The 144,179-nt window shown below is 34.4% G+C and overlaps 1 protein-coding gene and 1 pseudogene across 2 annotated transcripts; one reads left to right on the top strand and one right to left on the bottom strand.

Moving 5' to 3' along the window:
* Window positions 1–19,339: 19,339 nt before the first annotated feature.
* Window positions 19,340–112,478, top strand: LOC309834138 (serpin B6-like; the record flags this gene model as incomplete). The annotated part of the gene is given in 5 exon segments (XM_082672761.1): window positions 19,340–19,383; window positions 19,385–19,549; window positions 19,551–20,389; window positions 105,942–105,997; window positions 112,260–112,478. Coding segments are annotated over 5 exon segments (1,323 nt in total).
* A 4,403-nt stretch (window positions 112,479–116,881) lies between these two features.
* On the bottom strand, window positions 116,882–117,744 carry LOC309833569 (cytochrome c-like; annotated as a pseudogene). Its single transcript has one exon. The product of its transcript is annotated as a cytochrome c-like (transcript).
* Between the last annotated feature and the right edge of the window lie 26,435 nt (window positions 117,745–144,179).

A 144,179-nucleotide genomic window follows, 5' to 3' on the forward strand; every position in this document is an offset into this window, starting at 1 on the left:
CAAAAATATGGAAGCTGGGATTTAAATCCTAGTCCACATAGTTCCAAAGCCTGTACCATTTCAACTAGATATCATACCCACTGAATATTCTAATACTGCCTTTGATTATGAGAATATAGACTCAGATTCTTAATCCTAAAATAATTGGGCTGAGAGGAAACTCAGAGATTATTCCTAGACATGGACCTGAGGTGTGGAACATAGGAGGAAATTAACCAGGATCACCTAGTGAAACTTGTGTTAGAAATATGAATGCTTCATTAATTGGTAAAGATTCTCTACCTGGTGATTTAATGACATTTTCTTAACATTTAGGTTCCCATGCTTTCTGAATGATGAGCATGATTGCTGTAAAATTAGTAGTGGGTGAAAGGGGCTTCAAAAGAAAAACAAAATGTAAAATTCCAGAAGACGATTTTTGTTGTTCTCAATATTTTGTTAAGATTATCAATCATACTAAAAATTTAAAATAATTTAACAGAGAATACCTATAATCATATTTTGTAGATTAATATTTTATTATTCTTGCTCTATCATATATCTGACCCACTTCTCTACACAACCATTAATCCATGTTATTTTTAATAAATTTGGAAGTAAATTTTTCTGATTCTCTAAGTATGCATATCGTTAATTTGAGTTTGATATCTGTAGGATTTTAATTTTAATGTAGAATTTACATACAATTAAATATACAATTCATAAGTATACATTCAAAAAGTCTAGAAAAAAGTATTTATCTGTGTAACCCAAAATACTAGCTAGTTACAGAGGTTTACCTTTGCTCAGAAATCTCCCTATGCAGTTCCCTAGTTATTTTTTTGCTCTTATCCCTGCGAGACAACCATTTTGTCCTTTTCTTTTCCCATATAATAGTTTTCCCTCTTCCAGAATTTCATGTTAATAAAATTATACATGACGTATTTTTAGAAAAGTTTTTTCATAATATGGAATAATATTTTTGAGAGCCATTCATGATGTTTAGGATGTTATTAATAGTAGTTAAAATTATATAATATTTTATTTAAGTTCAAAAAAGGTTATTATTTCTCTTGAGTGAATACATAGGGGTAGAATGGCTGGGTCATTCGGTAGGTATATATTTAGTTTTGTAAGAAACCACTAGTAAGTTTTCAAAATAGTTTTACCATTTTAACTTCCCATAAGCAATGAGTTTTCCATTTCAACAAACACCAGTGTTTGATGATGCCTCTCTCTTTTTATTTCTCTCTAATATTTATATGAGCCATTTTGGTCGACCTGTGGTATCTCATGTGGTTCTAATTTGTATTTCTCTAATTATTAATAATGTTGAGCAAAATGGGCCCTCATTAACTATTTGTAAATTGTCTTTATCTTTATTAGTTTATAGAAATTATATACAATAGTTATCATCTTTTTCAAATATATGATTTATAAATATGTCCCCCTTGTCTGTGGCTCAATTATTCACTGATTAATTCTGCCTTTTGATGAGCAGAAGTTTTAATTTTGATGAAGCCTATTTTTTAAAATTTTAAGTTATTTCTTTACATGGTCTAAGAAAATTTTGCCTACCATTAAATCATGAAGATTATTCTACAATTCCACTAAAATATTTCTGATTTTTTACTTTATATTTAGATACATTATAAGTCTGAATTAATATTGTATATGATGTGAGGTAGGAATACAGGTTTCATTTTAATGTTCAGCTCTTCTTTGTAAAAAAAAAAATGAAGTAATCACAAAATTGTGGATCTATTTCTGGAATTTCTTTTATTTCCATTGATCTTTTTTTGATCCTATGTCAGTAACACACTGACTTGAAATCAGATAGACTAGTTCCCACAACTTCATTTATATTTCTCAAGATTACTTTGGATATTCTGTGTCCTTTGTGTTTCCATTTAAAATTTTAGATTCTATTTGTAATTTTCTACTAAAGAAAAGCTTACTTCAATTATAGGCATACCTCATTTTATTGCACTTTTATTTACTGTGCTTTTCAGTTACTTTGTTTTTACATACTGGAGGTTTCCGGCAACCCTGTGTCTAACAATTCTATAGGTGCCATTTTCACAACCGCATTTGCTCACTTTGTATCTCTGTGTCACATTCCAATAATTTTTGCAATATTTCAAACGTTTTCATTATTATTATATTTTTATTGTGATTTATAATATATAATCTTTGATGTTAATATTATCATCTTTTTGAGGTGCCAAAACCCATACCCATACATGAAGGTGAACTTAATTGATAAATGTTGTCAAACCACCTGTTCCCCTATCTCTCTCCCTCTCTTCAGGCTTCCCTATTTCCTGAGACACAAAAATATTGAAATTAGGCCAATATTTAGTAAGCTTAAAATGGTCTCTAAGTGTTCAAGTGAAAGAAAGAGTTACATATTTCTCATTTTAAAACAAAAGCTAGAAATAATTAAACACTGAGAAAGGTATGTCAAAAGTTGAGATAAGCTGAAATATAGGCCTCTTGCACCAGTTAGCCAAGTTGTCAGTGCAAAGGAAAAGTTCTTGAAGGAAATTAAAAGTGCTACTCTAGTGAACACAAAAATTATAAGAAAGTGGAACAGCCCTATCGTTGGTATGGAGACAGTTCTAACTGTCTGGATAGAAGATCAAACTAGCCACAATGTTCCCTTAAGCCAAAGCCTAATCCAGAGAAATGTCTTAACTGTTTTCAGTTCCATGAAGGCTGGGAGAGGTGAGGAAGTTGAAAAATAAAAATTTGAAGTTAGCAGATGATTCATAAGGTTTAAGGGAAGAAGCCATCTCCATAACATAAAAGTGCAAGGTGAAGCAGCAGGTGTTGATGTAGAAGCTGCAGCAAGTTATCTGGAAGATCTAGCTGAGATAATTAATGAAGGTGGCTACACTAAACTACAAATTGTCTATGTAGATGAAACAACCCTCTATTGGAAGAAGATGCCATCTAGGACTTTCATAGGTAGAGAGAAGTCAGTGCCTGGTTTCAAATCTTCAAAGGTCATGCCACCACTCTAGTTAGGGCTAAAGTAGCTGGTGACTTTAAGTTGAAGCCAGTGTTCATTTACCATTCTGAAAATCATAGAGTCCTGAACAAGTATGCTAAATCTACTTGATCTATGCTCTGTAATTGGAAAAACAAAGCCTAGATCACTGCACATCTGTTTACAACATGGTTTACTGAATACTTTGAGCTCGCTGTTGAGACCTACTACTCAGAGAAAAATGGTTTCTTTCAAAATATGACTGCTCACTGACAATGAAACTGTTCACTTAAGAACTTTGATGGAGATGTACAATGACATTAGTGATGTTTTCATGCCTGAAAACAAAACATCCATTCTGCAGCCCATGGGTCAAGGAGTAATTTCAACTTTCAAGTGTTTTTATTTTAAAAATATATTTTGTAAGGCTATGGCTGTCACTGATAATGATCCCTCCTATGGATCTGGGCAAAGTCAATTGAAAACCTCTGGAAAGGATTCATCATTCCAGATCCCTTGAAGAACACTTGTTTCCTGAGAAGAGGTCAAAATATCAACACTAACAGGAGTTTAGGAGAAGTTGACTCCAACCCTCATGGATGACTTTGAGAAGTTCAAGACTTCAGTGGAGGAAGCCACTAATATGTTGTGGAAATGGCAAGAGAACTAAAATTAGAAGTGGAGTCTGAAGATCTAACTGAACTTCTGCAATCTCATGATAAATCTTTAAGGAATGAGGAGTTGCTTCTTATGGATGAGCAAAGAAATTAGTTTCTTGAGATGGAAACTAATCCTGTTGAAGATGCTGTGAAGACTGTTAAAATGACAACGAAGTATTTAGAATATTACATAAACTGAGTTGATGTAGTAGTGGCAGGGTTTGAGCGGATTGACTCCAATCTTGAAAGAAGTTCTACTGTGGGTAACATGTTATCAACAAGCATTAAGTACTACAGAGAAATTGTTCATGAAAGGAAGTTTCCATAGATGGGGAAATCTTGATTTTTGTCTCATTTAAGATATTTTCACAGGTACCTCAACCTTCAGCAACCACCACCCTGATCAGTCAGCAGCCATCAACAGTGAGGCAAGACCCTCCACCAGCAAAAAGATTTCAACTCACTGAAGGCTCAGATGGTGGTTGGTATTTTTAACAATAAAATATTTTTAAATTAAGGTATGTACTTTGTTTGTTTGGATATAATTCTATTGAATACTTAATATACTATAGTACAATATAATGTAAACATAACTTTTATATGCACTGGGAGCAAAAAAAAAAATTGTGACTCACTTAATTGCAATATTGGCTTTTCAGTGGTAGTCTGGAAACAAACCTGCTATATCTCCAAAGTATGCCTATATGATTGTGACTGTATTCAATCCATAAATCAATTGGAAAAATTAGTATCTTAACAGCATCAAGTATTCCATTCCATAATTATGTCATTTGTTCCAATTTTTTGCTTTTTCCTATTTTAGTCTTAGCAATATTTTAAATTTTTCAGTGTAGAATTCTTGGACAACTTTTGGTAAATTTATTCCTAGCTATTTTTATTTTTAATACTACTGATAACAGAACTGGTTTTTACTGTTTCCAATTGTTTGTTACTAGTATCTGAAATATGGTTTTCAATAATATTAACCTTGAATACTGTGACATTACAAAATTCAATTTTTAGTTCTAAAACTAGTTTTGCATATATCTTAGGATTTCTACAAGCCAATTATATAATATTAAAATAGAAACAATTTTAATTTTTCCTTTCTATATTTTATATGTTTTACAGTAGTTTTCTTATCTACTTGTACTGGCAAGTGCCTACATAAAATATTGATTATACATAATAAAAGTGGATATTTAGAAAGAAAGCCTTTTATATTTACCAAGATAAATATTAATTTTGATATTCTTCATTCTTTCCTGAAACTTGAGTATTACATTTCTGCTCTTGATAGAATTTTGTTTAGAATTTCTTGTAGGGCAGGTCTGTTTACTATAATTTTTTTTAGCTTCCTTTTATGTAAAAATACATTTTGCCTTAATTCTCAAAGATATTGAAACTGGATTTCAAATTTTGATTTGTCCTTTTATTTCTCCTCACTGTTCTTAATGAATCTATTATCTTCTTGGTTCCAGTTTCAAACGAGAGGTCAATGGTTATCTAAAACATTGTTCCCCCATATGTTGTATTATTTTAGCTGCTTTCGAGGTTTTCTCTTCATCTTCGGTTTTCAGCAGTTTAAATATATGTGTAGATGTAATTTTCTCTGTATTTATCCTGTTTTTATTTGCTGAGGTGTTTATATTTATATTTCTTTTGTATTTCAACAAATTGAGAAATTTTTACCCATTTTTAAAAATTTTTTTAAAGATTTTTCATTTTATATTGGAGTACAGTTGATTAAAAATATTGTGTTGGGGCTTCCCTGGTGGCACAGTGGTTGAGAGTCCGCCTGCCAATGCAGGGGACACGGGTTCATGCCCTGGTCCAGGAAGATCCCACATGCCGTGGAGCGGCTAGGCCCGTGAGCCATGACCACTGAGCCTGTGCGTCCAGAGCCTGTGCTCTGCAGCAGGAGAGGACGCAACAGTGAGAGACCAGCATACTGCAAAAATAAAAAATAAATAATAATAATAATAAAAAAATATTGTGTTAGTTTCAGGTGTACAGCAAAATGATTCAGTTATATATATACATGTATCTATTCTTTTTCAAATTCTTCTCCCTTTTAGGTTATTACAGAATATTGATCAGAGTTCCCTGTGCTGTACAGTAGGTCCTTGTTGGTTATCTATTTTAAATATAGCAGTGTGAACATGTTAATCCCAAACTCCCAATCTGTCCCTCTCCCCTACCCTTCCCCTAGAGTAACCATAAGTTTGTTCTCTAAGTCTGTGAGTCTCTTTCTATTTTGTAAATAAGTTCATTGTTTTTTTTTGATTCTGCATATAAACGATATCATATAATTGTCTTTCTCTATCTGAGTTACTTCACTTAGTATGATCATCTCCAGGTCCATCCATGTTGCTGTAAAGGGCATTATTTCATTCTTTTTAATAGCTGAGTAATATTTCATTGTATATATGTACCACATCTTCTTTATCTATTTACCTGTCAATGGACATTTAGGTGGCCTCCATGTCCTGGTTATTGTAAATAGTGCTGCAATGAACATTGGGGTGCATGTATCCTTTTGAACCATATTTTTCTCTGGATGTATGCCCAGGAATGGGATTCATGGATCATATAATTATTTTTTCAAATATTCCATTCTGCCATATTCTCACCCTCCTTTCCTGTTAGGACTACAATTGAACACTTGTTATACATTTGATATTTTTTCACCAGCTTTAAATATATATATATATATGTATATATTTATATATATATTTATACATATATTTATATATGTTTATATATATTATCAAAAATTTTTGTATGTATATTTATATCTATAAAATTTTTGATAATCTGAACTCTCATAAAATTGTTATTCTATTATTTAGCTGAGAGGAAACTAACAGACATGAAGCTAATGATAAATATAAGAGCTCTACAGCTGTACATATGGGAATAAATTATATGAATTTCATATATGAATCTATATACTATCCACAATGTTGTTTGCTTCTGCTTTTGTTTTTAGTATCTTATTTTTTTGTTGCATTATTATGCTGACATTTTTGCTACCTTTTAAGGAAAGTATACATAAACAATGTTTCATTGTCTGACAAAGACTATTTCAAGTCCAATGTTTTATTTTTTCCCTATTTTCAGGTGGTTTTTACCCACACCATGCAAAAAAATCTTTAAAATAAATTCATTTAAACCAATGATAAAGTACACGGTATCAAATTATAAGATGGAATTCTTTGAAATACTCTATTATTTTTATTTTAACCTGCCATACAAATCATGCCAGTAGACTTTCCATTCATTTGCTCAATGGTCATTCATATCTCATTTAATCAAACTTGTTTGTTTTTAATAACACTTAGAGCTTCATCAGGATATTAAATTATTCTAGAAACAGTATTTTCCTCATTGAATTTCAGCCTGTGCATGGGCTGAAAACAAGCCTTTCTCCTTTATAAATATTCTCTGGAGGAGCAAAGATATTTTTTAATCAGGATGATGTCATCATAAGTAGGCTGATAGTATGAAAAGGTATTTGCTGTTTTTGAGGGAAAATGCCATATGCAATTGGTAAAAGTGTACACAGCTGTGTTTGAGTTCATCAAATATCTCACAATAAAAGTCTGAGGTTTGCTAAATTTCCAAATGTGTGTTACCACATGTATTTCCCCTTATTTTTAAGCATGGAATGAATTTCAAAAGGCTCATGTGCTGCAAGTTGCTATTTCATCTATTTATCAAAATAGAAGCATAAATAAGCTTTGCTGTCAATAAATTATGTTGAATGGGTTTATGGCTGTTTTTCTTTCTTCCAGATAACAAGATAGCTCTGAAGTAAACATTCCAAAGCCAGAGGATTCAGGCATCATCGCTAGGATTTTCATATATCCTGGAATATGTGCTTCAACTTACTAAATGTTGGCAACTTTGCTTGGGCACCAAATCAAGTCAATCTTGTGGTTGTATCACATATCTGCAGCTCTAATCTTTTTAGATTAGTTAACATTTTTTGTTTTAGAATCAGAATTTCCAGAGAGAAAAGACTGCTTCTCGAAGCCTATCTCATAAAACTCTATATTGAACTACTGTGAGTCATTGATAAACTATCTTGCTTAATCTTCAGTCATAATTGTATTAGGCCCCACTTAAAATTGATGTGTTTGTGATTTTAGATACATTGTTTAGTCTCTGGTTATTTTCCTTCATAATTTCCCTACTTTACTTTTATCCCTTGGTTAAAGCATGACATTCTACTAATTATTCACAAGTTTCTTCTTTTGCTGCATTGGCCTCTATTTAAATGTCTAGAGGGGTGGGATAGGGAGGGTGGGAGGGAGGGAAATGCAAGAGGGAAGAGATATGGGGATATATGTATATGTATAGCTAATTCACTTTGTTATAAAGCAGAAACTAACACACCATTGTAAAGCAATAATACTCCAATAAAGATGTTTAAAAAAAATGTCTACTGTGAGATGATACATATGAATGCTTAACTTTTAAAGTTACGTATTTGTGGATTCAAACTCTAATTTTTTTCTTGTCTCTTATAAGCCTAATTCCTCTTTTGTAAAATGGGGATAAAAATAGCTCTCCTTCCACAGTATTATGAGAACAGAATGAGAAAATTAATATAACACTCAGTACAGTTGTTATGAATTGAAAATGAGAATGTAGATATTAAATATTTTCTCTAAACTTTCTCTGGAAACTCAAAAGAAATTCAATAGGACAATAAAATTTAACCTTCAATTAGTATCATCATCATCCCCTTATTTGGACATTAAGAAAATAAAAAAGTAGGTGTGTAAATAAGAATGCTGAAGGGCTAATATTAAATATCAAGTCAGTATTACAGAGATACATGGGACAAAAAGAAAGATGATTAATAATATCAGTTGCACACCCCAAATGTGTGGGTCTTCCTAGAGCAAAATCACCACATCTTTTATTAATGAAAGGAAGAGATACCCAAATGTCCAGAATTGCTTCTTATTTCATTACAAAATGTATCCCATTATTATTTCCACTTCTGTATTAATTTAGAAATAAAAGATGAGAGAATACAGCCAACTCTTGAGTCATAGGGAAATCACAGCACATGTTTTCCTAATTAAGAAAAATATATAAAACAAATATAAAAATCAACCAAATATAGGTAAATAAGTTATGCCATAAAAATATCAAAAGTCTAAAGGTAGAAATTATTAAATTTGAAGCAAAACTATATTAAATTAGATAAGATGGAAAATATTTACAAATATGTCCAAAAACACTTTCTTTGAAAAGATTAATAAAAGTAAGATGTCAGAAGTAAAGAGAATCAGAAAATCTATTAACCTATTTGACCCCTAAAGAGGATCTACATACTTATGTTTTTACAAATAATTTATCTCAAATATTGGAGAGGATGATAATTCCAAATCATTTAAACTGGTTTCACAACTTATTTTATTAGATGAACCAAAATCAGAGACCACAATGCACAATATATTCAGAACAACTTCAGTTTCAATTTAGAGTCCACAGTTTTAAGCAGAGTATTAGTAAAGCAGTGTGACAGTGTAACCATTCACTCAGAACAAGCAGGATACTAAAAATGAAGACCTGGTTTACTATTAGGAAATATATTACTATAATTTAAAACACAAACACGTTGAGGAAAAATACGAGTACACTAATGCTCACAGTGGTTCTAATAGAAGTCTACATTTATTCCCAATTTTAAAATGCTCAGTAAAAATATAAAAGGAAAATAGAGAAATTTCTATCAGTAGTAAGATAAAAACTGCAACAATCATTTAATGTTAGCTTAGAATCTCTAGCCAGAGCTATAAGATTAAGAGATAAAATAAATAAATTTTAAAAGATGAATTTATTTATTAGTATTTTCCTAAAATGTATGTTACCTTAGATTAGAAAACCTAACACAATCAATAAACAATGCTAGAATCATAAAAGATATACACATGTTGGCAAATGTTTAAAATGAATGTATAGAATACAATAGCTATTCTATATGCCAGTAAATAAATTGAGACCAAGAAAAGAAATCTCTAACACAATAAAAGTTAAAAACAAACTACTTAGAAATAAACACTAAAAAACATACACCTATTATATTAAGAGATTACACAAATATAAACCCAAAATACCAATAAATGTAAATTAATCTATTACTATGAAAAAAGCATGAACAACAAAACTATATCTAGTATTTTCAATTATGTTTAAAATTACTATAATTCTGATAAAAATTTTAATTATATTGGGGGAATAAAATATTATTCCAAAGTTTATTTAAGAGAGTGCTAAAAATTATAATTAAAGGAAACTAAAAAATGGGAAGGGGAACAATAGTCTTAACAAACTATTGTTTGTTTGAAACAATACTAAAACAATTTTGAATAACTATATCATTCCTGTGTTAAAATTCATATATAAATTACTTCATCAAATTTTATAGTTACAATAATTTAATTTCTGACATTACAAATGTAAATATTTTACAATAAAATGGTGAAGTAACTGTATTAAACACAACTAAATGAATCTGAATTCCATAGAGATTTAAAATTTTCTCTATTAAAATTTTTAAAAGTGTAGAAATTTTTTATGTAGTGCATTTTTCCTTCTGGTACTTATATTTTTAAAATTTTTAATTTATTTTTATATTTATTTTTTGGCTGCATTGGGTCTTAATTGCTGCATACAGGCTTTCTCTATTTGCAGTAAGTGGGGGTTACCCTTCGTTGTGGTGCGCAGGCTTCTCCTGTTGCAGAGCATGGGCTCTAGGTGCACAGCCTTCAGCAGTTGCAGCATGTGAGCTCAGTAGTTGCGGCACGTGGGCCCTAGAGCATGCGAGCTTCAATAGTTGTGGCTCATGAGTTCAGTAGTTGTGGTGTGCAGGCTCTAGGACACATGGGGTTCAGTAGTTGTGTCGCATGGGCTTAGTAGTTGTGGCTTGTGGGCTCTACAGTACAGGCTCAGTAGTTGTGGCACACAGGCTTAGTTGCTCTGCGGCGTGTGGGATCTTCCCGAGCCAGGGATTGAATCCATGTCCCCTGCATTGGCAGGTGGATTCTTAACCAGTGCACCACCAGGGAAGTCCCTGGTTCTTATATATTTTTACTCCACTTATTCCACAAATATTATACTAATTTAATATATTTCTATGTTTGAAAGTTTTTTTAAATCACTGATATACTACTTGGCAACAAAAATATGTACATTGATATACCTATGGTTAAATGTACGTATAATTTATGTGTATATGTGTACATATATTGTATAGAACATTATTGTGACATATAATATTGTAATATATATTTATATATATTATATAAATAATTTCCTACAATCATACAGTTCCATATCCCCCAAATATTTTTGCATTTAATTAGCATAGAGTACACATATTGAAAATAATATTAAATGTAAAATGTTAGATTTTATTTAGCATATCTTTAAGTGATATGTTCTTAGATGATTAGCTTATGGTAGAATGAGGCAAACCTTAACATAAATTTGATTCCTATTTTTTTAAAGCTACAGGAAATAGTGAGAAAAGGCAACCCTCCTACACTGCTGGTGGGAATGTAAATTGGTACAGCCACTATGGAGAACAGTATGGAGGTTCCTTAAAAAACTAAAAGTAGAACTACCATATGACCCACAATCCCACTCCTAGGCATACACCCAGAGAAAACCATAATTCGAAAAGATACATGCACCCCAATGTTCATTGCAGCACTATTTACAATAACGATGACATGGAAACAACCTAAATGTCTAATGACAGATGAATGGATAAAGAAGATGTGGTACATATATACAGTGGAAATTAGCCATAAAAAAGAACAAAATAATTCTATTTGCAGCAACATGGATGGACATAGAGATTGTCATATGGAGTGAAGTAAGTCAGATACAGAAAGACAAATATCATATGATAACACTTATATGTGGAACCTAAAAAAAGGGTACAAATGAACTTATTTACAAAACAGAAGTAGGGTCACAGATGTTGAAAACAAACTTATGGTTACCAGTGGATAAGTGCAGTGAGGAATAAATTGGGAGATTGGGATTGACATATACACACTACTATGCATAAAATAGATAACTAATAAGAACATACCGTATAGCACAGGGAACTCTACTCAATATTTTGTAACAGCCTATCTAAAAATCTAAAATCTAAAAAAAGAGTGGATATATGTATATATATAACTGATTCTCTTTGCTGTACACCTGAAACTAAGACAACGTTGTAAATCAAATATACTCCAAGAAATATTTAAAAAGAAAAGAACTTTGGTAACAGCGAAACACTCAATATTTGAACTTCTTCAAAAACAAGACATATCACATAGGTCATTAACTATAATTTTGCATGATGAATAGCTGAAAATTTGATTATGATGCTTGAATTTTATCAAAAGAAAAATTATATTTGCAATATGATTTGCCTTTCATTTCTTTGAATCTCACAAAGAAGAGTAAATTTTGGGAAGAGTAACAGTAATGCTTCAACAAGATTTATCCACTCTATTAATCTCAACTATTACTCTTTATTTGCAGTGCTTTTCTACCTTAGCTAAGCATTTGAAATAACCTAAGGAGCTTAAAAACACTGTGATCTGTGTCTCACCCCCAGAGCTTCCAATTCATTATTCTAGTAAACAACATAGGAGTTGACATTTGTAAACCTCTGCCATTGATTCTGACATGCAGCCAAGGCAGAGAACTATTGTTACAACACCTGTTTCTAACCAATACATACAGAAAGGTTAAGAAAACTGAAATATTGATTATTTCAATACATCTTTGCAAATACCATACTTGTTGAACAAAAATTTATTTTAATGTACTTGTAAATACTCATATAGAGAAATGTTACAGCATATCATTAATTCATACAGTAAATTATTGTAAGAAATCACAAATGAAAGGGTGTGAGCACAACTATAATAAATGTAAAGTACATGTTAAAACATTAAAATATTGCCTTGGGTCATAGGAATTTAAATAACTTTGAGGGAGGATTTTACTACAAAAATATGTCCTACTCTTTTTATATCAACAAGAAAACATCATTTGCATTGTAAAATTAATTAATCTGAATTAAATAAAAAGATGTGTGTTGTTAAATAGAGTTTGAAGATTCACACTATGGGCACAGAATATCAGAAGAAAATATTGGAGTGAGCATGATTATGATTAAATAAACCTAAGGGAGTTTACCTATCACAGTAAACAGTTTTTAACTTGGCAAAGGATATTCCCTGATTAGCCTGCCACTTCCAAAATCCCGTAACCTAAGGAACCAATCTATTACCCAATTTTTATACCTTTCTTTTTTTTTTTTTCTAAAACAATATAAAGGCTTCTACAGGAAAACAGCAGTGCTTGAAGTTGTCTTTAAAATTTTTTCATAGTATAAGACATAGATGAATATTTAAATAAATAAATGAATTATTGGGCATTTTATATGTAATTTTCCACTTAATTAGTTCCTAATTTAATAGAACAAAATCTCTATAGCTTAAAAGGTTGCAGTATGATTAGCTAGAACCTAATTAACCAAAACCTTCTATTTTGAATTTTATTTTTAGCTCTGGTTGACATATATAAACAAGAGACAAATGACAAGAAAATAAGCCTCATTATAAATTGATATTAAAAAATATAATTCAAGCGTTACCTCATATTCAGCCTATAATCTGTACCTGTATCCTCAATTCTAGTTTAGGACAGTGGTCTCTGAATGAAAGTCCTTCTATCATTAAGACCATGAATGTCCCTTCATGACTAACTTTTAAACTGTAAGTTATATAACAAATTAGCTATATAACAACAACTGTGTAGGCATAAGCATTATAAAAAAATAATTTAAATTAAAATATAGTAGAACATGTGTGTACCACATATAGCATTGCTAAGGAGACTCTGTTTTCCAGAGTTTATATGTGTATTCTAGGTTGTGATGTACAATGTGTATCTTACAGTATTTTTCAGCTAAACAATTTCACAAGCCATGATCAAGAAGAAATTCCCCAGTAATTCTTGTAGTCAGGCAGAATGTGCCATCACTAAAGAATTCTGCTACACTCAGTTTTACCTTTGATTTTTATCTCACGACAAGCTATTAGGGAGAGACAGAAACAGACAAAGAAGGAGGATGAGGAGATGGAGGGAGAAGAAGAGGAAGGGGAGGAAATAGAGAGGAAGGGAGAGGGTGAGGGGAGGAAGAGAGGGAAGGAAAAGGGGAGAAAGGATCAGGAGAGAGGAAGGAGGAGAAAAAAGGAAAAGGTGGAATAGACAGCACTGAGAAATATGAACATGGAGAAGTCAGTCTGAATCACAAATTCCTAAACTGTTAACCTCATGTGTAGATATATTCTTTGTTCCTCTTTCATTTTTATCTCTCACATTTTATCTGTAAAAGTATTGAAAACAAACAAACAAAAAAAACACCTTGAGGGAGATCTTTCACAATGTTATCGGGATTATAAAATACAATGTAAGTAGTTTTCACCTCAGTAAAATCATTCACTTAATTAAAAACGAAGTGAAACAAAAACATAAATTGCTGAGTTGATCATGAACGCCTGTCACTTATTTGTATCTCCCCAAGAAAGGAAAAAGTAACATATTCCTGATTTCCAATTAAGGTATCAGTGACATTAGAGAGGTTACACAGCAAAAGAAATTTAAAAATAGAAACTAAATAGAGCTGGGAGACCAGAAAGGGAAGCTCTCAGGCCCTGCAATGATAGCAGAGCCCAACAAGAGGTATACGCCTCTTCTTTCCTAGTGAGTACTCAGTCAATGAAAAACCATGGAGTTTTTGTTTACTACAGCCCTCCCAATGTCCTTTTCCCAACTATAAAATAATTTTTCTTCCCTTGTCCTGCAGGGACTTGTCCAAGGCTTGCCGTGGTTGCAGACCCCAAATTTGCAATTCTCCAGTGATCTGCAATAAACTCATCTTTGCTGCAGAAATATCTGGCAGCCTATTTGTTTTAGATCAACAATAGCTCCCTCTGTTTCTGGACTGAATATGTGGAAGAAGATGCATTTATTCACTGGAAGTACCCAATAGGTGACATAATTTCCTGGATTACTCTCCAGTTATTCACATAACAGGGATGTCTGCAATATAGAATTCCCACTACAATTTAACTATCAAATTAAGATGAATATGATTTTTATATATCTTTTCTGTGTACGTGCATGTGTGCACATGTGTGTATTTAAGTTTGTTGAAGAAAGAGAAACAAGTACATGCTTTGTTACTTGAGAATCCTCCATTGAAAGATTGAACCCAGGTTAAACCATCCTCCTGGTTGTGTCACACAATTCTAGGTAGATCAGGCTATAAGAAAGCAAGTCGTGTGTCTGCTTTTGCTAATCCTACATGGACAAACTCACTTCATGTGAGCTGCAAGACCCATGTCTTGCAAGACCCCATGTCCCTATCTTTTGAAGAAAAAGATTTTTGCTTTATTCTCCCAGGCCTCTCCTGAGTCTCAGAAGACTGGCTTGACAGTTAATGATTAGGAAATGTAAAAATGCAGGAAAAAGGGATACCTTTTGGGCCAGGAAACTGGTAACAATTTAGACTCTAAATCAGCCACATATCAGAGTCACTGAACTCCCCATTCTCTGAATGATATAGATAAGGACTGACGCACATTCCTAAGTTGTTTTTACAGAAACCAGAACCCCACCAGATGAAAACGGCTAACCAGAAACATGAACACCCCAGACCAGCTGGGACCAAAAGGTTGATGATGTTGACTTACAAAACATCACCCTGTTACCTCATCACCAACCAATCAGAAAAATATCCACGAGCTGATCAGGTACCCTGCAATCCACAATCCTAATATTGCCTTTAAAAACCCTTCCCTGAAGCCATCAAGGAGTTCAGGTCTTTTGAGCACTAGCTGCCTGTTCTCCTTTCTTGATGCCCTGCAACAAATATTGCACTTTCCTTCACTGCAACCCAGTGTCAGTAGATTGGCTTTGCTGCATGTCTGGCCAGTGGATCCAAATCCAGGTTAGGTAACACTGTTATCAGGTACTGTGGCTATGTGCACATCTGTGGAAATTGAGTGAAAATGCAGATATCCCCTTTGGTTACTTATATATGCAAATTATTACAAGTTTATTCTTAATCAACTTAATAAATGTTTCAATAAGTACCTGTGACTTACTGGTTTTGTCAAGGTACACAATCTATTTCCCTGTGGGTTCTGCTACAAAGATAATTCCAATCAACTAATTTTTTGAGATGAGCATACCTAGTTGTGAAGAGTTAAACCACTTCCTCAATGTCAAATAATCCAAGAAAGGATTAGGAACAGAATCAAGTTTTCTTAATTGTCTCTAATTTTTTAAACTTAAAAAAAAAATCTAACAAAGACCAAGTAGAGTACTACACCTAGGACAGTGTGTTCTCAGATCTCTAAATTAACGACATTTAAACCCATAATTTTTCCCACCTTAAAGAATGCTTTCACTTCTGGTTCTACAATTTCATTTACTTGAAATGCCCATAATATTTAACATATACTATAGGTTAAAAAGAGAAATAGTAATCTCAAGTGGCTGTCTCACTTTATTTATCCACGCTCAGGGGCATAACTTTCAAACAGTTTATAGTTCCTATATTAAAATATCTATAGACAATAATATTTCTTAATACTTATCACCATGACAAAATGTCTTAATATACTAGAGGAGAAAAAGCATCAAAATTCTTCAAAGCCCTGTTTCAATATCACATAAATCACTGACATAGCTATTGGCCTGTTTCAATACTGGTTTCTATTGTCAATTCTATTTAGGAAAAATAATGAATTGTTAAAAATAATCACCAAATATTAACTTGTTATCATGGTCAGGACTACAAGGAATACATGGATACATAATAAGTGTTCTCTCTCCTCAGGCTACATAGATTCTAATAATTTTCTTTAAAAACATGATCAGGGGGCTTCCCTGGTGGCACAGTGGTTGAGAGTCCGCCTGCCGATGCGGGGGACGTGGGTTCGTGCCCCAGTCCAGGAAGATCCCACATGCCGCAGAGCGGCTAGGCCTGTGAGCCATGGCTGCTGAGCCTGTGTGTCCAGAGCCTGTGCTCTGCAACAGGAGAGGCCACAAGAGTGAGAAGCCCATGTACCGCAAAAAAAAAAAAAAAAAAAAGATCAAATAACAATAGTGTTACATAGAAAGTGGTGAAGAAGACTTGCATTTCCACTAGTATTGTGGGCTATATACCTAAATTAATTATTTTTGCTGATTCCAGAAGGGTGTATCAAAGAAAATATTTGAAGATATAATTCTGAGACTATCTAGAACTGAGAAGACACAAGTGATAGAACTTATGAAAGATTTAAGAAACCCGAAGATTCACAAAATTTATAAGCAGGATAAAGGAAATGAAATTTGCATTGTGGTGATAATGACAAAAACCAAAGATGAGATATAGATTTTATAAGATGCCAGAACTAAAGGTTTACATTGAAAGGGGTAACAGCTTGACAGATGACTTCTGTCACAATGGATGCCAGAAGACAGAAATATGACAAAGTCAATGTGCTGAGAGAGAATAACTGTCAACCTAAATCATTATAACCAGTGAAGGTGTCTTTCAAAATGAAAGTGATATAAAGACATTTTCTAACAAAAATTGACATGCATGCCACCTACAGATACTCTCTAAAGAAAAATTTAAATGTTGTGCTGAAGGAGGATTTGAGTACCAAGAAAGAAAAAGATAACGTACAATGTGTTGTGGTATATATATGTAATACTAAATGTATGTTGATTGCATAAAACAATAATAGTCATTAAATTAAAAATTAACATGCATACATATTTGTATGTAATTTTTGATATACAAGAATGAAATTAAAGTGTTCTAAAATATTAGCATTGTGGGGGAAAACTTAAAATATATTGATTAAATTTAGACTGACATATCAAGTGTGCAATTTATAATGTTTAAAAAACGCAATATAGCATAGAAACAGAAAGTGTAACTTCCAAACTAGTAGAGGAATAAAAACAGAAAGAACAAATAATAAGTTCAAATGGAAGCTAAAGTCTAAGAGAAAAGAAAAACATAAAATAGATAGAATGTAAAGTGAAAAACAGGTCCATATATGGCATTAATTTTTGTTACCAAAATCGATTAGATTCCTCAGGGGTAAAAATTGTCATCACGCTTTAGATATATGATCCAACCTCTTCTGTTTACAAGAGACACAGCTATATCATAAATTATCAAAATAGTTGATTGTAAAAGACGAAAAGGAATTACTACACAAATTCAAACCAAAGGAGCTGGTATAGCTATATTAATAATAGAAAAACAGAGAAGTTAAGGCACAAATAATTAGTAGCCAAAAATTTTAGTCACTCCAATGATAAAAATCCAATAACCATGACTACATAAGTGTTCTGAAAGACCATTCACATGATAATTTACCCTCAAGACAGAGAAAGCAAAAGACAGAGTACTAGATATTTTACTTGACACTTTTTTTGGTAATTAATAGAAAAAATTGGCTAACGTTAAATAAGAGTCATAGAAGATTTAACAAATTTTAAAACTTAACCTGATATCTATATAGAGAAGACTGAGCTCAGAAACTGGAGAATTTAATCTTTCCAAGCACAAGAACATTTATAAAATTGATTGTGTACAAGGACTTCAAGCATATATGACCCCTATATGCATTCTGATTGCAATGCACTAAGCTAGAAATGAAAGGATTTAACATAAAAATCCCCATGTTTTTGAAAATTAATGTCTTCCACTTAAATGACCTTTGGGTAGAAATATATATATATATATATATTATAGTGGAAATTAGAAAACATTTATAACACATCCAAACCTTTGGGATAGAACTAAAGTGATGCTAAGAAGGATATGCAAAGCCTTAAATGCATATATCTTAAAAGAAAAAAATGATGAAAATTAATGAGGCAATTTGGCCTAAAATAAGTTTTTAAAACTCAAAGAGAAATAAAATGAGTCCAATTTAATTAAATAAAACATCAACATAAAATGAAGAGGAGTAGATCAATAAAATTAAAGTTGGACTTTGGAAAGACTAATGCATTGACAAATCTCTGGCAAGACTGAGGACAGAAAGAGGGAAGGGAAGAGAAGGTATGTTCCCACACTCATAAACACACCAAAATGAGAAAGAATTACTAATTACATAAGTTAAAGAAGATAAAGAATAGTGAGAAAAATTTAGGGACAACTCAGGTGAAAAAAGTTGAACTTGGTGCAAGGAAAAAATAGAAAATCTTAATTGTTTCATAATAAAGACTGAGTAAAGAGGCAAGTTTTTCTAAAAAAAATTCAAACCTAGGTAGCTTTATGTAGCAAGTGTTAACAAAAATTTAATACTACACATTCTATTCTAAAGCACAGATTGAGGAAATCTCCACACTTCACTTGAAGAAGATAGCATAGACCTAATATTAAACTGGGAAAAGAAGGAGCCAAGAAAAAATAATTATGTTTTAGTATAAATAATTATACTATACACAGTGGAAATAATTATATTTTAGGTCAAATAAGATTGTAATAGTAGAAAACACTTGTTAGAAAAAATATATAAATGTAGGAAAATGAAAATTCATCATATGCCAACTTTGTGGGTGTGTATGAATTACTTATTTAAGTCTTTGGTTCATGTCTTCTGAACACCTGGGTGAAGACAACTCGAAAAATGTTTTTCTCACCCATAAGCATCCCCTCTGCCCTGGCCATGGTCTTCATGGGGGCAAAGGGAAACACTGTGGCCCAGATGTCCCAGGCACTTTCTCTAAGCAAAAGCAGCAGTGGAGGTGGAAACGTCCACCAGGGTTTCCAGAACCTTCTCACCGAAGTTAACAGGACCAGCATACTTGCTCCGAACCGTCAACAGGCTCTTTGGAGAGAAGACTTATGGTTTCCTCCCATCTTTCAAAGATTCCTGCCGCAAATTCTACCAAGCAGAGACGGAAGAGCTGGACTTTATCAGTGCTGCGGAGGAATCCAGGAAACACATAAACACCTGGGTAGCCCAAAGGACAGAAGGAAAAATTACAGACCTGCTGTCTCCAAATACAGTGGACCCCATGACCTGTCTGGTTCTCGTGAACGCCATCTACTTCAAAGGAAACTGGAAGAATCAGTTTAACAAACAGCACACCAAGGAAAGTCTGTTCAAAGTCAGCAAGAATGTGGAGAAGGCTGTGCAAATGATCTTCAAGAAATCCACCTTTAAAATGAACTACATTGGAGAGATATTCACGAAGATTCTGGTGCTTCCCTACATCGGCAGGGAGCTCAATATGATCATCATGCTTCCCAATGAAAACACCGATTTGAAAACAGTGGAAAAGGACCTTGCTTATGAGAAATTCATCAAGTGGACGAGGTCGGACCTGATAGAGGAGGAGGTGGAGGTGTCCCTGCCCAGGTTTAAGCTGGGGAAGAGCTACGGCATGGAGGGTGTCCTCCGCACCCTGGGTGTGACCGACGCCTTCGAGGACACCAGGGCGGATTTCTCAGCCATGTCGGCCCAGAGGGACCTGCGCCTGTCCCAGGTCATCCACAAGACCTTTGTGGAGGTCGACGAGGAGGGCACAGAGGCGGCCACGGCCTCCGCCGCAGTCCTGATGTTGCGCTGCACCAGAATCACCCCCAGGTTCCGAGCCGAACACCCTTTCCTCCTCTTTTTTTTTTTTTTTTTTTGCGGTATGTGGGCCTCTCACTGTTGTGGCCTCTCCCATTGCAGAGAACAGGTTCCGGACGTACAGGTTCAGCAGCCATGGCTCACGGGCCCAGCCGCTCCGCGGCATGTGGGATCTTCCCGGACCGGGGCACGAACCCATGTCCCTGCCTCAGCAGGCGGACTCTCAACCACGGCGCCACCCGGGAAGCCCAACCTTTTCTTCATCTTTATCCAGCACAGCAAGACCAGCGGGCTTCTCTTCTGCGGCCGGCTCAGCTCCCCATAAGGAGGCGGCAGCTGCAGGCAGCCCCGCTGGGCCCTACTGGCCCACTTTCCCCGGTACTCCGTGACGTGCCTGTGACCCAAATTGGCCTTGGCGACAGTCCAGAAATAAAGGGTCTGATCGAGAAAAAAAAAAGAAAATTCACTATTCTCGTGAAATAGTGGTTATCTATTTCAGATATATTTTGCAGATATCTTCTCCACTCTTGGCTTTTCATAACCTTAATGGTGTTCTTAATTAAAGAGAAGTTCTTAATTTTGATGTAGTTTGATAAAGTAATTTGGTTTTCTCTAATGTGTAATTCCATAGTTTCTTTTATGATTGTCCTACTTAAGGAACCATCTCCTAGTCTAAGTTTATTAAGATAATTCTCTAAAAGCTTCATAATTTTTATTTTATATTCAGAATAATTTTTACCTATTATATTTAGACCTACGACACATCTGGAACTTTTATGCTGTATGAAGTGAGGTATGGATGCTCAAGATCAATATGAAGTGAGGTATGGATGCTCAATATCAAGATCATGTTTCTATATGGACAAGCACCCATTCCTGAAAAGTGTACCCTTACCTTGCAGCAAAAGTTTCATATTTATTATAATTAGGTGAATGCTTCTGTGTCAGTCTGTTTTCTCTATTATTTTCACTCTTTTGTATTAATACATCATTTCTTAAACCAAAATACACAGATAATGTGTGATCCTATTCAACATTCTCTTGGTTATTTTGTTCCATTTCATTACCATATAAATACTGAAGCAGTTTTCTTTTTTCCAGCCTTATTGAGGTTTAATTGACAAAAATTATATGTAAGTTGTACAACTTGATGTTTTGATATATGTATACCTTGTGAAATAATCACCATAATCAAGCAAATTATATCCATCACTTCACATAGTTACCATTTTGTTTTTTCAAAAATTTTAATTGAGATATAATTAACATATAACTTACCAGTTTCAGATGTACAACATAATGATTTGATATTTGTATAAGTTGCAAAATGATTACTACAATATCTAACATCTGTCACCTCACATGGTTACATATTTTTACTCATGATGAAAACTTTTAAAATCTACTTTCTTAGCAAGTTTCAAATATGCAATACTTGAATAATAATACTTGCAATAATATAGTATTATTAATGATAGCCACCTTTCTATGCATTGCACCCCCATGACTTACAACTGGAAGTTTATACCTTTTTTAAAATTTTATTTTATTTAAGTATAGTTTAATTGCAATGTCATGTTAGTTTCAGGTGTATAGCACAGTGATTCAATTTTTCAGATTCTTTTCCTTTATAAGTTATTATAAAATATTGAGTATAGTTCCCTGTGATATACAATAGATCCTTGTTGGTTGTCTATTTTATATATAGTAGTGTGTGTGAGGAATTTTATACCTTTTGACCCCCTTTACCCATTTCATCCAACCATTCACTCCCCACCTCTGGCAATCAGCAATATGTTCCCTGTATCGATCACTCTAGATTATTTATAGTACCTAATAAAATGAAAATGCTATGTAAATAGTTTTAAATACAATGAAAATGCCATGTAAATAGTTGCTGACATTCAACAAATTCAAGTTTTGCTCTTTGGAACTTCTGGGATTTTTTTTGGATAGTATCAATCCAAGCTTGGTTGAATCAGTGGATGTGGAATCCACAGATATGGAGAGCCAACTATGTCATGGTTAAGTGGAGTTTATTCCAGGAATGTAAGGTTGGTTTCACATTTGAAAATAGTTAAGGCAATTTGCCATATAAATTGTCTGAACAAGAAAAAATATATATTACTGCAATAGCTGCAAATAAACATTTGACAAATTCAAGGCACATTCATGGTAAGACTCTTGGCAAAATAGGAATAAAAAGGAACATCTTCAACGTGAGGTAAAACATCAACAGGAAAAAAAAAATCCTGCATTTTACATTTTGCATATGGGTAAAATGTTGAATGTTTTACCCCAGTATATAAGAAGGCAAATGTGTTTGTTGTTACCACACCTATTCATTGTCACACTAGAAGTCTTAACCAGAGCAATAAGGCAAGAAAGCAAAATGAAAACATATAGATTGGAAAAGAAGAAAAACGTATATCTATTTGAAGATGGCATAATTGTCTTCAAAGTAAATCCCCCAAAATATCTAAAAATATATATATTGGAACTACCAAGGAGTACTGCAATACTGTAGAACACAATTTCAATATACAATTAAATATGAGATTTAATTGTATGTCTGTATATTTGCAATAAAAAGAAATTAATAGATTAATAACCATAATAGAACAATTATTGTTAATAGAACCATTATCATTAGAACCAAATACCCAAAAATACTTAATCATAAGTTTGGCAAAATACATGCAAGGTCAGCATTCTAATAACTACAAAATACTGTTGAACATAATCAAAGAAGACATAAATAAATGGAGAGGTAGATCAGGTTTATGAGTTGGATAATTCAACACTGTTAAGAAATCAATTCTCCCAAATATATCTGTTCATTTAAAGCAAGCTCAAAGTGCCAGAATATTTTAATTAATGGAAATAGACCACATGATTCTAAAATTTATATGAAATTGCAAAGTTAATATAATTACAATACAATTTTGGCAAAGAACAATTAGAAGGTTATTGAAAGACTCACATTACCTAATTCCAAGACTCATTATAAAACTACAGTAGTGACTATGGATATCACACATTTTATGCTATAAGAAATAAACCAGACTCAAAGTTTAATATGATATAATTCTATTTATGTAAAAGTCTGTAAAAGTGTTAAACTACAGTGATGGTGAATATTCTGTGTTTGCAATGGGCTGAGTGTATGGAGAGGAGTGTACTCTAGAGGAGTTTGAGGAAACATGTTGGGGGTGGTAGAATTATTCTAAATCTTGATTGTGATCACTGTGATGTAACTTGATTTATTTATCTAAACTCAGAACCATATTTTAACATGGGTGAATTTTTTTTTTTTTTTTTTTTTTGCATTACGCGGGCCTCTCACTGTTATGGCCTCTCCCGTCGCAGAGCACAGGCTCCGGATGTGCAGGCTCAGCGGCCATGGCTCACGGACCCAGCGGCTCCGTGGCATTTGGGATCTTCCCGGACCGGGGCACGAACCTGTGTCCCCTGCATCGGCAGGCGGACTCTCAACCAATGTGCCACCAGGGAAGCCCACATGGGTGAACTTTATTATATGTAAATTTTAACTCAAAAACTCTAGAAAGTTTATCTATAAATTATTCAATAAAAATAAATAATGTATTGTTTAGTGATAAAAACCTATTACTAAATTATAAATAATGTTTATTTGAGAAGAGGAATAAGACAGATACAGTAGAGAGGATTCTGCAAAGGAATTGGTGAGGTTCCAATTCTTAATCTCCATGTGGTTTCCATAGGAGCATGTTTATTATTAGATTTCAACTGTAGCTGTATGTATACATATATATTTTTCAAAATCTAAAATAAATTTCCCAAACAAATAATATTTATAAAGAGAAAGCAGTTTTCTATGAGATGAATAGAAGATGATAACTTCTGATAGTTTAGTGGGTGGAATGAATCACAAAGTAAAATCTTGGTTGCCAGTGGAGGAAATTTAATTGGCTAAGATAACAAACAGAATTTATTGGCCAATGTTATCTAGAACAATAAATAAATAAGACATTAAAATCACTTTATACACCTGTATCTAGGGGCTTAAAACATATTTCTAGGGAGTCCTTCTTATTCACGCTCTATTTCTGCTGTGCTGGCTTAATTCTCAGGCCTACTATTTGTTTTGGCAGATATAGGGTCGTTATCTCTTGGCTTATGTCCTACTGATTTAGGTACTCCATAGGTTCACTTCAAATTGTTCAAGAGAAAGTTTCACACCTGATTTTCATTGATCTAAACTGGGTTAGGTTGCAATTAAAGAAAATTAGGACCTGGACTAGTGTAATGCAAATGAGAGTGCTAAGGCAAAAAACTTAAACACTCAAGCAGATCTTTCCCCATTGTACAGATAAAGAAGTTGAATCACAAAAGCTCAGATTACATAATTATTAAGATATTAATATTTAATTTTATTTCAGATGTCTGAGTTCAAAGCCTCAACCTGCTGCTTTACTTTGTCAAGTCTTTCAATAAGAGAAAGATAAGAGAGTTTGTTAATAACACGAATGGTATGTAGACTCCAGAAGGATCTGGACAAATTGGAATGGAACATCTAAGTATAAATTTAATGGGAAAAATAATTAGTCCTGTTGTTATTAAATAAAACAATTGCATAATATGGCTTTACTTAATGCAATTATAATATCTCAATGCTCTTATTGCAATGCTGTCTTTTTCTCCCTTTATTTCTGTTGATATTTACTTTATATATTTAGATGCTCCTATGTTGGATACATAAGTATGTTATATCCTCTTGTTGGATTGACCCCTTTATCATTATGTGACACCCTTCTTTGTGTTTTGTTACAATCTTTGTTTTAAAGTCTATTTTATCTGATATAAATATTAATACCCCAGCTTTCTATTTGCTTCCATTTGCATGAAATATCTTTTTTTGCATCCCTTTACATTAAGCCTGCATGTGTCTTTAGATATGAAGTGAGTCTCTTGTGGAAAGCATATAGATAGATCTTGTTTTTTGGGTTTTTTTTATCTTTTTTTTTTATGCATTAAGTCACCCTATGTCTTTTGATTGGAGCATTAATCCATTTCATTTAAAGTGATTATTGATAGGGACATACTTATTGCATTTTGTTAATCTTTTTCTGGTTATTTTTGTGGTTCTTCTCTGTTCATTTATTTTTCTTTTAGTCTCTTCACTTTGGGTTTGATGATTTTCTTTACTGTTATCTTTGGATTTGTTTGTCATTACTTTTTGTGTACGTATTATAGGCTTTGGTTTTGTTGTTACTATGAGGTTCATATATAACAATCTATATATAAAGCAGAGTATTTTAAGTTGATCCTTACTTAAGTTCAAATGCATTCTAAAACACTAAATTTTTACTATCCCCCCACATTTAATTTTTTTACATCATAAGTTATAACTTTTTTTTATTTTGTGCATCCCTTAACTACTTATTGTAGTTTTAGTTATTTTACTACATTTTTTCTTTAACTCGTCATTCTAACTTTATGAGATGTTGTTCTACTTCCTTTAGTATATATTTGTTTTTACTAGTTAGAATTTTTTTCTTTCATATATTTTCTTATTTCTAGTTATGACATTTTCCCCCACTTAAAGCAGTTCCTTTAACATTTCTTGTCAGGCTGGTTTAGTGGTGATGAAGGCCTTTGGTTTTTGCTTGTCTGGGAAATGCTTTATCTCTCCTTCAATTCTGAATGATAACTTTGCCAGATAGTGTATTCTTGGTTGTAAGTGCTTTTTTCTTTTTCCTTCAGCACTTTGAATACATCATTCCACTCCCTTTTGGCCTGCACAGTTTCTGATAAGAAATTTGCTAATTATCTTATGGGGGGTTCACTTATATATGTAACATATTATTTTCTTCTTGCTGGTTTTAAATTATTTCTTTATACTTAACTTTTGATATTTTAATTATAACGTGTCTTGGTATAGATTTCTTTGGGATCCTCTTTTTTGAAAATCTCTTTGATTCCATGATCTGGATGTCTGTTTTCTTCCCCAGGTTAGGGAATTTTTCTGTCATTGTTTCTTCAAATAGGTTTTCTGCTTCTTTCTCTGTTTCTTTGTCTGTGACTGCTACAATGTGAATATTAGTATGCTTGATGTTGTTAGAGAGGTTCCTTAAACAATTCTCATTAAAAATTTTATTTTTCCCTTTGGCTGCTCTGATTCAGCGATTTCTACTAACCTGTCTTCCAGATCCCTGATCTATTCCTCTGTATCATCTAAATTGCTGTTGATTCCCTCTAGCATATTTTTCTTTTCAGTTACTGTATTCTTCAGCTCTGAATGGTTCTCTCTTCTATTTTCTCTTTGTTGAAGCACTTATTATGTTCATCCATTCTTCTCTTGAGTTTTATGAGCATCTTTATGACCACTACTTTGAATTCTTTATCAGGTAGATTATTATCTTTATATCATTAACATCTGTTTTTGCATTTTGTCTTGTTCTTTCATTTTGAAATATTTCATTGTTTCCTCATTTTGTATGTCTCCCTGTGTATGTTTCTGTGTATTAGACCAAAATTAACTCTCTCAGTCTTGAAGGAGTGGCCATGTTTAGAGGATGATCTTTCTCCTTCAATCCTACCCTAGATCTTGGTTGTCTGTAGAATCTTTGTGGTTGTCTATACCACCTAATTCATTCTTGATATATGTTCCTGTTGTTGAGGGTGTGTTGAAATGCATCTCGATATGGTCCCTTTGTTGTGGAGCAGGTATTCACCTAGTTCTCAGGTTCCTTTCAGAGGGAATTGATCCATATCACTGTATATTTGTTATGTTAATGATAGGAAGTAAGTTCAGGCTTTTCCAGGCACCACCATCATGAAATGCCTCCTTTTGACTGAATCTAGGCATCACAGTTTAAACTATGACATTGACAAACTGAAATGTGTCCAGGTAAAGTAATCATCTTGAAAAGTAAATCAGTACAACACATATGAAAAATAGGTTTCATTGACTAAAGAATATTCATGGGGAAATTTCTTTTATATCATCTAAATTCTATTACTTAGAAGAAAGATTACACCTTCATCTTCATGGCCACAGAGTTTTTGGACCAAGAGTTTAAATGTATAAGGAAAAAGATGTCAGTTTGCTATAAGAAAGGCAGTTCTAATAATCAAAATTTCCAAATAACTAGACCACACTTGGATATCAGGATTTTTCTTTCCTTGAAGATTTTAATTGGAGAACATAGATTTTCTCTTAGGGAGATTTGTTCAGGGATTTTTGCACTGGGAAGTCTTGCAAATCTGTTGTTAAATAATCTTTTATTTTCAGGATTTACCAATGAATCATAATTATATGATACAGAACACTTTAGAAAAATATATATATAACAAAGCCCCTTAATTTATAACTCCTCCACCATCCTTTTTTAAAGCTCATAAATCCAAAACCATGTAATTTAGTATTTTATTATATATCCCATCTTCTAAAAGAATCTAAAGATAAGGTATTCAAAGCAGATAAAATTACTGGAATATTAGGGAAGTAGTTACACTGATTAAGATTATTTTGTGCTTAATTAGCCTCTTATCCAATATGTTCTTCTTATTTTTGAGTGTTACTTATCTTCTGGTATCCTGAACATTTTCTGATCATTCTTACAAACTACTGAAACCAGATCTTAGCTGTCTAGTGCCTATTCTCCTCAGGTTCCCTTTACATCTTATATAATCTAAATGACTTGTCAACAAATATGATTAATTCAAGAATGTCAACATGTTAATGAATCATAATCAATATCAATACACATATTTGTATCTTCTAAAGATAACTTTTAGTCATTTAATTTTTGCACTAAAAGAATAATTACAATGGACTTAGAGCCAGTGTCAGGTTTTGGTTGTTAGACAAAATCTTTTTGTTCCTAAAATCCCATATTGAACTTATCTCTTCTAACCTTCTCACAAGCCTGAATCAAGTGGATACCACCAGTCGATATTACCTTTTCTTAAGCAAAGAAAAGAGAAAACTATTCTTCTATTCAATATTCAATTACCCTTTTCCCATAATTGTTATGGCCATTTTGATAACCTCAGGCACAAAGCAGGAATTAGAGGCCAGAGTCTTTATCAAAGTTGTGAGCCCTGAGTGGAAAAACCTCTTCTCAGTCAGCAGTTCAGAATTCCCGCCCCATCTATTTATCTCATGAAATTATGTTTACAAAAGATGATCTGACCTTTTGAATTAGACTTTTTCCTGATTCATAGTTTGCCGCTCTCCCAACTTTATGGTGCTAAGTTGGACAGGGATAACAATGGGAAGTCACTGAGAGCAGAAATAGAGCAGAGGAGGAGAGATTTATCTCTGTTTCTTGTACACTCATGAAAGGTAATGTCTGCAGATTTTCAGGAGCCCAGTCTTAAAATATTTATCTGGAAATGCCTGTCTTGCTTGAAACCAGTCTGTTTTAGCACTGTGATCCTGTCAATGTAAAAACTTTGCTTAGTATTAAATGTGGCCTGGCAGAATCCTAAGTATCTGTGTGGCTACATTAGTTCTATGATTCCTGTGCTCCAGTGACCATGACTTAAGGACAATATCAACTGCAAGGTTCTTCTTCTTACTTCTAACTTTTCAAGATAACCATTAGCTAGATTAATTTTTTTCTTAACTCATTTATCTGTCCTTTCCTCACCAAATCATGTCTTTCATGTCATGTCTTTCAGATGACAAGTCTTTTATCTTAGACTGAATAGAGAAACAGTGCTTCTTTTCCAAAAATGTTTATGATTTCTCTAAGCCTAATTTAATTTACTTTTAAAATGTAGTCCTACATGGTCTTTATTAGCACTGGGCTGTAACTCAGCTTCATTATTATGTTTGTGCTCCTTTAACAATGCTTTTAACTTAGCAAAAGATCTTTTTGCAATGCAGAGGATGGCACACCAAGCATTAACTAAATTTAATATTAATATTATGGGAGATCTCCTCTATGACCAAACAACATTTCACTCCCATTACAGTGTTTATGGGAATGATTTGCAATACTGAAGAAGGTATAATTCTTTAATGATAGTCCAATAAAAAGGATATCATTATATGGTTGCACAAATGTCTTTCCCCTCAATAAAATTTTTAGTTATGTGAACACTTTGCCTTTCAGAATGACTTACGAATAAAATTTCTACCTTGACTTGTGCATTAATCAAGCGAGGGGGAGCAAAATCTATTTTTCAAAACGACCCAACCACCTAATGACTTGTTTAACTGTCCATCAGTCTTTGTAGCTGCCAAATCTTTTCTCTTTCCTTCCAATGAACTGGCATAATGCTGATTTGGGTCATATGTAGACACAAAATGCCTTCTTTCCTAGGGGAATAATTATTAACACTTCCTCAGAGCTGTTTGAAGGGTATTTCTTGTCGTAGCTCTTTTCTCCCCCCAAGCAAAGCCATTCTGTTCTCTGCTTTTCCCTGCCCCCATTTGAGGAGTGATGAAAGAAGCAAATTATTTTCAGGAAAGATGAGACATACAAAAGTGTTTCTATATGTTTCAGTGAAAAAGACAGCTTAGATTCTATCTAAGGAAGCAATTTAAGTAAATTTTTTCTTGGCTCTTTGCATCACTTTTTCTGAATCCTAATCCTATATAATTCATGAGTTTGGCCCTAAATTATATGGTATTGAGCAACAAAACTCTCTTCAACTTCTCAGCGCAAACATTTACATATAAATACACAATATCACCACCAGTACCACCACAAATTTTATCTTTGTCAAGTGTCTTAGTCCATTTAGCCTGCTATAACAGAATGCCATAGACTGGGTGGCTTATGAACAACAGAAATTTATTTCTCATGATTCTGGAAGCTAGGAAGTCCAAGGTCAAAGTGCTGGCCAATTTGGTGTCTGGTGAGAGCTCCCTTCCTTGTTCATAGACGGCCATCTTTCTCTGTGTTCACATGGCTGCAGGGGTTGAGGAAGTTCTCTAGTGCCCTTTTTTAAGAACACTAATCTCATTTGTGATGGGTACATCTTCATGACCTAATCACCTCCTAAAGGCCCCCATTTCCAAATACCATCATACTAAATGTTAGGATTTAACATATGGATTTGGGGAGGCACAAATATTTAGTCACTAGCACCATATTTCTTAATGACATACACTGCCCAGGAACCTGGTCATGGGAAGAGTTTCTTCAGGGCTTCCAGCATTTATAGACTAAATATGACTCAAACTGCTATGAACTTTGTTTTTCTGAAACCACATGCTTTATTTCTAACTCCTTTGTTCCATTGGGCACTTTCCTCAGACATTATTGATTACCAGTTATTATTTTTAGAATTAGTAAATAGTTTTCCTTTAGCTCTTTCACACCAGACATGTCAGCTAAGTTTTCAGTTTTGTATTGTCTGCCTTGCCTAAAGATGTTCTTAGTTTGATAAAACTACTTCTAGTAAAAAGCAACAAAATAAAATCATCTGAGATCCCATTTTCTAATTCCATGGTCTATAAACCTCTTAAAAGTCTTTGCTTTAGGATGGTTAGTTCTTATTAACTTTCTTGGAGTTAAAACAAAAGAACATTTTTTTATGAGTGAGATAATGAGTTTTATACCTTGCTTAATGAGATTATCTTTTTGACATGGATTTCAAGTAAAAAGTATGTAGGTTGCAGGGGAAAGGGTTATACTTACTTGCATCATTGCTCAGACAGGTGTTTATTCACACCTGCTCAAGTAATTCAATGTAATTCATATAGCCAATTACCTTTATCCCCCTCCAAAAGAGACACTAGTACAAAAAAAAAATTCCTAGCAAAAGAATAAACTCATGTGCCAGAATTTATTGGATGTGTACATATGTATAAATGCTCACACATACAATGTGTGTTTACAATACAATTAATTAAATTTTTTTTTAATTAGAACAGAAGGAGCTAGGGTCAGACTGTTTGGTTATAAACACCAGGGCTACCTTTTTCTAGCTGTGTTCCCTTCAGTAAATCCTATAACTTCTCTGGAATTTTTTTTTCCTTCATTTTTAAATGGCAATGAAATTCAAAAGTCCAGTCTTACTTTTCTGATGATGTTATTATCAGGATCAAATAATAAAATATATTTGTCAATTCTCCAAATAATGAAACTTACTATACACATGTTATTGAAAATTCGATATGAAAAATTTACCCCGCTGAGTTCTGATATTTAGAATGGCATTTTAAATATAAATCAATTGGGTCTTTCTTTTTCTTTTTTTCCTAGTACTTTTGTGAAAGCTTTGGCTGCTTTTGAGTTAGCCATGGGCTGTTAAGGAATATACTGATAGCTCAGTATTTTCAACCTTCTTTTACACAACCTTGTCAATTAATGCCACGATTTTAATACATGCAATAAGAAGTAAGTCCCTTATTACTTGAGGAGACATCCCAAACCTGGGTTATCACCACCATTTTCTTATGGTAAGGGGAACTTAGGTCTTTGTCTTTCACATTTGTTTTTCTATTTGCATCCATTTCTTGTAGAGTTCTGACCATGTAACAGGAAGTGTTAACCCAGTTGCTGATGGAATGCAACTGCACATATCAAAATTACCATCCTGGTAATTTGCTGACTCTAAGTTCCAAAGCTGACCTTTTCACAGTGGGCTAATTGGAAGGGTTCCCTTCCTTTTCAGGAATCTCCTATTTAGCATCTTTAAATTACTTACCTAAGTATTTACCAGCATTAGGATACATAATGCAATCACTTCCACTTAATCTGATCCCTGGATCATGTTATATTTATCACTTGACTTGAAAGATTAAACCCTATCAACCTTGTTCTCTAGTCAGTGGTAAATATTTCAAGCAGATTTTAATAAATAATTCAATTCTATGACTTTCAGAAACTTGCCACTTATAGAGGCAATGAAAGCAAATGATTAAAAAAACACAAAATATAAAAGGAATTATGAAGGGCTGAGGCAAGACTATGAGGAGCCTAAGGCTAAATTTGAAAATTTTTTCATATCTTTTGAGATGAGAATTTGAATAAGACAAACACAAATGTTAACCAAATAGGTGAGTCATCTCATTTCCTTGTAGAACTCAAAATCTCAGTTGCTTTGTTGTATCAGTACAAGAGACATTTCATAGACATTTACATCTTCAAACTGAAAATTCACATTTAAATTTCTATTCACTAATATTTCAGGATTTGTGTGCAGTGAATGCATATATATATATATGTACATTATATGTATTATATGAAATATGAATATTCAAGCCTACTTATTCTCTGTACACTCCAGTCTGAATTAACAGAACTGTAAAAAAAGTAAGAATGATCATAGAGTAACACACAAAAGATTAATATAGCTTTATCCAGCAGAAGTCAATATTGCAGGAGGGATGTATTAATTATCTATTATTACTAGTAAAATCTGACAAAACTTAACTGCTCAAAACATGTGTTATCTCACAGTCTTTGTGGGCTAGGAATCTTGGTATAGCTTAACTGGGTATTTTGGATAAGGGTCTTTTATAAGACTGCATGCTCTCACAAGTCTGTTGGGGCTGCAGTCTCAACTGAAAGCTAGATTGGGGAAGAATTCAGTTCCAAGTTCACTCACATTGTGTTTGGCTTGTTTCCATTACTCGTGGGCTGTCAAATTAAGGCCACAATTCCTCAATGATTTTGACCAGAGACTGCTCTCAGTTCCTTGTCACATGGGTCTCTCCATTGGGTAGCTCACAACATGCCAGTTTGCTTCATCAGAGCAAGCAAGCAAGATGATGACGATGATGATGACAGAGAAATGCAGAGAACGTAAGGTAAAAGTTGGAGTATGAGAAAGAAAGAAGTCATGGTGTTTTTTGTCTAAATTTGAAAATGATGGTCTATCATTTTTACAACTTTCTATTTATTAGAGGCAAATTACTAGGTTCATCTAACACTCAAGAAGAGAGGACTGCACAAGGATGTGGATCATTGAGATTATTTTAGAAGGCTGCCTAACATAAGAAAAAGAAGGGTTTTGTTTTCCTTATTCTCGAAGATGATGTGGGAGGCTTTTTATGCTTGAGTGAAGGCCCATACCACCAACTATATTTCTTACCAAATTCTCTACTTACCTAATATAAAAAGATAAATGGATAGATAGATAAATAGATAGAGGTATAATTATAGATATAGCTATGAAACAGGAATGTTCAGTCTTTCACTGGGTAAAGCAGCAAAATTCACTGTGACTGTTTGAAGTTGACTGACATATTAACTGCTAAGAAAAAAATGTATTCCATATTACAAGTAGAGACACTGGAGACAATACATTTTACATACCTTATGAATTTGTGATATCATTTTTGAAAATTATTTCAAATGCTTTAATCATCTGAATACTTCTTCAGGTGAGCATACATGTAGTGAACTCAGCAGTGGTAACTGTTACATTATTTAATAAGAAACACCGTCTAGTAATAAATGACTTTAATATTCAATTTAAAGTCATATTGAACATGATATGTTTAGGATATCAGGTCTCTTAAGGTACCCTTCCAATATTTAGTCACCTGTGAAAACATTCATTCCACAATTCCTCGCTAGGATGGAAAGAAACACCTTTGATAATTTCAGCTATTATAGTATATATGGATTAGAGTGCAGGAATTTCATTTATTAATAAGTAAGAACTTTAGCAGTGTAATTTTAGGTCTCTCCATTCCTATATTTTGTGTTTGCTTCCATTTTCTTAAAATTTTTATTGGAGTATAGGTGCTTTACAATGTTGTGTTAGTTTCTACTGTACAGCAAAGTGAATCAGCTATACATATACATATATTACCCTTTTATGGATTTCCTTCACATTTAGGTCACCTCAGAGCATTGAGTAGAGTTCCTTATGCTATACAATAGGTTCTCATTAGTGATCTATTTTATACATAGTATCAATAGTGTATATATGTCAATCCACCTCTCCCAAATCATCCCACATCCCTTGCCCCTTGGTATCCATACATTTGTTCTCTATGTCTGTGTCTCTAATTCTGCTTTGCAAAAATATCATCTATGCCATTTTTTTAGATTCCACATATATGTGTTAATATACGATATTTCTTTTTCTCTTTCTGACTTCTACTTCTGTATGACAGTCTCTAGGTCCATCCACGTCTCTACAAATGACCCAATTTCATTCCTTTTTATGGCTGAGTAATATTCCATTTTATATATATATATATATCTTCTTTATCCATCCATCTGTTGATAGATATTTAGGTTGCTTACATGCCAGGCTATTGTAAATAGTGTCACAATGAATATTGGAGTGCATGTGTCTTTTCAATTATTATTTTCTCAGGGTATATGCCCAGTAGTGGGATTGCTGGGTCATATGGTAGTTCTATTTTTAGTTTTTTAAGGAAACTCCATACTGTTCTCCATAGTGGTTGTATCAATTTACATTCCCACCAACAGTGCAAGAGGGTTCCCTTTTCTCCACACCCTCTCCAGCATTTATTGTTTGTAGATATTTGGATGATGGCCATTTTGACTGGTGTGAGGTGATACCTCATTGTAGTTTTGATTAACATTTCTCTAATAATTAATGATGTTGAGCTTCTTTTCATGTGCCTCTTGGCCATCTGTATGTCTTCTTTGGAAAATTTAGGTGTTCTGCCCATTTTTTTGATTGTGTTGTTTGTGTTTTTGATATTGAGATGCATGAGTTGTTTGTATATTTTGGAGATTAATCCTTTGTCAGTTGCTTCTTTTGCAAATATTTTCTCCCATTCTGAGGGTTATCTTTCCATCTTGTTTATGGTTTCCATTACTGTGCAAAAGTTTTTAAGTTTCATTAGGTCTCTTTTGTTTACTTTTGTTTTTATTTTCATTACTCTAGGAAGTTGGTCAAAAATGATCTTGCTGTGATTACATCAAGAGTGTTCTGCCTATGTTTTCCTCTAACAATTTTATACTGTCTGGCCTTACATTTTAATCTTTTATCCATTTTGAGTTTATTTTTTGTGTATGGTGTTAGAGAGTGCTCTAATTTCATTCTTTTACATGTAGCTGTCCATCAAAACCATACTGTTTTGATGACTGTAGCTTTGTAGTATAGTCTGAACTCAGTGAGTCTGATTTCTCCATCTCCATTTTTCGTTCTCAAGATTGCTTTGGCTATTCAGGGTCTTTTGTGTTTCCATACAAATTGTAAAATTTTGTTCTAGTTCTGTGAAAAATGCCATTGGTATTTGATAGGGATTGCATTGAATCAGTAGATTGCTTTTGGTAGTATAGTCATTTTCACAATATTGATTCTTCCAATCCAAGAACATGGTCTACCTCTCCATCTGTTTGTGTTGTCTTTGATTTCTTTCATCAGTGTCTTATAGTTTTCTGTGTACAGGTTTTTGCCTCCTTATGTAGGTTCATTCCTAGGTATTTTATTCTTTGTGTTGCAGTGGTGAATAGGATAGTTTCCTTAATTTCACTTTCTGATCTTTCATTGTTAGTGTATAGGAATGCAAAAGATTTCTGTGTATTAATTTTTTATCCTGCAACTTTATCAAATTCATTGATTAGCTCTAGTAATTTTCTGGTGATACCTTTAGGCTTTTCTATGTAGAGTACCATGTCATCTGCAAATAGTGACAGTTTTAGTTCTTTTTTTCCAATTTGTATTCCTTTTATTTCTGTTTCTTCTCTGTTTGCCATGGCTAGGACTTCCAAAATTATGTTGAATAAAAGTAGAGAGAGTAGATATCTTTGTCTTTTCCTCATCTTAGAGGACATGCTTTCAGTTTTTCACCATTGAGAATGATGTTTGCTGTGGGTTTGTCATATATGGCCTTTATTATGTTGAGGTAGTTTCCCTCTATGCTCAGTTTCTGGAGAGTTTTTATCATAACTGGGTGTTCAATTTTGTCGAAAGTTTTTCTTCACCTTTTGCGATGATCATATGGTTTTTATCCTTCAATTTGTCAATATGGTGTATCACATTTATTGACTTGTATATGTTAAAGAATCCTTGCATCCCTGGGATAAATCCCACTTGATCATGGTGTATGATCCTTTTAATGTGTTTTTGGATTCTGTTAGCTAGTACTTTATTTAGGATTTTGCATCTATGTTCATCAGTGATATAGGCCTGTAATTTTCTTTTTTGCGATATTTTTGTCTGGTTTTTGTATCAGGTTGATGGTGGACTCATAGAAGGAGTTTGGGAGTGTTCCTCCCTCTGCTAATTTTGGAAGAGTTTGAGAAGGATGAGTGTTAGCTCTTGTCTAAATGTTTGATGGAATTCACCTGTGAAGCCATCTGGTCCTGGACATTTGTTTGTTGGAAGATTTTTTATCACAGTTTCAATTTCATTACTTGTGATTTGTCTATTCATATTTTCTATTTCTTCCTGGTTCAGTCTTTTGCTGTTGTACCTTGGCATATTTGCTTATAGTAGTCTCTTATGATCCTTTGTATTTCTGTGGTGTCAGTTGTAACTTCTCCTTTTTCCTGTATAACTTTATTGATTTGAGTCCTCTCCCTTTTTTTCTTGATTAATCTAGCTGAAGGTTTATCAATTTTGTTTACCTTCTCGAAGAGCCATCTTTTAGTTTTATTGTTCTTTGTTATAATTTTCTTCATTTCCATTTTATTTATTTCTGCTCTGATCTTTATGATTTCTTTCCTTCTACTCACTTTGGGTTTTATTTGTACTTCTTTCTGTAGCTGCTTTAGTTGTAAAATTAGGTTGTTTACTTGAGATTTTTCTTGTTTCTTGAGGTAACATTGTGTTGCTATAAACTTCCCTCTTAGAATTGCTTTTGCCACATTGCATAGGTTTTGGATTGTCATTTTTTTCATTATCATTTGTTTCTAGGTATTTTTTGATATCCTCTTTGATTTCTTCAGTGATCTTTTGGTTATTTAGTAGCATATTGTTTAGTCTCCATGTGTTTGTGTTTTTTATGGTTTTTTTTCCCTGTAATTTATTTCTAATCTCATAGCGTCGTGGTTGGAAAAGAAGCTTGATACAATTTCATTTTTAAAAAATTTAGTAAGGCTTGCCTTGTGATGCAAAATGTGATCTGTCCTGGCCAATGTTCCATGTGCACTTGAGAACAAAGTGCATTCTACTGCTTTTGGACGGAATGTCTTATAATTAAGTTTATCAGGTCTAAAGTGTCATTTAAGTCTTGTGTTTCCTTATTACTTCTCTGCAGCATGATCTACCCATTGGTGTAAGTGTATTGTTAAAGTCCTCCACTATTATTGTGTCAGTGTTGATTTGCCCTTTTATGGCTGTAGCCAGTTTCCATATATATTGAGGTGCTCCTATGCTGGGGGCATAAATATTTACAGCTGTTATATCTTCTTCTTGGATTGATCCCTTGATCATTATGTAGTGTCCTGCCTTATCTCTTGTAACAGTCTTTATTTTAAAGTCTATTTTATCTGATAAGAGTATTGCTACTCCAGATTTCTTTTGATATCCATTTGCATGGAATATCTTTTTCCAACCCTTCACTTTCAGTCTGTATGTGTCACTAGGTCTCAAAGACAGCATATATATGTGTCTTATTTTTGTATCCATTCAGCTAGTCTGTACCTTTTTTTTTGGAGCATTTAATCCATTTATATTTAACATAATTATTGATATATGTGTTCCTATTACCATTTTCTTAATTGTTCTGTGTTTCTTTCTGTAGGTCTTTTTCTTCCTTGTGTTTCCTGCCCAGATAAGTTCTTTTAGCATTTGTTGTAAAGCTGTTTTGGTGGTGTGAATTCTTTTAGCTTTTGCTTGTCTGTAAAGCTTTTGATTTCTTTGTCAAATTTGAATGAGATCCTTGCTGGATATAGTCATCTTGGTTGTAGGTGTTTCCCTTTCATCATTTTAAATATATTGTGCCACTCCCTTCTTCCTGCAGAGTTTATGCTGAAAAATCAGCTGTTAACCTTATGTGGATTCCCTTGTATGTTATTTATTGCTTTTCCCTTACTTCTTTCAATATATTTTCTGTGTTTAATTTTTGTTAGTTTGGTTAATAAGTGTTTAATCTTGTTTCTCCTTGGATTTATCTGGTGTGGGACCCTCTGCACTTTCTGGACTTGATTGACTATTTCCTTTCCCATGTTAAGGAAGTTTTCAAGTATAATCTCTTCAAATATTTTCTCAGACACTTTCCCTTTCTCTTCTTCTGGGACCCCTATAATTTGAATGTTGGTGTGTTTAATGTTGTCCCAGAAGTTTCTGATATTGTCCTCATTTATTTTCATTCTCTTTTCTTTATTCTGTTCTGCAGCAATTATTTCCATCATTCTATCTGTCAGGTCACGTATCTGTCCATCTGCCTCTTATTCTGCTATTGATTCCTTCTAGTGTATTCTTCATTTCAGTTATTGTGTTGTCCATCACTATTTGTTCTTTAGTTCTTCTAGGTCCTTGCTAAACAGTTGTATTTCTTCTATCCATGCCTCCATTCTATTTCCAAGATTTTGCATCATCTTTACTATCATTACTTTGTATTCTTTTTCAGATAGGTTGCCTATTTCCTCCTCATTTATTTGGTCTTGTGCATTTTTACGTTGCTCCTTAGTCTGCAACATATTTCTCTGTCATCTCATTTTGTCTTACTGTGTTTAAGGTCTTCTTTGCACAGGCTGCAGGGTCATAGTTTCTCTTGCTTCTGGTGTCTGCCCTTGGTGGATGAGGTTGGTCCAGTGACTTGTGTAAGCTTCCTGGTGGGAAGGACTGGTGCCTGCATTCTTGTGAGTGGAGCTGGATATTGTCCCTTTGATGGGCAGGGCTGTGTCATTTGGTGTGTTTTGGGGTATCTGTGAGCTAGTAGGACTTTAGGCAGCCTGTCTGATGATGGGTGAGTTTGTGTTCCTCTCTTGCCTGTTGTTTGGTGTAAGGCATCCAGCATTGGAGGCTGCAGGTGTATGGGTGGATCCAGGTCTTAGATTCTAGATGGAGAATTCCTGGAGAGCTCTTGCTGATTAATATTCCCTGGGCCTGGAATTCCCTGGCAGTCCAGCATCCTGGACTCACTGCTCCCACCACAGAGGCTCAGGCCTGACCCCCTGCTGGGGAACCAAGACCCCTCAAACCACAAGTCATGGAAATAAAGGAGGGAAAACAAAGGAAAAAATATGGGGGAAGAAAACAAATAAAAACAAACAGAGAAACAAAACCCAAGACAAATAACAAAGACAGAAACAAACAGCAACAACAGCAATAAAAAAGACCAACAAAACCCCAGACAATTGGTAAATGCAAAACCAAACAAACAAAAACAAACAAAACACACACACACAAGAAACCAAAGAAAAACGAAAGAATACAAAACACAAGAGAACAACCAGACAAACAAAAGTACCCCAAAATGAAATCAAACAATTAAAAACAAAACTAACAAATACACAAAACAGAAAACAAAGCAGAATGCAAACTGAAAAGTAAAGCAAAGAAAACAAAACAAACACACAAAAATGATTTTTAAAAAGATAAAAACAAAACAGAATAAAGAGAAAAACAGGATAAAAACAAAATAGAATAAGGGGGAAAAGGGAAAAAACAAAGAACAACAAAAAAGCAAAGTAAAAATAGAAATATAAAAAAATAAAAATATGTTTAAAAATTTATAAAGCAAGAAAAAAGAAAAATCCAAACAAACCAACCCCCCCCCAAAAAAACTAAATAAAAAAATAAGAATTAAAAAAAACAAAATCAACAATGGAACAAATGAAAACATAATAAAAATAATAGTAATTATAATATTATCCTGGAGTTTCAGCTGTCAATGTCCTTGCCCCAGCTGTGAGCCATAGCTCACCTCCACCTCCCTGGGAGGCCCTCCAATGCCTCTAGATTTGTCTCTGGACCCACTATGGTAACTGTAGAGAGAGCTCAGACTCTGATCTGGCCCAGCTCCCACGTGTGCTTGCTCCCAAAGTCCACAGCTGCCAGAGCCAGACCAGTTTCATCTGTGGGAACACTCATTGTCCATTCAGATATTCTATATATGTAGGGTCTACCAAGCCAATCATGGGGATTTAAGCTGCAGCTTGTTCAGCTGATGGAAAGATTTTCATTCCTCTTTCTTAGTTGCCTCACCCCTGGGACACAGCTGTGGTTTTAGTCTCACCTCTGCCTGTGGGCCACCCAGAGGAATCTTCTCCTGAGCCTTCCCCGGAGCACTTGTGTCTGCCTCAGTGAGGACAGAGCATGGAGGTGGCACAGCTGCCTGGGTAATGGGAGCCCCAGAGGTGATAGGTGCATGGGGAAGCCAGTGGCCATGATGCAAGAGATCCGGCCCTAGTGGGAGACTTTTCTAGTGCCCGGTGGCAGACACCTGAGGGCCAGCCCTGACGGGGCCCTTTCCTAGCTTCTGGGGGTCAGGGACTGGCACATGAGGAGAGAGAGGCTGCAATGGCAGCTCCATCCTCTGCATGTCACTCAAGAGTGGTGCTTCCATGGCAGTCTCAGTTTCCTCCACAGGCATTCCAGATTGTAGATTTCCTCCCTCCCATCCCCTCAGGCTGTCTTCTCACAGCCAACAGTAGTCCTCCTCCCCAGGTTTGCTCTCCAATCCCCACGCTCCAGCTCCTAGCCCCTGTGCACACCAGCAGAAACACGTCCCAGTTCCAGGCGTGCAGGGTGGTGGTACAGACCATCTGTGTAGTTCTTACTCGGTCCTGTCTGCCACAAACTGGCCTTTTCACACTCCTCCCACAGCCTCAGATGGTTCACTTCTGTCCCAACCAATTTCCTCTTTGGTGAGAGGGTTTTCCCAGATGCAGGAACCTCTCCTCTGCTTCAGCTCCCCTCCAGGGGTGCAGGTCCCATCCCTCTTCCTCTCCTCTTCTTTCTCCCTTCTTTCTTTCATCCTACCTGGTTATGCAGGGGTCTTTATTGTCCTTTCTGGTGTCCAAGGTCTTCTGCTAGTGTTTAGCCACTGTTCTGTGAGAATTGTTCCATCTGTACATGTATTCTTGATGCATTTGTGGAGAGAGACGAACTCCACATCCTCCTGCTCTTCCATCATCTTGAAAATCTTTGCTTCCAATTTTTAACAAACAAAAATCAATAAATCCTAGAAAGAATAACCAAATCTGCATGCTCAAGTCCTTCAACTAGTTAGTTATAGACCTCTGAATAGAATCCACTTATCTGACTCTAAGTTTAGTGTTTTTTTTAATACTGTATATTTACACTAAAATGTTGTAAAACATAGCTTACAACAAAAAGACTACAGGGTGTAGGATATCTGATAATTTTTATTTTTATCCTCTCCCTTTATTAAGAGTATGAGTGATCAAGATAGATAAAAGTGGGTTTTAAAAAGTTAGACAAACAATACATTTTAGGAACTCTCAAGCATTTTAGAAAATCATTCATTTAAAAGAAATATAAGATATCTACAAATATATTTAATTCAGCAAATAGGTCCCCAAGTGATAGAGGCCAAAGAAGTTTTGAAATAAACTAATTGAAAAATAAAATAGAACAAATTTTCTTATATTTTCTGAAAATCAAAGTATTGACTTTCTCAAATACATACTATAATGTAGATTAGAATCACTATTTACTCTAGACTATTCCATGAGTGCTGGATACTGAGCACTGAAACTTTGCACATTATTGCTTCCAAAACCAGAATGGACTGCTGAGACTGTGCCCATTACCCTCATGAATTCTCCATTGTCCATGCTCCTTCACTCTTTTTTATGAAAAAAATTATTGAAGTATAGTTGATTTACAATTTTGTGTTAGTTTCAGATATACAGCAAAGTTATACATATTTATATTCCATTATACATATGTATATTCATATATATATATACTTTTTTACATCCTCTTCCATTGTAAGTAATTACAAGATATTGAGCATAGTTCCCTGTGATATATAGTAGGTCCTTGTTGGTTATCTAATTTATATATAATAGTGTGTATATTTTACCTCAAACTCCTAATTTATCCCTCCCTCCAATCTCCCCTTTGATAACCATAAGTTTATTTTCTATGTCTGTGAATCTATGTCTATTTTGTAAATAAGTTCATTTGTATCATTTTTTTTATTCCACATATAAGTGATATATGATATTTGTCCTTCTCTTTCTAGCTTACTTCACTTAGCTATATAATCTCTTGGTCCACCCATGTTGTTGCAATGGTATTATTTCATTCATTTTTTATGGCTGAGTGATATTCCATTGTATATATACACCACATCTTCTTTATCTGTTCATCAGTTGATGGCCACTTAGGTTGCATATCATCCCACAATCCCACTCCTGGGCATATATTTGGAGAAAACCATAATTCAAAAAGATACATGCACCCCAATGTTCATTGCAGCACTATTTAAAATAGGTGTGACATGGAAGAAACCTGCTCTTTCAACTGTTGATCACTGGGCTGAGAAACTCATCTGCTCCTTAAGAAAGTAAGCCTGGGCTTCCCTGGTGGCGCAGTGGTTGACAGTCCGCCTGCTGATGCAGGGGACATGGGTTCGTGTCCCTGTCCAGGAAGATCCCACATGCCGCAGAGTGGCTAGGCCCATGAGCCATGGCCGCTGAGCCTGCACGTCCGGAGCCTGTGCTCTGCAATGGGAGAGGCCACAACAGTGAGAAGCCCGCGTCCCACAAAAAAAAGTAAGGCTGAGAAACTGAGTATCCAGTCTTATCAATTTTAACTTAGAATTTTCTCCTTAACTGCATTTATCTTGTAGGGAAATCCTTAAATATTCAGATGACACATTGTAATACATAAATTAGCAAATGAAGGAAGGGATCTTTATGCATAGTTGTCCCACTATATGACAAGAATAATGCTATAATATTAAAATGTTTCCTTATTAAGGATCATATCTGTCTTGAGAGATGTTATTAACCCCATTTACTTATAAACAAAGGTAGGATTAAAGAGTTTAAGCAACTTGCTAAAGTCCATCCATGAAAATAACACCAATTAATTCTAGATGTTAACCAAGTTCCTTTGGGCTCCAAAGGCAATGCTCTTTCCATTAGTCTGTGTATCATCAACAGCAGTTGATGGAAAAAAAAATTACTTGGAGGGATAAAAAGTCATTTTAATATAGAAGTATATTAGATTACTATTTGAAGCCACAGGACAGAAATGATAGCAAGCAGTACTTAAATAATGACAACTTTCAAGTAGAAAAGCTCAAAATTGTGTTTGTTTTGCTTTATTTTTTGTTTTTTATTATTTGGAGTACTCAGCTATAGCAATCCCATAGAAGGAGTAGTCTTTCATGCATTTAAGTGTACTTGGAATCTAACTTGAAGACTTTTAAGGTCATTTACAACTTGGAGCGTCCATGAAACCATAACAGAATGAAGTCCTGAGTTAATAGAAAATCAGAAGAGCAAATACCTTAATGCAGCATATAATTAGTGGAACAAGATGCACAAAAAGAAATATCCTGCTTTTCTTACATTGGTGATCCATATTGCTCTTACAAATAAACTAGATTTTAAACCAAATAAAGTGCAAGGATTTAAAATTATCTTTAATAACAGTTAATTTTTCCCCATAATTCTATGGAAAGTATGAGCTTTTCATCAGATTTTACTTAGGTAACCAGCACTATTGATAAAATACTTTTGCAAGTCATTTGTTATTTTCTCCCTCACTGAATCTGAGGGAAGACAGTTGATATGGTGTGAGTTGACCTATGGAGAGGTCTACATGATAAAGACCTGTGAGAAGCTCCAATGTGGAACAGAGAACTCAGTTCAACAGCTCACAATAAATTGAATCCTGCCGAAAATCATATGGATGAGCTCAGAAGTGGATTGCCCCAACTGACCCTTCAGATGAAACCATAGTCTCAGCTGACAATTTGATTGAAGTCTTTTCAGAGACCTGAATCAGATGACCCAGCTAAATGGTGCCTGGAATTCCTGACTCACAGAAGTTATGAGATAACAAATTATTTATTCTGGGTTAATTTGTTATGCAGCAATAATTAACTACCACAAACCAGAATATTTAGTTACTTAAACCAGAAAAGGCTTAGTGACCATGAAAAATGTAAGACTAATGATTTTGTCATTATCTAGTAAAAATAATGTCAGGATGCATTCTAAAAGTTTTAACAATTGACTCTTCTAATACATCAATATCACCTATGTTACTAATAAAACATTTGAATTTAATGGCTGAGCATAATATGATTTTAACATCTTAAATATGATTTTGGAATAGATGTAATAATTTTTTGTCTTCTAGTTCTTATCCTTTGGGTATTATGACTTTCATAATTACACTTCTTTTTTATAACACTTGTTAAAACAAAATTTTCCATATCCCCATATATTACACTTGCAACAAGTCCATTAGAATTGCATCTGTATTGTAGGTCACTAAAGGTTTTCCACACAAAGTAATATTTTATAAATTTACATTGGATTTTAGGAAATTCAGTACTATTATTCTCCTATATATGATTAATATTTACTGAGAAAAATTTGAAAGTACTTCTGAATATTTTGACTGTTTTGGAGAAATAGCTTTACAGTGAAGCCCTCTGGATTTCACAATGCATATACAGAAGGGCAGACACTAGAATTACAAAAATTATGCTTGTATATTTCTTAAAATATCCTGAATATTGATTCATAAATCTTAGATTTAAAGAGATAGAAATCATTTAGTTCCAGTACAGCAAATAGATTTTATATTGCATGCCAAATTTAATCCATTTTATTCACTACCCACAATGCTGTGTTAAGAAACATTCTTACTTCATCCAAGCTCAGCAGGAAAAAAAAAAAGCATAATAATCAATTAATTGTAACTATAATTGATAGAGCAGAACAGGAGTGCCATATATATGCCACTGATATTTCAACTTCCTCTAGAAATTTGTCATGATAGAGTAACACTTCATTGAAAGAGGGCCATTTCAATATATCCTGAATTTTTTTCACACTGTACTGAAGTCTGCTTTCTTGATTCACCAATCCAAGTTTTGTTCATTGGTAAAATATAGATCAATTCTATTCCATCTTTTCACTCACTCCACTCCAGATATTTTGGAAGTACAATTTTTTAAGCTCTTACAAAGTATTTTAATTGCATACAACTTCCATAAACTTCCTCTACTATAGGACAAGTTGTAGAGCCCTTGATCTGAGAAATCAGGAACTGATTATTCTTTACAGCAGTGCTTCTCAAGTGAGGGTGATAAGTCAGGCTCATTGGAAATTAAGTCCTTGAGAAAGGTGTCCTAGTGATTTTGCTCTGCACTTCTAATTAATAAACATGGGTTCCTTACACTGGTACGTGATAGTCATTACAAATAAGCAAGTTTCCTCTTCCCATATGCCCACTGGTGCCTTGTCAATCATGGTTTTGAATTACAGAAAATGTGTCTTCTAGATCAGGTAGGTGTAATTAGAGCAACTCGCAAACATTAACCTTGGTCAAACATTCAACTCAGTCTATGCATGAGCTTTGGTCTTATTCTCTGCAAGTAATAAAGTACAGCTTTATGTCCTATATACTCATCAGGTGAATTAATCATTTTTTAGTAACAGACCAGATATTGTCTCAATGGCTTATCATATATATATTAAATAATATATTCTAATTAATTATATACTATCCTGAGTCTTTTATTTGTTTAATCCCCTAAAATTTTTATTTCTTCAAAACACTGTAAGCTTCCCAAAACATCAGTTAATGGCATGCCTTTATTATATTGTCCACAAAACTTAACACATAGCTCTGTATTTTTATCTGTATCCATATATATTACAGAAAATGAGATCTAGCTGCTGCTTTAGAAGACCCTGAAATGTGATAAGGTTAGGAATTTTTTTTCACCATAGCTGTTATTTAGCTCCTGGGGTCTTTCTACTACCTTGTAGGCTAGAATGTAATGTCTAATGGTGTTTGATTTAGAAAAAAATACATATGTTTAGTTCTTGTCTATATGCATACATATTATATATATATATAATATAGATATAAATATATATATATTATATATATATATATATATATTATATATATATATACACATATAGTGTTTGCTTGAGTTTTCTGTGGTGGTCCAGTGGTTTCCATCTGAATAAATGGTACAGAGTATGACATTACTAACTACAATAAAGTTTGTAGCACCTGCCATTTGTGGAAATCCAAAATCAGCTGGCTTGTCAAACATGCACTCAGCTTAATTTTACTTCCTTATATCATATAAATTATAGTACAATAGTGGATACTGATCAAAACAATTTAATTACCATTTATCAAAAGCTTCCTCTGTACCAGGAATTGTAGGAAACATGTTGCATAGTTTATCATCTCCTTTATTTCACCAACATAACCGTGAGAAAGATTTTTTTGCCATTTTGAAGATAAACAAACTAAGGTTTACAAGACCGTACAACTAATCAGTATTGGAAATGACTCATTAGCTCTATTAGTCATAGTGCAATGCTCCTATGTTTTCAGAGAACACATATAAAATTTGAGAAGTAGTTCAGTCTTTCTTTCCACCTTTCCATTAAAGCATTTTTTGTCCTATTGAGAGATTTGTTTTTTACAGTCAAGTTCCTGGTTATGTACAATTCAGTAAAAATCATAATGATTGAGTTATCTATGAGGGAAATCTAATGAGAGATAGAGAGAAGAGAGTGAGAGCAAGAAAGAGAGAGAAAGAGAAAGAAGGAAGGAAGAGCGAGCAAATTTTAAGATATTTATGCATGTAACCTTAGCAACTGACATGAGAATGCAAATTATAATTTTGGTCTCTAAGACTCATTACTTTTCAGGATAATAATTTTCATAAATTTACTTTCAAGGTACAGTGGAATCTGTTTTATTTACCTTGAAATGATCTCTTTCAAGTTTTTAAGGAGAAAGTGCTCTAGTATGAATGCTCTGAGATGTGGGGAAACACTTCATGCTCCAAAGTCTCTGGTTCTTTTTATGATTTTATAGACTTGAATTACAACATTTTTAGTTTTCCTATTTTTATAGTAACTAAAATCATTGTTATATGTCTACTATATTTACCAAACTTAAAATTATTTTGGTGTCCAGGTATGCTTTTACTGCAGTGATTAGGCTTTTTACAGGTTTAGGATGTGACCAGGGCCTCTAATGTACACCTTACAGCAGAGGATTGTGCTCACAATTAGAACCTGAACAGTAATGTTTATGTGATGCCTCCTGCAAAGGAGTGCCTTTTGGATAATCAGGAAAGTTCTCTTTCCTGTGGCAATGGCTCTACAACTACACGTTCAGGTCTCAGAACTTTACTTATCTGTCTTCTAGCTTTGCTCTTACACTATTACTCTAAATATCTCAAAGATAATCTCTCATGCTTGCCCTCTATTAAGTTTCTGATTTTTCTTATAATAAATAGGATATTCAATTGCTCCTCCATTGCATATGTTGGTTGGATTTTTTACCACCCAATTCAATTACATGTATGTCAGAAAATTACTTCAGATGAGTTTTCTCAACAAACTAATAGGCGATAACATGAATTGGCAAAAATGGAAAGGAGCTGGATTAGCCAAATGTTTCTCACTGATGGACAGAGTGAGAGAATGTAGTGAACCGAGGACAGCATTAATAGAAAGGCATTTCCAAGAGAAAGTATGAGGAGTAAAATTGTATATCTTAGACCTTTCCAAGCCTGAAAGGTACGTAGAAAATACAGAAACAAGGATAACTCTGATAAAAGAAGGTATTATAGATTATAGGTATTACAGAAAACTGGGAGTATAGTTACAGCTACCATATCTTTAATCTGTACTTTTTATCTGGTATTACATTCAATTCATTGTATATTGATTTTACTTTAGCAACAAGCTGATGTATATATGTATGTGTATATATATATATATATATAATTTTCATTTTATCATTGAGGAATCTGAGATGTGGAGAGGTTAAGAAATTTACTAAAAAATAACACAGCTAATAAGTGGCAAATTTGAGACTTGAATTCAATATATTATTTTTTATTCTAAAATATCTTACTCTTAAACTTGGCATGATAAAACTAAGAGGTGTAGAGGTGGCAGATTTTTACTTCTATCCTCTTAGAGCTTTTTGGCTGGACCTGAGGATTAAACTGACATAAGGCAGATTAACAGGGGAAAAGGATACAGATTTATATAAATTTTATGTGACACAGGAGCCCTCATAAGGAAAAGAAGATCCAAAGAAGTAACAAAACCTAAATGTATTTATACCAGGTTTAACAAAGAAAGGTAGATGTGAAAAAGTTGCTAAACTATGTGAGGAAGCTAAAGGAAGATAAGAATGATTTTACCAACGGCTGTTTGTGCAGAATTCTCTTGGCTATGACTCTTATTGAAGAATGTTTCTTTTTTCCTGGTACAGGGAGGACATCTTTCATAAGGGAGTTTTTACCTCCTATCTTCAGGAAGACAGGGAAGATTCAAATGCTCTTCCTGTGTCTGCTGTTTTTTAAGTGATTTTAGCTCAAAATAAACCTTATGTCAAAGTGGCATATTTTGGGGTGGCATATTCTGCTACACTTCAGAGGCCAGTGCAGGGGAGGTACTTCACATGTGAGCTACATACAGTTATGAACAACATAATCAACAGTCATCAGATACCTGTGATTGACCATTATGACTGAGGAATTTATTTTAAATAAAGCCTGCTTAACTTTTTCCAGGATTAATCTACGTTCTACTCTTCAGCTCAAGAATTTAACTTAGCCCAAAGTTTGATAAACACATGCAGTTGGTAGATTACTCTCTAAAAAGCTTATGAATATTTGCTCCCACAAGCTGAATATTATGTTCATTAAAATTGATTTTGTTGTTTCCAAGCCTACTCATTCCAGCTATATCAGTTATTATATTTACATAATTTAATTAAATATTGCATCAATCCAATTATAATTGTCAGAAAAGAGGTGTTTCCATAAAAATTAGTTGAATGCTTTCAAGTACAACCAGGCAAGTCACTAAAAATTTGCTAATTAAGTGAGGGCACGAAAGCTGAAAAAGACTGGAGATATTATCCAAAAAAATAACAGAAGCATTTTGCACTAAGATGACTTTGCAAACAGTTTTTATTTTGCTCTCTCTTTTAAAAAACTTGACTCTGAAATTGTCTAGAGTTCATTTTTGGATGTGATTTACCCAAGAAAGATGACAGAGATTTCAAATTAGTGGGAAGGTACTCAAACCAAAAACTTTGAGCCTGCATCCAAAAAACCACATGTATTACCCATTTGCACTTTCTTCGCTGATTTTCCACATTCATTGCATGTAAAAAATAGCATTTTTAGATAAATAATTAAATATTCTATATTAATAAACATTAATATTGAAGTATTTAAGTCTTGTCTCTCAGCCAGCACCTGCAATACTTTCAACAGGTGCAGGGAACACATGAAATTGCCGCTGCCTGCCTCAATCAGCCACCACTTCCCTCCTGGGTTTTCCAGCACAGACTGCATGCATTGGTGTTTAAGTTAATATTTAAGATAAATTTGCATCAATATTTAATGATTCTGAACTATAATTGAAAAATTTCAACCAAACAACTCTAAATTGAACCATGCCAGATAAGAAAATGTCTGTAATAATATAGTTCTGAGTTGAGTTGGAATTATATATTCTCTGTATGGTATAGATTTATGCTTTATCGTATATTTAGAAAATAGCTGCAAATCATGTTTATTCTTAGCCTTTCATGAATTTTGTGTTGATTCATGCATCAATAAATATTTTTGGGGCTTCCTTGGTGGCGCAGTGGTTGAGAGTCCGCTTGCCGATGCAGGGGACACGGGTTCGTGCCCCGGTCCGGGAAGATCCCGCAGGCCACGGAGCGGCTAGGCCCGTGAGCCATGGCCCCTGAGCCTGCACGTCCGGAGCCTGTGCTCCGCAATAGGAGAGGCCACAACAGTGAGAGGCCTGCGTACCACAAAAAATTATTTTAAATAAATAAATAAACATTTTTGAGTGTCAACTCAAGAAAAGTAGTTAGTATTTGAGACCACAGCCTCTGGGTCCTAAATGCCTTGATGATATGTATGTGTGGAGAAAACTGACATAACTTCCCTGTGCCTCAGTTTCCTCATCTCTAGAAAGAGGAAAGTGGTTAAATAACTTAAGGTGTTGTTTTGAGTACCAAATGAGTTATGTGATAAGAACAGAGTTTAGAAACTAATAAGGATTGCTATGAGTTAGCTTTTATTAATACCACCATGCAAAAAGTAATACTGTACATTCTGAGGACAGGCAAGGTCATAGTTAAAGAAGCTTCCATTCTTGCCTGGGTATCAAATAAACAAATATATATATATAATAAACAAATATAATATCCCAAGGTAATGGGATATTGCCTAGAAAGCCAAAATTAGAAAATGTGGTCAGGGAAGGCCTCTCTGGGGATATGGCATGGAGGTTGTGCCACATTTATGAGGGGAAATTAAACGTATGTATGTCTTTAAATGAACATCCCAAACAGAGGAAACAGCAAGGGAAAGGGCCCTGTGGTTGAAATAATCTCTGCTTGTTTACCAATGCAAACCCGGACAGTGTAGCACAAGTGGTGGGTGATGATGAAAGAAAAACAGGTTCTTTTGAGATAATGAAATGAGCCAGGGTCATTTGGGACAATAAAACCGTCACAGTCTTCTTGCTATGTACCTCAGGAGATCCCATGCAACATGGGATAATAAACAAGAAAATGCATCCCAATTTGACTGCAAACTAGCCCAGAGTTGTATATTTCTTACTCTGGAGGGGGTCTTTACTTCTTGGAAGACCTACAGGGAAATTCTTAACAAAATTAAGAGTGTCAGTATCTAGGCATAGGATTTGCCTTTGTAGGGTCCACAGATAGTAAGAGGCTTCAATTCCTACACACACTCTCACATTGAATCCTTGAACCTAGATCACTTGTGCTTTTGAAAATGTGATGCTCATCTCTAGGTAAACAAAAAAGACTTGAAATTTATTTTCCAATTACAGTCAGGGTGCAAACGTCAAAACATTCCAATTGTAACACTTGACAAATACAAAAGTTATTATAACTAACACAAATAATCAAAATACAACTCACTGTGGACCTTTCTCTTCTAAAGAAAGAGTTTTGTTTCTCCTCTATTCACAGAGGGGGGGAATTGTATTTCAGAAGTCCAAGCTATCACTACCTATCACCTGAGGTCTTATAAAGGGGATACACTTTATAGTTATGGAAAAGTTATTGTTATAACTTTTCAGAAAACTATTGAAATCCCTGACAGAGTTAGTATGTAGAAATGTTATTTGCTTGCATGTAACAGAGGCTTTGTTGTATATAGGAGTTAATGAAAAATAAATGTGAGACCATAAATAATGACATAAATGAGAAAGCGTCATCAAGTGATAGTCATAGAAATGAGTTTTGATCCATGCTTCTCAAAATAATGTCATGTTTTTCTAATTTGATTTTTAAAGGTCCTGAATGTTAAGTCAATTATTATATTGTTACCTGAATAACATACATCAAGTAATCTAACAACTACATCTCCTACATTGTGGGGGAAAAGAAAAGACTCCAAGTAAGAAACCATACACAGTCACTAGCTTAAACTAGTATGTATATGTTTCAATTCAACTAATATTCATAAGCCTTCTACCACAGGTAAAGCACTATGGGAGATAAAAGACATGAATGCAACATGGATTATGTCCTCTGAGCCTGTATAATCTTATGATGAAGATCATAAAACCTGTACCGTATAAGCATCCTACAACAGAGACAGGTGAGTATGGAGGCTCTACCTGTATCAGATAAGTGAAGCCATTTGAACCCTATTTAGGTTTTGTAGACCTGTATAATGCTGAGCAGGGAAATGGATTTCCAAAACACAAATATTTAAACCTAATGTAACCCACATATGCAGCATATATTTCCACTTTTAAAAATCATCCTGATAGTCTTTGGATGTTTTAACTTTTCCTCCACAGAATTCTGTATAATGAAGTTAGCTCCTACCCTAGACAAAGAGTAAATGTGAAACCCAAGTTAGACAACTGAATCTTCTTTTCCTGAAAAATGAATCATAAGGAAATGAATAAAGACACCTAAATTTTGGAGTTCACTCAGTCCTTGCAGCTAAATCCCCATGATGCTGCTCTTGTAATACAACTGTATCAGATCCAGGCACATCTGAATTGCATTGATAACTACCAATTTCCATGTCTGATTTCTAGCTTTTCCTTCAACTAAGTGCCCTTATGATTTTGTAACTAGAGTCAGACCATCTTAACTGCAGCTAAAGTGTTCTAATTGATAAAGAACAGCAAACTAGAGGATTGGATCTATTCAATAGAGCATCAAAGTAGTAAATTTATAATAGGATAGAAAATTATGCTCTAATCTGGCATGGGGCTTCACAGTCCATGGCACATAAAGGGAAAAAATTAATTAAGTTTTTCTGTGGCAGAAGTTGCTCTTGACTACTACACAACTTCTGCCATAGATTATTGTAAAGAGCAGGAGTTCTAAGGCCACACAGTAGTGTAGCCATGAATGGATAGGTGGGGTAATTCAAAGTAAACAAATAGCCCAGCTCAAATATTTGAGTTCTCTCAAGTCACTGAAACTCAAGGACTTTTATGTGTGACTATACTGAAATAACAAATAACATCTATTTTCTTACAACTGACAATTGAAATGACCGGAAATCAAACTTAAAATTTCTCAGGTTGTTAAATTGCATTAAGAGCTATATTCTCAGCTTTTTCTGTATTCTCAGCATTTGTGTAAAGAGATATTAATACAAATAAAGAAGGAAAATATATTATCTGAAATGTTGAAATAGTTTTATCCAGGAGGATCTGGAGGGTCCTAATGCCTGAATATCCTCTTCTGCCACTCTCTTCTCTCTTATAAAAAGTTGACTCTCCCTTCTCTGATCATTTTCTGTTGAAGATGCTATAGTCCCTTCACCTGAATGCCATAGTAGTTGGTACTTAAAGATACCCCTCATTTCCCTATGATTTTTACTATTATATCTATAATTGGTGCATCCTAATTTGTCCCAAACTTTCAAATGCAGAATATATCCCAAAGATAAAAGTATTTCTGAAAAGAACTATAGCAATTCACTAAAATCTGGGATTGTGTACATGGAGTGAATTTTAGGGTGTTTTTTGAAGGAGGAGAGAGTATATATTTTAGCTCCCTTTTAATGGAAAGTGTGTGTCTACAAGAGTCCGTGCTCACTCAAGCAGGTGAGGTTCTATTAATGCAAATCTAGATGAAATAATGGCCTATTAAAAGGAGATTACTAGAGGAATGAATCACAAGATAACAAACCTGGATGGATTATTACATCAGTATTCCTGCCTCACTTCACAAAATATCCATAAAGTTGTTACACTGACTAAGGTTTTGTTATATAAACTGGAGATATAAGCATTGTGATTCTTAAGGAAAGGTTTTTATAAGTTCTTAAAACTTGAAATCCTAGTGGCTTCACAGGGAATTTTCTATTACCAGTTGATGGAGGTAGAAGAAACAAAATGAGCCTGGTTTAGAGATGTATTGGCATCAGCATCAGGGCGAATAAAGTGGCATCAAATTTTCTTTCTCCACTGCCCATGAGTAAATTTCAGGATTGAAATTTACTTACGGGCAGTGGAGAAAGAAAATTTGTCCAATGCCCATTTTGCCTGGTAAAAGAGACATTCTGTAATGTGGATTTACTCTGACACAAAGGCAGTGTCAACTACTCTGTCTAAATGATCAAGGATGGGCTTCCCTGGTGGCGCAGTGGTTGAGAGTCCGCCTGCCGATGCAGGGGACGCGGGTTCGTGCCCCGGTCCGGGAAGATCCCACATGCCGCGGAGCGGCTGGGGCCGTGAGCCATGGCCGCTGAGTCTGCGCGTCCGGAGCCTGTGCTCCGCAATGGGAGAGGCCACAACAGTGAGAGGCCCGCGTACCGCAAAAAAATAAATAAATAAATAAATAAATAAATGATCAAGGAATTGGAACAAAAAATGGAGAATATAAAGAAATTTGAAGAAGAAATATATAAATGAACCTCTCAGTATGATGCAGAACATGAGTATATACATGACCCACATGTAAGATGGATGGTTGAATTAGCTGAAGACAAAGTGGCCGTGATAGCAGGAATGAAGTCTATTCCTTGGCTCTCTAAAACTGACTAGGATTTGGGTGTTTTTAGTATTCTGGTAGCTGTGACTAACACTGGATCCCTCGTGTATTATAGTACCATACTCTCCAAAACACAAAGAATTCCATGGGAGAAGATAATCACCTGATTTTTTTCTTCCATTACAGAGGATAAAGAGAATTTTTCTGACTAGATTTATATCTTTATCCTGACAACTGTCTGAGACTCAGAGATAATAAGCTGTGTTTTTTAAGGTACCTGGCACATTGCCGTATATATGGAGGGACTCACCCAATGCTCAAATGTAGTTATTTTTTGTCTGATGTTTAAGTAGGCATAATTACATAATTGTTGAACAAAGAAAGAAAGGATGAAGAAAAGATTAAATGAATGAGTATGAACCTCAGAAAAAGAAGTATTTCTAGAATTTATGAATCTATTCCTAGTAATTGTTGGAGAAGATCATAGAGAGGACCTGGCCACCACTTGGCCCAAGAGTTTGACCTGGGCAATTAGAGGCAATCCTCATCCCCTACCCTTGGAATATACGTGCTGCCCACTGTCCCCACAGCTGGAGCTGTTTTCAAGGATGCACCATTGAGAGAGCAGTGTTTTGTTGAGGTCACCTGGATGGTATAAGTGGTTCTATATACACCCACTTAAGACCTCTATGTAGATGTTAAGATTCTGGTGGGTGCAGAGATCTACTCCTCTGTGGCTACCCAAGACAAACCTCCTATGTAAGTTCCCCTGCTTATAAAACCTGCCACAAACCAATCTGGAGTGGTCTGCCTCTTTCCTGGGTCTCTCCTTGCCTTTCGTGTATGAGGACCAGTTTGTGAATCAACAGTAAAGTGTATTAAATTCTTTCTAGATATAAAAGACAAAACCTTTCTATTCTTCCTACCATCTTTGTTTCTGAAAGTTTCCTAGTTTTTCAGTATTAAATAGATGACTGCTCCAGTTGACCCATTTCTTTGTTATCATGTTCGTAACCTTCAAGTGAGCATGACTTTGATGCAAAACAGAACTGATTGCAAGTCTGGCATTGCTCTTCCCATTCTGTGTGAACCTGGGTAACTCCTTTAAATGTTCTCAGACCATTTCTCATTTGTAAACTTAATGGCAAGCATGCTACCATATCAGTCTGGTGGGAACTGAGATAAATTAAGGTATACAAACCACATAGCACAGACTATGTTTGGGGAACAGGAGTAAATGCTATGTAAATGCTTATTCCCTTTTCCTTATCCTCCATTCTTGCCCTTTTCCACGTTGTTCTAATTGAAATCAATACATTTTGATTATGATCGCCATTTCTGGTAGTGAGCACCTGCTCCAATTTTCTGTGTGTGATCGTTGACATATATTTCTAAGTATCCTTGCCTTCGTTTAAAATTCACCTTACAAAAAAGTCACTCAGTATATGTATTGATTGAATTAACAATGGAATCTTAGTTGTTGGAAATGATAATTTATTGTAACAGTAGCATTGCGATGGCACAGGAATCAGTGGAGTTTGGTTTCAATTCTGTCTTATCTACTAATTATCGATTTACCTTGATGAAATTACTTAAAATGTTTGAGGAATTGTGTATTCAGTACAAAATAATGGCTAACATGTAAGCCCCCTGACATTACTTTTAAATTGAATGAATTATATATGCTAATGTGCTTTAAAATATAAATAATAAGGAACATAAATTGTAAAGTATTTAGTATTTTGCTTATTAATTTCATTTTAATTTTCTTGTAACCAGGATAGTCCTGGTTATGACTATTAGCTATGTGTCTAAGACTTTCCATGTGTAACCTGCAGTTGCTGCCTAAATTTGGTCCAAAGGAGCATGGATTGAAAGCCACTGAAATAACATTTGATACTGCATACAAATTTGTGATGTCTTTGTACCATAATAAAAAATACAAATAAAGTTAAACTTCAATTCAGAGAATTTGGATATTCTACCTCATTCAAGTAAATTATATGTTGTGTTGCTTCACTTAAACTACTCTTAACTGAACTTTAAAAAAATTTTTTAAGTATTAACCTTGGTTCATAATTCAATGATTTAAGTGTTGATTTTTAATTTTGAATTACATGTTCAGTGAGCTTATTGTTTGACAGGTTAACCTGAGTCTCTTTTATATAGAGCAACTTAATCTTTTGGTTCTACGTTTAGTTTATTCCTAGAATAAATTTGTGATACCACCAGATATGAATCAACTGCTCTGGCAAAGAAATGCATTTGTGATTTGTTAATGCATTTAAAATATTAAAATAACATTCAAAATTTGATCACTTTTAAACTAATCATGCAACGAATTGCCTGGAATGAAAGACTATAATCACTTAAGGTCTGAAATGATCTGGAAGGTGGAGGTCGAAAGATTTTCTCCTCTCAGTTAAAATACAAAACTGCTGTGAGTTCCAAAGGCAGGGTTTTTTTGTTTTGTTTTTTATTTTTTCCTCAAAAATGCATTTTGTTGTTTGAGCTACACAGAAATAAACTTGCAAAAAGAATAGAGGAGGTCAAAATTCACCATGGTGTCAGTGAAAAGGAGGAAAGGAGCAATTAGGAAACTTTTGCTACATTGTTAAGATTTCCACATGTTGTTGGGCTAACAGATACAGAGAAAAGAGGGACTAAAATAAAGGGAAATAATAAGTGGTTTTCTGGGTTAGATAATGAGAAGCACTACTGTGTGGGGAATGGGAAACAGTGTGATAATTTTCATTTGCAAATTGCAGCTAATGACTTCACTATTGGTGAAAGAGAAGTTCTAAGAACTAATTAAAAATAATAGATACATTAATGCTAATAAATGCACTTGCCAACCAGCACAAATAGAATTGTAATTTGAGGGCATCTTCTGTGCTCACAGCAGTCTAAATGAATCTATAATTTAAAGATCACTATTCAAAAAAAGTGTCAAAGACCCACATGAAGTTTAAAGAAAGCAGATTAGGTCCCCTGCTAAAACGAAGGCCAAATCCAACTTTTGAGTTCACAGGTGAATTAACAGGGAATACAGGGTATGACTAAGGGTTTAATCTATTTGAAAACCCCCTTGTTATTAGCAGAGTAATATGGGTAGCATTGCTTTAGGAGTTGAGATTATGAATGTCATAAATTATGCTTATTGGAATATGTTGGAGGGATAGAAACTGTTGCTTGGTCATACATTTCAGTGATAATAGACACAGGATGATATTTCTTAAATGTGAATTGTGACTAAGGAAAGGGAACTCAGTGCCTGAGTTTCCACTTAGAAAATGGAATCCACAAAAGTACAATTATATATATATATATATATATATATATATATATATATATATTTGTATACATATACTTACGTGTTTGTGGAACAAATAATTTACCAGTAAGAGCAGAAGAATGAAAACACAGAAAGAAGATAATCACTACAACATTTATGTTTATACACACGTACATACACGTTGGGAAAACACACACAAGCAAAAACACTTAGGTAAGCGTAAGATTAAAAGGAATGAGATTGCCTTTGTTCCAGTCTTTGTTTTAATACTTAACTTAGAAAAGTTACTTGAAACTTCTGAGCCTTGATGTCCTCATCACAATAGTAGCATATACCAGTGCCTACCTCATAGGGATTTTGTAGGGAAAAAAATATTTCAATAAAAAATCTGAATAGTATGCTATCAATACACATTAATTGACTATCTTTAAAAAGTGTGTAATTTAAATAATTGTTCAGAATAATAAGGCAGAATTAATTATCCCCATCGACCTCCTAGTCTTAGACTCCTTGGATAGAGAAATGAAAATGATCAGGAAAAAATTACTTTAAAAAGTCAGTACTTTTTACTTCATATTTCATACAACAGTATCTAAATATTACGGTAGGGAAATATTAAACAATGTATGATATAGTGATTTCTTACTGGAAGAACTGGATTTAGATACTCCTCTTGAATTGCCTTACTAGCATGTATAGAAACTATATTTGAGAACAGTGTCACAAAGCAGGTGATTTTGAACAATTTCCTTAGTTCATATGCTTTATAATATAAATATATCATACAGGGAATATAATTTCATGGAAAAAAAGAAGTAGAGCTCTGAGTTTTAGTGGCTCTGTTGTGTGAATTTGGACACAACAATTAATGTGTCCTAATTAGTAAAAGAAAAGTGCTCAATGCAAAGGAGTTGTAAAAATCAAATGAGATTTCTTAGGCAAGTACTTGGAAAATTTATAATTGCCATGCAAAAATGAGGGATTAATTATAAATACAGGAAGAAATTTAATTAGTATTTGCAAATGTATACCTTATTATATAAACTAAATTTTCAGATTTTTTGGACATTTTTGGAACATCTACAATGTGCCCAAAGCTATGATACGTGTCAGGGAGATAATAGTGAACAAATTGACAGTATCTCCATCCTCATATCATATATAGTCAAGAAGCTCCATACTTATCTGTATTCTCCATAGTACTCAACACATATTTTTAGACTTCAGTGTTCTACAGAATCTGTTTCTTTAGTAAGTGACTGAAGAAATGATTTAAGAAAGTTGTACCCATAGAATAGAAATAAGATCTTATTTTGTGTATTTGATATTTTGACAAGGGAATCACAACGATTTTTGAAAGTATATCCTGTGTGTGTGTATGTGTGTGTGTGTGTGTGATCCCAATGGGTTCATTGAACTTTATCAGACATTGATACTCAAAATACTGTAGTATTTTCTGACATCTCTTTGTATTTTTTACTGACATCCCTTGGACAAGCCCTAGGAAACTTTCTTTCAAGTGAACATTGGACTTTTTAAATTAGGATGACTCTAAGGCAAAATAAAAGTGTTTGGCATTGTTTCTAATTAATATAATTTAAGAACCAGCTGATATTTTAAACATTTTAATGAGCGATGTTTTTCAAGCTTGCAAAAATTTAAGGTTTCCCCTTTTAATGAGGAAATTTATTTCATAGTAGTTTCAGCTTTCTAGTTAAATGGTTCTCTTTTGATTTAACTCTTAATGAGGTTTAAGGTCCTTCTTAAAAATTCCAAATAATGGAATTTAAAGAATTTCTAGGCTAAAGTCCAAAATTCTCATTGCTGTAAGTTTTGCAAAACGATCTTAACTTTCTTTTTCCATTTAAACTTATCTACCATTTACCCTTTGCCTCTCTCCCCAAATGAATCTTACCCAACATTCATTTTGGCCGTTCACTTTTATCCAAAGAAGCCATGAAAATCTCTGTTTCCATTGCTTTACTAATACCTCTCCAAATTCTTTTAACCATTTGTTCATTTATTAATCCATTTATTCACAAATTATTTTTCAAGGAGTACTACATGTCAGGCACTGCTGTGGGCCCCTGAGTTATGCCATGAACAAAGCAAGTGAAGGTGATGAGAAATGGTCACATTTTAGATATTATGATGACATGTAGAATTTGAAAGAAAGAGAAGAGTCAAGAACAACTTTAAGGTGTTTAGCCTAAGCAACTGGAAGAATGGATTTTCCATCAATTGGGCTAAGGTCGCTTGGTGAAATATATTTTGGAAATACATAGAAGTAGGGATATAGATAGATAGTAGATAGATAGATAGATAGATAGATAGATAGATAGATAGATAGATAGATACAGATAGATGGGAAAAGATTGTCTCTTCCATAAATGGTGCTGGGAAAAATGGACAGCTATATGCAAAATAATTATACTACTTTCTCACACCGTACAGGAAAATAAACTCATAACAGATTAAAGACTTAAATGTAAGACTTGAAACCGTAAAACTCCTAGAAGAGAATATGGGCAGTACACTCTTTACCATCAGTCTTATCAATGTTATTCTGGATCTGTCAAGTCAGGCAAGGGCAACAAAAGCAAAAATAAACAAACATGACTACTTGAAACTAAAAGCTTCTTCACAGCAAAGGCAACCATCAACAAAACAAAAAGGCAGTATAATGAATGGGAAAAGATTTTAGCAAATGATATATCTGACAAGGTGTTAATATCCAAAATATACAAATAACTCACACAATTCAGCACCAACAAACAACTTGATTAAAAAATGGGGAGAGGACCTGAGTAGACATTTTTCCAAAGAAGACAAACAAGTGGCCAACAGACACATGAAAAGATGCTCAATATCTAATTATCTGGGAAATGCAAATCAAAACCATAATGAGATATTACCTCATGCCTTTCAGAATGGCTATTATCAAAAACCCAACAAATTACAAGTGTTGGCTAGGATGTGGTAAAAAAGAAGCTCTCGTGCACTGTTGTTGAGATTGTAAATTGGTTCAGCCACTATGGAAAACATTATGAAGGTTCCTAAAAAAATTAAAAATAAAACTTCTGTATGAACCAACATTTGTTTTTTGGCTACACCATGAGACATTCAGGATCCTAGTTCCCTGACCAGGGTTAAAACCCATGCCTTCTGCCGTGGAAACACAGAGTCTTAACCATTGGACAGCCAGGGAAGTCCCTGAACCAGCATTTTTACATCTGGTTATTTACCCAAAGAAAAGAAAAAAACATATTCAAAAAGATATATGCAGCATTATCTTCATTGCATCATTGTTTACAATTGCCAAGATATGGAAACAACCTAGATGTCTATCAGTCGATGAACAGATTAAAAATATGTAATATTTATATATGATAGAATATACTTAGTGATACCAAGCATGATCCTGTGGGGCTTCTGGGCACAAAAGCCTTCCTGTGTCCCCCATTTCTTTGATTACAGGAAGTGGGCTTCATTGAGCTCCCATGACATTCCCTGAGTTCCAATGGGCAGGTTCAAGCAGTTGTTAATTAGGGAAGGGAGGGGATGAGAGATAAGGGAGGAACAGTCAAGAGAAACAATAGTGCAGCCTTGGGGCAAGGTCCTGGTTCCCCATCAAGGATACACATAATATCTTTGAGCTGTTTTGCAGATACTAAAATCCCCATCAGGTGGCGGAAGTTAACTGTATGCTGCACACAAGCATGTAGTTCCAAGACCAGTTGGAATCAGAATGTTGATGATGCTGACTCCAACTTACCTGTCAGAAGAATGTCCACGAGCTGATCAAGCCTCTTTGAACAATTACTATAAAACTTCTCACTACCCCCTCCAGGTTGGGACACGCAGTTTTGAGGGCTTTAGCCCACTGTGGCCCACTTTACCTGGCAAAGCAATAAAACTGCTCTTTTCTACTTCATTGAAAACTCTCTCTGAGATTTAATTCAGTGTTAGTGTACAGAGGCCAGATTCGGCTTCATTAGCAATAAAAAGAAATAGAAATCTTGCCATTGTGACAACATGGATGGATCTAGATCCATGGATGGATCTTGCTAAGGCAGACAGCAAAACAAATACCATATCAGCTCACTGACTCGTGGACTCTAAAAACCCAAACAACAAAATGCAAATAGACTCATTGATACAAAGACCAAACCAGTGGTTGCCAGAGGGGATGGTGGTAGGGTATTTGGTGAAATAGGTGAAGGAGATTAAGAGGTACAAACTTTCAATTATACAATAAATAAACCATGGGAATGTAATCTACAGCATAAGGAATATCGTCAGTAATATTGTAATCACTTTGTATAGTGAGAGATATTTACTGCACTTATCATGTTGATCTTTTCATAAAATATGTAAATGTCAAATCACTGTGTGGTATACCTAAAACTAACATAATATTGTACAGCAACTGTATTTCAATAAAAAGATATCACACTGACATTATACTGAATTGATATATTAAACAATAAGTAGCAACTACTCTAAATGTATTGGTCACCCCTTTGTATTTCTTTTACTTTTTGTAGTGATATGTTTTGATCCCTTCTTTGTGTATCTTCTGTAGGTATTTCCTTTGCGTTACAGTGAGGCCTTCATAAAATGTATTATAACAATCTATTTTAAACTGATAACAGCTTAATTGCAATCATATATAAAACACTACCATTTATTCCTCCATCACAGTTTATGTGATATGACAATTTACATGTTTTAATTGTGTATCTATAATACTAACAAATTTTGTACTTATAATTATCTTTAATAGTTTTGTCTTTAACTTTTATACTAAAATCACATGTGACTTACATATTACCTTTGTAGCATTACAGACTTATTTATTTGTCTATATATCTGCATTTACCAGTATTGTATACTTTCATATACATTGATGTTGCTATTTAGTGCACAATAGCAACTCTTTAATATGCAAGAGATCATGAATTTTGGTGGTCAACTAGCTGTTCCTGCCATATTTTATGACATACGAGAGACAAAATGCAGGCAGTTGTGCTGTTCATTGAATTTGTATGGCAGTAGTACCTATTATGAAGGCATACACCAATGAAAAGAACTCGAGCCCATAAAAGGGTGTACCCTATAGAGTGGAAAATGGAAGCAAGTCTAAGTGGTAGGTATTCTTTGCATAGTGATATTTTAGCATCACATGCAACCCAGGCTTAATAAAAAGCACAAAACTTCTAGTTGCTGATCACTTTATTAAGGCAAAACTGGAATAATCTACAGAGAGGGGTTTTAGTAAAAGAATGATACAGATCTAAATAGTAATTTGGAGAAAATTGTAATTGTTTGGAAGAACATGTCTAGCTTCATTCAAGCAAAATGAAGATACATGTCATTTTTGTTTTCTATCCAGATCATTATATGCTTGAAAAATAATTTTTGGAAAGCACAAAAATTAGTTGATGCAAATTTTAAAAGTTTAGTTTGCTTGAACAATCTCACTTAAGCTTGTGTCCACACTCACAAAATAACTATTATCATATGGTAAAGAAGAGGAAAGAAAAAGGGAGTTAATTTCAAAGAATCCAGAAAAACTAGAGAAGCAGCCTTTAGAAAGAATTCTAAGAAAATGTATTAAAGAATGCTATGCTTGCTTTCCAATGAAAGTAAAAATATGCTGAGTTTTTTGTTTGTTTGTTTTTTGTTTTGGCTAGTGCCCTTTATCTCCATCAAACCTTAAGTTCATGTTTTATCACTGTTATGAAGCCAAGTTACCATTGCAGAACTCATCTCATAACCAGAATCCAGAGACAATTGAGTTTTGGAAACCACAGGGAGATCAGACAACCATGATTAGAGAAAATATAATTTTACCTAATAGTAATAGGGGAAATCACTATGTAGTCTACCTTTGCTCATTGATTATTAATATTGATCCCTCTGAAATACTGAATTGCAAATTGTTTATATAAATGTAACATCTCCATTACTCAGTCAAGCTACTTCTGTAAGATAGTAAATTCATGGATCCATTCAGTGAATCAGTCAGTCAGTTATTTATGTGTTTAATATATGTTTATTGTTTCCTGCTACATTCAACAGTTTTGTGATATGTTCCGGAGAGACCAAGAAGGAACAATTTTCCTTGTTCACATAAAATTTGAAGCCTTTTGTAGGAGTCAAATAAATGGTATATTGCCACTAAATATTGATGAATCATGGAAATTCTTGAGAAGGTTGGTGACCATGGGAAACTCAAAAACATTGTGAAGACAAAATGAAAAATCTTTGTCATTGGCCAGTTTGATCGATTTTATAATTAGCTGTTTGTTTAAGAAAGCTCTGCTACTCAACTCTGCAAAAAATGCTTAGGAAGTTGAAACCCAGGAACTCTACAACAGGTTGTCAGTCTTTAGGCGCCAGAGGAGGGGAACACACTGATCCTCTGTTTCTTCCCACCCATTTCTTGATTCCTTTTTTTTCATCAAGTAAGCCTATATATATCTGAAGCCATCAAACACAGCTTAATTTGGGAGTGGGGGAGCTTTAGATCCAAACTATACTTTAAAACTTACAGAGGCTTAACAACTCTTCACCTTAAAATTAGTTATATCTCTTCCCCCAGATTATCTGGAATTAACTATAAAGTATTTTAATATGAATATGAAATGAAATATAGTGAAATCATAGGAAAAGAATGAATAAATATTCCTAACAATAAGAATATAAAAACCACTATTCAAAGGTGCATTGTTTTTAAAAAAAACTCTGATAAAACAAACCAAATATTGAATATATTTCAAATATATGTATTTTACTTCAAATTGTGTCACCTCAGGACTCAGCAGCACATCAGGGTATTAGTAAAAATAAATATTATCTTTGAACAGAAAAGGCTGGCCATATGGACTACCTGATCGAGTTCACATACATAGTGAGAGGAATTGCATAGGAAAATAACGGGATTGTGGTTTATTTTATCACTAAATTTTAGCAAAATATTTTCAGCATTTGGTTTTGAAACAATATAATAATTAACAGTTGTTTTAAAACCTGATCTCTCTTATGGCAATCTCACTATTTTATTGCCAACTTTTACAAAATGGGAATAATTAAAATATCTCTAAGAAATATTTACAAAAGCAAATAATTGCAACCTTTATACAAAGCATGCACATAAGTGGCACAATTCCATGTTTTCAAAGGATTAACAAAATATATGCTTTTCTTTTAGAAATATGTGTTGATACTTTCTTATTTAACAGAAAGCAGATTTTTATTTCTCATATCCTAGGAACAACTAGTCTTATAAGCAGATTGACTTCAATGAGATAATTTTTTTAAAAATATACTTTAAGGAAACATGGAAGGAAATCTTGTCATTTATTTTCAAATGCATAGATACAACACATTGGAATTTGCAGGCATAATCATTTCCCAAAAGCCTTAATAAAAGAGTTGTATAAAAATGTAGAAATACCAGTTAGAAATTTTTAATGCTAAGCTGAATAACCATTTTCATAATCCTACCTGCTCAGCAATCTATCTTCAGACAAGAAAAGAGAAAGCAGTTTCAATGCAGTTACTCTTTTCCAAGACCCAAGAGAAAAAAAAAAAGATATTCTAGTTTTCTAGCAAAATAATATTTTTTCTCTCAATTCGGTTGTAAGCCCCATGCTTTCTCTATCTCTTAATATGCATTAGCATTAGTTGATTGAATATTCAATGCAATAACACTTCCAAAAAACTCTCAAAATAAGATTTTGTGATTTAGAATTTGCATTATTTGGAAAGGGAATAGGTTATCTTCAGCCACTTATTTTCAGAACATAAGTAATGTTTATTATGTGATGTTTCAGTGTGTGTGTGTGTGTGTGTGTGTAAAAGAGAGAAACAGGGAGACAGAGAGAAAGAGAGGGACAGCAAGGGAAATATATGGCCTCAGGATGACCTTTCATCCACAGGAAACCATAAAAAAAAAAAATACCTGACACAGTTGCTGAAATGTGTCATAATTGAAACATGCTCATAATTGAAATATTTTATTACTATTTTCTTGGGAGTATGAGTCATATTAAAGTTTTAGGCAATTTTTTTTTTATCATTTTGTTTCTATATATTTTCTTCAGCTGAATTATGTTTCTTTTGTTGGCCAGTTTCCTTTGGCTTGATTGACACACCCATTTCATAGCCAAAACCTTATGGCAATTATGAGAATTTTAAATTATCTTTTTTTCAGTATGGTGGCAAAAGTTTTTTGTTACATATCTGTTCACTGTTTCTTGATTTACTATAAGTTTAAAATGTTGCTGGTGCTTTTTTTACCTACCATGTAGTGTGTACAAAAAACTAAAATAAATATAATATTTTATTGGAATATATAAACTGAAAAGTCTTATATTTTCAGGAATTAGACTAAACAGGAATTGGACTAAATCTGTAAAATCTTTTTATGATTTTTCTGTACATATATTGACATTTTATTCATTGCAGTTTACTTTTTCACTAGATGTAAAATATTTTATTTTATTGATGATAGTTTTTTTAGGACTTTATATTCTATCTTTTTTGGTTGTTTGTTGTTCAGTGAATATTGGTTTAGAAAGGCACATCTCAGAGATGTTGTGAGTTTGGTTCCAGACCACCACAATAAAGTGAATATTGGAATAAAAAAGTCACAAAAATTTTTTTGGTTTCCCAGCGCACATAAAATTTATGTTTACACTATAATGTAGTCTAGCAACGTACAATAGTATTATGTCTAAAAAAAAACATACATACCTTAATTAAAAATACTTTATTGCTGAAAACGGCTATCATCTGAGCCTTCACCGAGTCATAATCATTTTGCTAGTGGAGGGTCTTGCCTTGATGTTGGTGACTGCTGACTGATCAGGGTTGTGGTTGCTGAAAGCTGGGGGTCACTGTAGACATTTAAAATAAGACAACAATGAAGTTTGCCCAGTCAATTGACTCTTCCTTTCATAAATAATTTCTCTGGATCATGCAATGCTGTTTGATAGCATTTTACCCATAGTAGAACTTCTTTCTACAATTGGAGTCAATCCTCTCTAACCCTGCCTCTACTTTATCAACTAAGTTTATGTCATTTGCTATCTTTTCAACAGTCTTCACAGCATCTTCACCAGGAATACATTCCATTTCAAGAAACCACTTTCTTTGCTCATTCATAAGAAGCAACTCCTCATCTGCTGAAGATTTATCCTGAGATTGCAGCAATTCAGTCATACATACAAAATGTATTTCTTAAATAATAACACTTGAAAGTTGAAATTACTCCTTGATCTATGGGGTGCAGAATGGCTGTTGTGCTATCAGGAATGAAGACAGCAATAATCTTACTGTACATCTCCATCAGAACTCTTGGGTAAACAGCTGCATTGTCAATGAGCAGTCAGATTTTGAAAGGCTTTTTTTTTTAATTTCTGAGTTGTGGGTCTCAACAGTAAGCATAAAATATTCAGTAAATCATGTTGTAAAGAGATGTGCTGTCATCCAGAGTTTGTTGTTCCATTTACAGAGCACAAGCAGAGTAGATTTCACATAATTCTTAAGGGCCCTCAAATGTTTGAAATGGTAAATAAACATTGGCTTCAACTTGAAGTCAACCAGCTTCATTAGCCCCTAATAGAAGAGTCAGTCTGTCCTATGAAGCTTTGAAGACAGGCATTTACTTCTCTCTAGTTATGAAATTCCTAGATGACATCTTCTAATAGAAAGCTGTTTTGTCTACATGAAAATCTGTTATTTAGTGTAGTCATCTTCGTTAATCACCTTAGCTAGATCTTCTGGATAACTTCTTTCAGCATCTATATCACCACTTGCTGCTACACTTTGCACTTTTATGTCATAAAGACGGTTTCTTTTTCCTCAAACCTCATGAAGCAACCACTGCTTACTTCAAACTTTTCTTCTGCAGGTTCCTCACCTCTCTTGCCTTCATAGAATTGAAGAGACTTAGAGCCTTGCTCTGTATTAGGTTTTGGCTTAATCGTACATTGTGTCTGGTTTGATCTTCTATCCAAACCACTAAAACTTTCTCCATATCAACAATAAGGCTCTTTCACTTTCGTACCATTTGTTTGTTCACTGAATTATCACTTTTTATTTCCTTCAAGAACTTTTCCTTTGCATTCACAACCTGGTTAACCTTTTGGCACAAGAGACTTAGCTTCCTGCTGATCCCAGCTTTCAACCTGCCTTCCTCACTAAGCTTCCTCATTTCCAGCTTTTGATTTAAAGTGAGAGATGTGTGACTTCCTCTCACTTGAACACTTAGAGCTATTTTGTAGTGTTATTAATTGGCTTAATTTCAATATTATTGTGTCTCAGGGAATAGGGAAGCCCAAGGAGCAGGAGAGATTTGGGGGAAAGGCCAGTTGATGGAGCAGTTAGAACACACACATTTATCAAGTTTGCCATCATCTGTGAATGCTGTTCATCATGCTCCAAAACAGTTACAATAACAACATCAAAGATCACTGATCACAGATCACCATAACAGATATAATAATAATGAAAAAGTTTAAAATAGTACAAAAATTACCAAAACATGACACAGAGACCCAGATTGAGCAAATGCTGTTGGAAGAAAGGTGCCAATTGACTTGCTCTACACAGATTTTGCCACAAACCTTTAATTTGTAAAGAATGCAATATCTGCAAAATGCAATAAAGTGAAGCAAAATAACATGAGGTATGCCTGTACAATGTCAAACATTATGCTAGACATATAGGAGTTAAAATGTATATGATATCAGATGTTTTCCTTACTCTTGTGGAATGGAAGTGTTTTCAATTCAATATTTTCAAAAGAGATGGAGACATTGTGTCAATTTCAATAATTATTGCCTGACTATAGATGCATTGTTACAGATAAAGGTTTAAAGAATACATACTTCATTGCAATCAAATTAGTAATTTCATAATTAAAATCCAAATTTAGGACTTTCACAGTATATGCTAAATTTTAACTAGGAATATGTTATGAGGTGGTATAGTATTTTGATAAAATAAACAGACACAGACACAAAAGGAAAATATTCTTGTGGAAAACATTTTTGCTCCAGATTATCATTGACCACACTATAAATAAGTAAATGATCCCTTAACTATATATAAACAGCCTCCCCACTCATACCCATACACTAGCCTAATAACATTTTATTTCAATGAGTTTTTAGTTGAAAAATGTTGTTTTGGAATGGATGTTTTTCCCTGCTTCTGTGTAAGATTATCAGGTCTTTAAAATATAAAATGCAGAATTTTGACTTTAGCTCCCACTACAGTTCATTAAATACTTGAGTGTTTGGCCAAGACAACTTTGTACCAGAGGCTGAAATGTTTTCTCACAACATATGTGCATTTTTAATTATTACGGTGGTCCAGGGGTGATGTAATAATGGTCATTAAAAAAATAAAAGGGAGAGCAAAAGAGCTAGTTTTTGGGAAAGTAAATGTGCCCCCTCCCTGGGAGAAACGATATATAGGATACAAAGATAATGAGGCTGAAGGTATGATAAAAGTGCATCTGAAAACTAAATGCTGCTTGGTGGTAAAGAATTGAGACCTTGAATAATATTCCTCAATATCTAAGTGTTTCTTGATATCCCTCGGGAAGAACAAGGGGCTCTGAACAAAGAATCACAAGAAGTACCCTTTTGGGCTTCCCTGGTGTCGCAGTGGTTGAGAGCCCGCCTGCCGATGCAGGGGACACGGGTTCGTGCCCCGGTCCGGGATGATCCCACATGCCGCAGAGCGGCTGGGCCCGTGAGCCATGGCCACTGAGCCTGCGGGTCCGGAGCCTGTGCTCCGCAACGGGAGAGGCCACAACAGTGAGAGGCCCGTGTACCGCAAAAAAAAAAAAAAAAAAAAAAAGTACCCTTTTGTAAAAGGCATGAATCAATGAACTTAACCCTTCACTTAAAAAAAAAAAAAAAAAGGAACAGAAACGTTGACTTGTCGTTTGTCAGATGGAATATAACTGACCTTGACCCAGATCATTTTCTTGAGAAAATGGCCAAGTAGACAAATCTAATGGAAATCTAATGTGCTATAATAATGGAGTCCTGGCATATTTTGATGTAGAATAACTTTTAGCTGAGTTTTCATTGTGTGGGTGGCAAGAAGCAAACATATCTATGTCTTTCTACATTAGTACATGCCTTGGCAGAGTATATTTAGAGGCTAGAGTAGCTCTAGAGAACAGATTTTGGACTCCCAGCAAATCAGAGTAGGAGGATACTTACACCTTGCTTGTGGAGAAACTACTAGATAATTATTTGCCATATGTGATACTACAAATCATGACAATCCTCTTACATACAAAGTGGTGGGTTTGTGCAGAATTTGATTTAATAAAAAGAATTTGAATGAAGTTCTTAGGTACTCTTTATATAATATAAATCTTCTTATATTATACACTGTGTGTTACACTGTGTTATGCCCTTTCCATCCCCTTGGGCTATTACCACTCTTGTATTATTTTCCAGTTCTCAGAAGAAGATTAGGTATTAATTATTTCCTTCATGCCAGAGTTAAATCTGTGTTTCCAGATGAACCTCCTATTTTGAACTGAAGGTCAGGCCATTTCCTATTTTAAAATAAAATAAAAGAAAATGTACTTTTATAAAATATGTACATTTTAGGAGTTGTGTGAAATTTATTTATGCAGTTATTTTTTTAAATTTTTGTTATCTGTGTGCTAGGTAGTAAATTTTTATTCTTGAAAGATTTTGAGACTGTGTGGAGAAGACAAATATGTGGTAAAAAAATCTAACAAAAATGGGGCTTCCCTGGTGGCGCAGTGGTTCGGGGTCCACCTGCTGATGCAGGTGACGCAGGTTCGTGCCCTGGTCTGGGAGGATCCCACATGCTGTGGAGCGGCTGGGCCCGTGGGCCGTGGCCGCTGAGCCTGCGCGTCTGGAGCCTGTGCTCCTCAACGGGAGAGGCCACAACAGTGAGAGGCCCACATACCGCAAAAAAAAATAAATAAATAAATAACAAAAATGTAGTTGGTGCTATTAATTAATTCAGATAGTATTTATTGAACTTCTATAATATTTTATTGCCTTAGTCAATGAGGAGATTAAATTAAAAGAAAAACATAAAACATTTAATGACAAGCATTTGTAAATTGATAGAGAGATGATAATACTTCATTTTAGAATGAATTCTTATACCCCAGAAACTACCTGCTTTAGGCAGTCAAACCTTCTTCGTGTTATATACTTATCACTTGTCATATATTTTGTAAAGCAGTTAAAAGTCTTTAAAGTATTGTTACAGGCAACTGAACAATATTAATGTTGTCTACTACAACTTTCCCTCCTTAAATGTATGAAGGACATTGATACCTCTATAACTTCACCATTTATTTTTTTCCTATGAAGACCCTATACTTATGGTAAAGTTGTATGTAACTTTGAAGGCCTGGTTTATCACATTATCACCTCCTTTCATCTATTATAGTATATTATTCACAGAAGAAAGGGAAATTGTTCTTATATATGTATACCTTCATGTCACTTCAAACAAAATTCTTGCATAAAATTCCAATATGGAATTAAAACTAGGGTAACATACAATTGTTTTGCATTCTGATATTTCCAGAACAATCTAAAAGTCTAGACCTATTGTCTGATATAATTATCAATAACACACATTTCACTTAAAAATTATACGAACATCCAATTATAGTCCTGTGTTCCTGTGAAAATTGAAGGTGCTTTTGTCTCCAAGACTTAACAATTTGTTGTTATTTTTTAATTGAATTAAATTTAAAGTATTTCCAAGGAAATACAGATTGTAATGATGGAAAGGTAGCCATTTCAAATTAACTCTTCCACTGAAAATAAATAGAAAAGTAGAAAAGAGCATGGACAAAATCTCTTTAAAATTATTTTACAACTCTCAATGAAGTAGAGAATTGCAGGAGCAAGAACTAAATAATACTAGAAGCTCACAGCTCTGAGCTCAGTATCTGGTTCTGTTTTTTTATTTTTAGTACCCACATAATCCCCAAAACAGGAGAAATTGATGCATAAATTTCAGAAGTGAGGCAGAATTTATAATATACTCACAGAACGAAGGGGGCAAATTTGGAGTTTAGGGTTTACCTCAAATCAGCATGCCTGGTAAAAAAAAACCTATTAATTGAGGCTAGATTTAGAAGTCTACATCTTGGGAGTAATGATCCACTGATAATAGATCAGGACTCCACTGAACAGGACACTACAGATATTGAATCCTAGCTTTACTTAAATACCTAATTGGGTTAGGTAAATTAAACTTACTAGTGTTGCCAACCTAGACGCGTGACAAAAAAAAAAAAAAAAGATTCAACAGACAGACCTTCAAATTCTTTCTACAAATATTCATATTCATTTTCTGAAACTACCAAAAGATAACAGGTGCATAATCTGAAAATATATGGACAAAAGGAAAGAGAAACACAAGATAATACAAACAGAACAATGGTGGATCCAGATAGTGGGGCTTTTAGAAAAAGATTTTTAATTTATTTTATATACTTTTTTAAAACATCTTTATTGGAGTAAAATTGCTTTACAATGTGTGTTAGTTTCCGTTTTATAACAAAGTGAATCAGCTATACATATACATATATCCCCATATCTCCTCCCTCTTGTGTCTCCTTCCCATCCTCCTTATCCCACTGCTCTAGATGGTCAAAAAGCACTGGGCTGATCTCCCTGTGCTATGCAGTTGCTTCCAACTAGCTATTTTACATTTGGTAGTGTCTATATGTACTTGACACTCTCTCACTTCATCCCAGCTTACCCTTCCCCCTCGCCATGTCCTCAAGTCCATTCTCTACGTCTTTGTCTTTATTCCTGTCCTGCCCCTAGGTTCTACAAAACCCTTTTGTTTTAGATTCCATATATATGTGTTAGCATATGGTATTTGTTTTTCTCTTTCTGACTTACCTCACTCTGTATGACAGACTCTAGGTCCATCCACCTCACGACAAATAACTCAATTTTGTTTCTTTTTTATGGCTGAGTAATATTCCATTGTATAGTTATGCCACATCTTCTTTATCCATTCATCTGTCGATGGACACTTAGGTTGCTTCCATGTCCTGGCTATTATAAATAGAGCTGCAATAAACAATGTGGTACATGACACTTTTTGAATTATGGTTTTCTCAGGGTATATCCCCAGTAGTGGGATTGCTGGGTCATATGGTAGTTCTATTTTTATTTTTATAAAGAACCTCCATACTGTCTCCATAGTGGCTGTATCAATTTATATTCCCACCAACAGTGGAAGAGGGCTCCCTTTTCTCCACACCCTATATAGCATTCATTGTTTCTAGATATTTTGAGAATGACCATTCTGACTGGTGTGAGGTGATACCTCACTGCAGTTATGATTTGCATTTCTCTAATGGTTAGTGATGTTGAGCATCCTTTCATGTGTTTCTTGGAAATGTGTATATCTTCTCTGGAGAAATGTCTATTTAGGTCTTCTGCCCATTTTTGGATTGGGTTGTTTGTTTTTTGATATTGACCTGCATGAGTTGCTTGTAAATTTTGGAGATTAATCCTTTGTCAGTTTCTTCAGTGGCAAATATTTTCTCCCATTCTGAGGATTGTCTTTTCATCTTGTTTATGGTGTCCTTCGCTGTGCACAAGCTTTTAAATTTCATTAGGCCCCATTTTTTTATTTTTGTTTTTATTTCCATTTCTCTAGGAGGTGGGTCAAAATGGATCTCGCTGTGATTTATGTCATAGAGTGTTCTGCCTATGTTTTCCTCTGAGAGTTTTATAGTGTCTAGCCTTACATTTAGGTCTTTAATCCATTTGGAGTTTATTTTTGTGTATGGTGTTAGGGAGTGTTCTAATTTCATTTTTTTACATGTAGCTGTCCACTTTTCCCAGCACCACTTATTGAAGAGGCTGTCTTTTCTCCATTGGATATTCTTGCCTCCTTTATCAAAGATAAGGTGACCATATGTGTGTGGGGTTATCTCTGGGCTTTCCATCCTGTTTCATTGATCTATATTTCTGTTTTTCTGCCAGTAACATACTGCCTTGATTACTATAGCTTTGTAGTATAGTCTGAAGTCAGGGGACCTGATTCCTCCAGCTCCATTTTTCTTTCTCAAGATTGCTTTGGCTATGCGGGATCTTTTGTGTTTACATACAAATTGTGAAATGTTTTGTTCTAGTTCTGTGAAAAATGCCATTGGTAGTTTGATAGGGGTTGCACTGAATCTGTAGACTGCTTTGGGTAGCATAGGCATTTTCACAATGTTGATTCTTCCAATCCAAGAACATGGTGTATCTCTCCATCTGTTTGTATCATTAAAATTTCTTTCATCAGTGTCTTATAGTTTTCTGCATACAGGTCTTTGTCTCGTTAGGTAGATTTTTTTCCTAGGTATTTTATTCTTTTTGTTGCAATGGTAAATGAGAGTGTTTCCTTAATTTCTCTTTCAGATTTTTCATCATTAGTGTACAGGAATACAAGAGGTTTCTGTGCATTACTTTTGTATCCTGCTACTTTACCAAATTAATTGATTAGCTGTAGTAGTTTTCTGGTGGCATCTTTAGGATTTTCTATGTATAGAATCATGTCATCTGCAAACAGTGAAAGACTTACTTCTTCTTTTCAAATTTGGATTCTTTTTATTTCTATTTCTTCTCTGACTGCTGTGGCTAAAACTTCCAAAACTATGTTGAATAATACTGGTGAGAGTGGATAATCTTTTCTTATTCCTGATCTTAGCAAAAATGATTTTAATTTTTCACCACTGAGCATGATGTCGGCTGGCGGTTTGTCATACAAGGCCTTTATTATGTTGAGGTACATTCGCTCTATGCCTAATTTCTGGAGGTTGTTTTTTATCATAAATGGATGTTGAATTTTTTTGAAAGCTTTTTCTGCATCTATTGAATTGATCATATGGTTTTTATCCTTCAATTTGTTAATACAGTTTATCACATTGATTGATTTGTGTATATTGAAGAATCCTTGCATTCCAGGGATAAACCTCACTTGATCATGGTGTATGATCCTTTTAATGTGCTGTTGGATTCTCTTTGCTAGTATTTTGTTGAGAATTTTTGCATCTATGTTCATCAATGATATTGGCCTGTAGTTTTCTTTATTTTTGACATATTTTTCTGGTTTTGGTATCAGGGTGATGTTGGCCTCATAGAATGAGTTTGGGAGAGTTCCTCCCTCTGCTATATTTGGGAAGACTTTGAGAAGGATTGGTGTTAACTCTTCTCTAGATGTTTGATAGAATTCGCCCGTGAAGCCATCTGGTCCTGGTCTTTCGTTTGTTGGAAGAATTTTAGTCACAGTCTCAATTTCAGTGCTTGTGATTGGTCTGTTAATATTTTCTATTTCTTCATCGTTCAGTCTCAGAAGGTTGTGTTTTTCTAAGAATTTGTCCGTTTTTTCCAGGTTGTCCATTTTATTGGCATAGAGTTGCTTGTAGTAGTCTCATGATCCTTTGTATTTCTGCAGTGTCTGTTGTTACTTCTCCTTTTTCATTTCTAATTCTATTGATCTTGAGTCTTCTCTCTTTTTCTCTTGATGTGTCTTGCTAATAGTTTATCAATTTTTTTTATCTCTCAAAAGAACAGCTTTTAGTTTTATTGATCTTTGCTATTCTTTCCTTCATTTCTTTTTCATTTATTTCTGATCTGATCTGTATAATTTCTTTCCCTCTGCTAACTTTGAGGTGTTGTTGTTCTTCATTCTCTAACTGCTTTAGGTGTAAGTTTAGGTTGTTTATTTGAGCTGTTTCTTGTTTCTTGAGGTACGATTGTATTGCTATTAACTGCCCTCTTAGAACTGTTTTTGCTGCATCCCATAAGTTTGGGGTCATCATGTTTTCATTGTCATTGTTCTTAGGTATTTTTTTTATTTGCTCTTCGATTTCTTCAGTGATCTCTTGGTTATGTAGTACTGTATTGTTTGTCATCCATGTGTTTGTATTTTTTACAGTATTTTTCCTGTAATTGATATGTAGGCTCATAGTGTTGTGGTTCGAAAAGATACTGGATATGATTTCAATTTTCTTAAATTTACCAAGGCTTGATTTGTGACCCAAGATATGATCTATCCTGGAGAATGTTCCATGTGCACTTGAGAAGAAAGTGTATTCTGTTGTTTTGGGGTGGGACATCCTATAAATATCAATTAAGTCCATCTTGTTTAATGTATCATTTAAAGCTTGTGTTTTCTTATTTATTTTCATTTTGGATGATCTTTCCATTGGTGAAAGTGGGGTGTTAAAGTCCCCTACTATGATTGTGTAACTGTCGATTTCCCCTCTTACGGCTGCTAACTTTTGCCTTATGTATTGTGGTGTTCCTATGTTAGGTGCATAAATATTCACAATTGTTATATCTTCTTCTTGGATCAATCCCTTGATCATTAGGTAGTGTCCTCCTTTGTCTCTTGTAATAGTCTTTATTTTAAAAGTCTATATTTTCTGATATGAGAATTGCTATTCCAGCTTTCTTTTGATTTCCATTTGCATGGAATACCTTTTTCCATCCCCTCACTTTCAGTCTGTATGTCCCTAGCCCTGAAGTGGGTCTCTTGTAGGTAGCATATATATGGGCTTTTTTTTGCATCCATTCAACCAGTCTATGTCTTTTGGTTGGAGCCTTTAATACATTTACATTTATGGTAGTTATTGATATGTATGTTCCTATTAACATTTTCTTAATTGTTTTGGATTTGTTATTGTAGCTCTTCTCTTTCTCTTGTGGTACCTGTCTAGAGAAGTTCCTTTAGCATTTTCTGTGAAGCTGGTTTGGTGGTGTTGAATTCTCTTAGCTTTTGCTTGTCTGTAAAGGTTTTAATTTCTCAATCGAATCTGAATGAGATCCTTGCTGGGTAGAGTTATCTTCATTGTAGGTTTTTCCCTTTCATCACTTTAAATATGTCCCACCACTCCCTTCTGGTTTGCAGTTTCTGCTGAAAGATCAGCTGTTAACCTTATGGGGATTCCCTTGTATGTTATTTGCTGTTTTTTCCTTGCTGCTTTTAATATATTTTCTTTTTATTTAATTTTTGATAGTTTGATTAATATGTGTCTTGGCATGTTTCTCATTAGATTTATCCTGTATGGGACTCTCTTCACTTCCTGGACATGACTTATTATTTCTTTCCCATATTAGGGAAGTTTTCAAGTATAATCTCTTCAAATGTTTTCTCAGTCCCCTTCTTTTTCTCTTCTTCTTCTCTTCTTCTATAATTTTAATGGTAGTGCATTTAATGTTGTCCCAGAGTTCTCTGAGATTGTCCTTAATTCTTTTCATTCTTTTTTCTTTAATCTGCTCTGTGGTAGTTATTTCCACTATTTTATCTTCCAGGTCACATATCCGTCCCTCTGCTTCAGTTATTCTGCTATTCATTCCTTCTAGAGAATTTTTAATTTCATTTATTTTGTTGTTCATCATTGTTTGTTTGCTCTTTAGTTCTTCTAGGTCCTTGTTAAATGTTTCTTGCATTTTCTCCATTTTATTTCCAATGTTTTGGATCATCTTTACTCTCATTACTCTGAATCCTTTTTCAGGTAGACTGCCTATTTCCTCTTCATTTGTTTGGTCTGGTGGGTTTTTACCTTGCTCCTTCATCTGCTGTGTATTTCTCTGTCTTCCATTTTGCTTAACTTACTGTGTTTGGAGTTTTCTTTTTGCAGGCTGCAAGTTCATAGTTCCTGTTGTTTTGGGTGTCTGCCTCTAGTGGCTAAAATTGTTTCAGTGGGTTGTGTAGACTTCCTGGTGGAAGTGACTGGTGCCTGTGTTCTGGTGGATGAAGCTGCATCTTGTCTTTCTGGTGGGCAACACTGCATTCGGTGGTATGATTTGGGATGTCTGTGACCTTATTATGATTTTATGCACCCTCTCTGTTAATGGGTGGGGTTGTGTTCCTGTCTTTCTAGTTGTTTGGCTTAGGGTGTCCAGCACTGTAGCTTGCTGCTCGTTGAGTGGAGCTGGGTCTTAGCATTGAGATGGAGCTCTCTGGGACAGCTTTCACTGTTTGATATTACATGGAGCTGGGAGGTCTCTAGTCGACCAATGTCCTGATCTTGACTCTCCCACTTCAGTGGCACAGGCCTGACACCCGGCTGGAGCACCAGACCCTGTCAGCCAGACGGTCAGGTACATTGGGAGTTTCTTGACTTTTGGGAAGTCTGAGTTCTTCTGCCAGCGTTTGGTAGGTGTTCTGTAGGGGTTGTTCCACATGTAGATGTGTTTCTCATGTACTTGTGGGGAGGAAGTTGATCTCCACATTTTACTCCTCCGCCATCTTTAAGATCTTCCCGCTGACAAAGATTTTTAAATAACTTGTCTTAGTATGTTTAAGAAATTAGAAAGCAAGATTGGCAATTTTGCCCATGTACAAAAAAACAAATGGAAAAATAAGAAATAAAAAAGATACAGTAACTTAAGAACAGATTGGACACATCAAAAGATAGAAGATGGTTCATACAAAAACAAAGCAGAATAATAGAAATTATTGAAAATGTTATAAAGAAAGGGATATAGTGAAATATTCTAATATGCATATAACTGAAGAGAGAGAGAATAGTATAGGGGAACTACTTAAAAGATAAGTACTAAATTTTCTGAAAATAGGGAAATATCAGGCCACAAAAGGCACAACAAATTCCAAGAAGGATAAATGCAAAGGATAGGTACAAAAACCAAAATGTCAGGAATAAAACAATAAAAGAAAAGAAAAAAAAAGTATTAATATAAATAAAATGATATTACATTCAAAGGAGCTATATATGGCAGTTAAACTTTCAATAGTAATTATATATTTTAGAAGACAATGGAATTAAAATTTTAATGTGTGACAAAATGGAACTGCCCATGTAGAATTATAAACTAGCAAAAAATATTCTTCTAAAATAAAGTTTTACAGACAAATAAAAGGAAAAAAAATACTAGTGGAATCATATCAAAAATAGGAAAAAATAGTTTTACCAGAAGAAACAAAAAGTAATCCCATAAGGAAGCTTAGAGAAACCAAAAGGAAAAAAAAAAAGGAAAAAAGGAAAAAAAAAATTTACCCATTTTGTTATGGGTAAATTTATGGGTTAATCTAAATGTATCTGCCTTCACAATACTAGCATGTTTTTGAAATTAAAGTATATTTAGAACCCAAAACCATACTCAAATATGATAAAAGTTATAGTTTATATTAGAGAGAGAGAATTATTTTTTAATAAATTAATCACAAAGGAACAAGAAAGAACACAAAATGGCTTATGGAACTGGTAGAACAAATTAAAATTTATAATAAACTGGTAAACATAAATCAGTTAGACAATTACTATTTGTCGCATAAGAATCTACCCACAGTTTTGGTGAATTACTGAAACAAATGTTTTGTAATATTTCATGATTTGGGCCATCAAAATTCAAGCAGGGCTTGCCTGGCAGATTTCTCTGCTATTTTTGCTGACTGTTGATTGAAATCCTCTAGTGGTATTTAGTTTTGATCTGGAGAGTCAGAGATTATTTTATTCACATGCATTTTGCTTTCGCTGAAAGATATGGAAGATTGAGTTCATCTGGGCCTTTCTCCTTCTATGAAATCTCAGGAACTCTATGTATTCTCTCCAGCAAGATAGTTAGGATTCTGAAAAGTTTCTCTGGGCTCATAGAATAATGGTTCCAAGAAACACAAAGTGCAAGTTGCCAGTGAGTAAATTTGTCCTTTTGTTCTCAAATTATTTTGTCTTTAGATTCTCCTTTAGCTTAAATGTTTCAAAAGAAAAATAGTATAGAGATATTTTATGTCATCTTATATCATTCAATATGCTATTATTTATTTCTTAAAGTAAACTTTAAAAGGAACTTCTAGATATGTCAAATTGAAGGTGAAATTGCTTATGTCTAAGTTAAGAACAAGGATAAAACATAGAGAGTACATGAATAAGTTAGCACTAGCAGGAGCAAAGTGATTGACAATATTGTATACTCCCAGGTGTATTATAAATACCATAATGATAGAGTGTCCCTAGATTTATACCCTTTTATATTTAAACTTCTGACTCCTATAAAAGTATAATTACTCTTAAGAGACATAAGAAGTTTAAATACTCTGTAATTTATAATTACTGAAAACCATATATATATATATATATATATATATATAAGGAGGAGATATTGTTAAGTGACTTACATTAGAACATGAAACATATGAGGCAGCATAGGAGAACATAATTTTCATAAGAATAATGTCTGAGTTCATGTAAATATACAGATTTGTGAAGTAGGGAGATATTAACAACTGTCTTCACCACCTTGGATGTTTTGCCCAGAAAGGAGATTGTGTACAATGTCCCTGTTAAAAAAGAAAAATAAAGTGAAAGATTCCCCAGCAAAGCAGCAAAGCAAATAATTTTCTTACTAACTGATGCTGCCAAGAATTAGAGTTGGAGTGTCTGTATTTTAAAGGTAAGCAAATTTAGCTGTAGGGATGCTACTTCAAAAGGACACAAAACTCATCACACAATTATGACACCATCCTGGTTCCCTATCCCATGCTGTCGCATTCTCATTCCTTCTCAGAATGTTAACAGTTTAGGATTATTGGACTGTGTGTGTGTGTGTGTGTTTGTGTGTGTGTTGTAGGTGATATGTTTCTTCTGAGCTATGGCTATAGGACTGGGAAATAATGCTGGCTTGGAAAGAAGGAAAGCTAACGATGATGGAAATTTCATAGCTCAGAACAATGACTATGTGTCTCTGAATAAACCATATCTGTCATGTGTAATAAGTAAAATCATTTCCAGGTCTCTCTAGTTTTTCTTCTGCATTGTATCTAAACTTGATAATTCCTATTCATTTCCAAAGATTAGAAAGTATCTTACAGTCTCTAAGAGGTAATAAACTTATTCCTAGAATGAAAAACACAAATTTAAACAGTATCTTTTCTTGCCTCTCTTAGTTTTGTCATTTGCAACTGATGTAATTGAAAATGCAGAATTTGTATACCCAAGAATATTAATTATTAAATATTAATATTCCTGAGAAATAAAGGATATTGGAAGCAGAACACTCTCAATACCAAATTGAACCACATTATTTCTGTTAATATAAGGACTGGGATGAAAACTTTGCATCTGTATACTTGATGAGATATAGCATTCCCTAAAGTCTTGTTCACAGTCAATAAATAAATATTTAACAAATATTTATTATCTATGCATTGCTGCATCATGTTCTTGGTAGAAGGGATACAGAAGTAAACAAAAACTTACCCTCATGGAGCTTATATTCTGATGTGGGAATATAATAAGCAAATAAAAAATATATAAGAATGTGACAGGTTTCATGAGTATAATAAAGTAGGCTAATAAGTGTAGAATGACCCTGGGGAAAGGAATGCGATTAATGAAGGGGACTAAAGAAAGCTTTTAATATGATGCATTTGGGAGATCTGAAGGAAGTAAGAGGATAAAACCATGTAGATACATGGGGGACTGGATTTATTACAAACCAATGGAGAAACAAGTGAGAAGACATTAAAGTAGAGGGATATTTGTTCGCACAAATAATAGCAGGTCAGGAGTGAAATCAGAAATGGAGAGGTAGATTACTTGTAAACTTGGAGACACAGCCAACATAATTTACAAATGAACTGAATTTAGGATTTGAAAGGTATCAAGGATAAACTACAACAATTTTTTGTGCAAATGGAAAGATGGATATTTCGTTTACTTAGGTGGAGAAGTCTGCATATGAGCCAGTATTGGTTATTTTTTTTGGTGGGGGAGAGTGTTGGGGGTAGGAGAAAAGAAAGTGTGTCTTGGAATTACTGAATATGAGATCACAATAAGCACTCAAGTGGAGATATCAAGGAGGCAGGTAGATACATATGAGTCTGGAATTCAGAAGAGAGACACTGTTTAAAAAGATAATTTGGGGCGGCTTCCCTGGTGGTGCAGTGGTTAAGAATCTGCCTGCCAGTGCAGAGGACACAGGTTCGAGCCCTTGTCCAGGGAGATACCACATGTCACGGAGCAACTAAGCCCGTGTGCCACAACTACTGAGCCTGTGCTCTAGAGCCCATGAGACACAACTACTGAGCCCACGTGCCTAGAACCCATGCTCCACAACAAGTAAAGCCACTGCAATGAGCAGCCCATGCACCACAGCAAAGTGTAGCCCCTGCTTGCCGCAACTAGAGAAAGCCCATGTGCAGAAACAAAGACCCAATGCAGCCAAAAATAAATAAATTTTTCCAAAAAAAAAAAACCTTTCAATAAATAAAACTGTGATTTACTTAAAAATATAAATAAATAATTTAGGGAGTCATCAGCCTTTAGACGGTTCCAAAGTCAATAGAATGTGTAAAATAAATAATGACCATAGACAGAGAAAATGAAGTCTAGGACCCACATGTAGCCATTCAGTTGCTGTTAAGGCACATGCAAAGGAACCTCTGAAGTATATGATGAGGCTTAAGGGAGAATGTTTCCTTACATTTTCTAGCTTCTAGAGGTTGTCTGCCTTCCTTGCTCATGGTTCTTTTCCATCTTCAGCAATGGTCAGTTAAATCTTCCTCACTTTGCATTATTCTGACACTGATTTTTCTTCTACCTCTTGTTTCCACTTTTAAGGACCTTTGTGATTACACTGGGCCCACTTAGATAATCTAGTGTAACCTATTTTTAAATCATCTGATTAACAACCTTAATTCCCCTTTTCTGTGTAACATGAAACCTTCAAAGGTTCTGGGGATTAGGATGTGCAGGTCCTTAGATGGTTCCTTATTCTCCCTACCATGAAAGGGAATAAATGTAAAGTTGAGTATTGATGATAAGCAACATGAAGGTCATTAATAATCTTGACAAGCAATGTTTCTGTAGAGTAGTTTGTATAAAATAATTCTAATTGGAATGTATTTAGAAGAGAAGGGGAAGATGAGATTTAGATAAAAAAGCTAAAGATAGCTCTTTTGAAGAGTTTGATAAAGGGAACAGGAGATGAGTTCACGATAAAGTGTTCTTGAGAAGAGAGGTGAACTGATAGGATATAAACTGATAAAATGAACCATTACATACAGAACCATGCAAGATGTAGGGAAAAGGGAAAAATTACAGGAATAAAATCCCTGACTAGAAGAATGATAATGGAATTTAGTGAAAAATAATATGGTTGAATTGGATAGGACCTTCATCCATATCGAAAGAAAGGATGGTACAATACAGAGGTAAGATTTCAGGTTGGTCAATCTGGTGGGGATGATGTTAACAAAATCTGCTATAGTGTTTATTTTCCAGGGATGTAAGAAGTCAGGTAATCAGCATAGAGTGAGGAAGCGAGAGAAGCTTTTAACATTTAAGAAGAAAGTTGTGAAATAGTCACTTTTTACAGTACCTCAAAATATTTTCACATCATGGTACACTTGGAAAATTATATTTGTGCAAAACGCTGGAAGACATGTAAGACTGCTCACAGCTGGAGGTGACTGGGAGTAATTCCAGGGTAACTAGGGTCTATAAGTCACTCCAGACATCTCCTAACTGCTCTGTGAGTACTGGAACATATATTTTGCAAACTTGTAATGTATTTGAGGCATATCAATGTATGGTAACAAAATGGTTGGGAAATGGGCATGGAATGGAAGAGCAAACAGACTAGGGAAAGTGTTAGAAATGATGAGCAACTCCCTTAACTTTATTTTTCTTTCACTTACTTGAGACTATGGCATAGCTGTGTGGTTTTCAATAGCCACATCTAGATGCATGGGTGAGAATGAGAGCAGGCAGAGTCAATATGAACTAAAGTTGATTTTTCCCACAAGTTGAGAGAAAGGTAAGGAAATAAGCATGTAGGTGGAGGATTGAATGTAGTGATAGGCCATGGGAAGAAAAATAAAGGTGTGAGTGGGAATGAGGGATATGACAAAGATGGTAGGATCAATATAATTTCCTTGACAGAGCTGTAGTTCTGTCAAAGGATGTGATTTTTAAGAGATAAAGGTCAGAATGCAAAACGATTACAGCCTAGATTCTTATATGATTGCAGTTACTGGCAGTGGCCAAATTTTAGGGTATGACTATCAAAATAGTGGCTGATGTAGGGAGGTGGAAAAGATATTTGAAGAAAGGAGAAGATGCCAAGGTATCAGAAATAGCAATAGATTTATGACAAGATTAGTGTTGAGGTGAGAAGAAAGGGCCAGGGGTTAAAATTTTTAATAGTAAACTCCAAATGTGTTTTCTGGACCTCTCTTCTCATATGCTGGCTGAGTACTCTGCTTTTAAGGACCAAGCAAAATCGTGCAGTAGCCATTTTCTTGGATTTAAAATACATTTGCTGGAAAGTCCGGTTCTTCTGCCTCTACATACTTGTTTTGGATCCATAATTACAAACCTCAACTGGAGTCTTGATGTTGCCAGATATTGATCTTTATTTCCCTACTCTCCTGTCTGACTGCTTCTTTCTTTTTCCTCTTCTTTCAAGTACAAAACACTTCCTCCTTCTTCCACATTCCAGATAAAGGCCCCTCTTTCTAATTTTGTGAAAAATTTGAGGCAATCAGAAGAGAAATTCCATAGACTCTAGCTAGCAGATATACATACCTACCACTTTCTGCACCCACTCCACATTTTAGTTCATTTAGGTGAACTTTGCAGTTCTTGTTAAAGTCAATTCCACCAAAGGTGTTTTAGATCCTATCATTTTCTTTTCTACTTACGACATTGCTACAGCATCATCATTTTTCCATCAACAGTGGATCATCTCAGAGCTAACAAGGATATCATATATGTGCTTTTATATGTTTATAAATGTGTATATATGTATTCCATCTTATAAAAATTCAGTAAGAATTGACCCTCATAACACTCTTCCAACAGTTAGTGAGCTATATCATTGCTTGCTTCTGCAGCTAATGAGTTGAAAATAATTATCTATATGCACATTTTATCGATTCCTTTTCTCCTATCTCCTCTTCCTTCATTCTGTTTCATTATATTGAACTAAACGTAACATCGTATGCATAATTTATATGTAAAAATACAGATTCCAAGTTTATATTTTGATGAGTTTTAGCATGTATATGTATATTCAAGCAACCCAGAACTCTATGAATATATAATATTTCCATCACTCTAGAAATTTCCCTAACATCCATTTCCAGTCATTTCCCCCAATCCCCTCTGAGGCAACTAATATTGGATTGGCGACTGTATTATTATGGTAACAATGGGAGAGGAAGATGGAGAATATTTGTTGGGACAAAATAATGGAGATATTTAAATGATATTAACATTATCTATATATTGTCTAGGTAGGGGTATATTTTATTCTGTTTTATCAAGTGAAGAACCTTTTTGAAGTTTCCTTCAATACACTAAATTAAATATTTTAATATGCTTACTTACTTAAGAATAACTGTTGCACAATGACGTGGGTCCTGATCTTTAAACCTGTCTAATATAAGTGGTATTTGGCTGCTTGGAAATCTTGATTCTGAAAATTGAGTATCATTTCCTGAAAATATGAATAAATAACCCATGATCTTACTGCAAGCCATTGATTTCACTTTTGGAATGTCATGGGGCCAAAGCCCAAAATACGTGCTCCCTTTACAGGCTCTGCTTACTTACACTTCTAACCTTTGAGTAACTATTCCAATTGGAGAGGCTTCTCCTTTCTTGTCTAAACCTTACACCAAAATTCCCAGATTAGCTTTTTTTTTTTTAACATCTTTATTGGAGTATAATTGTTTTACAATGGTGTGTTAGTTTCTGCTTTATAACAAAGTGAATCAGTTATACATATACATATGTTCCCATAGCTCCTCCCTCTTGCATCTCCCTCCCACCCTCCCTATCCCACCCCTCTAGGTGGTCACAAAGCAACAGGCTGATCTCCCTGTGCCATGCGGCTGCTTCCCACTAGCTATCTATTTTATGTTTGGTAGTGTATATATGTCCATGCCTCTCTCTCGCTTTGTCACAGCTTACCCTTCCCCCTCCCCATATCCTCAAGTCCATTCTCTAGTAGGTTTGTGTCTTTATTCCCATCTTACCCCTAGGTTCTTCATGACCTTTTTTTTTTTTCTTAGTTTCCATATATATGTTTCAATGTTTACTCTAATGCTTCTGAGATCAACCTTTATTTATTTATTTGTTTGTAGCAATTTCCTGCCCCACTCAGCATATATCCTCTAAATATTTTTTATTTTATTTTATTTTATTTTATTTTTTTTGCGGCACATGGGCCTCTCACTGTTGTGGCCTCTCCCGTTGCAGAGCACAGGCTCTGGACGTGCAGGCTCAGCAGCCATGGCTCACGGGCCTAGCCGCTCCACGGCATGTGGGATCTTCCCGGACCGTGGCATGAACCGGTGTCCCCTGCATCGGCAGGTGGACTCTCAACCACTGCGCCACCAGGGAAGCCCCCTCTAAATATTTTTAATCCAAATTCCATACCTTAGGTATATTTTTTCAAGGTTGATTTATTTTGCATATGCATTTATATTTTAATCATTATTTTACTGCAATTATTTTCCTAATAGAAAACTTTCCTTATATTTTCTCTTTCATCTATATTAATATAAATTAATACAATAAAATTTTGAAATCTACCCACCTCTTGAATGTCTATTTAAGTGTATGCAAGGCTGACTGCAATCTTTGAACTCAATTGCTGAGTCAATTTCTGCCTCTACTCTCCTCAGCCAAGCAACCCTGAGCTGCTTGATTTTTGTATCCAGGGATAGTCTGTTCCTGTTTCCTTATTGTCATAGGTGACTTGTAGTTTTATTACAGTGCTTTAGATTATCTCTAGGTTAGCTTCTATTCTACTTTTGTTGTTTTATTTTTTTAAATAGTCTCTGCTTAAGGACGATGATGAGCAAACAGTTATATCAAGCTCTCAATAAAATAGCTTTAAGCATTAAAATTTAATTAGAAGGAAAACTTGATTTTGCACTTTAATGTAGCACACCAAGTTTAACGGGATGTTGTTTCGGTGTTGGTGACTCCCTAGTCCACAGACATTAAACAATACAGGAAGTTGCCTGGTCCCACATCCTGAAACATTGTTAAACTCTTCTGGAGATAAGAGAGAGGAAAACAGCACTATCACCACAACATTAGTTTTCGTTATTTACCGTCTCCTAACTCCTCCCAAGCTGCTAAAGTTGAATTCTCTCACTTGTTTTTTACACACTCCATATGTCTACCTTTATGTGATTCTTCTCATCAAATCATGAATTTAAGTTTGATGCTATTTATTTTTACCTCCCACCCACACTGAGGTGTTCACTTAAGATGACTCTGAACTCAGCCCATCTGGGTTAATGTTCTGGGTTTTCCACTAGCTATGTGCTCTGTGGAAAATTGTTTAATATTGCCTTGCCCTGTTCTCCTCCTGACCTCATAAGATATTGAGGAATTTACATTAGAAAATACATGTACCTCACTTTCCACGGATCCTGCCATTGATAAGCAACTTAAAAAATATTAGAGGTTATTATGATTAATTATGGGAAGGCAAAGAATACCTTCCACAGATTCTGTATTTATCAGTTCACTTTCTTCCCACCATGCACCCAGCATTTTGAGAGCATTATTTATTCAGGTGTTTTCCTGATGTACATTAGCATGCAAACATCCCTTTACCATACTAGTATTCCCTTGCTGTTGCCCAGATAGAGCCTCCCACATTTATTATTTTCCTGATACTAAGTTAGAAGTAGTCTCCTTCCCATTATGTTAGAAAAGATATAAAACATGTATATATAAAGAGAGAGAGGCCAGGAATCCAGATTATACATGGGGGACACTTCCAAAATGTTTTCAGAGTATTTCAGAAACTAACCAGAAAATAAACAGGGTAAACTTGAAAGAAGAATCTTGTCAGAACTGTGAGGGCTCTCCAGTGTCCTTCAAATTCCATATATATATATATAAAATCTGAAAAGACATCTGCTTCACAGAAAGCCCCACCTCCCAGATTTTGTTTGTCCATATCAGAAAGGCTACTTATCCTAGGATAAGAAAACAGAGAGCCCCTGTCATTAGTTCAGTGGCTATATCTTCATAATAATTTTAAGTAGTTTTTTTACCTCTTCATCACTAAGAGTCCTGAGGAGTTATGCTATTCTTTCAATTAATCAAAACATTTTTACTTCTGAATCCTTTGCCTTATATCCCAAACTCAGATAAATACCTAAACATCTTGATATGGCAGCTGTCACTACTAATTGCCAAATAGTTTCCCTCTCCACCTCCCAGATATATGGTGAGATTCCCTTCTCTTTTGTCTTTGTAGTCAGTCAGCTGGACCACGTACCTCATTTTGGACACTGAGCTGTGAGCAGACATGGCATGTTATACTTCTGGACTACAGTACGCTACTACTAGTGCAAACTCCTTCAGAGTTCTTTTCCTCTGGCATGGAGACTGGCCATGTCTTCAATAATGTTCTCTGTATCTGCCTGATTTTTGAATGATGATGTTGAGTTGGGTTTGGGCATATGACGTGAGTGAAGAATAAATTCATTTTTTGTTTCAAGCTATTTAGATAATGGGGTGGTGTTTTACTGCAGCAAGCTTATCCTCTCTTGCCTGATGGTCTGGATTTAATTTCTCACTTTGCCCCCCACGTTGGACTTCAGAATTTCAAGCTGCACCTCACAATTATATATAACATCCAAGAGGTACTGTTCACCTATGTTATCCCAGGACTCTGTATGAGAAAAACAGCAAATATATTTTCCTCTTCTCGAGTGAGATTGTGGGGCTTAATCAATTACAAAGAAAGTGGAATCAAACTTAAATTTTTAGATTTCAGAGAGTGATCATTTTTACTTAGCATCTTCCAATTAACATTTTCAGCATCCTAAAACAATTGCTTTATTTGGATTCAATTCAATTCTTGTTTTTCCTTTCAAAATTCATAGCAGCTGTTTTGTTTCCTGGTTGAGTTACCTGTCTTGGACCCTTTTAATCTAACCTGAAGGACCCTGAAGATCTCTGTTCTATTTCAGTAAGCAATCTAAAAGCCTTATCTAATTTATTGGATAGGTCAGGGTGTTCTTAAATGAATAAACAATAAGTATAATAATTTTTTCACAAAATAGATTTGTGGAAATTCTTTATTAATAATTTAGACAAAAATAGTGGCATTTCACATCAATTCAAGATTTTTTTGCAATTAATTTTCAATAATTTCGTTTTAGGTTTTGGAATGCTGAAGTTTACATATTGACTGATTTTCTTCCTTCAAGTTCTAGATATGCATATATTGTAGCATGTCTAAATGAACGAAGGACTTGAAACAATATTCTTGGTGATCAGGCTTAAAATGTGCTAAAAACAACAGGAAGTGTTAGGTGGCCTTTGACTCAGATCTTCACTGATCCAATTTATTGCAACAATTCTGCTCTCATCAGCTTGATTCAGACTGTCACTACCTTAACAATGTTTAATTAAGTAAATGTGACACTTAAATCTTATAAAAAGGCAACTTGATTTCAGATTTTCACAAAGTGGAGACTGTGTCTGATTACTCTATGTAAAATTCAGCGTCCCAAGTTGAATTCAGTGGAAGAATTCAGACCTCAACCCTCTTGCCCACCATACCCCAAACCCCTTCACATTCACGCCAAGGAAGAATATATATGCTAGTTTTATCACAAGAAAACATTTTTGTGAGAAAGAGAACCTATATATTACCAACAATATAACTGTGAATGTCAGTAATATAAGGAGATTGGGAGAAGTTTCAGATGGTTATTCAAAATGATTCAATCAAATAGAGTGATACTAATGGTCTTTGTATTTTTCAGGTCTAAATTTCAAAGCTACAAAACTTATAGCACATGGTCCCTTTTTGTTCTTTCAGATAATGGAAATGGCACCTTTTATGCTTCCTCTGAACACCCTGCCATCTTTGCACTTTTCTCCCTCTTCCAGCAGGGCCATTGGTCTAGTATAAAAAGGCCAGGGACAGTGGTTTCCCAAATTGCATAGTTCTCAGTTAGGGAATGATTACATTTACTTCTTTTCTGGATCCCACTCCAATCTTACTGAATTCCTTGAAGAATGTGAGACAAAAAATGCATTTTTCTGTACATCTCTACAATATTGGTGCTACCAATCCATGGCACATGTATGGTCATTGGTTGAGGCACTGCCTTTAAGTTTTGACTGTAACCCTTTAGAAAATTCCACTTTTATAAAGCCTCCTGCATAGAATTACTCTGCCAAGTGATACCTTTATTAAAACACATGGTTTAAGAAATAATGCTTAAAAACTAATCAGTCTCTCCATATTTTCCATCACAACTTATACAACACACTCAGTCTCTGAACATTGATGTTCTTTCTTTCTTTACCTTCTACTCTCCAAAAATTTCCAAAAAATAATATGTTCTTAGTATTCTACCTGGTAAAAATAAGCAGAGAATATGAGCGAGTGAGTTCATCCAGATCTTCATTAACATATGTGGCTTCTGTCTAAAAATCTGATGTTTAATAGCTGTGCCAGTTCTCCTAAACTCCATCTTATATTACTGATATTCACAATAATATTACCTGATGACATAGAGAATCTATTCTTCACAAAAATGTTTTCTTATGACAAGACAGCACACTTTCTTAATATCATGTGAGGTTCCAGGACCATCTGACAGTTTTTTGTTTGTTTGTTTGTTTTCTAATCAGTTACCCTATGTTTCCCATTTTGGAGCAAATGGTAAAAGCCATGTGATAAAATTTAGGCTAATAGAAATTGCTAATGTGTTAGAAGTGGTCATAGTCATGCTAACCTGCAAATTTATCAGTTTCATTTTACAAACACATGTAAGTTGATTAATCGTCTTCTGCAGTGCTTTGAAATCAGTTCCACTGGTGTTAAGGAAAGCAGAAGTGAGGGTCAGCTTTACATCTGGGCAGGATCTGATACCTAGGGATTAAAGTCCCTCAGGCCTGACAGAAGCAAGTGACAGCTCTCCGTGCCCAGCTGCACTGCCATATCTGTGAATGACTCACCTTCATTTTTCCTCAGTCTTTTCTCATGCAATGCAAAGACATGACACTGTGTGTGTGTGTGTGTGTGTGTGTGTGTGTGTGTGTGTGTGTGTGAGAGAGAGAGATAAGATTGCCTTCAGATGCTAGGTAGCTGCTGGCTCACTTTGGAGAATACTAAAAAGGAATTTATACATCAGCACAGGTTTCATAGATGAGTCTCTCTCTACTTTCTCTTTCCCTTTCCAATCTATGTTGCTAGATAATTTATTGAGAAAAGGCCTCTAAGGTTTTTATAGCACATAGTTGGAAGCTTGCCACTAATCTCCTCTGGCATGATAAGCCTATGCCAGTCTCTTTGGTTTTCCATCTTCCCTCTCTCTATTTTTCCCTTCACTAAATTGATCCTTACCAAATAAAAGAACAAAAACACATTGATGAATCAAAAATGGGTTTAGTTTTAATAATTTACTATGTAATTTTATGGCAAGCCTCTTAATGATGCTTAATTTTCTTAATGCTCTTAATCCTCTATAAGAAAAGTGTTGATAATGCAACACATTATAATATTTGAGGGAGGAATGTGTTCCTGAAAGTAATTGCTTAATTACTTTAGTGGATTGTGTAATGCCGACTTGATGTGCCTCTCCATCTGTTTTCTTTAATTTATTGAATTGATGCCATTTGACAAAAGAGCAAGTGGAAGTCACATGAGACGGGGAGGAGAATAGGTCATCATCTTCAAGGCTTTTGGGAACAAAGGCTGGTTCAGAAACTTAAGTCTGCCAGCTGACTTGTAAAATCCTGAACTTCAGTGCTGAACCCCTGTGTTTAAATTCTGCCTCCTGTTATTCATAATTAAGTGAACTCAGGTAAACCTTACTTTTCTCAACTGCAAAATGGGAATTCTCTCCATCCTCCACGAAATTTAGGCTTGCATTGCTGGATTATTTTAAATATACTAAATTTTAGTAATATAACCCTGCTTTACTTTTATTTTATTTTTGACTGCACTGGGTTTTCGTTGCTGCGTGCAGGCTTTCTCTAGTTGTGACGAGTGGGGGCTACTCTTGGTTGCGGTGTGCAGGCTTCTCATTACGGTGGCTTCTCTTGTTGCTAAGCATAGGCTCTGGGTGCGTGGGCTTCAGTAGTTGTAGTACTCAGGCTCAGTAGTTGTGGCGCACAGGCTTAGTTGCTCTGCGGCATGTGGCATCTTCCCGGACCAGGGATCGAACCCACGTCGCCTGCATTGGCAGGCAGATTCTTAACCACTGCACCACTAGGGAAGCCCTAGCCCTGCTTTTAAAGTTAATATTCCAATGTCTCCTAAATAACCATAAAATGATTCCTAATCTTACACTCAAATAAATAAATAAAATGGAATAAATCCATGTAGTAGTTCAGAGGTTTTATGAAAAACTTATAACTTTGCTTCAAAATTTCAAGTGTATAAGAATAAATAAATTTGGTAATGAAAAAATTCAGCAGTGTGCAGATAAATGACTAACAACTGACTTTCCAAAAATAAGAATAAATAAAATTTAAAAGATTGAGAGGGGAAGAAGTACAGAGAGAGAAAGACAGAGAGAGAAAGAGTATGGAGGAAGAGGAGTAGGGGGAAAAGGGAGCTGGAGAGAGGGAGAAAATAGCAAAAAAAAACCCAAATTTTATTTTTGCCTATTTCCACAGCATTAATACTCACTCTCACTGCTACCTATTTCAAGTAGCTAACACCAGTTGGTTCAGGAAATTCCTAAAAATGTAAGAATTAACAACTACAAGTCAGCATAAGTCATCTGTAACATACAGTCAAAGAATCAATAACTTTGATCAGATCCTCAAACAATATCTATGACTAAAGAAATGTTAAGAACCACTGGCTTTCAAAATAAAATCAAACAACCATCACTTCACATATAAGGTTCTCAAAAACATATCTCTACCTTAAAATCTTTGTTGTTGTTTTGTTTTTGTTTTTTGCCATCCTCTTTTTCTCTTCTGAAACCATATATGTTTACTTTATAAACTTTCACAATTATATCTTTACCTAATTCCAATTACTATGAATAGTTTTCCATCTCTATTTCTGTCACGTAACTAGTCTTCAAGTCTCATTTTAATTTTCATCTCCCTTTACCTGGAATGCTTCATTCTCTTTCCCTAATTTAAGTAAAAATATTTGTCATTACTTCATTGTTTCTTATTCTACTTTATAAATTATTTTTCATGTCACTATTTCTGTCATATTTCTTCAAGGAGAACTTCAGTGCTTTCAAGTCATGCCATTTAGTTCAATAACTAATTTACATATACAGCAATTTATTTACCAATTTATTTGCAAACTGTAAAAACTTAGATGTTTTCTGTGTGAAGATTTCTTTTTGTGGCAACCAATTGCCTTTTTTTCATTATTTTCATCAATATTTTATGAAAATCCTATTCTTCTTATTAGAATTAATATTTATATAGTAGTAATTAGAATTCATCTTTCTATGTCTTTGTATTCAGCTGTGTCCTATTTGATCACTGTTTGACACTATGTAGAAAGCTCGGTATTTTACCTTATGCCAAAATATATATTTTCATGCATGCTCAATGCAACTTACGATCTTCTTAAGATAAGATGTCTTCTTAAAGAGACATTTGTATGCTGACTCTAAAGTATACATAAAAGATGGGAGGTTTGTTTTCATTTTATGAACTTTAAAGTATGAGGAATTAATATTTCACTGTGTATATCATACATTTTACAATGACATTTATGTTATATTGATATAAAGCATATTTGAACAATGACAGTTGTAAGAAGTTTTGAGAATAAAGGTATAGTTTGAATAACAGGAAAAATTTTCAATGCCAATAATATCATGCTAAAGAAACAATAGGGGAACAATGCAAGTCTTCTTTGATTTTTGAAAACATTTAGTTTTATTTTTGTCTGAAGTCTTAGATTTCCTAAAGAGTTACACATTAAAAAATCATGAATAATTGGTTAAAATATATAATATAAATGGAAATACCATTTATGATACAAGCAATATACATTAAGTGTCTAGGAATAATGTTAACATGAAGAATGAATGACCTATATATATTACATAAGTTAGAAAATCTGAGAGAAAAAAAAAATGTGAACAAATGGGATGATATAGCAGATTTCTTGAGAAAATGCCTAAATGTTGCAATGTTGTCTATTCTCTAATTAATCTAAAATTCTTAAAGAATTTTTCTTATAATCTTATAAAAAATTATTTCACACACAAAAAATAAGTGGCTAAGTATATTAAGGAAGTATATCTAAGAATTTAATGGTAAGGAAAGCTAGACTTACCTGATGTTTATTTATGTTTATTATAAACCAAGGATAGTTACAGCAGTTGAAAATTAGGAAGAGTTGACAATTGCAAAAACGTTTTCATATTTAGCTCTTCAAAAGATACTACTGAAAAGATCAAATAATATAAAAACAAGGGAAAAGTCTGTGTGTAATGTAGAGGAGAGTGACACCCATATGCCACATACAAAGAATTAAACTTTGCAAAGTGTGTGAAAAGGCATTGTGGAATTTTCTCAAAAACCCCTTCAGACAAAACATCACTGAGTTCTAAAGAAACGAAAAGAAGATGAGTATATCTTATTTCAACATGAACTTCACTTCCTCAACTTCTAGGGGAAAAGGCTGGGACCTAAATGGATAATGAAACAGAAAAGAAAAATTATTGAAAGTATCCATTATCAAGAGACAACTAGGCTGAGAGATCCAAAGATAAACTAAGCCAAATTAGGTCAAACTCTTAATGATGAGAGTGTTTCCCATAATTCAGCATTTTCCTAATATGTTGAGTTTCTCACTGGTGGGAACTAGAGAAGCATCACCAAAAAGCCTGGCAAAGCCACATCTTATATGTGACATGGAGATTAAGGCAAAATAGTATAGCTGATTCACTTTGTTATAAAGCAGAAACTAACACACAACTGCAGAGCAATTATACTCCAATAAAGATGTTAAAAAAAAAAAAAGACAAAATAGAAACAAAATAAACATTGGCCCAGCTTCTTCATAATTAGAGAATAAACCATGTCATTATTTGGGCCTAATTTCAGAATGTTGGTGATAATGCTCAAATGCTGCTTAGAGTAAAATTCATAGCTTTAAAATTATTTTGTAATAAGAAAAACATGTATAATACATTATCTATACACTTAACTCAAGAAAATATAAAAATAATAAGAAAAAAGTTTAGTGAAACATGAATAAGGATGTAATAATGATCAGTGATAAAAACTGAAACAAAACCTGTCAAACTGATAAATATAGCCAAGGTCAATGGATATTATAAGAAAAACTTATTGTTATTCAAGAAATATTAAATATATAAAACAAGTATATTTAGAATTATGTAGGGTAATTAACTATAATCAAATTTAGCAAATAATGTAAAATTTTATAATAGATTTTACATAGAAATGAGTCAAAATTGTAGTAGGTTGATGCATTTGTATGGAAGTAATATCTAATGAAGGACAATACATACATTCTAGTTTGATTAAATGAAGAGCATATTTAAAATATACCACATAAAAGGAAAGGGAACTTTATTTTAAAATTCCATTTTAAAGTTGCAGAGAATAAGATTATAATATAAGCATAAATCTAGATAAATATTTCAATGGAATAGGATAGAAAGTCTGGTAAAAGACCCACACAGATACAGTCAATTGATTTTTAACTAAGTTACCAAGGCAATTTATGGAGAGGATTGTTTTTGTAACAAGTGGTGCTAGACCAATTAGATATTCATATGCAGAAATATGAATTTAGATCTGTACCTTTCACTGCATACAAAACTTAAATAAAGATAAATCATATACCTAAACATAAAACCTAAAACTATTAGAATTCTGGAAGAAAGAATAAAATTTTTGATCCTGAGTTAAGCAAATATTTTAAATATGACACCAAAAGCCTGTCTACAATATTTTTTAAAAAGCTGGACTTCAACAAAATGTAAAACTCTTCTTCAAAAGATGATGTGAGGAAAACAAAGAGACAAGCCACAGAGTGGAATAAAATATTAAAAAATCATATATCTGAAAAAGGACTTTCATCCAGAATGTATCAATAACTCTAAAAACTTAGTAATAAGAAAGCAAACAAATCACTTTTATTCATTTATTTATTTATTTTTATAAATTTATTTATTTATTTTTATTTTTGGCTGTGTTGGGTCTTTGTTGCTGTGTGCAGGCTTTCTCTAGTTGTGGTGAGCGGGGGCTACTCTTCTTTGTGGTGTGAAGCCTTCTCATCATCATGGCTTCTCTTGTTGTGTAGCATGGGCTCTAGGTGCACAAGTTTCAGTAGTTGTGGCACACGGGCTCAGTAGTTGTGGCGCATGGGCTTAGTTGCTCCGCGGCATGTGGGATCTTCCTGGGCCAGGGATCAAACCTGTGTCCCCGGCATTAGCAGGCAGATTTTTAAGCACTGTGCCACCAGGTAATCCCATAAACAACTCACTTTTAAAATGGTACAATTACTTGAATATGTACTTTATCAAAGACTATATAGAGATGACAAATAAACACTTGACAAATAAACATCATGAATTATTTGAAAATTCTAAATTAACACACCCATGAGTTATCACTACACACACATTAGAATGTCTTAAATTAAAAGTGTGACAGAATGAAGTATTAATGAGGTTGCATAGCAACTGGAACTTTGTCACTGCAAGTTGGGCTGACATAGCCACTTGAAAACAGTTTGGCAATTTCTTAAAAATTAAACATTTTATATATATATATATATATACACATTCTAGTTTGATTAAATGGTATATATATATCAATAATATATGAACTACATTACATAAGAAAGTGCTATAATGAGAGAAAAGAATGAAAAGAAAATAATATCTGATGTAAGAGGAAATAAATGGAATGAAAAAATTTTTCAAAAAATCTCTAACAGCAAAATCAAAATACTTATTAGAGAACATGATTTATGTATAGACTATATAAGTTCTAGAGACTATCATTTAGGTGCAGTACAAACAAAAAAAGGTAAAAGGCTGGAGGATTAAAATCATGTGCAATTAAGTAATAGATATTTGGGCAAAAGTGATGGCAATACAATGCAGAAATATTGGTAGTTACTGAAGAAAATTATGAAACATTCTATATAAAAGCAGCTATTACAATAGAAAAAGAAAAAAATTCCCTGATTTCCTCATCACTTCTCTGTACCATGTAGTCAAACAATTACTCCTTTTCCATCCTGACTCAATAACTCCATATTCTGAGATTTGAAATCTTCCCCAGTGAAAGAGCCAAATCTGTCTTATTTCAGGAAATCACCTTACCAGACAAACCTATCCATATCCTCAGAGGTTTCAATCAGAGTTACAGTACCTCACTCAAAATAAAACAAAAAGCTGACACCTACAGATCTACAGTTTTGTTGGAAAGTGTAGGAATGTCTTAGTAATAGTAAAAGTAATCAGATAAAAAATAAGGCAACTATTGAATTCCAGAGAAATATAAATGGAAAATACTAAAAAGAAAATGTAAACAGTTTATGCATCTGTGATATTATTTACATAGTAATTATTGTATAAACATTAAATATTTAGTTAACATATTTGTGAAAAAATACATTAAAAGAGAAATTGCATATATGGCTTGGAGGGGTGGTATCAGAAAGATGAATATCTAGCTGCCATAAAAAAATTCAAAGGACAATGTCTAAAAAGGGGAAAATATCAAGAAATAATAGTATAAACAAGCTGTTTTGATATATGGGCTAATTACCAATAAAAAGTTATGTTAAAAGTTTGAAAATTGTTTCTTCTAAAAGAAATTGAGACCGAGTGATAACAATTTATAATTACAAAACTTCTACAACCATTTAACATTTGAAAAAATGATGTGGATTTCCTAATTAATAGATGTAAGATTAAATTGAAAATAATGATATAATTAACAGCAAAATTTAATGTTTGTGAATATTCATGTCTGAGCAACACTGAATCCTACATGCAGAAAAATTAAGGCAGAAAAATAAATGTATTTATACAGGTAACCCATTGCTCTTAAATTTCATGGATAAAGCAGCCCAAATAAAATAAGAATGCAATTAATCTCCATAATAATGTTCTGTTGCATTGAAAATACATATGCATGTATATGTGTGTGTTTCTAAGTGTATAAAATATATTAAATATGTAACAGAATATAACAAACCTGACTTTATATTGAATCTAATCCTTTAGCTCCAAGCTTTGTGCTCTATTGCCTGTGCTTAGTTATGCTGACTCTGCACTTTTTAAAAAGAATGTTGCCTATAGCCTGAGGCTCATAATAGCTCTAGGAGGCTCTGCCTCCTAGGCTTGACCTTCAGTAGTATAACACGTTTCTGTTCATATAGAGATAAAAATTTGCAGAACAGAAAATAGCAATTGTCTTGTTGGATGTTTATAGGAACATAATGACCAGACCTATGTGGACAGCTGAAAGAACAAAGGGTTATCACAGCCCCTCTGGGGGTCTGGACAGCAAGAAGAAATTTGCAACACCCAGACACAGCCCTTCCATTTTTAGTATAAAAGAAGCCTGAATTCTAATTCAGGTAAGATGGTTCATTGGGAAACTCATCCATCATTTTGATCTGCTGGCTTTTTGAATAAAGACACTATTCCTTGCCCCAACACCTCATCTCTCTATTGGCCTGGCCTGCAGTGAGTGGTGCGAGCTTGGACTCCTTAACAAATATACTACATTTGTTTTCCACAGCTCATCGAAAATTAAAATCTCTCTTAAACTCCAAATAAGTATTGATCATATTATACAGCAGAATTTGTAGTGCCTATATCTTCTGACTGCAGTGAAATGGAAAGTTCAACGTATTACATCAACTAGATAAGACAAATAGCAATCTCTTTGCTAGTTTTCTGATTAAAAAAGAACACATATACAGCTTTAGGTTATATATAATAATGGATATATTTTGTTCTTAACTTATATTGATTACTTGAGTTAAAAATTCTAGGCTTACAATTACTTTAGTTCAGCAGTTTGGCAATATTATCACATTATATTGTTTCTGTACATGCAGATGAAGAATCTGCCATAAAGCATGATCTTTTTGGTTGTCTCTGACTTGGCTTAGTTAGATAATTTCTTTTCTCTATGTTTACTTTTTATGATCCTCACCCCATACCCCTTTATTTTCATTTTTATTCTACATTTTTAGTATGATTTGTCGGTATAAATTTATTTTCATTATTATTGATACTACTCAAATTTGACTATGTTATTTTTAACCTGATGCATCACATCTTTCTTAAATTCTGGAAAGTTTTTAAACTTTCTATGTCTTACTGTTATCTCTCTCCAGTGATTTTCCATTCCTTAATTAAGTCAATATCACGTGGAATTTTAATATTCCTATTCCACCTTCCATATGTCTTGGACTTTTTTTTCCTTTTTAAAATTTATTTAAAATTTTACATGTTATATCTATGTGTAAGATTACTCTGATTTATTTCCTAAAATAGATCTTTTAGTTTCCTATTATTAACCCCCAGGGAGTTTTCATTTCCAAGACTATATTTCTTTTTGCTCTAAATTCTCTTTTATTATTTATTTATGACTACTATTTTTCAGGATTCCATTTTATTCAGTTTATTTAATTCACTTTTTACCCCTTTAATTATTTACAATGTACTTTCAGACTGTGCTATATTTCTCAAGTTTTTGTTGATCTTAATTCTGTCATGTATGTCTATTGGATCTCCTTCATGACAGTTCATTTGTGCATTGTTTGAATGTGCGTAAGTTTTTACTATGAGTTTATCCTCGTTGAGTACTGTTCTCCTGTAACCAATCCCTGGGAACCCCCACTTCTACCCAAACCTATGATTGAGTTGTGTGTACCACATTCCGCAAACACTCTTCTGAGTGTTTCCACTGTTGCTTCTGTAAGTTTTCTAGGAATTCCACAAGTAAAGAACCCATGTTTACATTTGTAAACATGTATCCCAGACATAGCATATTTTCAAATTTCTAAATGTGTGATGGTCTTTGCATTTTGATTACTAATGGAAGGTAGGAACAAAGGTCAACCTACCTTGCTTGTCTGAGTTTCTGGGCATGTCTTTCTGTTCCTCTATTCCCCTCCCACTGAGGGGAGCAATCCCAACATTTTGTCTCTGCCTCCTGTAGGCCCAAAGCAATGTCAGCCTTCCTCTGAGACATTAAAAGAACAGCCACTACTTAGTAAGGGCTCTATATAATTGTCCTATAAATTTGGTCTCATGAAGCATTAGCTATGAACACAGTGCTTTAGATTTCAGTTCCCTCTTTGATTTCAGTACTTAAAAATAGCCATGCATTTCCTTTTTAGCTCAATAATTAGATTTTCTGTTTATGTTTAAGTAAATGGGCAAAACACCGTGTTTCATTCATAGAGTAAAATACTTTGCATCAGTTAAATGTATTTAAGTCTACGTGTATCAATAAAGACAAAAAAATAACATTACAGAAATGTAATATTTAATTGAGAAAGAATAGATACAGTATGATTACATTAAAAAGGAAGACACACAACAGTGTGATTTACAGATGTATGAACATATAGGCAATTGTAAAACCTATTCAGTAAGTATAGGTATTACCTTCAGAGAGTAGACACAGAGAGAGATGAGAAGCCCTTTTGTGGGCATGACAGTGGACTTAGCTCTTTTGGTAACATATGGTTAAAACAAAGCAATAAAAGCAAATACAGCCAAAAATATCTATCAAATCTTGTACATGGTACTCCAGAGCATATTATGCTATTAAATTTATCTGGTGTAAAAATATTACATATATTTCTTTGTTATTTTACTGAACTTCTTCTTTGGTTCTGATTCCAATATATAAAATACAATGATAGACAAGAATTGAGAGTGGGATGGGTAGAGAAAATGCAGTTTAGTATTTTTTTATTGCATATAGTTTTTATAAGAAAATGGGATTGTTTTATAAATGTGTTACATAAATAGCCTTTGTAAAAATAACAAAGAAGAAAATATATTCTGAAGTGCCAAAAAATCCTCTTCCAAAATTTTGGACCATAGAACATAAGCATATTTTTCATTTAAAAATAATTTTAGGCATAAAAATAATAATGACATGTTTTATATAGATTTATTTGGATAAATGGTTTGATTACAAAAGTGACCCCTATAGATTTAGTACATTTGAACAGGTCTATTACCATTGGGACAGTATAGAAAGATGTTTACCCTTGTTATCAATCATTTTTACATTTTTAAATTAATTTTTATTGGAGTATAGTTGCTTTAAATGTTGTGTTAGTTTCTGCTGTACAGCAAAGTGAATCAGCCATATGTATACATATATCCCCTCTTTTTTGGATTTCCTTCCCATTTAGGTCACCACAGAGCATTGAGTAGAGTTCCCTGTGCTATACAGTAGGTTCTCATTAGTTATGTATTTTGTACATAATATCAACAGTGTATATATATCAATACCAATCTCTCAGTTCATCCCACCCCCCCTTACCCCCTTGGTATCCATATGTTTGTTCTCTATGTCTGTATCTCTGTTTCTGCTTTGTAAATATTTATAAGATCGTCTATACCAATGTTTTCAGATTCCATATATATGAGTTAATATACGATATTTTTTTTCTCTTTCTGACTTACTTCACTCTGTATGACAGTCTCTACTTCCATCCATATCTCTGCAAATGACACTATATCTTTCTCTTTATGGCTGAGTAATATTACATTGTATATATGTACCATATCTTCTTTATCCATCCCTTTGTTGATGGACATTTAGATTGCTTCCATATCCTCACTACTGTAAATAGTGCTGCAATGAACATTGGGGTCAATGGATCTATTTGAATTATGGTTTTCTCTGGGTATATGCCCATTACTGGTATTGCTGGGACATATGGTAGTTCTATTTTTAGTTTACTAAGGAACCTCCATACTGTTCTCCATAGTGGCTATATCAATTTACATTCCCACAAACAGTGCAAGAGGGTTCCCTTTTCTCCACACTCTCCCCATCATTTATTGTTTGTAGGTTCTTTGACGATGGCTATTCTGACCAGTGTGAGGTGATACCTCATTGTAGTTTTGATTTACATTTCTCTAATTATTAGTCATGTTGAACATCTTTTAATGTGCCTCTTGGCCATCTGTATGTCTTTTTTAGAGAAATGTCTATTTACGTCTTCAGCTATTTTTTGATCAGGTTGTTTGTTTTTTTGATATTGAGCTGCATAAACTGTTTATACATTTCAGAGATTAATCCTTTGTCAGTTGCTTCATTTTCAAATATTTTCTCCCATTCCAAAGGTTGCCTTTTTGTCTCATTTATGGTTTCCTTTGCTGTGCAAAATCTTTTAAGTTTAATTAGGTCCCTTTTATTTTTGTTTTTATTTTCATTATTCTAGGAGGTGAGTCAAGAAAGATCTTGCTGTGATTTATGTCAGAATGTTCTGCCTGTGTTTTCCTCTAAGAGTTTTGAAGTGTCTGGCCTTACATTTAGGTCTTTAATCCATTTTGAGTTTATTTCTCTGTAGGGTGCTTGGTAGTGTTCTAATTTCATTCTTTTACATGTAGCTGTCCAGTTTTCCCAGTACCACTTATTGAAAAGACTGTCTTTTCTCCATTGTATATTCTTGCCTCGTTTGTCACAGATTAGGTGACCATACGTGCATAGGTTTATCTCTGGGCTTTATATCCTGTTCCATTTATCTGTATTCCTGTTTTTGTGCCAGTACCATACTGGCTTGATTACTGTAGCTTTGTAGCATAGTCTGAAGTCAGGGCACCTGATTCCTCCAGCTCTGTTTATCTTTCTCAATATTGCTTTAACTATTTGGGGTCTTTTGTATTTCCATACAAATTGTAAAAAATTTGGTTCTAATTCTGTGAAAAATGACATTGGTAATTTGATAGGGATTGCATTGAATTTGTAGATTGCTTTGCATAGTATAGTCATTTTCACAATATTTATTCTTTCAATCCAAGGACATGGTGTATCTCTCCAACTGTTTGTGTCATCTTTGACTTCTTTCATTAGTTTCTTATAGTTTTCTCTGTATAGGTATTTTGCCTCCTTAGGTAGGTTTATTCCTAAGTGTTTTATTCTTTTTCACAATGGTAAATGAGATTGTTTCCTTAATTTTCCTTTTTGATGTTTCATTATTAGTGTATAAGAATGCAAGAGATTTCTCTGTATTAATTTTGTATCCTGCAACTTTATTGAATTCATTGATGAGCTCTAGTAGCTTTCTGGTCGCATACTTAGGATTTTCTATGTATAGTATCATGTCATCTGCAAATAGTGACAACTTTACTTCTTCTTTTCTAACTTGGACTCATTTATTTCTTTTTCTTCTCTGATTGCTGTGGCTAAGACTTCCATAACTATGTTGAATAGTAGTTGTGAGAGTGGACATCCTTGTCTTGTTCCAGATCTTAGAGGAAATACTTTCACTCTTTCACAATTGAGAATGATGTTTGCTGTGGGTTTGTCATATATGGCCTTTATTATGTTGAGGTAGGTTCCCCTATGCCCACTATCTGGAGAGTTTTTGTCATAAATTGGTGTTGAATTTTGTCAAAAGCTTTTTCTGCATCTATTGAGATGATCATATGTTTTTTATTCTTCAAATTGTTTATGCGATGTATCGTAATGTTTGATTTGCCTATATTAAAGAATCCTTGAATTCCTGGGATAAATCCTCTTCATCATGGTGTATGATCCTTTTAACGTGTTGTTGGATTCAGTTTTTTAGTATTTTATTGAGGATTTTTGTGTTTCTGTTCATCAGTGATATTGGTCTGTAATTTTCATTTTTGTGATATCTTTGTCTGGTCTTGGTATCATGATGGAGGCCTACATCATGTAGAATGAGCTTGGGAGTGTTCCTCTCTTTGCAATTTTTTTGGAAGAGTTTGAGAGGGGTAAGTGTTAGCTCTTCTCTAAATTCTAAATAGAATTTGCCTGTGAAGCCAACTGGTCCTGGACTTCTATTTGTTGGAAAATTTTTAGTCACAGTTTCAATTTTGTTACTTGTGATTCGTCTATTCATATTTTCTATTTCTTCCTAGTTCACATTTTTACATTTTTGATCATTTTCATCTATTTGCAAATAAATCATACTAGTTTATTTTCAAATCCAATTCAGTCTACTCAATGAGGATTTTTTTTTTGCTCTTTCCAGCATACACTAATTTCATGAGTGCCTATGATTTATGACTCATTTCTTCTTTATAGAGTGCTCTCTCTGATCTCTGTTGTCTCTCAGATCTATTTCAGCTTTTAATTTCTTGCTTGAATTTATTATAAGAGGTGTTGATAGAGTTTGCAATAATGTTCCATTTTCTGCCTGTTTAAGGATGATTTTCAGGAGAAGAATGGGATTTATTTTTCTCTACTGTCTTAATTCCAGAAGGCAACTAAGTTGTTTACATTTTTCCAAAACTTTAAGTGTGGTAAAAAGATTCCAAGTTCACTTTATGATGTTATTATTATTCCTATATTTGTATCTGAAGAAAACAGAATGAATAGATAAACAAATCCTGAGGAAACAACAAAGAATATTTTAAAATATTATCTTCGGTATATGAAAGTTGTCCTTTATAATGGTATTTATCATTTTAAATGATAAAATCAGAGAAAATTAGGAAAAGATAAATAATCTATAATTGCTTTCATCGAATTTATTATGTATTTTGGAAGTAAGAAATAAAAGAAGAGATAAAATTAGAATCACATTCATTCCATAAGCTGAAATACATCCCAGATGGTTTTTATTTATTTGTTTGTTTATTTCCAGATGGTTTTTAAATAATAAATCAGAAAATAGCTTTAAAAATATAAATGAATACTAGGTCTCCAAAAGGAAATACCTCTAAATCTAAAAGCAACAGAATAAAATTTATAATCAGAAAAGTTACATCTTTGTTTAAAATGACACCAAAATATAAAAATGTTGATCATATACGGAATTTGTGCAAATCTATGCAAAAACCATTGGTAATCTAATAGATATACAGAGAAAAAAAATAAGAAGTATTTAACAAGACTTTATTATGTGTAATAAAGAAAGTTTAAATATTAATCTGGTAAATATTCAAACAATAATTGTAGGTGATAAGAAGCATGCAGTTATTGATGGATTATCATATTGCAAATCATATAGTTTTATGGAATTGCTCTATGTCATGTATATTACTACCTGCCATTTTATAAATGAGGTAACAGTCTGGCAGCGAGATATTTAGCTTGAAGCAGAGGAGTTAATAAGCGATGAAGTCAGGATGGGACAAAAATATATTTGACCCAGTAACTGAAGCATCACAAGGCATCACTATTTTTTCTTATATAAGTAATATTTAATTAACATGAGCTGCTAGTAATATAGTGTACAAAGTTAGAAAATAAATTAACAATATTAAAAAAAATTAATGTCCATGCCATTAGAGCCTCTCTTCGGTTCTGGAAATGTTATTTCTCTGAAAATATTTTAAGGATATGATTATAAAGACAAGAATTAGTTGACAAACATATGCTTGTTGAATTTTAATCAATCAATAGAGGAAATGCCAATATATATTCTTGTTATGATAGTAGTTATTTCAACATCATAATTTTAATTAAACAAAGAGAAGCTTAATAACATGTATACCTCCTGTATTCATAGGAGATACCCAAGAAAACTAAATACTCTGAAATGGCCCAAGCCACCACCTTAAATAACATCTCCACCTAAAGACAAAAGATGTTGTAAGGGGATGCCGTTTAAGGAAGGTTGCCAAGAAAAGCAAAGTAACAAAGACAGATTGCTATACACATTTAAGTTGTTGTCTTCTGAATTGATAAGAGTTGCTAGATTCATCTGTCTTTTTCTGGTGTAGAGAGGGAGACTCCTTTACAAGTAGAGATTTCCCTTATAAACGTAAATGGGTCTTGTAAAGTGGTAACTTGGTTTTCAGAGCTTCTCTTATGTTTGCAGTTTCTCAATAATAACTAGCTCAATATAATCCTTATGCCAATGAGACATACTTTGGGGTAGCAAAATTCTGTTCCCCTTTAGTCCTGCCTCTGAAACTTCAAATAAGAACTTTCAAGTCCAGAAGTTTAGTTGATAGATTGCTCCTTCATACTGAACCAGTCTTAGTCCTGAAAATTGGCCAATTCAGTTAAACAATTGTGTCTCATTCAGGAGGCAGTGATGCAGCCGTGCTCCCAAAGCTAGGCCTGTATTATTCCAGAAACCAGGTATTTAATAAAGTATTTCTATGGAAATGAGAAAAACAAAGGTTAGTAATTGAAGCAGGACATAAACCCAGTTTGAGTTCTGAAGGAAGCCAGCTGAGAAGATTTCTAGATGTCAGGGTCAAAGCATCTTTTGCACATTGAATGTTTCTGATGATGTAATTAAGTGTCCAGGTTAATTTTCTGAGTGACCCACACACAATATTACAAAGATTATCTAAAAAAGGAGCTGTTCTGAAAATTTCTCTGAAGTTCATATCCAGTTGTTCATGCATTTAGTTTGCAGGGCTTCAGGGAAAAAGGCAGCATAAGTTAGCGATTCCAAGTCAAAAGGGTGGGAGAAAATTGAAACATTAGTTTGGAGAGTTTCAGCTAGGTAATTGAGGAAATTAGAAGAATTCAGGATCCAGTCCAGCTAACAGGTAAATAACAAAACGGCAAATACAATTAACAGAACTAGAATCTAAATTCCACAAGTGTGTCTTGGTCTCTCTAAAATAACCCTTATTTCTTTTAAAGATAGCAAAATTAAGACTACTTTTTTTTTTTTTTTTTTTTGCAAAATAAGTCTAGTTTCAATAAACTTGGCCTGATTATTTACATAAGTAGAGCAAAAGTAATGACTGACCTATAAAGGTTCTCTTGAATCTGCTTTGCTTGAACTTTTCATAAGGAATCTGATTGGATTTTAAAAAACCTCTCAATCCCAAGCAGACAAGTCAAGGACCTGTCATCTGTCTTAGCCTGTAATGTCTGTTTATTTAGGTTAATTACTCTCTTCTCAAGGTCCCCCAAATATCCTGAGGTACCTGTACCTGCCAGGAAGTGATCTTCCTTACTCACCTAGTTAGGCTGTCAGAAACTATAAAAAATATAAGGCTATATCTCCAAGAGGCTTTATTGACTTCATAAAGTAAACCTAAGTTCTTTAAAGCTGTTGGGTGTATCTGATTCTACGCACATTCTCAAATCTGACATTCCAGTCAAAGCTTTGATAATTAATATTTCTAATTGTTTCCTGTTATAAGGAGAACAGGTTCTAACTAACTTAAAGAAATAAATTTCATGAAAATAAGACTACTCACTAACAATTTGTGAATTCTGGAGGGACCAGGTAGGGAGAAAAAGTAATTGTTTCAATTCTACTTACAGAGATATAATTTTAAAAATTGCTGTAAATCATAGTTAGCTTAAGATAAAATAAAAAAAAAAGGTTTTCTTAAATCTTAAAACAAAACATTAAAGAACCAGTAATGTTTCAAACAAAGTCATAAAAATTATCAGTTCATTCAGTCTCAGTTATTAATTATTGCTCTGCTTGGATCCAGTTTTTCCATTAGTTCTATATATTCTTACCTAGTTTACTTTTGTGATCTTAAAAGTTATCAGAAACCTGTGCTTGCCAGAGTCCTTTCTATGAATCTCCTTGAAGATGAAGAACTTTTGCAGAAATACTTTTTCAAAAGAATCAGAGTAAAACAATAACACTCTATAAACGACAAAAGACTTTAAAATGTCTGTAGTTAAAGATCTAATGAAAGTTCATTATAATGTAGTTGACAAGAAAATTATTATTTCTGTGACATACAACATTTTAATAGGCAGAATTATGACCGATAACATTATACCATGATGTATCAGAATTTTAAGAATTGTGTACAATTTATGGAACATATATTAAAAACATATATCCACACAAATATGTCTAAGGTTTAGCATCACTTATATGACAATGCTTCCCACATAATTTAACATATCAAATAAGCCTAATTAGTTTAATATCTCTCCTTTGATAGGGAGAGACAACAAATTTTTTGATATGTTCCAGGGACCCACTGGAAAAATCCCAAAGTTACTTCCAGATCAAAAACACTTTATTTAGAATTTGATTTGGGGAAGTTTGTCAAAAATATCAAAAGTTTTGGACACTTGACTAAGTAAAGTAAAGATCACTGATCATTATGAAACAATGCTCAGTTATCTATTTAACCAAAGTGACAATAAAAAATTTTAAAGGCAAATACAGAAGCCTACATAGTTGTGAGCAAAACTTGGCTCTATAAATAGTAGAAGATTCAGTTTTCTTAAATAGTCAAAGGCCTGATTAAGATAGCATGAAGCACATTGAAACTATGTTGATAAAATACAAAGTGTTTGCTTTCTAGGCAGATTACTTAAAAGGTAAAGAAAAACATTTAACAACTTCTTATCAGTATCAGACCAACAGTCCAAGAAAACTTTGTCCTTTTAACTGATGAAAGAAAATTAAATTCCAGTTTTACATAAGGACACTATTGATATTAAAGCTTATTTTAAAACCCTTACGATATATTCATTTAATTTTAGTCAATTTGACCACCCGAGGTAAGATTTCCTCTCTCTCTTCTGAATGTTCTATACCATTTTGTCCTTTTCTCTCCTCTTTCCCATTCTGAAAAAAAAAAAAAAAGTTTTGTGACAAAATTACTTTCATTTCCCTTAAAAAAATGCACCTCCATACCTCATATTGATAATTTTTATTTTGGTCTAAAACACATCTTATTTTCATTGCATATGGAGTTATTTCTCTTATTTTAGTAATGTTGATTACACATATTAATTAGAATTCTTAACCCTTAGAAGCATTAATTTGTAGTGAAAACTAAGAAGCAAGCAATTATGAACTTTCTGTTATACCAGCATTCTTTAGATTGGAAAATTTATGAAAATATTTCATAGTTTCTAGAAGCATATGCTTCATCATATAAAATTTTTCAATGTGGCACAGGTGTGTTTACTAACAGATCAAACTATCTTTGGTTCTCTACAACAAGGAAGTGTTAACTGAAAAAAAAAAAAACACACAGCATGAGAGTTGTGAGTTAAGTTTTATTTGGGGTAAAATGTGGACTATAGCCTGGGAGACAGCCTCTCAGATAGCTCTGAGGAACTGCTCCAAAGAGGTCAGCATACATGTGATTTTAGTGAAGTGGGTACATGCAGTCAAGCACACACTTTGGCAGAAGGTTGCTGCAAGTCACCAGGAGCAGATGTCTTTGTTAATAATTTTAGTGCTTTTCTAGATATTAGAAGATGCAAAAAATGGGGCTCATAAAATCTCCTGAAAATATCTAACCATCTGAAGACTTGTTCTGCCAGTTTTTCCCAGAGCAGAGTGCCTCATTCCTAACCTCCACCCTGAACTCCTTTTAGGGTGTTTTGAAGGTTAGCGACCACAGTAGCTACTGACTTCATCCTTGTAAAGGCAAATGGAAAGTGACGATTTTTGGTTGGCAAAAGCCCAAAACAGGCCAAACTATTTTCAATAATCAATGCTTCAGTATTTTATCTTATTTGAAAATAATATCAATATTCAGTAAATTTCCATCATTTAAACTCAGCAAAGCTCTAAGGTTTCAAGATACCAAAGAGATCCATTAAACTATTTAAGTACACATAACATAAAATATAGTTATTGCTGAAAAGTCTACCTAAAAACTCCTATCCCACTTACACCTGTCTAAATCACATGTTCACAACAATTTTGTTTATATTACCGAGCAAAATTTCATGAGGCATTAGACAAAGACAAACATCAGAAATCATCTCAAGGTTTTTTTTGTTTTTGCTGACAAATTTTGTAACAAAGACAACATAAATTTGACTAGTAAACTCAGGTAGAATAAAAATTGCATGTCTGCATTATATTTAATGTGGATAACTCTGAAGAGTTGCTTATTTTAATTAAACCAACACACTTCAACTAGGTTTTATTTACTGAAGATTATCACAGATCACATGTACTTGAAAAGCATTTGGGATAGTCTACATATCTGAGAGTTTTAGAATATCCAGTCTTTATTTACAAATTAATTTAGGCAATACCATCTGCAGGTAGAAAAATATCACACATATATAACATACATATATAGACACATGTAAACCTACAGACCAACACAGAGATGTTATAGCAATTGCTACCAAATTTTAACGATGACAGGTTCAGTCATGCAAATCTAACTAGTTTAAAAGAGAGAGGAGTTTGACCCAAACTGAGTTTTGGCAGTAGGAATAAATTAAATTTACCAGCCCAGATGGCTAAAGTTTTTACTTAATATTTGTAGAGAGGATATTTAAGATTTTTTTATTAGCCTAATTTACAAATAGTTCCTTTTATCTCCTTCTGATGAGAAATTCTCCATTAAGTTTGCATTTGAAAGAATAGCTCTTAGGTCCTAGAGAAGACAGGGTAGAAGATTTACATCTCAAAGGTACAGAGAAAGTATACAAATTTTCTCCTAGAAGTTTTGGGGAATATATGCCTGTTATCAGAGGTGTATGGAAAAAATTATTATTTTTAAATTTCCTCTTTTTCTTAAGTGCAGGATAATTCTGTTTCCAGTGTCCCATTATATACACGACTTTGAGACAAATAGGAGGGGTTTGGGGCTTGGTAAAAATGATAGTTGGGTTTTGAATTGCTTCTGGAGCCATATTTCTGGTTTTGCAGAGCTTTGCAAGACAAAGTTCCTTCTATTACCTCAAAGAATTAGGTTGTATCCTGAATATCAAGTGCTGACCTACCTATCCACCTAAACTTTGTTTCTTTATAGTAAGGCAGATTTCCAACTATGATGGAAATCAGAAGATCTTTACATCCTAGCGCTTTAGTGTGACTTTAAAAAGTTTATCAAAGCCTTTAAGGAAGGCTTTCTTTTTTTTTTTTTCTGAGCACACAATTCAACCTTGGATCAATTTACATTCTGGAGGAAAACCTCTACTATTGTTTTTATTAGCCCCTGAACATTGACCTCCAGGTGATCCTTACCTGTGAAAACCTGAATGAAATTCCAGTCATCCATTTCCTCTGTGAGGGCTGTTTTGCCCTGGCGGGGTGGGTGGGGGTGGGGTGGGGGGGGTGGGCATATGGGTTGCCTGGTAACCACTATAATGTGGATGGGAAGAACACCCCTGTGAGTGTGGTTGTGAATGTCCATTGATCTAACTCTTCGCTAATTTTGGTGTGATCTTCTCAAAGTGGAGACAAAAGGTCTTTGTAATTTCATTTTATTAAAGGAATCCTTAAGGCTAGCTGCCAAACTCTTTTGTGTCCTCCTTTCTATTTGATCTGTCTTTAGGTACCAATATGGCAATTGTTTAGAATGAGACCTCACTAATTTTTTTCAAATATAGAAGTTTATCTAATTCAAAGAATCCATCATCTTGGTATTGACAAGTGTAGAATCTTATATTAAATCCAATGGTAACTCAAACCAATAAGCCTTTTTATGGGTTAACCATGGATGCAAAGGCATCCCAAAAGAAATTCAGCCTTCACAAGATTCAGAAAATCCACCCCCAAAGTTATCCTAAGAAAGCAAAGAACACTGTTGTCACAGGTGGTAAGCACCGTGTAGTGCACTAGTTTCCCATGAGAACAGGAAACACCTCTAGTTACAGACCCACTAATCTGTGACACTGAGCAGGAATACTGGAATGGGACTTTTTAAGCATTAATGAGACAACAAGGGCCCCTTACAGATTAGGACACTTATAATAAACTCCCCTGAGAGCTGGCACAGTTGGGCAAAGAGAAATCTGCTTCTTGGATCCACAGCCTACTGGGCTGTCTGCCCAGTGGGTGCTGGTACATGCATACTCTATCTGGAGGATACCAGAGATAATATTCTCACTGGTCACAAAGCCAAGCTCCCAACACATAAAACAAGCCAAAAGGAAAACCTCATCACACATATGATTCTCTTCCTTATGATAAATGACACACAAGACAGAGACAAAAGGAAACAATTACCATCTCTAGGAGGAAAAGGATCAATTGAAAACAAGAGTACTCCAAGTTTTAACAAAGTTACTATACCTAAGAAAAAAGTTCACACAAATATTTTTTTCCTGCTAATCTATATTTGGAAAGGAAGGAGCAAGAAATTTTTACCTACCTCTCTTGACCAGGCGCTACGGAGTGAGATCTGGTAAAGCTAACTGTGCACAATTCTTAGCTTTCACTAGCTTCTGCTAGCTTTTTAGGATCATGTCTGTAGCCTCTAAAATGAGTATGGTGTCTCAGAAAGTCCTAAACTGGTTTCCAAACTGGAGGCAGGGGGCCAATAATTTTCCCTCTACCCCTCTAGGTTCTTGGCTGAGACATCCCTGTGATAAAAAGACAAGTTAAGAGGAGAAAAACAAATAAAATTTTAATAACATGTATCCCTACTTTATACCCAGAAACAGAGAGTAGCTCCTCATATCATGATCTTTTTTTAAAAAGGAGGATGAGAAAAAGTCACTTAAGTTAAAAACCGCCTGTGGGATTCCGCTTCCCGCGGGATTCCGCTTCATCCCGCGGGATTCCGCTTCTTCCCGCGGTATTCCGCTTCTTCCCGCGGGATTCCGCTTCTTCCCGCGGGATTCCGCTTCCCGCCGGATTCCGTTTCTGGCGTCCTGCAGGATGAAGGTACTGGGATTCTTCTGGCGTCCCGCAGGATGAAGGTACTAAGTCATTTTATGTAAGGGACTTGGGCCTGCCCAGATTTTGGTATTGTGGAGAGGGGCCTGTGAGGGTGGTTCCTGGAGCCAGTCCCTTGGGACTTTAAATTTTAAATTAAGTATTTACACTTGGGGCATCCCTGGTGGCGCAGTGGTTGAGAGTCTGCCTGCCGATGCGGGGGACGCAGGTTCATGCCCCGGTCCGCGGGGATCTCACGTGCCGCGGAGTGGCTGGGCCTGTAGGCCATGGTCGCTGAGCCTGTGCGTCCGGAGCCTGTGCTCCGCAACGGGAGAGGCCACAGCAGTGAGAGGCCCGCGTACCGCAAAAAAAAAAAAAAAAAAAAGTATTTACAGTTGAGCAAAGGTTTGTTATTTCTTTAACTTTTTTAAAGAAAACACTTAATTTTCCTCAGCCTGCTGAGCTTATGGATGCACCACCTGAAATTTTCTACTACAAAACTTAAGGCAAACATGGTGTCAAGAATATCTGTATGTTAAACTGAGTCATAAAAATTGTAGACATTGAACGTTTTTGACTGACAAAAATAGTGCTTTCATGGGACACAACCTACTACGTAGACAGTTCTGAAGCAGTTAAATATGTAGCTGTGTAAAGCTCAGTCTGTTTTGCTATACGTCATTCTCGAAAGACCTTATGAGGAAATTTTAATGGAAATTCCGTTCTGTGCAGAAGAAAGATCCATGCCTTTGGAATCAACAAGTCTTGGGTTTGAATACAAGAGCTACTAAACAGTCATGTGACCTCATTAAAGTTAATCAAATCTCTGAAGTTCAGGTTCCCCCTTCAAATGGGACAGTGGTGTTTTTTTTTTTTTTTTTTTTTTTTTTTTTTTTGCGGTACGCGGGCCTCTCACTGTTGTGGCCTCTCCCGTTGCGGAGCACAGGCTCCAGACGCGCAGGCTCAGTGGCCATGGCTGATGGGCCCAGCCTCTCCGCGGCATGTGGGATCTTCCTGGACCGGGGCACGAACCCATGTCCCCTGCATCGGCAGGCGGACTCTCAACCACTGCGCCACCAGGGAAGCCCGGTATTTTCTTATTGGGGTGTAATATGGATTAAATGGAAACATTATGCAAAATCTATAGGTCTTTTACATATTTAAACAAAAAAATTGAAGCTTTTCTAAGACAAACTGGTGTTTCAAGATAGTTTCTCTATGTAAGGTAAATTCCCAAATTATCAAAACAAAGGGAAGGTAGCATTAAGGTACAAGGAGGCATTTGAGAAAAAGGACAAAGTCATTATACACACACACATAACCACACTTAGCCTTATAAGTGCCAAGCTATTGTGTGACAGGAGAGAGGAAAGGATGAGTCTTGATGGAATTAGCTTTTTTCTGAAATAATGAGTTCCCTATCACTGAAAATGGTAAAGAAGCAACCAAAATTTTATCTGCCAAAGATTGGTAAGAAGTATTCTACTTTGGGATGGATGTTGGGATAGATTGCATTTAATATCTAAGATTCTGTGATTGTATAAAAGCTTAAAAGCTCAGTTCAGAACATCAAGTGTTTTCAGTTTTACAAAACTTACTTCAAGGGAAACAAGCAGACTTCTATAAAAGGCTCAAATGACTTCTTAGAAATCAAATAGCTCTTGCACAAGAACTGTTTGATGACTGAAGTATAAATGAATCAGAAACATATGGATTAAATTTATTATGAAATACAATAAGAGGAAAGTAGTGCTTGGCAAAATCTTTTTGGGCCTCTTGAACCAAAAATCTTTGGAAAATCGTTCAAGATGTTTTAATGACCTCAAAAAGCAGTTGGATTTACTCTGGCCTGCTATAAGCAATTTGAAGCCTTTAATTTCCTTTTTCTATTGTCTCTGGACAAAGTTCAATTCAATTTTCTACCAGCTGTTGACTGTCTCTGTTTAGTACAATAGCTTTTTACTGTCGTTGTTTAAAGTATGTTTGCTTGTTTTATACATTTAGGGAAAAAAAGACTAAAAAGTTTCGACTGTTGAATATTTCAAAATACTTGTCATTACTATTTAAATTTTACCCCGAAATGTCTTCCTCTGCCAAACCATTTGACTTAAGGGTGAAATTCATAGGATCTGTTTGGAATAGAGAGTTGATAAAAGTAGAAAGCCCTGCAAACAAATCTCCAGGGGCAGTGCAATATTTGATGCAAATAGCATTGGCTTGAGTATTTAATAGAGAAAATGGGAATTTAGAAATAAAAATACCACTGGGAAATATCATCATGTTAAAGCAGAAGCTATGTGTCAGTTAAAATTTACCCTGAATAGTAGAATACAGTATAGAAGTTGAAGTTCTTGTAAACTGTCAAATCTTTAATTCATATTTATTTGATTTTACTTAACTTTTGAAAAATTTCATTACCTTAAAAATTCAGAATTTTTTGTACTGGCATAAAATATTGCTTTGGACTTTTTTTCCAAAATAATACCCAGCTCACTAGCAAATTCTCAAAAGTGAAAATTTTGCATAGAAATTTCCCTTCTAGATTGGTACTTTACTCCTTTCTTCCATCCTTCAAACAGCAAACAAACATAAAACTACTGTCCCAAACTCAATAAATCTTGTAGGACCTCTTACCCATCTAATTAGACTCTTGTTGTTTTAAAAAAAGAATGTTCCACTCATTACCAAACATTAGGGTTTCATTTGTGAAATCCAAAAATATTGCATTGGGGAAGTAATAAAGAATTTCAAAATACTGAATTATCTACGCTATATTAGTATGAAGTAGCTCAGTTGACTCAGTGAAAATAAACAATGCAGTTTATGGGTTCAGTTTTAGGTCAGAGTAAAGTGCACATATATAAATTTTCTACCAACTTGTGGTCTGCTTATTGAATAGTAGTTTTAAGACAAAAAATAATGCATACTCAATTATATAGCTAAATATATTAATCTGGATACAGATTGTTTTAATACATACTAATGCTGACCCATGCAAAAAAATAGATTGGTGTGAGATCAGTCAAAATATTCAGCTAGATTAGCTCCTAATTCATTCATTAGCTCCTAAAGTAGTTTTTTATAGTCAAGTAAGAGCTCAATAAAGAGTCTGTGGAGGAAGGAAAGGATTTCTGTCCTCTTTGTGATTATTTAACTATTTTCATTAAAATCAGTATCGGGGGGTGAGGAGTTGGAATCATGGTGGAAATACTCAACTGTCAAGGCAGGTTACCGTTCAATATTTATTAAGATCTACTGGAACTCCACCCACCATCCATCTAATCATTTACTCACTCATTAACTAATTATGCACAAAATTACAGGCCAGGCACTGTGATAGGTGCTGTGGACGTTTCAACAAAGAAAATAAAAGCTTTGCTCTCTTGAGCGTACCATGTAGTAGGAGAGAATAGACATGTTAACTATAATAATGAAGTGCTGTGGTCGACCTATAGAGAAAGCACAGTAGTGGCAGAAAGGGGTGTGCAATTTAAAACTACCAGGAGTAAGAATGGGTGGTCAGGAAAGCCCTCAGAGTGGCAAATCTCAAAAGATGAGTAGCTGTCCCTCAAGTGGATGGTGAGGAAAGGAGCACTGCAGGTGAGGAAGCAACTTGAGCCAAGGCAGGGAGGCAAGGTACAGCTTAGTTTGGAAAACTCCATGAACTTCAGCATAGCTGGAACTCAAGTTCATAGTGTCATAAATTTCATCTACATCACAATGATACTGAAAGAGTACGAGTGTGGAGCGTTTTTCTGTTTGATCTCAGATGCATTGTGTCTTTCTCTTTCTCTGGTCTTTGCCTTTGGGAAAAATATTTCCAAGATCCCTTGATATTTCACTTCCCGTATACAGTTGGCCCTGGGATCAGGGCCCCCACCCTAACTAATGCTGGGATTAGGGATCCCACCCTCCTCCCCCAAAATAAAAAAAATTAAAAAAAACTAGATTTCTAATTTCTTTCTAGACAATATAAAATTTTAAATTATAGATATTTTAATTACTTATGAATATCTTTGTGAATTTATTGTGCTAAGTTGAAATGATCTTCTTTTTTTTTTTAATCTGAGACTTTGTTTTTAATTCTCAAGCCTTATGATCAGATAATTTACAAATCTGTGCTAATGATAGAGCTCCTCGACCTTAACCCTTCTGAGTTAATGATGCAAAAGCATCATTACCAATCACACATCTACAGTAGTTCTATAGTTGTGTTTCTGAATACCTGTTTAAAAGTCAATCCTGAATTATAACTTAGTCTGACTTTGTAAAGAATTCACAAGCAAGTTTCGCAACCTATCATGTCACGGTGAATTTTAAAAACACCTGATCTTAAAGATCATCTGTTAAAAAAAAATTTAAAAAGATCATCTATAAAATGTGAGAAGTACTAAATATTCTTTATCTGATGCTATACAAAACCACACTAAAATGCCCTTCATTAAGTAAAACGCAATGTTTTAGATGGAGAATTTTAATTAAATTGGCATATTTAAGACCAAAAAGATAAAGTGGACATTGTCAATGTATCTTCAGCCCTAGCCTTAACAGGTGAATGAACACAACTTGAAACACAGGTGAATCTTGCTGGTCTATGAGACAGTGAAGGGAGCTTCTCAATATTTAAATATATTAATATAACCAGTTATAGAAATCTAAATATAAAACCAATCTCCTATAGGGTTTGAGAAGGCATTTACCATATCCCTGAAAAGATTAACATTCCTTATTCAAGTTTAATCATCTCTTTAGAAGGGGAAAACAGTGACAGTACTTGCTGAACCAGAATTACTATCAAAATTCCAAAAGCTGACCATATTCATTTAGCCACAAGCCAATCTTATTTAAATCCGGACAGAAATATTACATCAGCTATTCATGATCTGAATTCTAGTGTATGAGATCAATTTAAATATGGTACACATAAAAAGTTATGAGACATTTGTTTCATAATAAATAAGGCAGTGGCCAACTATTACTCATTAGTAGCTTTTTTGAGATAAGCTATCAAGTCTGCCCTTTCTCCCTTCTCCTTATTGCCAGCGAAGATCATTTTTGTTCCAGGGATGTACTTCTTGGGATTCTCCAAATACTCCATCAGTGTCTCCTCTCCCCAGGTGATGCCTTTGTTCTTGTTGGCATCTGTGTAAGAGAATCCGACTGCCTGACCTGTCTTTCACCCAAACAGACCATGGAGATTTGGCCCAGGCTTGTGCTTGCCTCCCTTTTCCACAGTATGGCACTGGGCACACTTCTGAACAAAAATCTTCTTGCCCTTCTCAACATCACCCATTTTTAAATCGTTCTTTCTCCGTGTACGACCTAAGCCATTCCCGCTTGCAAGCCAAAAGTCCCGCTCTCTAATCCCAAGGACACGCCGGTCCGCACCTATGTATGGGTGAAAATGCCAGAATGATCTTCTTAAATAAATCGTTCTAACATACACCTAAAATTTATGGTGTTATAGCTCTACACTAAAAAAAAATTAGAAGTCAATTTTTTCTTTATAATTTGAAGCATAAAAATAATTTAAAGTTTAATAAATCACATACATTTGTATTTATTACTTAGGTTTGGTAGTTTGATTTTAACATACTGTCAATATTTGCTTCAAATTTTTTAAGGAAAAAAATGACTACTCTTGTCTACTTTTGGAAATACATCCCACCATCTGTGTGTGTGTGGGGGGGGGGTCATAAGATTTATAATAAGCACTAATTATGTCAGCCTTTGCTATGGAAGTAGACATTGTCTCTATTTTCCAAAGCTATGAGTACACCTGCTCTTTGCTCCACAGGGAAACACTATCTTTGTCTTTCAAGGCCTATAAGAAAACCTGCCATTGTCTACCTTCCAAGGCTACTTGATATAGAGATATCGTTAACAGTCAAGAACAAAGGGCAGTTAATATGTGCAGGAACATGAGACATCTATGAGAAATTATTTTCCAATATGCCTTGGCTGAAGTCAGCAGAAAAGGAATTCACTTAAATGATGTTGGGTAGTCCACAGAATCACATCCAAAACTTCTAATTGGGATGAGTCCTGATCATTCTTGCATCTTTGCATCAATGCCTTCCAAGGGCAGGTGTGTCTAGATGGTGCATCCTAAGTCCTGGTACAACATTTTTGCTGCAAGGGAAATAATTATCCAAAACTTTTGAGTCTATAGACAAAGGATGACTTTACCACCAACTAATATTAGTTTAGAAAGGAAATTTCTCAAATATAGAAAGGCATTAAAATACTCAGTTACAGGTGTCGACTACATTAGTTTGGGTTAATATAATGTCTGAATTTTAACTCTGTGATTGACAGAATTATGGCAAGCATGTTCTTTGTTCCCTAATGTTACACCAAAATTTGTTACATTATGTGGCAAAAGGAACTTTGCAGATGTAATCAACATTGCTATTCAACTAGCCTTAAAAAAGGGAGACTCTCCTGAATTATCCAGATGGTATCAAGTAATCATATGAGTCCTTAAAACAGAAGAAGCAGAAGAGTAATCAGAGATTCCAAGCATAAGAAGGACGCTATATCATTGCTGGCTAAGAGATGGAAAGAGCCATGTTGAAAGCATGAGAAGGAAACGAATTCTGCCAACAGCAAGTACACTTGGAAGAAGACCTCAAGCCTCAGATGAATTTGATATTTAAATGCTAGCATTTAATTATGGAAATCTTAGTTCATAAGAATTGTAGATTAGTTGGAATATGAAGGCACTGACATTTCCTTTCAGAGAGTTCCAAATATCAGCATTGCCGCTTACATCCATGGATTGCAAAGAGATTAAGGAAAAAAATAACAATTGTCAAACACATGTGAACAGCATCATATGAGCTCTCGATCTCCAACAGTGGTTCTCAAACTTCGACATGTAACAGAATAACCTGGAGGACTTGTTGAAACACAGATTGCTTGGTTCTTCTGCTCCCTTCCCCTGTCCCACTGGGAGCTTATGACTCAGTAGGACTGGAGGGGAACTTGAGAATTTATATTTCAAACACTTCCAAATAATGCTGTAGGTCCAGTGACCACCATAAAAGGACCACTAGCCTGTGATATTACCCATGTTTTAAAAAGTTTCTAGGAATAACTGCAGAGCCCAGAAATGGAAAGAAAGACTAAGCATCTTATTGTTTTGATAGCAGTTCTTTAATCAGAATCCATAGGGAATTTCCATTTAATCATTTGAAAATAAATTTAAACACTACTAGTCCTCTTAGGTTCCCAAAATTATATGAGGGATATATTTCTAATCTACTACATAAAGCAACATGTTGCAAATGGAAAAATAACAGAATCCATGATCCATTATACTTACTAACTGCTAAATTTGGCATAATTGTTTGATATACATGTGAGCTTTGTCATTGTCATTTTAAAGTAGGGATAAATCATATCACTTCACATGTGTAACAGTATAAGTTGATATAAATGTGAAAATACTAAATCAGTATCTCTAACTGGTATTTACAATCTACAGCTCTTAGAAATAATGGCAAACATAAAGTTAGCATTGTATACATTTCATACAGAAACTCAGTTTCCTAGAGCTGAACACTTACATCATTTTTAAATGTTTACAAATGTTAAATACAAGAACATAAACTACAATGTACTGTTTAGTAATTAATTATAAAGTGAAATTGATGTAACCAAAAAATGGGTCAAAACTTAGTGTACTATAGTACTGAAAAGCCCTCCACATACCCCTTTCTAATCACAACACTCTATTTTCCCAACATAACGCTATCCTTAGGTTTATGGTAATTTCCTTGACTTTTCTCTTTCACCTTACTACTCAAGTATGTATCTCTAAACACTAGAGCTCATCTTTATCTTTGGTATTTACATAAATTTAAATTACTTTCTCTATCATTTGTTATCTGGCTACCTTCACTCATTTTTATGTTTGCATTATTCATCCCTGCAGTACATGTAGCCACAGCTTATTTTTCTCTTTGTGCTCATCCACACACAAGCTCACAGTCAACACACACATATTTTTGTTAGGTACTTTCCTAGGAATAAAATTGTATGGTCAAGTAGTATGCTTCCTTATGTTCAATTTTGGTAGATGATGCTAAGCAATTTTCAAAGTTCTGTAACAATTTAGAATAAATGAGTGTTCCAATTTCTCCTCATTCTAACCTATATGTCTGTATGTATAATATTGTAACCATTTTTACACGGGGAACATATTTTTACGTTGTGGTCTTAATTTGCATTTCCTGATTATTAATACGGTTCAGCACATTTCAGTCTGTTTTTGTTTGTTTTCTGTATGGAGTGGAGATCATTTGATTCACTATCAAAACATGAAATACCTGTTTGAGTTGCTTGCTTATGTTTTTCTATAACATGGTCAGTCTCATTTCTTATGGGTTTATGGAAATTACATGTATTTTGGTTATGAGTTCTTTGTGGATGGATCATCTCCGTTGAGCACAGTGTCTTCTTTCCAAGTACTGTAATATTGCTCAATCATATTTTTATATTATTTTTTATAGTTCTCTAATGTTTCTGTCTTTTTCACTCTCTTGAATGTTTTTATTACTGATAAATAGAAATATAATTGAGTTCTAATTTATGAACGTGAGAAACGACAGTTTGACATGAGATCATTAAATTTTTTATGTATATTGCAGGTGAAGTCTTCTGTTCCCAAACTCTTCTTTGTAGGGTGATATGATAGCTATGGGAATATTTATATTTAATATTATTTTAGCTTGTCCAATTTTTGCAGTTCTGTCTTCTTAGTAATTTGTCAATTTGTTCTTTTTAAATTTATCAATATAAAATTGCTATAATACTATCTTTTCATTTTAATATCATATTAAACATCCAGGATTTGTAATAATGACATCTTTTTTCTTTCTGTTATTGGTCAACTGTGTTTTTCTCTTCTTTATCTTCATCAGTTTTGCATGCTGGTTAGTTGAATTGTCAAACAATCAACATTTTGTTAGTTGACTCTCTATATTGCACGTTTTCTGTTTCATTAATTTGTACCCTTATATCTGTTATTTTCCTTTTTATGTCTTCTTTTGATTTATTTTGCTATATTTATACAATTTCTTGTGTTAGAGTCTTCAACCATTATTTTTCTGTCTTGTTTGTTAACATATATATATATCAGGCTATATTGTGTCATCACTGCTTTAAATATGTCCAAAACACTTTATAACATTTTTATTATCATTCATTGCAAAATATTTACTTAATTTCATTGTGATTTCCTCTCTGAACAATAAGTTATTTAGATCTTATCTGGGTAATTATTCACTATAGTATTATGTTCTGTGTTTTCAAACTGATGGTTTATTTTTTCCCAATTTTTAGTCTTTTTTTGGCAATATGTTTGCTTTAAACTATCTAGTCTGCAAGCATCCAAAGTTATTTTGAAGTGTCTTAAATTTATAACATTTATTATAAAGTTCCACAAAAAGTTAAGAACAATTAGTACCTATTATATCAAAGAATCTCTGCCTTGATGTTGAGAATAATGTTATTGCTCATGATAAACGAGTGACAAAAAGAAAATTCTGTGAGATGAAAACAATGTTTTTATATGCAGATAACAGAAATCAAGAAGAAGCCTATTGTGACAGAGTTGTAGGAGCATATATTTCTTAGTGAAAATACCGACATAATCATATTTTAATAAATAATACTAAAGTATATTATAGGAGAAAACTAAGTCACTGTAAATTAATTATTAATCATCTAATACTTTGTGTTTAGCATTATGTTTATGTTAACTTCTGCCTAGGCTTTGCAAATACAGATTGCCTAGTGTAAATGTAGTAAATCCTGAGCTATTTCAGTCTTGTGTCAACATACTTAATCAGTGAACATGCAATCTAAAAATGTGAAACTACTTCACATTTATGATTATTTTAATGTTCTGTCTCACCCATCTATCCTCTGACTTACAAGCATGTGCCATGGCACTTTGTTATGTTCATGTAAGGAAGGGAAATTATTACCAAGTCATTTATTTGTTACCAATAAAACAATTCATTTGTTTTCACAATTACAACAAATAGTCACATAAGGAAATGCATCAAAATCTGCATCTTGCTGTTAGGAAAAATAAAATTACCTCTCTAGCCAAATTCTAGACTAATGAAAATTGAATAGTTTTCCCGTATTCCAAACCAACAGCTACATTGCCTGCACTGTAGGGCCAATGTATTGAACTATGACTTTCACATTGTGAAAACATGGTCCTATCAGAATTTTGTTTAGAGTTTTCACAGAATTTTGCCTATGACATGACAACATAAGAGATATTGGACTTTTGGAGACCAAAAAACTGAGATTTAAGAATATGACTGAAGGATGAATTTAATGAAAAAAAAAAGCTTAGCCATTCCTGAAATATCAAGAATAACTTAAACTCTTCAAGTACCTAGAACTTTTTTTTCCACATAGAAAAAAACAAAAGAATATTAATTACATTGAAATATAGGGCTAGACTATTAGAGGGTTTATCTAAATATGAGAGTTGATAGCAGTGGAGAACAGAATATTGAAAAATTTAACAGGTTTCCCTTGTAGAAAGCTGTGATATGAGAGTTAAGAGTTTATCAAGTCTATATGTTATTTTAATACAATTTGAAGTACATGTACCAAAGTGTTCATAGGTTTTCACTTTGTTTCCCAATACCAATTTGTATTAATAGACTTTACTTTTTAGATTAGTTTTAGATTTTCAGAAAAATGAGAACATAGTACAGTGTTATATATACACCTGACATGCACAGAGTGTCTATTATTAATATTATACATTTATATGATATGGTATGTATATTTCATTATGATACATTGTTATTAACTAACATGTATAAACTAATCAGATTTCCTTAATTTATACCTAATGTCCTTTTTCTGTTCAATGGGTGTAGAAGTCTCCAACCATAAAATGGTTTTGTCTTTTTCTCTTTTCACTTCCATCAGTTTTTGCCTCATGTATTTTCATTCTCTAATATTAGCTACATACTGATTTTTTTTTGAAATTAATATAGCGACTCCATTTTTTTTAGTGTTAGCATGGTACATATTGCTCATTTTCTTTATTTTTAATCTATCTGTGTTTTTGTTTTTATAATTAAAGTTGTTTTCTTGTAGACAATACATGGTTAGATACTATTTTATTATTCTACTCTCACAGTCTCTTTTACTTGGTATATTTTCACATGTAATGTGATATTTTATATAGTTGGATTAATAGCCACAATGTCTCTGACTCTCTTATTGCGATTGTTTTTTTTCCATTTATATTGAGAATAATTGGTATACATCACTAAATAAATTTATATATACTGTGAAATAATTTCCACAATAGGTTCAGCTAACATTCAACCTTCTCATATAGATATAATAAAAAATAAAGAAGAAAAAAAAGGAAAAAAAAATCCTTGTGATGAAAACTCTTAGTATTTATGCTCTTAACAACTCTCCTACATATCATATATCAGTGTCACCAATGGTCATCATGTTGTACATTACATCCCTAGTACTTGTTTATCATATAACTGGAAATTTGTAACTTTTGACCACCTTTCTCCAATACCCTCTGCCCCAATTCTTTTTTCAGTTTCCAGTAATCACAAGTCTATTGTTTTTTTGTTTTTTTTTTTCTTAAGGTTCCCAAGACGCCCAATATAAATGAGATCATACAGCATTTGTCTTTCTCTGCCTGGTCAATTTCACTGAGCATGCCTTCCAGTTCCATCATGTTGTCACAAAAGATTGGATTTTCTATCTAATTTTTAAGGCAGAATAATATTTTATCTATCTATCATCTATTTATCTATCTATCTATCTACCACAGTTATTTATCCATTCAACAGTCAATGGGCATTTAGTTTGTTTCCATGTCTTGGCTATTTAAAATGATGCTGCTATGAATAGTAGGATGCAGATACCTTTGCCAGTTAGTGTTTTCATATCCTTTGCCTATATTCCCAGATATGGAATTGCTGAATCATATTGTAATTGTATTTTTAATTTTTTGAGACTCTTCAAAACTGTTTTAGGTAGTGGCTGTACCAATTTATATTCTGCCCAACAGTGCACAATTGTTCCCTTTTCTCAGCATCAACAATAGGATTTGTTATGTCTTGTCTTGATGTTGACTATTCTAAAAGGAGTGAGATGATATCTCATTGTGATTTTAATCTGCATTTCCCTAATGACTACCAATGTTAAACATCTTTTCATGTACTTGTTGGCCTTTAGTGTATCTTCTTTGGAGAAATATCTATTCAAATATTTTGCCCATTTTTTAACTGGGTTATTTGTTATCTAGCTATTGTGTTGTATAACATCTTTATATATTTTGGATATTAACCCGGTATCAGATATATGGTTTGCAAATATATATATATATTTTTTTCCCATTCTGTAGGTTGTTTTTTTTTCCCTTTATTGATGGTTTCTTTTGCTGGGCAGAAGTTTTTAGTTTGATGTAGTCCCACTTGTTTATTTTTTATTTTGTTGTTGTGCTTTAGGTGTCATATCCAAAAAATCATTAGCAAGATCCATGTCAAAGAACTTTATTCTTATGCTTTTATTTAGAAGTTTCATGGATTCAGGTCTTACATTTAAATCTTTAACTCATTTTGAGATAATTTTTGTGAGTGGTGTAAGATATGAATACCATTTTACTCTTTTATATATGAATATCCTATTATTCCCAGCACTATTTGTTGAAAAGACTGTATTTTCTCCATTGAGTACTCTTGGCTCCCTTGTTAAATATTAGTTGACCAGGTGTGCTTGGGTTTATTTCTGGCCTCTGAAATCTGTTTCATTGGTCTATTTTTTGCCAGTACCATACTTTTTTGAAGACTATAGCTTTATAGCGTAGCTCAGAATGAGAAAGTGTGATACTTCCTGCTTTGTTCTTCTTTCTCAGGATTTCTTTGGCTATTTTGGGTCTTTGGTGCTTCCACATAAATTTTAGGAGTGTTTTTTTTTCTACTTCTGTAAAAATTGCCACTGGAATCTTGATAAGAATTGAATCTATAGATGGCTTTTTAATCAATTTTTAACAATATTCTTCCAATTCATAAACATGGGATACATTTTCCATTTATTTGTGTCTTCAGGTTCTTTCATCAATGTCTCAGAGTTTTCAGAGCAGAGATCTTTCACCTCTTGGTTAATTAATTCCTAAATATTATATTGTTTTTGATGCTTTTTTTTGTTGGGAGATAGTTGATTACTGATTCTATCTCTTTACTAATAATCACTTTATTCAGATTTTCTAGTTGTGGTAAGTTGTATGTTTCTAAGAATTTTAAGAATTTTTCTATTTCTTGTAGGTTTTTCAGTTTCTTGCCATATATGTTTCCATGGTAGCCTCTTATGTTTCTTTGAATTTCTTTGGTATAAATTGTAATGTCTCCTTTTTCATTTATATTTTTTTAATTTGAGTCTTTCTCCTTGGTTATTCTAGCTAAGTTTTTTTTTTTTTCAATTTTGTTTATCTTTTCAAAGAAACCATGTTTAGTTTGGTTAATCTTTTCTATCGTTTTCCTCTTTTCTATGTCATTTATTTCTGCGCTGATCTTTATTATTTTCTTTCTTACTCTAACTTTGGACTCAGATTGTTCTTCTTTTTCTAATTCTTTAAGGTGTAGAATTATGTTGTTTATTTGTTATTTTTCTGGCTCCTTAATGTAGGCATTTATTGCTATGAATTTTCTCTTAGAACCTCTTTTGCTACATCTCATAATTTCTGGTATGTTATATTTTTATTTTAATTTGTACCAAATACCTTTTTTTTAAATTTTCATCTATTATTTCTTCTTTTATCCATTGGTTTTCAGTAGAGTGTTGTTTAATTTCCATGTGTTTGTGAATTTTCCAGTTTTCCTATTATTGTTGATTTCTTGTTTTATGCTATGGTGGTCAAAGAAGATACTTGATATGATTTCAATCTCCTTGAATTTAGTAACACTTTTTTTGTGGCCTAACTTACATTCTATCCTAGAAAATGTTCTATATGTGCTTAAATAGATGTGTGTTCTGTTGCTTTAGATAGAATATTCTGTACTTGTCTGTTAGGTTAATTTGGTCTATAGTGTTGTTCAAATGTGCTGGTTCCTTATTGATCTGCTGTCTGGATGATCTATCCATTGAGAATACTATATAAAAGCTCCCAACTACTGTTAAAGTAATTTATTTCTCTCTTTATCTCTGTTAGTTTTTACTTTATATACTTAGGTACTCTGATGTAAGATGCATCAGTAATTACCATTGTTATATGTTCTTGATGTACCGTTCCTTTTATAATTATATAATAATCTTGTTTGTCTCTTTTTACCATTTTTACCTTAAAGTCAATTTTGTTTAAGTATAATTACCCCTCTTTTTTTTGATTACAATTTGCTTGAAATATCTCTATCATCCCTTCACTCTCAGTCTATATACATCTTAAAGGACAAAGTAAACCTCTAGTAGGCAGCATATTGTTGGGGTATTGTTTATTCATGTATTCATTCCATTTATCTTTTTTTTTTTTTTTTCTGTGGTATGCGGGCCTCTCACTGTTGTGGCCTCTCCCGTTGCAGAGCACAGGCTCCGGACGCGCAGGCTCAGGGGCTATGGCTCATGGGCCCAGCTGCTCCGCGGCATGTGGGATCTTCCCAGACCAGGGCACAAACTCATGTCCCCTGCATCGGCAGGTGGACTCTCAACCACTGCACCACCAGGAAAGCCCTCCATTTATCTTTAAAGTAATTAGTGAGTAATTTTTGATAAATAGCAAGGAATTGGCACTGCCACTTTGTAGATTGTTTTCTGGTTGCTTTGTAGAGCCAGTTTTCCTTGTTTCTTCTGCAGCTCATTTTTTTGTGTTTTGATGTCTTTGGGTATCAGTATGCTTTGACTTGTTTTTTTGCATTTTATTTATTTATTTTTATACAGCAGGTTCTTATTAGTCATCAATTTTATACACATCAGTGTATACATGTCAATCCCAATCACCTAATTCATCAAACCACCCCCCCATCCCCTGCCACGTTCCCCACTTAGTGTCCATATGTTTGTTCTCTACATCTGTGTCTCAATTTCTGTCCTGCAAATCAGTTCATCTGTATCATTTTTCTAGGTTGCACATACATGCATTAATATACAATATTTATTTTTCTCTTTCTGACTTATTTCACTCTGTATGACAGTCTCTAGATTCATCCACGTCTCTACAAATGACCCAATTTCATTCCTTTTTATGGCTGAGTAATATTCCATTATATATATGTACAACTTCTTCTTTATCCAGTCATCGGTCAATGGGCATTTAGGTTGCTTCCATGACCTGGCTACTGTAGATAGCGCTGCAATGAATATTGGGGTTCATGTGTCTTTTTGAATTATGGTTTTCTCTGGGTATATGCCCAGTAGTGGGATTGATGGGTCGTATGGTAGTTCTCTTTTTAGTTTTGTAAGGAACCTCCATACTATTCTCCATAGTGGCTGTATCAATTTACATTCCCACCAGCAATGCAAGAGGGTTCCCTTTTCTCCACACCCTCTCCAGCATTTGTTGTTTATAGATTTCCTGATGATGCCTATTCTAACTGGTGTGAGGTGATACCTCACTGTAGTTTTGATTTGCATTTCTCTAATAATTAGTGATGTTGAGCAGCTTTTCATGTGCTTCTTGGCGATCTGTAGGTCTTCTTTGGTAAAGTGTCCATTTAGGTCTTCTGCCCATTTTTGGATTGGGTTGTTTGCTTTTTTTAATATTGAGCTGCATGAGCTGTTTATATATTTTGGAGATCAATCCTTTGTCTGTTGAGGCATTTCAAATATTTTCTCCCATTCTGAGGGTTGTCTTTTGGTTTTGTTTCTGGTTTCCTTTGCTGTGCAAAAGCTTTGAAGTTTCATTAGGTCCCATTTGTTTATTTTTTTTTTTTTAATTTTCATTACTCTAGGAGGTGGATCAAAAAAGATCTTGCTGTGATTTATGTCAAAGAGTGTTCTTCCTATGTTTTCCTCTAAGAGTTTTATAGTGTCCAGTCTTACATTTAGGTCTCTAATCCATTTTGAGTTTATTTTTATGTATGGTGTTAGGGAGTGTTCTAATTTCATTTTTTTACATGCAGCTGTCCAGTTTTCCCAGCACACTTACTGAAGAGACTGTCTTTTCTCCATTGTATATCCTTGCCTCCTTTGTCATAGATGAGTTGACCATAGGTGTGTGGGTTTATCTCTGAGCTTTGTATCTTGTTCCATTGATCTATATTTCTGTTTTTGTGCTAGTACCATATTGTCTTGATGACTGTAGCTTTGTAGTGTAGTCTGAAGTCAAGGAGTCTGATTCCTTGAGCTCCGTTTTTTTTCCCTCAAGACTGCATTGGCTATTTGGGGTCTTTTTTTGTCTCCATACAAATTTTAAGATTTTTTTGTTCTAGTTCTGTAAAAAATGCCATTGGTAATTTGAGAGTGGTTTCATTGAATCTGTAGATTGCTTTGGGTAGTAGAGTCCTTTTCACAATATTGATTCTTCCAACCCAATAACTTGATATATCTCTCCATCTGTTCGTATCATCTTTAATTTATTTCATCAGTGTCTTATTGTTTTCTGCATACAGGTCTTATGTCTCTCTAGGTAGTTTTATTCCTATGTATTTTATTCTTTTTTTTGCAATGGTAAGTGGTAGTGTTTCCTTAATTTCTCTTTCAGATTTTTCATCATTAGTGTCCAGGAATGCAAGTGGTTTCTGTGCATTAATTTTGTATCCTGCAACTTTACCAAATTCATTGATTAGTTCTAGTAATTTTCTGGTGGCATTTTTAGGATTCTCTATGTATAGTATCATGTCATCTGCAAACAGTGACAGTTTTACTTCTTCTTTAACAATTTTTTTTATTTCTTTTTCTTCTCTGATTACCGTGGCTAGAACCTCCAAAGCTATGTTGAATAATATTCGTGAGAGTGGACATCCTTGTCTTGTTCCTGATCTAAAGGAAATGCTTTCAGATTTTCACCATTGAGAATGATGTTTGCTGTGGGTTTCTTATGTATGGCCTTTATTATGTTGAGGTAGGGTCCCTCTATGCCCACTTTCTGGAGAGTTTTTATCATAAATATGTGTTGAATTTTGTCAAAAGCTTTTTCTGTATCTATTGAGCTGATCATATGGTTTTTATTCTTCAGTTTGTTAATATGGTGTATCACATTGATTGATCTGCATATATTGAAGAACCCTTGCATCCTTGGGATAAATCCCACTTGATCATGGTGTATGATCCTTTTAATGTGTTGTTGGATTCTGTTTGCTGGTATTTTGTTGAGGATTTTGCATCTATATTCATCAGTGATATTGGTCTGTAATTTTTTTTTTTTTTGTAATATCTTTGTCTGGTTTGGGTATCAGGGTGATGGTGTCCTCATAAATGAGTTTGGGAGTGTTCCTTCCTCTGCAATTTTTTGGAAGAGTTGGAGAAGGATGGGTGTTAATTCTTCTCTAAATGTTTGATAGAATTCACCTGTGAAGCTATCTGGTCCAGGACCTTTGTTTGTCGGAAGATTTTTAATCACAGTTTCAATTTCATTACTTGTGATTGGTCTGTTCATATTTTCTATTTCTTCCTGGTTCAGTCTTGGAAGATTATAACTTTCTAAAAATTTGTCCATTTCTTACAGGTTGTCCATTTTATTGGCATAGTGTTGCTTGCAGTAGTCTCTTAGGATGCTTTGTATTTCTGTGGTGTCTGTTGTAACTTCTCCTTTTTCATTTCTAATTTTATTGATTTGATTCCTCTCCCTCTTTATCTTGATGAGTCTAGCTGAAAGTTTGTCAATTTTGTTTATCTTCTCAAAGAACCAGCTTTTACTTTTATTGATCTTTGCTATTGTATTCTTTGTTTCTATTTCGTTTATTTCTGCTCTGATCTTTATGATTTCCTTTCTTCTGCTAATTTTGGGTTTTCCTTGCTCTTATTTCTCTAGTTCTTTTAGGTGTAAGGTTAGATTGTTTACTTGAGATTTTTCTTGTTTCTTCAGGTAGGCTTATATAGCTATAAACTTCCCTCTTAGAACTGCTTTTGCTACATCCCATAGGTTTTGGATCGTAATGTTTTCATTGTCATTTGTCTCTAGCTATTCTTTGATTTCTTCTTTGATTTCTTAATGATGTCTTGGTTATTTAGTAACTTATTGTTTAGCCTCCATGTGTTTATGTTTTTTATGTTTTTTTTTTCTGTAATTCATTTCTAATCTCATAGCTTTGTATTCAGAAAAGATGCTTGATATGATTTCAATTTTCTTAAATTTACTGAGGCTTGATTTGCAACCCAAGATATGATCTATCCTGGAGAACGTTCTGTGTGTACTTAAGCAGAAAGTGTAATCTGCTGTTTTTGGATGGAATGTCCTATAAATATCAATTTAATCTATCTGGTCTATTGTGTCATTTAAAGCTTGTGTTTTCTTATTAATTTTCTGTTTGGATGATCTGTCCACTGGTATAAGTGAGGTGTTCAAATCCCCCACTATTAATGTGTTACTGTTGATTTCCTCTTTTATAGCTGTTAGCAGTTGCTTTATGTGTTGAGTTGCTCCTATGTTGGTGCATATATATTTATAATTGTTATAACTTTTTCTTGGATTGATCCCTTGATCATTATATATTGTCCTTGTGTCTTGTAACATTCTTTATTTTAAAGTCTATTTTATCTGATATGAGTATTGCTACTCCAGCTTTCTTTTGATTTCCATTTGCATGGAATATCTTTTTCCATCCTCTCACTTTCAGTTTGTATGTCTCCATAGGTCTGAAGTGGGTCTCTTGTAGACAGCATATACATGGGTTTTGTTTTTGTATTCATTCAGCAAGCCTGTGTCTTTTGCTTGCAGCATTTAATCCATTCACATTTAAAGTAATTATCAATATGTATGCTCCTATGACCATTTTCTTAATTGTTTTGGGTTTGTTTTTGCAGGTCTTTTTCTTCTCTTGTGTTTCTCACTTAGCGAAGTTTCTTTAGCATTTGTTGTAGAGCTGGTTTGGTGGTGCTGAATTCTCTTAGCTTTTGCTTGTCTGTAAAGCTTTTGATTTTTGTATCAAATCTGAATGAGGTTCTTGCCAGGTAGAGTAATCTTGGTTGTAGGTTCTTCCCTTTCATCACTTTAAGTATATCATGCCACTCCCTTCTGGCTTGTAGAGTTTCTGCTGAGAAATTAGCTGTTAACCTTTTGGGAGTTCCCTTGTATTTATTTGTCATTTTTCCTTTGCTGCTTTCAGTAATTTTTCTTTGTCTTTAATGTTTGCAAATTTGATTACTATGTGTCTTGGCATGCTTCTCCTTGGGTTTATCCTGTATGGGACTCACTGCACTTCCTGGACTTGGGTGGCTATTTCCTTTCCCATTTTAGGGAAGTTTTCGACTGTAATTTCTTCAAATATTTGTTCAGGTCCTTTCTCTCTCTCTTCTCCTTCTGGGACCCATATAATGTGAATGTTGTTGTGCTTAATGTTGTCCCAGAGGTCTCTTAGGCTGTGTTCATTTATTTTCATTCTTTTTTCTTTATTCTGTTCCTCAGCAGTGAATTCCACCATTCTATCTTCCAGGTCACTTATCCGTTCTTCTGCCTCAGTTATTCTGCTATTGATTCCTTCTAGTGTATTTTGCATTTCAGTTATTTTATTGTTCATTTCTGTTTGTTTGTTCTTTAATTCTTCTAGATCTTTGTTAAACATTTCTTGCATCTTCTCTATCTTTGCCTCCATTCTTTTTCCGAGGTCCTTAATCATCTTCACTAGCATTATTCTGAATTCTTTTTGTGGAAGGTTGCCTATCTCCATTTCATTTAGTTGTTTTTCTGGGGTTTTATCTTGTTCTTTCATCTGGTACATAGCCCTCTGCCTTTTCACCTTGTCTATCTTTGTGTGAATGTGGTTTTTGTTCCACAGGTTCCAGGATTGTAGTTCTTGTTTCTGCTGTCTGCCCTCTGGTGGATGAGGCTATCTACGAAGCTTGTGCTAGTTTCCTAATGGGGGGAACTGGTGGTGGGTAGAGCTGGCTGTTGCTCTGGTTGGCAGAGCTCAGTAAAACTTTAATCCACTTGACTGCTGATGGATGGGGCTGGATTCCCTCCCTGTTGGTTGTTTGGCCTGAGGCGACCCAACACTGGAGCCTACGCAGGCTCTTTGGTGGGGCTAATGGCTTACTCTGGGAGGGCTCACACCAAGGAGTACTTTCCAGAATTTCTGCTGCCAGTGTCCTTGTCCTCATGGTGAGACAGAGCCACCCCCCACCTCTGCAGGAGACCCTCCAACACTAGCAGGCAGGTCTGGTTCAGTCTCCTATGGGGTCACTGCTCCTTCTCCTGGGTCCCGATGTGCACAGTACTTTGTGTGTGCCCTCCAACAGTGGAGTCTCTGTTTCCCCCAGTCCTGTCGAAGTCCTGCAATCAAATCCCACTAGCCTTCAAAGTCTGATTCTCTTGGAATTCCTCTTCCCATTGCCAGGTTGGGAAGCCTGACGTGGGGCTCAGAACCTTCACTCCAGTGGGTGGACTTCTGTGGTATAAATGTTCTCCAGTTTGTGAGCCACCCACCCAGCAGTTGTGAGATTTGATTTTATTGTGATTGTGCCCCTCCTACCGTCTCATTTTGGCTTCTCCTTTGTCTTTGGATGTGGGGTATCTTTTTCGGTGAGTTCCAGTGTCTTCCTGTTGATGATTGTTCAGAAATTTGTTGTGATTACGGTGTTCTCGCAAGAGGGAGTGAGAGCATGTCCTTCTACTCCGCCATCTTGAACCAGTCTCTCTGCTTTGACTTCTTTATTGTGCTCTTTTGTGTAGTCCCTATAGGATTTTCCCTTGTAGTTATGATGAGGCTAACATAAAATATCTTACATTTATAATACTGTATTTTAAACTGATAATACTGAAGTTCAATAGAATTTGTAAACTATGCTTTTACTTTTCTTCTTCCTCACACTTTAGGTTATTGCTGTGGTAATGTACATTTTTTTTTATATTCTGTAACTAATAATAGCTTATTATATTATGTTTATTTTTCCTGATTTCTTATTTTTTTAACTTTTACCCTAGAGTTATAAGTGAATATGCACCACTATTACCATATTGCAGAACCTAACTATGACTACATATTTACCATACCAGTGAGATGAACACTTTCTTTTTACATTTTTATTATGTTAACTAGCAGCAATTTACTTCCATTTAATAAACTTCCTTTAATATGTCATGTAAGTCTAGTGTGATGGTAGTGAACTCTCAGCTTTTGTTTGTTTGTTTGATAAAGTCATTATCCCTCCTTTATTTCTGAAGGACAGCTTCACGGAGTATAGAGTTCTTGGTTGATAGTTTTCTTTCAGTATTTTAAATATGAGATCCCATTCTCTCCTCGTCTGAAAAGTTTTTTTGAGAAATATGTCCATAGTCTTCTGGGGGTTCCCTTGTAAGTAACTTCTCTCTTTTTACTTGCTGTTCTTAAAATTCTTTCTTTGTCTTTGATGATTTAATTACAATATGTCTTGGTATAGCCCTCTTATGGTTTGACATATTTGGGGTCCTTTGGGCCTCATTGATCTAGATATCCATTCTTTCTCCAGGTTTAGAAGCTCTTATTGCTTTAAATATACTTTCTTTTCCTGTCTTTTTCTCATCTCTTTCTGGAATTTCCATAACATGAATATTGCTTCTTTACATTGTGTCCCATAATTCCCATGGGCATTCCTCACTCTGTTGATTCTTTTTGTTGTTGTTGTTCCTCTGACGATGTAATTTCTAGTGTCCTATCTTCCAGGTTGCTAATTCTTTCTTCTGCATGACTGAGTCTACTTTTGACACTTTCTATTAAATTCTTCAGTTCATTTATTGTATTTCTCAACTCTAGACTTTGTTTGTTTGGGGTTTTTTATGGTTGCTATTTCCTTGTCAAACTTCTTGTTTTGTTCATGCATTCTTTTCTTCATTCCATTTAGCTGTCTATATTTTCTTATAGTTTACTAAACTTCCTTAAGAGGATTAGTCTGTAATATTTCTCTGAGAGTTCATAAATCTCCATTTCTTTAGTGTCAGTTATTGAAGCTTTATTAGTTTCCTTTTTTAGTGTCATATTTATCTGTATTTTTATGATATTTGATTCCTTAATTTGGTATTTGTACAGTTGAATAATCAGGCTCCTCTTCCAGACTTCACAGGTTTACACAGATTATTCATCACCAGTTAGCTCAGTTTGGGCTTCTGTTTGTATCTACCAGTAATGTCCTTGGGCAGATGGAACCTTCTATTATAGTCTATTTTTGGATGCACCTGTTCAGGCTTTGAGGATGGGAGGGCATGCCTCTGGCTCAGATCAGTTGGATAGAACTGCTATCTTGGTTTCCTAGTCAAGTGAAATTGCAGAATGGGCTTTATGGTTATCAGGATTCTCTGGTTGAGACTGTGTACTCTTTATATTTAGCGGTGGATGAATTAGCTTCCCTGCCCTGGTAGGACAGCAGGATAGTAATCAGAGCCTATACAATCCATTGTTTAGGGACATAAATCAGGCCAGACTGTGCACCAAATTCCAGGGTCTGATGAGGCCACTGGTTTTGCTCTGCAGATGGGGTATGCCAAGGCTGTGATCTCTGTTCAGGTGCCACTATACATAGTGTTTTTGAATGGGCAACACAGCTTCCCATGTGCTCTGGTTAGCGCCCCCTCTCCCCGTTCAGACAGGCTGAAGATTGTATTTAGCAATGAGCAGCACAACAAATTAGATCCCTGCTGCTGTGCAGTGGAAGAAGGAGCTCTAAAGCTGATAAAGCTCTTTCTTTGTTGTGTTAACTCAAGCTGACCTACACCCCATATTCCCTGGCAAAACAGGGAAGACAGGGCCACTGTCTTTGATTTGCAAACTATTGACTCTGCCTGCACTTCTCTAGGCTTGAGCAGCACTGGGCTGCACAGTTTCTAGGAGTTGTCCCCAGCTCTTCTGGTTAGAGGGGTCTAGAAGACACTCTCCTTAGTGAATGGGGGTATGTCTCAGGAGGGGCTTTGCCTATGCAGGAAGGTGAGGGAACACTCTAGGTTACTCTCAATTTTCCAAAAATGCTGTCTCCTGTTGGGAGGACTGACAGCTAACCTCAGCCTTGGCTATGAATTAATCCTCTTACTGGTGCATAGTAAGGGAACCCTCCTTTTCCACTACTGGCTTTGCTCTGGGCATGATCACCTCTGCCTGCCTGCCTCTCAGCCGGAGCACTGCTGGGCTGCACAGCTTGCAGGAACTGTTGCCAGCCCTTCTGATCAAATGGGACTGGAAGACATTCTCTGCAGTAGATGGAGCTAAGACTCTACTTAAAAAGGCTCGACATGGGCAAACCAGGTTCTTTGGCCAGCAATACTAATCAGGCAGATATGTACCCTGCCAAATTCCCTGGTCAGAGTGTATCCCTAACGTATTTCTTCAGATGAGCAAAGTCTATGGTTGGGATTACTACTTGGGCACTACAAGTATAAACTTGGTCTGTAAAGATCCTTGTGCTCTTTGCTGCAAGCCCTGTCCCCTCCTCTGCCATAGTCAGACTCCCAGTGGTTGAGCCCAGCAGATTTGCCTGCAATCCTTGTGATGTCAGATAAGAATAGGGGTTTCCACAATAGGACCCTGACTTTGTGGGTAGGGGTGGTTGTCCTCCTTAGGTTCTCTTTTCCCACTAGAGGAACCAGAGTGGTATGTGCCACCTCTCTGCATTGCCTTGCATTGGGCCTGAGGGAGGGGCAATGTGGTGAAAATGTAGTGACTTCTCTTACCTTCTAATGCAATCTGTCTTGGTCTTTGTGGTGCAGGGTGGGGCTTCAGTCTCACCCTTGTGTTCTAGGCTTTTCTAAGTGGTGTCTTGTTCTTGAATAATTGTTAGTTGTTCTTGTGAGGGGAAGCACAGTCAGGAATGAACTGTATCAACATCTTTGTGACTCCCTCCAGTCCTGCAATTGTTCTTTGTTTCCTTTTCCTATCCTCACCTCTTTGCTTTCTCTGATTTAATTTTTTATTTTATACAATTCAAGTTTCTCTCTTTTTTTCTTATTATACTTCTTTAAAGAATATTTTTAGTCATTGCACTAGAGTTTGCCATATACGTTTAAAACTAATCTAAGTCCACTTTCAGATAACTTTATTTCCAGTTCTTGGGTAGCATTGGTATCATACAGCAGAATATTCTGAGTTTCTCCCTTCCAACCCCGTAACACTGCTGCCATTCATTTCATTTATCCTTATGCTATAATTGCCAAATACATTTTTACTGTTATTACTTTGAGATAACATCTGGTCAATTAATTAAGAATATAAAAAGTAAAATATTTATTTTACCTTCATTTGTTCCTTCCTTGGTACTTCCTTTCTTTATGTAGGTCCAAATTCTAACTTATATTGTTTTTCTTTTCTATGAAGAAATTATTTTAACATTTCTTATCGGGTATGTCTACTGGTGAAAAGTTCCCTTCATTTTGCTTTTTGGATAAAGTCTTTGTTTCTCCTTACTTTTTTTTTTGCGATACGCGGGCCTCCCACTGTGTGGCCTCTCCCGCTGCGGAGCAACAGGCTCCGGACGCGCAGACTCAGCGGCCACGGCACACGGGACCAGCCGCTCGGCGGCATGTGGGATCCTCCCGGACCGGGGCACGAACCCGTGTCCCCTGCATCGGCAGGCGAACTCCCAACCACTGCGCCACCAGAGAAGCCCTCTCCTTACTTTTTGAAGGATAATTTTACTAAATACAGAATTCTAGGAGGATTTTATTTTTGTCTATCAGTGATATATATTTCACTCCACACTCTTGCTTGTTTGGTTTCTGATGAGAAGTCCAATACAATTCTTATTATTCTTTCCATAGTCAATGTAATTTTTCTTCTGACTTCTTTTCAAGATTTACCCTTTGTCTTTGGTTTTCCATAGTTAGAATATTATATGCCTAGGTGTAATTTTATCAGCATTCATACTGCTTGGTGTTCTCTGAGTTTCTTGGATCAGTAGTTTGGTGTCTGGATATTTTTTTTTCCTTTTACCCCATTCATTGTCTCTTTGCTTTTCAGTTTGGGAAATTTCTATTGACATATCTTCAAACTCACTAATTTCTTCCTTGGTTGTGTCCAGTTTGCTGATGAGCCTAAAAATGGCATTCTTCATTTCATAGAGTGGTTTGATTTTAGTATTTCCTATTGATCATTTCTTAATAGTTCCACCTCTTTGCTTACATTACCCATCTGTTCCTACCTGTGTCTACATTTTTCCATTAGAAATTTTAACATATTAATCACAGTTATTGTAATTTTTTTATCTAATGATTTCCAAATATATATCATATCTGAGTCTGGTTCTGATTCTTACTTTGTTTTTTCAGAATGAGATTTTTTTTACCTTTTAGAATGACTTATAATCTTTTGTTAAAGTTTGGAGATAACATATATGTCTGTTGACTAAAAACAAATATGCACTATCTAAAAGTTGAAAGTTATGTTTTATTGGGCAGGCATACCGAGGACTTCAAGCTCAGGAGGCAGCATCTCAAGTAACCCTCAGAAAACTGCTCCAAGGAGGCAAGGGAGGAGGTAGGATATATAGGAGTTTTGCAACAAAAGACAGGTAGTAGGAACAAAAGATTACTGTTAATAAAAGAAAACTAGATATCTCCAGTTAAGGAATTTAGCACTTTTCTATGTATAGGAATATGCAAGAGTCTAGACTTACTGAAATAATTCTTTTGATATGTACCTCAGCTATCTCGGGCCAGTATCCTGTGTTTTCATATCCTGAGTTTCCTCAGGGTTCACCATCAGGAGTGGCTGCAGTCTGATGGCTAATAGATGGCAGGTATTCTTTGTTTCCTTCCTGAGTTTCCTCAGGGCTTACCAGCTCACCATTGGAGGTGGCTGCAATCGCTGATGACTGTGATATCCTTTGTTTACTGATATGGCAAGATGTATTTTTTTACTCAAGAAAAACTTGTTTCCTTTTTTTTTTTTTTCCTTCTTACTCTCCCCAGTTGTTATTGTTTTCCCTTGAGAACTCTTTCTTACATAGAGTATGGGCCTTGCAGTGCTTTCAGTTGTAATCCATTGTTACTATACTGGAGCCCTGTTTTGGTATAAGGTATGGGGGAGGGGAGTGTTGTATAATGTTATGATTAAATCTTGGTCTTTTAGTCGTCTTCAGTGCTTGAGAGGACCTTAAATTTTTGGCTCCATAGATGATCCATTAAGACTAATGAGGGCTGGGATTGACTAATTGCCTTTCCCTGCATATATAAGGCTCTAGTAATGTTACTTCCCATGGAAAGAAGGTGCTTGTTACCTTCTGGGCATATTTCCAATTACTTTTCCCTTTCCTTTGCCTGGAACAATAGGGCATTTTCCTAGGCTCCTTACCTCAGTAATCTAATAGAGTTCCAGGTTATAATACCTACAGTAGTATGGAATCCCTCTAAGACTGTGGGCCCAAGGAGTTTCTCAATCTTAAATTAATCTACACTCATCCCGCATCAATTCGTTAGAATCCTTATAAAAGTGTTCCTATCAGTGAATGTACATTAGCTTTTGCTTCAGATAAGATGATCTCACTGGTTATTATCTGTATTTTCCTGTCTCTTTAGATTGCAGGATAGGGGTTTGCCCTATGACCTCAGTCCTCTGATGAGTATAACAAAAGTCATTGGTTTTCACTTTGTTCAGTTTATTTTCTTATTGTAAGAACAGGAGTGACATTTTTCAAATCTTTTGTATGTCATAGCAGTCCACCTTTTCCCCAATATTTTTATTTTAAAAGCTTGAACTTTGATTCTTTACCTGCAGGACAATAAAATTCATAAAATGTATACCTTCATGTGAAATTTATATAAACAGTGATGTCTATAAAATTCATTAAATGTAGAACTATATTGTCCCATTACATCCTTACAGAATATTATTTTTTAAAAAAGATGTTATTTATAAGAATCATTCTACCTATTCTAGCCAATTCATCATTTGAAATATTTTTTATGAATCATTTTCTCTCCATTCTATTGTCATCAGTCAAAATAAATCCACAACTTTTCTTGAACTTTCTTTGCCACTGTAACATAGGTTTTCCTGCTTTTCCAGTAACTTTCTCTTCCTTTTCTTATTTCAAAATCAAAATCCAAATAAATAAAATTAAGTGCAAACCAAGATCTTTTATCTGGTTTACTTCACATTTCCAAACTTTTATCTGTTTACCCTCAACATGAACCCTCAGTTCTGCCCTGTTTACTGTTTTACAAACATACTTTGTTTTTTCTTGCATGAAGGAGACATTATGTCTGTATTTATTACAATCCACTGTGATTTCTTCCTAGAACACTTTAGTTGCTTCCTAACTTGTTTATATATAACATCCAAAGTGACCAGCTAAACTTGATTTAAAAGTATACAATCAAGCCATTTTTATGTTCAATATTCTTCAGTGATTTCTCGTCATACCTAAAACAGAAATTTAAATTTCTTACCTTGGGGCTTCCCTGGTGGCGCAGAGGTTGAGAGTCCGCCTGCCGATGCAGGGGACGCGGGTTCATGCCCCGGTCCAGGAAGATCCCACATGCCGTGGAGCGGCTGGGCCCGTGAGCCATGGCCGTGGATCCTGTGCATCCAGAGCCTGTGCTCCGCAACGGGAGAGGCCACAACAGTGAGAGGCCTGTGTACCACAAAAAAAAAAAAAAAAAAAAAAATTCTTACCTTGGCCTAGGAGGCCCTCCTTGGAGATGGTTCTGACTTTTTCTTCAGTGTGTCTCCTATTACGTCTTAAAATCATTTCACAGCAGCGTCAGTGGTCCTTTTATGGTTCCTGAGATGAAGCAAGATTGTTATCTCAGGGACATTGACACTATTCTTTATCTGGTTGGAATGCTTTTCTCCTAGAACATGCCTTTTATGACTTGCCTCCTCATTTTCCATTGGCTCCTCTGAAGTTAACTCCTCAAAGAACCCTTTCCTTACAACCCCTCTGTAATAGGTTCTATCATTTTGTATCTTCTTTCCCAAATCATCCATGATATTTTTCTGTCCTCTTACCTGGCATATTTTTCTTGATAGTCTTTTTTACCATATTAACTACTATTGTATTATTTTTTTTAACTTGATATATGGTACCTGTATTATATTACATTTCTATGAGTACAGGATTTTGTCTGTCTTGTTTCTTCTTATATCCAAAATAAATTAATAATTACATTTTGAATAAAATAAACTAGATTTTATACATATCCAAATTTCAATCATTTATTATGCTCCAATCAAGTTTTGCTTGATGCATGAAGCCTTCCCTACCTAATCTGTATATGTTAAACTTACTCTTCTTAATTGAAATAAGAATTTTGATAATTATAATTTATTGAGGATTGATTTCATTGTTTTTTTTCTATCAGTGTTCCAGCAAACTCCCATGTTGCCAGATCATACCTCAATACCTACACCCTAAACTCCATGCAGTTATATACATTCTCTCTTCTGTCCCCATCTCTCACTCCTCCACAACTGTTGTGACTCTCTCTCTGTGCTCTCTGCAGTTTATAATTCATGCCAGTGAAATGCTCTAGATCCCTAAACTCTTTGACTAATGTTGCATTATCATTCTTGATGTAATTGATACTCAGGTTTTTCCTGAGACCTGGGTAACCCTGTGGCTCTCTCACGTGGTACTTGTCTGATCCCAAAGTCTTTGTACCACTTGTTTTTTATTGCTTCTCCCTTCCTATCCCAATAATGTTGAATGTTTTGATAACAAGCTATATTATCCAATACACTTCATTATAGTCATTTACCAACTCACTATTTACTGGTCTTAAGTTCTGGTTCACTGTCATGTTTTCCAACACTATTCTATTTTAAACTTTAAGTAACTTGAATATATTGATATATATCAATAACCCTATCAACAAACTGGCCTCCTCTTTGAAATTGCCTTCTCATATTAATCTCCATCAACTGTAGACATTGTTTCCCATAGTCATAGCCTAGACCTGGTCCTTCTAGTAACTGCAATTTCCCAGTAATCTAAGTTTCAAACATTCTCTCCTCTATGTGTTTGCATTTCATTCCTTCATAGAAATTTAAAATAACATAGTTAGTTATTTTCTTCTCACAGATTCTGTGTGTCAGGAGTCTGGTCATGACTTATCTGGGCCCTCTGCACAGTTGCATTCACAAAGTTAGTGAAGGATGGATTCTTTTCTGTGGGCTCAAGTGGGGAATGGTCTGTGTCAAAGCTCAATCATGTGTTTGGCAGGATTTATTTTTTTGTGTCTATAAGACTCATGGATGCTCTGGCAAAAGCAGCAAGGAGAGCAACTCTAGAAGGATTCTAATATAAAGTAGTCATGGAAGTAACAATCATTACTTTTGCCACATACTATAAGTTTGAAGCAATTCACAGGTATTGCCCATACACAGTGGGAGGGTATTATAAAGAGCATGAACAACAAGAGGTGGGGATCACTGGGATCTCCTTAAATAACGAGATCCTTAAATCCATTAACACTTCCAACTCAAATACCATTTCTCTGTTTTGTTTACAGAAAAACTACTTGGAAGTTTTCTGGACTTGCTGCCTTGATTTTCCCTTGTCAGTCTCCTTGCATGCATTCAATTCATGATTTTCTCCACCATTCTCCCCAAACTGCCTTAGTCTAGGTCACCAATCACCTATATATTACAAAATGCCATGGTCAGTTCTTAACTTTCATCTTACTTGACAACATCAGTAGCAGTAGTCATCTAATAACGTCTGTCTCCTTTAAAATCTCTTTTTTATTTGACTTCTAGAACATAGCATTCTCTTGGTTTTCCTGCTATTTTACTGGAGTCTTTTCTTCTGTTTATATTTCTGACTATGCTTTTTTTCCCTGAAAAACTTTCCCTTGAAGTACTCCAGGTCTTATTCTTTGAACTTCTTTTTATTTATTTATTTTTTTACTTTATCCACTATCTTGATGATCTCTTAAATTCTCATGGTTTTAAATATAACCTGTGAATCAATGATTCCAAAATTTATATATTTATTCTGGAAGCCCCACTTGAACTTATTTTTATTAAACTGCATTCTCTATAATAGCCTCACACTGATGTTTAATAGGAATCTGCCTGAAACCGAAATTCCTCTCAGTTGTTGACAACACCCTCCACTTGATAAAGCCAACATATTTGTAGCCATTCTTATCTTCTTTCTTTCCTATATCTTGCTTGTTTTCCTCCCTTTCTCCTTCCTTCCCTCATTCTCTCATCGTCTTCTCCCCCTCTATCTCTCTCTTAGCCCCAATAATAAATTCATCACAAAACCTCTTTGGCACTCGTTTCCAAATATTTCCAGAATATGCCCATTACTGATCCTATTCTTGGCTACCATTCTGGTTCGTGACACTGCCATCTTTCTTCTGGATTATTGCAATAACCATCTATCTGTTCCTCTTTCTTCTCCCCTTGTTTTACATCCCCTTCCAACAATCCCCAATTTCAGGGTCAACTTTCCATATAGCAAATAAATCTATTTATTTAGTTAGTTTTTTAAAGACTTAATTTCTTAGAGAAGATTTTAGCTTTCAACAAAGCAGACCAGAGGGGGAGCTGAATTCAGGAGAGTGCACATCAACTTTTATATGACCTATCAGCAGTGTTTTTTTTTTGTCTACTTTAAACACTTCCTTTACATGATTTCCAGTGGAAGAAACAATAGATACGAAAATTAAAAGAATGAAAACCAAAAATACATTAGCTACTTTTTATGTGTTTTGCAGCTTGATAGGATTTGATTGTATTTAACTTTATATATCACTAAAAAAATATACAGCTATTATCCAAAAGTGAATACGACAGACTTGAAAGTTAATACCTTCTGGCTATTATGATTTGCCTGTCTTTTGATGTCAGTCCACTATAATTTGATGTTTTGATTTGTGATATACTAGATATATGACTCCAGAAAATATTCTTAACAAAAAATGAATAACAACCTACCTCATAGGAAGCCTACTTAGAAGACACTTCAACAGAATGCTATGAATCAATATATAAATTATAAATTATTATAAAGATTTTGTATTTTAAAGCACCCTCCCCCCAAAAAATCCTATGAATTTTGTCATCAGTTACAATTCAGTTGTGTATTTCACTTCCTTGAGTCTTAAATCTCTTATAAGTTGCAAATAAGTACCTTAGCTCTGACTTTGAGATTTGATCAAAAAGTGTAGAGCCATACTGTTTATCCCTTTGAGAAAAGATCTTTTTATAAATTTCTTGGGCATTTTAGAGATTGCTTTTTTTTTTTTTACTGTTCTGGAAAATATTTTTAATAGACTATATTTTAGAGTAGTTTTAGGTTTATAGCAAAGTTGAGTGGAAGACATAGAGGTTTCACATATATCTCCTGGCCCTATTCATGCAGAGCCTCCCATTAACAACATCCCTCCAAAGTGGCACACTTGTCACAATTGATGAACCTGAATTGAGGCATCATTGTCACCTGAAGTTTACATTGGCTTCACTCTTGGTGTTGTAAAGATTGTTTTAAAAATGACTTCTTTTCTATTAATACCAGCTTAAAAGCATATGCCAAGGGGTTCTCATATCAAGGAAAATTAAGAGAAAATAAAGCAGGTTTCTTTTATATTCAGTATTTGTGTCATGATTTTAAGGACAGATAAAAAGCATTTCTTTCCATAACTCACTTAGCTTGCACACAATTTACTCCTTA

The sequence above is a fragment of the Grampus griseus genome (assembly GCF_964374135.1).
Source record: "Grampus griseus genome assembly, chromosome: 15".
Classification (NCBI taxonomy): Eukaryota; Metazoa; Chordata; class Mammalia; order Artiodactyla; family Delphinidae; genus Grampus; species Grampus griseus.